The sequence below is a fragment of the Salvelinus namaycush genome, chromosome 14 (genome assembly GCF_016432855.1).
Source record: "Salvelinus namaycush isolate Seneca chromosome 14, SaNama_1.0, whole genome shotgun sequence".
Classification (NCBI taxonomy): domain Eukaryota; kingdom Metazoa; phylum Chordata; class Actinopteri; order Salmoniformes; family Salmonidae; genus Salvelinus; species Salvelinus namaycush.
In genome coordinates, this window is record NC_052320.1 from 6,007,105 (window position 1) to 6,151,283 (window position 144,179).

The window sequence follows — 144,179 nt, forward strand, 5'->3', positions numbered from 1 at the left end:
CGTATTGAAAAACTGGAAAATATGTGCCCATTTTCAAACGGCCTCTTAATCAATTTTTGCTCTTACAATATGCATATTATTACTACTATTGGATAGAAAACAGTCTCTAGTTTCTAAAAACGTTTGAATTATTTCTCTAAGTGGAACAGAACTATTTTTACAGCCCATTTCCTATCCGGAAGTGAGATTTCCAACATCGATGTCTCTCTTCAAGACCTTGTCTATAAAAGGGCATGTCACTTAGGACTGTAGAAACACGTCATACGCCTTCCCCTGGGTGTCATGCGGAAGTGAGAGCAGAAAGGACTTGAATATCTCGTCCAGGGACTGAACACAACCTCTTGGAGTGAGACTTGCGCACTTTATTTTTTTTTTCTGGGCGCGAAGTAGGACCTGTACTCGGCTCCTGGAAAACGCTCGTTAAAGGTGAATATGACCTCCGGCTTCGATTTTATTTGATACATGTCACAATATCATCCTAAAGTATGTTTTTTCAATATAGTTTAATTATATTATTGAAATTTATTCTGGACTTTAGACGTGATGCGACGCAAGAATTTTGTCAAGATGGAGAGGTTAGCGTCGCACTGCCAGTGTGCTTGCTAATTCAAGAGGGAAATCGTTCGTTCTGGATCGAAATAAAGACGTTTCTGAACAAAGGACCCCTTGGAGAACATTCTGATGGAAGATCAACAAAGATAAGGACCCAATTTGGGATGCTTTTTCATATATCTGTCGAACTGTGCTATGCTACCGTTCGACTAGAATCAATGCTGCTGTGTGCTAGCTAATGTAGTAAGCTAATATAACGATATATTGTGTTTTCGCTGTAAAACACTTCAAAAATCGGAAATATTGGCTCTTTTCACAAGATCTTTGTCTTTCATTAGCTATCCACCATATATTTTTCTGAAATGTTTTATGATGTGTAATTAGTAGTTGACGTTGGTGTCTGTATTTTCTCTGGCTACTCCCGTGCGATTTCTGACTGTAGCTATGATGGTAGCAGTAATGTAAAACTGATTTATAGCTAAAATATGCACATTTTTTGAACAAAACATAGATTTATTGTGTAACATGTTATAGGACTGTCATCTGAGGTAGTTTTTTCTAGGTTATTTAGGTTGGTTCTAGGTTAGTTAGGTTGGCTTGTGCATGCTACTTGCATCCTACTTGTGCTGTGAAAAATGTCTGTCCTCTTTTTTATTTGGTGGTGAGCTAACATAAATATATGTGGTGTTTTCTCTGTAAAACATTTAAAAAATCGGACATGTTGGCTGGATTGACAATATGTTTATCTTTCAAATGCTGTATTGGACTTGTTAATGTGTGAAAGTTAAATATTTTAAAAAAATAGATTTTGAATTTTGCGCCCTGCACTTGAGCTGGATGTTGTCATAAGTGTACCGATGTCGGGACAGCCCGCCTAACAGGTTAACAAACCATAGTTTTGGCAAGTCGGTTAGGACATCTACTTTGTGCATGACACAAGTAATTTATCCAACAATTGTTTACAGACAGATTATTTAACTTCTAATTCACTGTATCACAATTCCACTGGGTCAGAAGTTTACATTCACTAAGTTGACTGTGCCTTTAAACAGCTTGGAAAATTCCAGAAAATGATGTCATGGCTTTAGAAGCTTCTGATAGGTTAATTGACATCATTTGAGTCAATTGGAGGTGTACCTGTGGATGTATTTCAAGGCCTACCTTCAAACTCAGTGCCTCTTTGCTTGACATCATGGGAAAATCAAAAGAAATCAGCCAAGACTTCAGAAAAAAATTGTAGACCTCCACAAGTCTGGTTCATCCTTGGGAGCAATTTCCAAACGCCTGAAGGTACCACGTTCATCTGTACAAACAATAGTATGCAAGTATAAACACCATGGGACCACGCAGCCGTCATACCGCTCAGGGAGGAGACGCATTCTGTCTCCTAGAGATGAACGTACTTTGGTGCGAAAAGTGCAAATGAATCCCAGAACAACCGCAAAGGACCTTGTGAAGATGCTGGAGGAAACATGTACAGAAGTATCTATATCCACAGTAAAATGAGCCCTATATTGACATAACCTGAAAGGCCGCTCAGCAAGGAAGAAGCCACTGCTCCAAAACCGCCAAACAAAAGCCAGACAACGGTTTGCAACTGCACATGGGGACAAAGATCGTACTTCTTGGAGAAATGTCCTCTCGTCTGATGAAACAAAAATAGAATTGTTTGGCCATAATGACCATCGTTATGTTTCGAGGAAAAAGGGGGAGGCTTGCAAGCCGAAGAACCACATCCCAACCGTGAAGCACGGGGTGGCAGCATCATGTTGGGGGGTGCTTTGCTGCAGGAGGGACTGGTGCACATCACAAAATATATGGCATCATGAGGCAGGAAAATTATGGGGAGATATTGAAGCAACATCTCAAGACATCAGTCAGGAAGTTAAAGCTTGGTGGCAAATGCGTCTTCCAAATGGACAATGACCCCAAGCATACTTCCAAAGTTGTGGCAAAATGGCTTAAGGACAGCAAAGTCAAGGTATTGGAGTGGCCATCACAAAGCCCTGGCCTCAATCCTATAGAACATTTGTGGGCAGAACTGAAAAAGCGTGTGCGAGCAAGGAGGCCTACAATCCTGACTCAGTTACACCAGCTCTGTCAGGAGGAATGGGCTAAATTCACCCAACTTATTGTGGGAAGCTTGTGGAAGGCTCCCCGAAACGTTTGACCCAAGTTAAACAATTTAAAGGCAATGCTACCAAATACGAATTGAGAGTATGTAAACTTCTGACCCACTGGGAATGTGATGAAAGAAATAAAATCTGAAATAAATCATTCTAATATTATTCTGACATTTTACATTCTTAAATTAAAGTGGTGATCCTGACTGACCTAAGACAGGGAATTTTTACTAGGATTAAATGTCAGGAATTGTCACGTTCGTCGTATGGATGGAGAGGAGGACCAAGGCGCAGCGTGATATAAATACATTCTTCTTATTTATTTAACGAAACGAAAAACACACTATCAAAATAACAAACGAACTTAACGCTATATAATCAATAAGTGCAGTCACAGGCAACTTACACATAGACAATAACCCACGAAATACCCAACGGAATATGGCTGCCTAAATATGGTTCCCAATCAGAGACAACGATAAACAGCTGCCTCTAATTGAGAACCAATCTAGGCAACTATAGACATACAAACACCTAGACAAGTAAACACCCCATAAACATACAAAACCCCTAGACAAGATAAGAACACATACATCCCCCATGTCACACCCTGACCTAAACAAAATAATAAAGAAAACAAAGATAACTAAGGTCAGGGCGTGACAGGAATTGTGAAAAACTGAGTTTAAATGTATTTGGCTAAGGTGTATGTACATTTCCAACTTCAACTGTACATCCATGGGCAAAAACAACACCATGTTTGCCTCACATTCCAGTGTGATCTGATGACAAAAAACACCAGCCTGATGTTGATGTGACCACAGCAGTTGTCTTAGCAGTTGTGGGTTGGGTTGGTCTGGGATGAGGGGTGAGGGGTGAGTTTGTCTGGGATGAGGGGTGGGTTTGTCTGCCATGAGGGGTGGATTTGTCTGGGATGAGGGGTGAGTTTGTCTGGGATGAGGGGTGGGTTGGTCAGGGGTGAGGCATGCCAGAGGACCCTGGTCCTGGAGTACCGTAGAGGTAGTCAACCCTGGTCCTGGAGTGCCGTAGAGGTAGGCAACCCTGGTCCTGGAGTGCCGTAGAGGTAAGCAAACCTGGTCCTGGAGTACCGTAGAGGTAGTCAAACCTGGTCCTGGAGTACCGTAGAGGTAGTCAACCCTGGTCCTGGAGTGCCGTAGAGGTAGTCAATCCTGGTCCTGGAGTACCGTAGAGGTAAGCAAACCTGGTCCTGGAGTGCCGTAGAGGTAGTCAACCCTGGTCCTGGAGTACCGTAGAGGTAGGCAACCCTGGTCCTGGAGTGCCATAGAGGTAGGAAACCCTGGTCCTGGAGTACCGTAGAGGTAGTCAACCCTGTTCCTGGAGTGCCGTAGAGGTAGTCAACCCTGGTCCTGGAGTACCGTAGAGGTAGGCAACCCTGGTCGTGGAGTGCCATAGAGGTAGTCAACCCTGGTCCTGGAGTGCCGTAGAGGTAGTCAACCCTGGTCCTGGAGTACCGTAGAGGTAGGCAACCCTGGTCCTGGAGTACCGTAGAGGTAGTCAACCCTGGTCCTGGAGTACCGTAGAGGTAGGCAACCCTGGTCCTGGAGTGCCGTAGAGGTAGTCAACCCTGGTCCTGGAGTACCGTAGAGGTAGTCAACCCTGGTCCTGGAGTACCGTAGAGGTAGTCAACCCTGGTCCTGGAGTACCGTAGAGGTAGTCAACCCTGGTCCTGGAGTACCGTAGGCACTTCATGTTTTTCATTTCAATCGACCTGGAAGACCAGGTGTGCTGAACTGAACTGAACAATTAGCTCAGTTGGCCAAGTGTGGTGCCTAGCTGGAACAAAATCCTGCAGTACCTGTGGCACCCGAGGAACAGTACAATTAGTGTAATAAGTTCAACTCAGCTCTATGATAAACTGTTTCACACAGCTGAGGTAACAAATGGAGTTCAATTCAAACTCACTCACCCATTTCTTAAATGTGACTAAACACCCTCAGAATCCATTACCATTGTTTAGTTTCCCTCAACAACATAACCCAGTCTCTCCTCAACAAAGTCCTGACTTCACTCCCAGACAGCTTATCTGTGTAATTCAACATAATGACTCGAGACATTCTCATTGAGAAAGACCTATGCAGGCTGCCTCTGTCACCAAGTTATAATGATTTACCTACATACAGTGTGGGTGTAATGTGTGTGCTGTGTGTGTGTATTTGTCTATGTGTGTGGTTTGTGTGTGCTGTGTGTGTACATGAAAGAGGGAAAGAGAGACAGAAAGAGAAATAAAGACAGACAGAAAGAAAGACAGACAGAAAGGCAGAGACAAAGAGAAAGAAAGACAGAGAGAAAGAAAGAAATACAGAAAGAATGAAAGACAGACAGACAGAAAGTTTGACAGAAAGACAGACAGAAAGAAAGACAGACAGAAAGGCAGAGAGAAAGAGAAAGTTTGACAGACAGACAGAGAGAAAGAGAAAGAAAGACAGAAAGACAGAGTGAACGAGAAAGAAAGACAGAGAAAGACAGACAGAGAAAGAGAAAGAAAGACAGAAATAGAGAGAGAAAGACAGAAAGAAAGACAGACAGAGTGAACGAGAAAGACGGAGAGAAAGAAAGACAGACAGAGAAAGAGAAAAACAGAGAGAAAGAAAGACAGACAGAAAGAAAGGCAGAGAGAAAGAGAAAGAAAGACAGAAATAGAGAGAGAGAGAAAGAGAAAGAAAGACAGAAAGACAGAGTGAACGAGAAAGACGGAGAGAAAGAAAGACAGACAGAGCGAAAGAGAAAGACAGAGAAAGACAGAGAGGAAGAGAAAGAAGGACAAGGAGAAAGACAGAGATAATTCTCATAATGGAAATAGTCTCTGTGTTAAACCATAGTATGCCATGAGGAGGACAGCCAAAGGAAACCCAAATGAGCGACATTTGAATGCCTAATACAGTACATACAGTACATTACAGTACGTCTTCTGCTTTTCGTTAATAAAACTGTGCCAAATCATTAAAATGTAGTCAGAATTGTCCACTTGAAGGATCAATCATTTTGAACAATTGTTTATCACACCAGCATGTTATTGTTGCATAAAGACCTCATGTCTCTTGTGTATGGTCTGTAATAAGCCCACGTCGTGGCCTAGTAAGTGTCAGCGGCAGGATGGTCTACGAGCACAACCCAGAGCTAGAGTGTCGGCACCTCTATGCCTCTGTCTGCACAATGTAGCCCTTTCCCGCTGTCGAATGACCAAAGTGGACTCATGGTTGGAATGTTATTAATATTTGTCATAATTTCATAATTAATAAAAACACATTTAAAATATTTTGAAAATCTGGGGTTTCTATGTCAAACAGTTTTGTTATATATCAGTGTTCTGTGATGTATAAAAAGTGTAATATTGGGATGCAAACTCTAAATGTAATACATTACAACTCTATATCTGACATGGTACAGGTGTCTTCTTATTTTAAAGACATAACCATGTGTGTGAGGTGTATACTTTTGTTGCAAAGTAGATTTGTTTAAGACTACCAAGGAACACTCGGAGTGACCCTGTGACCCTGATTTAGTCCACTGCAGTAAAATAATATAGACAGCAAGAACTGTCATTGTCCATCTCTAGTGATCATCTAATCTGTACTTGTGTACAGCTTCGCATTGATATTTTCCTAATTAAATAAGTGTCATATATTTATTTATTTCCTGAACCTATTTAAATGCTGTACTTGCATTCAGTTCCCGTATATTGTGTTCAATATACAGTAAGTTTATTCAGATAGTGATCTTATCTGTTCTGATGTTCACACCCAAAGGCGTTGTTCCATTGTTAATGCTCACTCAAGAATGAGATTGCTCATGAATGGTTGTTGCAAATACATAAAGGGAATTTAAATATTTCATATATATATATATGCTTGTAAATTCAAAGTTATTATTATTTTTCCATTAAAAGTTCCCTCTGACATAGCCCTGAGGTTCATCTTCCATACCTAATACTGTCTTCTAACATAACCTCTAGATCAGGGGTGGGCAAACTTTGTGGCTTGAGGGCCGCATTGGGATTTTGAAATTCAACGGAGGGACGCATTTTTTGGGGGACCAATTGTTTGTTAAATTCCATTTTTGGGGGCATCCTGAGTGGTGCAGCAGTCTAAGGCACTGCATTGCAGTGCTTGAGGCATCACTACAGACCCAGGTTCGATGCCAGGCTGTATCACAGCTGGCTGTGACTGGGAGACCCATAAGGCGGCCCTCAATTGGCCCAGCGTCGTCCGGGTTAGGAGAGGGTTTGGCAGGCAGAGATTTCCTTGTCCCATCGCGCTCTAGCGACTCCTGTGGTGGGCTGGGTGCATGCACGCTGACACGGTTGCCAGGTGTACGGTGTTTCCTCCGACACATTGGTGCGGCTGGCTTCCGGGTTAAGCGGGCATTGTGTCAAGAAACAGTGGGCCTTGGCTGGGATGTGTTTCGGAGGACGCGCAGGCTCTCAACCTTCGCCTCTCCTTAGTTCGTACGGGAGTTGCAGCGATGGGACAAGACTGTAACTACCAATTGGATACCACAAATTTGGGGAGAACTTTGCCCCCTCTGCTCAAGAATGACGTGCAAACCTATTCTGTCTTCCCTTTGAAGAACCCTTTTTGGTTCCAGGTAGAACCCCCATTTTGGGTTCCATGTAAAACTCTTTCCACAAGGGATCTACCTGAAATCGGAAAGGGTTCTCCTATGGGGACAGCCGAAGAACCCTTGTGGCACCCTTTTTTCTAAGGGTGCATAACATTTGAATTAAAGAAGGTGTTCATGTATTTATTTATTTGATATTTGTATTGCATTTCTCTTCCTCCAGCTAAATATACAACATTAGCAATGGATTTAACTGGTTAACATATATCTCAGGTGAGAATGATGAGTTTAGGATGGCTCATAGTGATGACCGGAATGGGACAACTGGAACGACACCAAACACCTGGTTTCCCATGTTTGGATGTGATTAACACTGTTTCACCCACCCCACCCCAGCCCGTTCCTGATTGAAGTGACAAGTGACATTACTGATACATAAACAATCATCTGCATATACATCTACATAGCTATCTATTTTCATATCTTTAGAAAAGCTTTCAAAAAGTGCCAATGTGTCTACCTTTCCTTAACTAGCACTTAGTATTTGTCATCCAATAAATTAATGACAGCACTAAAAAGTTAAAGAATATTAAACATTTGCATAATTTCCCCGTGATTGGTATTTTTTGTTGTTGAAATGTCTGAGTTTCTTTGGTCAGAAGGACCTGTGGAAAAAGGTCATACAGTTGTACTGTAAAAAAGTGCCAAGTATTGACAGTACAACTAGCAGTATAGAGGGCACTAGTTTAGAGTTTACACTTTTTTTATAGGCCATATTTTTTTATAGGCCATATTTTAGACCATATTTTGGGGATTTTCAGATTACAAATGTGACCTTTCTTAGGACTGTATTCTTGAATTCTTGAATTACAAACCAAGAATATTTTCCTGGGAGTGGTGGGTAAGGATATGACCTCTATGGACCTCAGTGGGGATAAGGGCACTTGCAGTCTAAGAATAGGATCCTAAAGTCCAAGTTTGGTCTCTCAATCATAACGTTCACTTCCTGTGGATATTGACATTTTACTGAGGACCCCACCTAGGGTATCCCTAAAAGGTTGTTTGAGTGTATGTCTCTAGATCAACATTGATGGTTTTAAACAATTGCCCCCCAGACATCATAAAGGTGTCAGCATCTAGGACTGCAAAACCCCTCTGAATGGTTTACAAAAGCTGCTTCAGTTCATTTAGGTCCAATCAACTTTAAACCTCAGATCCCTGTAGCCAGGTATATATTCATGTCATTCATGTCCATGGGCAGTGACAAAATAGTTTTCCAGCATATTCCTGCAGTGTGTTTGTCTAAAGTTGAGAGTTTAGTGTGTAATATACATTGGACCCAGACTTTCATCTCAGACCCTGCTCACAGCACACAACTGGTGAGATGAAGGACTGAGGGTGAACCCCAGGGATGGTGTGAGGTCCAGATCCTCCTCTGTTACCCCGGGAGGAGGAGAGAAACAAAAGCGCTGCAGGAGGGAGGTGAAGAAAAGGAAGAGCTCCATCCTGGCCAGACTCTCTCCTAGACACACCCTACGACCTGGAGGAGGAAGATGAGGAAGACAGCATGAGGACAATAGAAAAGGAAGAGCTCCATCCTGGCCAGACTCTCTCCTAGACACACCCTACGACCTGGAGGAGGAAGATGAGGAAGACAGCATGAGGACAATAGAAAAGGAAGAGCTCCATCCTGGCCAGACTCTCTCCTAGACACATCCTACGACCTGGAAGAGGAAGATGAGGAAGACAGCATGAGGACAATAGAAAAGGAAGAGCTCCATCCTGGCCAGACTCTCTCCTAGACACACCCTACGACCTGGAAGAGGAAGATGAGGAAGACAGCATGAGGACAATAGAAAAGGAAGAGCTCCATCCTGGCCAGACTCTCTCCTAGACACACCCTACGACCTGGAGGAGGAAGATGAGGAAGACAGCATGAGGACAATAGAAAAGGAAGAGCTCCATCCTGGCCAGACTCTCTCCTAGACACACCCTACGACCTGGAAGAGGAAGATGAGGAAGACAGCATGAGGACAATAGAAAAGGAAGAGCTCCATCCTGGCCAGACTCTCTCCTAGACACACCCTACGACCTGGAAGAGGAAGATGAGGAAGACAGCATGAGGACAATAGAAAAGGAAGAGCTCCATCCTGGCCAGACTCTCTCCTAGACACACCCTACGACCTGGAGGAGGAAGATGAGGAAGACAGCATGAGGACAATAGAAAAGGAAGAGCTCCATCCTGGCCACTCTCTCCTAGACACACCCTACGGCCTGAAAGAAGAAGATGAGGAAGACAACATGAAGACAATAGATGTGTAAATATAGGTTCCTATAATTGACAAATATCAATATTCCCACTGGGCACAGACGTCAATTCAATGTCTATTCCACATTGCTTCAACGTCATTTCCATCCCCTCAACTCTCTTGAGCTAAAGCAATGAGGATAACAGATTTAGTTAATTGAGCACCATAGAATGATATCAGATTTAGTTAATTGCTGAATGATAGTATTAATAAGGAAACACACAGTGGGACTCACCTGCAGAGAAGGGCATGAAGGCATCATTCTTGACGAATCGACCTTCCTCATCCAGAAAGTGGGCAGGGTTAAAGGTGTGAGGGCTCTTCCATTCGCTCTCATCCTGCAGGACAGACGTCAGCAGAGGTAACACAGCAGTCCCCTTTTTGATGAAGTATCCCTGGAAGGTGACGTCTTGGCTGGTGGTGTGAGGGATGGACATGGGTACAATGTTGGCCAGCCTTTGGGTCTCATGGATCACTGCATCAGTGTAGGGCAGGTTCTTCCTGTCCTCTACCAAGGCCTGACGACTTCCTATGACTCTACTTATCTCCTCTTGGACCCGGTCTGGGAAAAAAGGAAGAGGGAGGGATAAAGTTACTGTTAAATCTGAATGATCTTCATCCTGTATCTAATTAACTTGGATTCAATTCAAAGACCTGTGGTTCAGGTGGGAAATTTGCCAATGTTTACAGCGAGTAAAACCGTAATTGTCTTACATAACCGCAATCATACACTGTCTGTACAAAGGTCCTTCAAATCAGAATCACCTTTATTTGCCAAGTACATATTCAGATACTCAGAATTGTAATATGATGCTGCTAGTGACAGACAACATTTAGAGACAGAATACAGATAGAGGAGTTTGCACACATTATATAAGTGAGCTATAAGAGATTGAGTTGTGGATATACAGTGCATTCGGAAAGTATTCAGACCCCTTAACTTTTTCCACATTTTGTTACATTACAGTCTTATTCTAAAATGGATTAAGTAAAAACATTTCCTCAATGTCCTCAATCTACACACAATACCCCATAATGACAAAGTGAAAACAGGTTTATAGATTTTTTTGTAAATGTATTAAAAATAAAAAACAAATACCTTATTTACATAAGTAATCAGACTCTTTACTATGAGACTCACAATTGAGCTCAGGTGCATCCTGTTTCCATCCTTGAGATGTTTCTACAACTTGATTGGAGTCCACCTGTGGTAAATTCAATTAATTGGACATGATTTGGAAAGGCACACACCTGTGTAAATAAAGTTCCACAGTTGACAGTGCATGTCAGAGCAAATACCAAGCCATGAGGTTGAAGTAATTGTCCATAGAGACAGGATTGTGTTGAGGCACAGATCTGGGGAAGGGTACCAAAAAATGGCTGCAGCATTGAAGGTCCCCAAGAACACAGTGGCCTCCATCATTCTTAAATGGAAGAAGTTTGGAACCACCAAGATTCTTCCCAGAGCAGGCCGCCTGGCCAAACTGAGCAATCGGGGGAGCAGGGCCTTGTTCAGGGAGGTGACCAAGAACTGATGGTCACTCTGACAGAGCTCCAGAGTACCTCTGTGGAGATGGGAGAACGTTCCAGAAGGACAACCATCTCTGCAACACTCCACCAATTCGGCCTTTATGGTAGAGTGGCCAGACGGAGGCCACTCCTCATTAAAAGGCACATGACAGCCTGCTTGGAGATTGCCAAAAAGCACCTAAAGGACTCTCAGACCATGAGAAGCAAGATTCTCTGGTCTGATGAAACCAATAACCCTTTGGCCTGAATGCGAAGTGTCACGTCTGTAGGATAACAGGCACCTCTCATCACCTGGCCAATACCATCCCTACAGTGAAGCATGGTGGTGGCAGCACCATGATGTGGGGATGTTTTTGAGCGGCAGGGAAATTAGTCAGGATCGAGGAAAAGATGAATGGAGCAAAGTACAGAGAGATCCTTGATGAAAACCTGCTCCAGAGTGCTCAGGACCTCAGACTGGGGGCGAAGGTTCACCTTCCAACAGTACAACGGGCCCTAAGCAGACAGCCAAGACAATGCAGATGTGACTTCGTGACAAGTCTCTGAAAGTCCTTGATTGGCCCAGCAAGAGCCCGCACTTGAGCCCGATAGAACATCTCTGGAGAAACCTGAAAATAGCTGTGCACCGACGCTCCCCATCCAACCTGACAGAGCTTGAGAGGATCTGCAGAGAAGAATGGGAAAAACTCCCCAAATACAGGTGTGCCAAGCTTGTAGCGTCATACCCAAGAAGACTCAAGGCTGTATCCGCTGCCAAAGGTGCTTCAACAAGGTACAGAGCATTGTCTGTGATATTTCAGTTTTTTGCAAAAATTTCTAAAAACCTGTTTTTGCTTTGTGATTATGGGGTATTGTGTGTAGATTGATGAGAAATAAAAACAATTTAATCAATTTTATAATAAGGCTGTAACGTAACAAAATGTGGAAAAAGTGAAGTGGTCTAAATACTTTCCAAATGCACTGTATGAGAAGTGTTTGTCAGGTGAGTGTGTGAGTATCAACCCTTACCCTGTATATCGGGGTACTTGGCCATGAGCAGCAGACCCCAGCGCATTGTTGTCCCGGTGGTGTCGGTACCAGCAGCAAACAGGTTGGCCACAGTCTGTATGAGATTCTCAATGTGGTAATGAGAGTTCATGTTGCCTGATTCCTTTTAATACATAAACAAACATGTTTCAGTAAACAAGAGCAGTTATTTCTAAATCATCTCCCCCTGGAGCCCCTAGTTATTCACTCCAAGAAATGACATGCTTATAACTGTAATAACTCTTTATACCTCCAGGGTCTGCTTTCGGACAAGGAACGAGTCCACGAAGCCTCTACACATCTGCGGGTTGAGAGTCTCCTTCAGCCCCCTCACCAGCTCCTTCATCTCCTCCTTGTTGTCAGCAATATTTTTCATGATAAGTGTCTTGTTCTTCAGCAATGGGCCCAACCATGGGAACATGTTGTACAACTTTGAATAAAAAGCAAAGCAAAAATTAGCTTCTATTTTGTCTGTATATATTATACTTGGACTAATTGAATCTAGTGTGACCAGTCTGTCATTGTTCTCAAAGTAAACATGATAAGCACGGTATCGTACCTGTATTGAAATAGATCCTCCGAGTCGGATGGACTCATTGGCTTGATCCACCGAGCGTCGGAACCGTGGATCAGAGTAGTCAAACCTGCTGCCGTACACAATGCTGCAGATGATGTTGGAGACAGCGTAATTCATTGCCTGGGTTGTGTCAAATGCTTTACCTGTGACAAAGAGCAAAAAACAGATCCGAAATGAGAAAAACTGAGAAAAGATGAAGACTTATTTTGATTGATGTTATTGATATAAGAACTTTACCATTGTGTTCTTCAAACACTTCAATCAAGTAGCGAACTTCCTCAATGATCTTCTCCTCGCTCGCTTTCTTGCCCATGCCAAAGTCCCTAAGGTTTGTCAGGGCAAAGCGTCTCATCTCTTTCCATGAATCTCCATTGGCAAATACAATACCTATTAAAAAGTACAGTAGAACAATGCTGTTCTGATGCAGTAGTTGAGTGACATTCTTAAAGGAATACAAATCAATTTTAAGAAGCACAGATTAATGGAAGTAGGAGGTTTCAAACAAAATGTGTTTTTTTCTTCATATTTTTATGAAGTCAGGAGAGAATAAAATATTTGTAAGATATTTGGGGTTGTTAGAGTTGGTTGAACACAGAAGAGCATCATGTACAGTACCAGTCAAAAGTTACCAGTCAAAAGCACACCTACTCATTCAACATTTTTTCTTTATTTTTGACTATTTTCTACATTGTAGAATAATAGTGAAGACATCAAAACTGTGAAATAACACATATGGAATCATATAGGTTCCAAAAAAGCATTAAACAAATCAAAATACATTTTATATTTGAGATTCTTCAAAGTAGCCACCCTTTGCCTTGCTGACAGCTTTGCACACTCTTGGCCTTCTCTCAACCAGCTTCATGAGGTAGTCACCTGGAATGCAATTCAATTAACAAGTGTGCCTTGTTAAAAGTAAATTTGTGGAATTTCTTTCCTTCTTAATGAGTTTGAGCCAATCAGTTGTGTTGTGACAAGGTATGGGTGGTATACAGAAGATAGCCCTATTTGGTAAAAGACCAAGTCCATATTATGGCAAGAACAGCTCAAATAAGCAAGGAAAAACGACAGACCATTATTACTTTAAGACATGGTCAGTCAATACGAAAAATGTATTCAAGTGCAGTCGCAAAAACCATCAAGTGCTATGATGAAACTGGCTCTCATAAAGACTGCCACAGGAAATGAAGACCTAGAGTTAGAGGTACCAGCCTCAGCAATTGCAGACCAAATAAATGCTTCACAGAGTTTATGTAACAGACACATCTCTACATCAACTGTTCAGAGGAGACTGCCTAAATCAGCCCTTCATGGTCGAATTGCTGCAAAGAAACAACTGCTAAAGGACACCAATAATAATAAGAAACTTGCTTGGGCCAAGAAACATGAGCAATGGACATTAGACCAGTAGAAATCGTTTCTTTGGTCTGATGAGTCCAAATTTGAGACGTTTGGTTCCAACCTCTGTGTCTTTGTGAGACGCAGAGTAGGTGAATGGATGATTTTCCGCATGTGTGGTTCCCACGTGAAGCATGGAGGAGGAGGTGTGATGGTGTGGGGGTGCTTTGCTGGTGACACTGTCAGTGATTTATTTAGAATTCAAGGCACACTTAACCAGCATGGCTACCACAGCATTCTGCAGCGATACGCCATCCCATCTGGTTTAAGCTTAGTGGGACGATCATTTGTTTTTCAACAGGACAATGACAAAACACACTTCCAGGCTGTGTAAGGGCTATTTGACCAAGAAGGAGAGTGATGGAGTGCCGCATCAGATGGCCTCCACAATCACCCGACCTCAACTCAATTGAGATGGTTTGGGATGAGTTGGACCGAAGAGTGAAGGAAAAGCAGCCAACAAGTGCTCAGCATATGTGGGAACTCCTTCAAGACTGTTGGAAAAACATTCCAGGTGAAGCTGGTTGAGAGAATGCAAAGAGTATGCAAAGCTGTCATCAAGGCTACTTTGAAGAATCTCTTATATATTATATATATATATTTTTTTTAACACTTTTTTGGTTACTACATGATTCCATATGTGTTATTTCATAGTTTTGATGTCTTCACTATTATTCTACCATGTAGAACATAGTAAAAAAATTAAGAAAAACCGTTGAATGACTGGTACTGTATATTGTTGTTGGTTTTTACAGTATGGCACCAAGCATGCCTGCTTAACTGTCCATTGTCAAGGTTTGCAAAGTAGTAGGCCTGAGAATCAGTTAAGTTATCTGACATTACCGTGTCCTTTGTTTAATTCACCAAACAAATGATTGATGCCCCTGTCCCCAAACTCCTCTGCATGGTTGACCAGTGCTTGCTTGACTGTCTTGTATCCTGCGAGAACGACCACTTTTTGGGGTCCAATGTGAACTGTGAACACCGAGCCATATTTCTTGGACAGCTGTAGAACATAAAATAAGCCAAAAGACCAGGTTAAGACAGATAAGATCCTTTCCATTCAAATTAAAATGCCTCGTAAAATGTGAGCCTATGAACTTCTGAGGTCAGTGTTTGACAAACAAGTTTATTGTGTTACCTTCCAGAAATGAATGACTGATCATGTAAATACCCAGCTAGCGCATAATGTTCTGAGAACCATAGAGCTTGGTGTGAGCGTGGTTATCATATGGTTCTTTTTTAAAACAACCTTCCACATATTTCTGGCAATGGTGCTGTATAGTTGTTTGGCTTTGGAACACTCTAAGCCCATTTAAGAAATGAATTACATGTTGGTAGTGTTCTAGGAATGTTCTCAAACTGGTTTAACATTGGGAATGTTCTCAAATCGTTTAGAGAACATTAAGGAATAACGTTCTTCGTGGGAATTTCAGTACTTCAGCATAACATTTCCCATAGATATCCTCATGGTTCTATTTAAAATCATGTTCTTAAATTGTTCCAAGAGCGTTAAGAAACAACATTCTTCTGTGGGAATTTCAGTACTTCATCATAATGATTCGTACAGGTTTCCTCATGGTTTTATTTAAAGTCATGTTCTCAAAATGTTCTAAGAACGTTTAGAAAACTTTCCATAAAAACCACAAGAAAACTTTAATAACATTCAGAGAAAATTCTAAGAATGTTTTTTAAAAACATACATTTCATTCTCAGCATCAACAAAAGTCTCTCTATCCTCTATCTTGTTAAGTGTGTTTGGGTGTGATGGCTGCACCCACTAATTGGCCACACCTGATCTTAATGAGTGCTCGTTTCCTTTGAAATTGGGTTTGTTTGAATATGCTACAATTAACAGAATTGTTAGATTTTAAAAAACATGGCATGCTATTGACCCTGGTGATGCTGTGGACTAATTCCATTGATAGAGAACAGAGGGTTAAAGGTTTGAATCTCACTGATGCTGTCACAATAAAAAATAAATGTGTTTAATTATTAATGCCTTATGAAATTAAATTCCATGTGTCCTGTCTGTGCTCAAAAAGTTCAAAAAAGCAAACACAAAATAAGCAAGCAGTGTTATTAAAAGTCTTATTGAAACATTCAGCGAAATTTATACGGAAGTTATTAAAAAAACAAAAAATATCCAACATTTTCCGCAAAATGTCAGAACTTTTAACCCTGTGTTGTCTTAAGGCTAAAAAATGACCCGCCACTATGTTAAACAACAGAGTAAACTGCCTGAATGATATTTCATTCAACTTTAAATGTGATTACTTTTCCTAAAGTGACCCCAACATTAGACATTTTTTAACATTGCCTTTGTTAATATTTCCATGAAAGCTGTATACCACCAGGGTACAAAGATTGTCTTAGGGTAATTACTGACCCGGCAGTTATCAAATCATTTACACACCACAAAAACCACAAAGACACACACAATGAGAAATGTAGATTATGTGCTACTGATTGAACTCAGCCAGCAGCTCCTGAAGAGGAAGATCACCATGGTTGGCACAGTTAGAAAGAACAAGCCTGAGCTCCACCCTGCACTCCTCACAACAAGGGAGAGAGAGGCCTTCTCATCAAAGTTTGCCTTCACCCCCACCACCACTCTAGTTTCTTACCTCCCAAAGAGGAACAAGAATGTGGAAATAAGAATTTGTTCTTAACTGACTTGCCTAGTTAAATAAAGGTCAAATAAAAAAAAAAAATCATCCTGGACTACAACCACAACAAAGGAGGTGTGGACAACCTGGACAAGGTGATTGAAACTTACAGCTGCAGGAGGATGACTGCCCGCTGGCCCCTGGTCATCTTCCATAACATTATTGATGTGTTCTCATACAATGCCTTAGTGATATGGAACAAGATCAACCCTACCTGGATGCCTGATAAGCAGAACAAGAGGTGGGTGTTCCTGGAGCAGTTATAGTTGATTGATTTACGTTCCTCATGTTTTTGTTTTGTATCTATTATATTATTTTATTATTTATTACTGTTGTTGTTTACCATTGCCCCCACCTTGTGGGTGGGGGCAATGGTTAAACAAATGGGAGAAGACTAGTATTTGTAGTTGAATTCGTCATTGTACAGAATATTAGAATATATCACAATGTTTCCAAAAAAGTTCAAGACTGTTATTGTTTCCCTTCAATAAAATGCATTCAAAACTACTTTCTGCACATTTCTGCTACTTTCTTAGACTTTACAAGTGCTATCTCTTGCAAAACAAAATATGTTTACACCTATGCAGTACCTTTAGCAATAATAATAATAATAAAGCTCTACTTTAGTAAAGAAAACAATGATGACAGGTGTGTTGTAATAAACATGAGTGGTGTCCACTGGTCAGTCTTTCTGCATTGTGAAGAGGAAGAACCCAGATATTCACAAAGTTTATGACGAATGACAACTTGTTTCTTCATGCAAAATAGATTTGGGGTTTAAAATTCAATTGAGCTGCTTTATTTTAGGGGTTTAGTGAAGGCGGGTCCTTTTTTACCCTTAGGACAAGGGGAGTATACAGAATGTTAAGACTACACAAGGGTTAAACAAACATTATTTTTACCGGTCAGGAAACGTATGGCTTCATTCCCACAAATAATATGAAACAAAAAACATACTTTCCCACAACTTCAATAAACCAAATGTGCTAGCTGGGTACTGTGAGTCAATATAGCTGGGTACTGTGAGTCAATATCTTGAAAGGAGGATCTTGAAATTGAATAGTTCAAGCAAGCAAGCTTTTGACTTATTAATATCTCACCTCAAAGAGAGTCTGGTAAGGCCTATTGAGATCCAGCTGGAGCAAGTTACCAAGCAGGGGCAGCGGCCTGGGTCCTGGAGGCTCCTTCCCATGTTCCTCAGAGCTGGAACCAGAGGAGAGGAGGTAGAGGACGAGCAGAAACAGCACAGCCCCCAGCAGTGTCACCGTGCTGGGAGCCTGGAGAAGAAGACCTTCCATAAGAGACATCCTCGATCGGAGCTCTTACACCTTACCCTGGGCTAAAAAGAGAGACCGCTTGTGCTCATACACAACAGTCACTCAACAGAGCTGCCTGCCTATGGAGCTCTTCTTATGTAGAGGACGGACCACCTTGGGGGAGGAGCTAGGCATCTTGAGAAACAGAAGAATAGTACTGCCAAGCCTGCACAACACATTCCCTGCAGATCATTGACTAAATTATAGCATGGTCTGATCATAATTTAATTAAGGTCACTATGCCTGTCCTCATCCTGAGAGATGTTCCTCTTTATTACACCCTCGTTAAAACACTGAAGAGAACTGCAGACAAAGAGATAAATAATGAGGAACAACCTGTTGGGGGAATTAGGCAATAGCTCCGTGTGTTGGCTTCGTCTGTCACAAGGTGCCTCCTACACCACCCTATGTGAATGCCAATGAGTATAGAGAGCTCTGAGTCAAACTACACAAAGTAGAGGCAGACAACAGTTTCCAAACAAATGTTTTATTAAGGCGGGGCTGAGTGTGGTTTTCCATAAATAATTCAGTTTCACCAGTTCAGTTAAATCATTTCCCATTCAATTAATTAATAGTTATCTGTTGATAAGATTTAAAACAAAGTCAACAAAAGACCCAACACAGGAACAGAGAGATAATCTGAATGATTTTTAGCCTGGTATCGGTTCAATGACCTGTGCTTCAGATTGGCCTCTTGCCAATGTTTACAGTTGGCAACACCTGTAACTGTGTTTTGTGTCACTGTACGAAAGGTCTCAGACAGTTTTATGCAGTGTAAAGTTCACTAAATAAAGGCTGCGTGTTTCTATTGGTCCTTCCCCACGTACTGGCCAACACCCTCTAATGTTTTGATTCCTGCAAAAAGCAATGAACTGTACATTTTACATTTAATGTTTTAGGCGTCAGTGGTTTGTTCTCTTCAATTGACATACATTTCCTCTCTTGTGTTGTAACGCAAAACAAAACACTGTAAAAATGTATAGTTCATTGCTATATGCAGGAATTCATACTTATATGAGCGCATTATCACAACTGATAGTTGTGTTTCATCCGGCGCCGACAGAGATGGCCGCCTCGCTTTGCGTTCTTAGGAAACTATGCAGTATTTCGTTCTTTATTGTATTATTTCTTACACTGTTACCCCAGGAAATCGTAAGTCTTATTACATACAGCCGGGAGGAACTATTGGATATAAGTGCAACGACTTTCCCGAAGCGGATCCTCTGTTTGGTCCACCACCCAGAACAATGGATCGGATCCCAGCAGGCGACCCAAAACAATGGCGCTGCAGAAGGGGCAGACGGAGCGTTCTTCTGGTCAGGCTCCGTAGACGGGCACATCGCGCACCACTCCCGAGCATACTACTCGCCAATGTCCAGTCTCTTGACAACAAGGTAGACAAAATCCAAGCAAGGGTTGCCTTCCAGAGAAACATCAGAGATTGCAACATTCTCTGCTTCACGGAAACATGGCTCACTCGGGATATGTTATCAGAGTCGGTACAGCCACCTGGTTTCTTCACACATCGCACCGACAGAAACAAACATCTCTCTGGTAAGAAGAAGGGCGGGGGTGTATGCCTTATGATTAACGAGTCGTGGTGTAATCATAACAACATACAGGAACTCAAGTCCTTTTGTTCACTAACCTAGAATTCCTTACAATCAAATGCCCACCGCCTTATCTACCAAGAGAATTCTCTTCGATTATAATCACAGTCGTGTATATCTCTCCCAAGCAAACACTTCGACGGCCCTGAAAGAACTTCATTGGACTCTATGTAAACTGGAAACCACACATCCCAAGGCTGCATTTATTGTAGCTGGGGATATTAACAAGGCTAATCTGAAAACAAGGCTCCCTAGATTTTATCAGCATATCGAATGCGCGACCCGGGCTGGCAAAATCCTGGATCATTGTTACTATAACTTCTGCAACGCATACAAATCATCCCTCGAACCTCCTTTCGGCAAATCTGACCACGACTCCATTTTGTTGCTCCCAGCTTATAGACAGAAGCTAAAACAGGAAACGCCCATGCTCAGGTCTGTTCAACGCTGGTCCGACCAATCTGATTCCACGCTTCAAGATTGCTTCGATCACGTGGACTGGGATATGTTCCGGATAGCGTCGAACAACAACATTGATGTATACGCTGATTCGGTGAGCGTGTTTATTAGCAAATGCATCGGTGATGTTGTACCCACGGCGAAAATTAAAACCTTCCCCAACCAGAAACCGTGGATTGATGGCAGCATTCGCGCAAAACTGAAAGCGCGAACCACTGCTTTTTAATCAGCGCAAGGCGACCGGAAACATGACCGAACACAAATAGTGTAGCTATTCCCTCCGCAAGGCAATCAAACAAGCTAAGCATCAGTATAGAGACAAAGTAGAGTTGCAATTCAATGGCTCAGACACGAGAGGTATGTAGCAGGGTCTACAGTCAATCACGGACTACAAAAAGAAAACCAGTACTGTCGCAGACCCCGATGTCTTGCTCCCAGACAAACTAAACAGCTTCTTTGCTCGCTTTGAGGACAATACAGTGCCACCGACACGGCCCGCTACCAGAACCTGTGGGCTCTCCTTCACCGCAGCCAACGTGAGTACAACATTTAAACGTGTTAACCCTCGCAAGGCTGCCGGCCCATATGGCATCCCTAGCTGCGTCCTCAGAGCATGCGCAGACCAGCTGGCTGGTGTGTTTATGGACATATTCAATCAATCTCTAACCCAGTCTGCTGTTCCCACATGCTTCAAGAGGGCCACCATTGTTCCTGTTCCCAAGAAAGCTAAGGTAACTGAGCTAAACAACTATCGCCCCGTAGCACTCACGTCTGTCATCATGAAGTGCTTTGAGAGACTAGTCAAGGATCATATCACCTCCACCCTACCTGACACCCTAGACCCACTCCAATTTGCTTACCGCCCCAATAAGTCCACAGACGACGCAATCGCAATCACACTGCACAATTCCCTAACCCATCTGGTCAAGAGGAATACCTATGTAAGAATGCTGTTAATTGACTACAGCTCAGCATTTAACACCATAGTACCCTCCAAACTCATCATTACGCTGGTAGTACCCTGGGTCTCGACCACGCCCTGTGCAACTGTGTCCTGGACTTTCTGATGGGACGCCCCCAGGTGGTGAGTGTAGGAAACAACATCTCCACCCCGCTGATCCACAACACTGTGGTCCCACATGGTTGCGTTCTCAGCCCTCTCCTGTACTCCCTGTTCACCCATGACTGCGTGGCCATGCACGCCTCCAACTCAATCATCAAGTTTGCAGACAACACTACAGTGGTAGGCTTGATTACCAACAACGACGAGACGGCCTACAGGGAGGAGGTGAGGGCCCTCGGAGTGTGGTGTCAGGAAAATAAACTCACACTCAACGTCAGCAGAGGGAGCAGAGGGAGCACCCCCCTATCCACATCGACGCGACAGTAGTGGAGAAGGTGGAAAGTTTTAAGTTCCTCGGCGTACACATCACGGACAAACTGAAATGGTCCACCCACACAGACAGCGTGGTGAAGAAGGCACAACAGCGCCTCTTCAACCTCATTACTGTTGACATCTAGTGGAAGCTTTAGGAAGTGCAATATGACCAATATCCCACTGTATATTGGATAGGCAAACCTACAAACCTCAGATTTCCCACTTCCTGGTTGGATGTTTTCTCAGTTTTTTGCCTGCCATATGAGTTCTGTTATACTCACAGACATCATTCAAACAGTTTTAGAAACTTCAGAGTGTTTTCCATCCATATCTCTATGCATATCTTAGCCTCTAAGCCTGAGTAGCAGGCAGTTTACTCTGGGCACCTTTTCATCCAAGTTACTCAATACTGCCACCCAGCCATAAGAAGTTAAATCAATTTTCTTTAAACATCATTGTTGGTTAAGGGCTTGCAAGAAAGCATTTCACGTTAAGGTCTACACCTCTTGCATTCTATGCAAGTGACAAATACAATTTGATTTGATTTGAAATCAAACGGCATACATATTTACAACTTGAGCAGATGCTTTTATCCAAAGTGACTTACAGCTCATTCACATATGTTATTCAAAATACATTGTTTCAATCTGCAATAACAATAAAAAAAAAACTGCAAACTCTTATAACATATAACATCAAAAGGGAACTGTTATGGTCAACGATTCAGTCTTGCCTTGGAAGATGACGTCTCGGCTGGTGGTGTGAGGGATGGACATAGGTACAATGTTGGCAAGTCTATGGGTTTCATTAGATTATATTAGATTCAACTTGACTGTCATTGAACAGGTAGAGTATGCTACTGAAATGCAGGGATAGCAGCAATGAGGTTACCAAGGTAGACATGTATGTACATGTACAACTGAATAATATCCTTAATCAGACTTTGCAAAGCACTTTGCAAAGCAATGGATCACTGCATCAGTGTAGGGCAGGTTCTTCCTGTCCTCTACCAAGGCCTGACGACTTCCTATGACCCTGCTCATCTCCTCTGGGAACCGGTCTGGAAAAAAGACAGGAAGTGCCAATGTTACTAGCGTAGCACCCCGTATTATAGGCATATTCAACAGCGTTTAAGAAATATATTACCTTCAACAGTGTTATCTTGTGATCAAACTGTCAATATTTTGTGATTATTGGTGTCGTAAAAATGTTAGCTAACGGGTTACCAATTAGCATGCTTGACATGTCAGTGGAAATATACTAGTATCAGCTTTTTGATAAGTGGTTTAGCAAAAGAAATGCGTCCCGTAATGTAGGCATACGGTCCCCAGTTATTTGCCACCTTACAATTTTGTTCAAAAAAGAGACACCAACCTCATGTCCGAAGTGTTGACTAGTTGGCTAGCCTTCCGGTTAAAACAAAAATGACTTGCCTGAAATCGGTTAGCTATATTTCAGAGGTAAAAAAGTATATGTGGTCTGTCGCATAATATACACCGTGTCCCACAAAATGTGCATGTATATTACTTTTTTGAAAACTCTCAAAACCGAATTTAACTTACATAAATTGCAGTGAAAATCAGCTAGCTAGAAGGGTGTCATGAGTGGCAAAATTTACCATTATTTTCCAGTCCATTTAAATGTTGAGCTCGAGGTGATTTAGTTCTCCAATTGCTAGAGAGTGTCCAAATTTAGGGGGTGTCCGATGTTGGGGGAAAATGAGCAATAACCCAGTGTTGAAACATGAATCTGAATGATCTTTACCCTGGTATCTGTTCAGTGACCTGTGTTTCAGGTTGGCCTCTTGCCAATGTTTACTGCTAACAACACCTTAAGTGTCTCTGTGCTTTGTGTCACTATGTAACAGGTCTCGGGTGGGTTTTTATCAGTGCCGGTGAGTGTAAGAGGAGATTTAAGAGGAGGGAGGCTGACTTTTTTAAATTCAAGTTTACAACGTAAGTTTGTAACAGGGTTACAGTGGGGCAAAAAAGTATTTAGTCAGCCACCAATTGTGCAAGTTCTCCTACTTAAAAAGATGAGAGAGGCCTGTAATTTTCATCATAGGTACACTTCAACTATGACAGACAAAATGAGAAGAAAAAAAATCCAGAAAATCACATTGTAGGATTTTTAATGAATTTATTTGCAAATTATAGTGGAAAATAAGTATTTGGTCAATAACAAAAGTTTATCTCAATACTTTGTTATATACCCTTTGTTGGCAATGACAGAGGTCAAACGTTTTCTGTAAGTCTTCACAACGTTTTCACACACTGTTGCTGGTTTTTTGGCCCATTCCTCCATGCAGATCTCCTCTAGAGCAGTGATGTTTTGGGGCTGTTGCTAGGCAACACGGACTTTCAACTCCCTCCAAAGATTTTCTATGGGGTTGAGACTGGCTAGGCCACTCCAGGACCTTGAAATGCTTCTTACGAAGCCACTCCTTCGTTGCCCGGGCGGTGTGTTTGGGATCATTGTCATGCTGAAAGACCCAGCCACGTTTCATCTTCAATGCCCTTGCTGATGGAAGGAGGTTTTCACTCAAAATCTCACGATACATGGCCCCATTCATTCTTTATACATGGCCCCATACATGGCCCCAAGAACAAACCAGCGGTAAGTTCTTGGTTGCAAAGCACTGTACGTCAACAGTGATTTTTATACTCCCAAGTGATGATTTAAATGTACAATTTATATCAATTTGTTTGTAAATGTTATTCGAACATCACACATAAGATGCAGTGTTTTTTGGTGAATATTTGTTGTGCATTTTGTTGTAGAGAATTCCCGCTAATACTAGCTAGCAACTTACTGTGTTTGGTGGGGGGTTCGTATATTTTGTACAGTGCGTGAGTGCAGAGTTGGATGGTGAGCCATGCATTGCATGACGTGCAATTTTGTGCTGTTTCTATCAGGTACATTGTTCAAAATATTATATTGTATATTGTAATTCTTGTATTATTTTGGTAACTACATTGCCCAGTGAACAAGCACCAAACCAGCGTGCGTGAGTGCAGAGTTGGATGGTGAGCCGTGCATTGCATGATGTGCAATTTTGTGCTGTTTCTATCAGAATAAAGCTCCATGACTGGTGCTACAAGTTGGAGTTCGTGTCGATGATTGATTCTACACAACGCAAGAAGAGTACTGTTACAGGTGCACACAGGTTGAGAGACAATTTTGAGGTGACAGACAGTGACACATTCAATACTGCCTTGCACACTCTGATCTAGGGTTTAATCATTAGTCCAAAAGTTGTAAACCAGAGTTTCTATTGGACAAATTCAGGTATGTTTATCCTCGTTTCATTCTGTTTGCTTCCATTTAAGAAACGTTTTTGAACAGAATTGGGGGAATGAATACACCCCTGATCATGCTAAACACAGTTCACTTTCATAGCAGTCACGTTGTATTCTTTATCGCATCTATGTGCTCCCCTCAGCTCAAATTTTCTCTTCGCTTGTGGACTTCAACGCACAACACATCAGCTGTATGTGACCAGGTAAAGAAAAAATTCCATTCCAATCCAAACCATATCATAACCACTACACACAGCCTACATCGTTGTCAACATTTTAGCTAAAGTAACGTCATAGTCAAAATAGCTAATAGAATGAACGTGTTAGTAAACATGCTACAATCATGCAGTAACGTTACAGTGTACAGTCAGTAAGCAGTTTAGCACTTACACCGGCGGGCCTCGGTGGCAATAAATTAGTTAAACCAAAAGCTTACCTTGACTTTGAAGAGCTCCACTGTTGTGTTGGATAGTCATAGCTAGCTAGCTAACATAGCATCCTTCTGTTTGAGCAGCGTGTTTGAGTAGGCTAAACTAGCTAGCTGCATTTGCTAGCTACAGTAAGTAGCTAAGTGAAACTGAAAGTTAAAAAAAGACAATCTCACTATCTCTCTCTTGTTTCTTCATTTTGGAAGAAATGAATTTGTTCTAAACTGTTGAACTATTGTCTTTTGCTTTCTTTGAGTCAACTACTCACCACAATTTATGCACTGCAGTGCTAGCTAGCTGTAGCTTATGCTTTTAGTACTATATTCTTTCTCTGATCCTTTGAGTGGGTGGAAAACACGTCAGTTCATGTTGCAAGAGCTCTGACAGGTTGGAAGATGTCCTCCAGAACTTTTCATAATTACTGTGGAAGTCAATGTACCCAGAGGAGGATGGAAGCTAGCTGTCCTCCGGCTACACCAAGGCGCTACCCTACAGAGTGCTGTTGAGGCTAATGTAGACCTTCATTGCAAAAAAGAGTGTTTTAATCAATTATTTGGTGACACGTGAATATATTTAGTATAGTTTTATCTAAAAAGGATAACTTTTTAAATATTTCAACATTTTTATTTTTAGGAAATTCACTGAGGAGTATGGTCCTCCCCTTCCTCCTCCGAGGAGCCTCCACTGGTTTTTATGCAGTGTAAGGTTCCCGACATAAAGGCTGCGTGTTTCTATTGATCCTTCCCCTAAATTGGACACTGTTACACTGATATCAGTACTGGCCGATCAAATCAAAACAAAATTGTATTTGTCAAATGCACCGAACACAACAGGTGTGTTCACCTTACCGTGAAATACTTACTTACAAGCCCTTAAAACTTCTTATGGCTGCAGTCCCGTTAACAGGATCGATATGACAACAGCCAGTCGAAGTGCAGGGCGCCAAATTCAAAAAACAGAAATTTCATAATTAAAATTCCTCAGACATTCATGTGTCTTATATAATTTTAAAGGTAATCTTGTTATTAATCCCACCAAAGTGTCCGATTTCAAATAGGCTTTTCAGCGAAAGCACTACAAACGATTATGTTAGGTCACCACAAAACCACAATAATCACAGCCATTTTTTCCAGCTAAAGATAGCTTCACAAAAACCAGAATAGAGATAAAATTAATCACTAACCTTCGATTATTTTCATCAGATGACACTCACAGGACTTCATGTTACACAATACATGCATGTTTTGTTTGATTAAATTCATATTTATATCAAAAAATCTGAGTTTGAGGCGACTAGATTCACTAGTGGCAAAAACATCAAGTGACTTTGCATAGCCACATCGTTTCAACAGAAATACTCATAAATATAGATGATATACACATGGAATTATAGATATACCTCTCGTTAATGCAACCGCTGTGTCAGATTACAAAAAAACTTTACGGAAAAAGAAACCCACGCTATAATCTGAGACGGCACTCAAAAGTAAAACACCACAGCCGCAAGGATGGCGTCAACATAAACAAGAAAATATATGATAAATATTCCCTTACCTTTGATGATCTACATCAGAAAGCACACCAGGAATCCCAGGTCCACAATAAATGTTTGTTTTGTTCAAAAAAATCTGTTATTTATGTCCAAATACCTTCTTTTGTTAGCGCGTCTGGTTTACATCCAAACGCTAATTCTGGTCAGCGTTATATCGGACAAAAACTTCAAAAAGTGATATTACCAGTCGAAGAAACATTTCAAACTAAGTACAGAATCAATCATTAGGATGTTTTTAACATATAGCTTCAATAAAGTTCCAACCGGAGTATTCTTTCTTGTCTTCGTGAGCAATGGAACGCAAGTGAGTACCACGAGGAAAAAGCATGATCAGAAAATGGCTGCTTGATGGACATCTGACTGATTCTGCTATCATTCTCTCCCACAACATCATAGAAGTCTCATTATAATTTCTATTGATGGTTGACATCTAGTGGAACCCCTAGGCAGTGCACAATCATTCATATCTCAAGGGGATTTCATTAGGGACTCTGGTGAATACATACAAGCTCAGATTTCTGACTTCCTGTTTTGATTTCAACTCAGGATTTTGCCTGCCAATATGAGTTATGTTAATCTCACAGACATAATTCAAACAGTTTTAGAAACTTTAGAGTGTTTTCTATGCAATACTAATAATAATATGCAAATATTAGCAACTATGACTGAGGAGCAGGCCGTTTGATATGGGCACCTTTCATCCAAGCTACTCAATACTGCCCCTTCAGCCATAAGAAGTTTTAAACAACAATGTAGTTCAAGAAATAGAGTTAAGAAAATATTTACTAAATAAACTAAAGTCAAAAATAAAATAAAATAAAAAGCAACACGATTAAACAGCAATAACGAGGCTATATACCCGAGTCAATGTGTGGGGGTGAGTCAATGTGTGGGGGTACAGGTTTGTAGAGGTCATTTGCACATGTAGATAAAGCCCCTGTCACTATTACACTTTTTTTGATGATGTTTTAATATTTTCACATTTTACATTTAATTTATTAGGAGTCAGGGGTTTGTTCCCTTCAATTGGACTCCTCTTACTTTCTTGTGTTGTGACGCAAAAAAAATATTGTCAACATGTACATTTCATTGCTTTTTGCAGGAATGAATAGTTTACCACAACTACTTGAAATTATAGGATATTGTGACAATTCATTCAAAATAAAGATTTTAAACACATTTACCTTACCTAGCACTGCGTAGTCTGGTATTTGTTGAATATGCACTAATAATATATATATATATGTACTTAAGAGGTTAATAAGGTTCTCTACAGATCAATGTCCCACCCTTGGGGCGCTTGAGCTAACATACGCTAATGTGATTAGCATGAGGTTGTAAGTAACAAGAACATTTCTCAGGACATAGACATATCTTTTATGGGCAGAAAGCTAACAGCTTCTTGTTAATCTAACTGCACTGTCCAATTTACAGTAGTTATTACAGTGAAAACATACCAAGCTATTGTTTGAGGAGAGTGCACAGTTACGAACTTGAAAATGTATATATTGCCCAATTAGGCACATTTGGGCAGACTTGATACAACATTGTAAACAGAAATGCAATGGTTCATTGGACCGGTCTAAAACTTTGCACATACACTGCATCCATCTAGTGGAAAAAATCTAAATTGCGACTAGAGTCCTAAGTCAGATAACACTTTTTTGGGTTACTACATGATTCCATATGTGTTATTTCATAGTTTTGATATCTTCACTATAGAAAATTGTAAAAATAATGAAAAAAACTTGAATGGGCAGGTGTGTCCAAACTTTGATTGGTACTGTGTATATATATATATATATATATATATATATATATATATATATATATATATATATATATATATTAGTGCATATTCAACAAATACCAGGCAGTGCTAGGTAAGGTAAATGTGTTTAAAATCTTTATTTTGAATGAATTGTCACAATGTCCTATAATTTCAAGTAGTTGTGGTAAACTATTCATTCCTGCAAAAAGCAATGAACTTGCTGTCCAACTCATCCTATACCATCTCAATTGGGTTGAGGTACGGTGATTGTGGAGGACAGCTGCATACTGGATCCTATTCCTACTAAACTACTGAAAGAGCTGCTTCCTGTGCTTGGCCCTCCTATGTTGAACATAATAAACAGCTCTCTATCCACTGGATGTGTACCAAACTCACTAAAAGTGGCAGTAATAAAACCTCTCTTGAAAAAGCCAAACCTTGACCCGGAAAATATAAAAAACTATCGGCCTATATCGAATCTTCCATTCCATTCCTCTCAAAAATTTTAGAAAAAGCTGTTGCGCAGCAACTCACTGCCTTCCTGAAGACAAACAATGTATACAAAATGCTTCAGTCTGGTTTTAGACCCCATCATAGCACTGAGACTGCACTTGTGAAGGTGGTAAATTACCTTTTAATGGCGTCAGACCGAGGCTCTGCATCTGTCCTCGTGCTACTAGACCTTAGTGCTGCCTTTGACACCATCGATCACCACATTCTTTTGGAGAGACTGGAAACCCAAATTGGTCTACACGGACAAGTTCTGGCCTGGTTTAGATCTTACCTGTCGGAAAGATATCAGCTTGTCTCTGTGAATGGTTTGTCCTCTGACAAATCAGCTGTACATTTCGGTGTTCCTCAAGGTTCCGTTTTAGGACCACTATTGTTTTCACTATATATTTTACCTCTTGGGGATGTTATTCGAAAACATAATGTTAACTTTCACTGCTATGCGGATGACACACAGCTGTACATTTCAATGAAACATGGTGAAGCCCCAAAATTGCCCTCGCTAGAAGCCTGTGTTTCAGACATAAGGAAGTGGATGGCTGAAAACGTTCTACTTTTAAACTCGGACAAAACAGAGATGCTTGTTCTAGGTCCCAAGAAACAAAGAGATCTTCTGTTAAATCTGACAATTAATCTTGATGGTTGTAAAGCCGTCTCAAATAAAACTGTGAAGGACCTCGGCGTTACTCTTGACCCTGATCTCTCTTTTGACGAACATATCAAGACTGTTTCAAGGACAGCTTTTTTCCATCTACGTAACATTGCAAAAATCAGAAATTTTCTGTCCAAAAATGATGCAGACAAATTGATCCATGCATTTGTTTCTTTTAGGTTAGACTACTGCAATGCTCTACTTTCCGGCTACCCGGATAAAGCACTAAATAAACTTCAGTTAGTGCTAAATACGGCTGCTAGAATCCTGACTAGAACCAAGAAATTTGATCATATTACTCCAGTGCTAGCTTCCCTACACTGGCTTCCTGTTAAGGCAAGGGCTGATTTCAAGGTTTTACTGTTAACCTATAAAGCGTTACATGGGCTTGCTCCTACCTATCTTTCCGAGTTGGTCCTGCCGTACATACCTATACGTACGCTACGGTCACAAGACGCAGGCCTCCTAATTGTCCCTAGAATTTCTAAGCAAACAGCGGGAGGCAGGGCTTTCTCCTATAGATCTCAATTTTTATGGAACGGTCTGCCTACCCATGTGAGAGACGCAGACTCGGTCTCAACCTTTAAGTCTTTACTGAAGACTTATCTCTTCAGTAGGTCATATGATTGAGTGTAGTCTGGCCCAGGAGTGTGAAGGTGAACGGAAAGGCTCTGGAGCAACAAACCGCCCTTGCTGTCTCTGCCTGGCCGGTTCCCCTCTCTCCACTGGGATTCTCTGCCTCTAACCCTATTACAGGGGCTGAGTCACTGGCTTACTGGTGCTCTTTCATGCCGTCCCGTCCCTAGGAGGGGTGCGTCACTTGAGTGGGTTGAGTTACTGACGTGATCTTCCTGTCTGGGTTGGTGCCCCCCTTGGTTTGTGCTGTGGTGGAGATCTCTGTGGGCTATACTCGGCCTTGTCTCAGGATTGTAAGTTGGTGGTTGAAGATATCCCTCTAGTGGTGCGGGGGCTGTGCTTTGGCAAAGTGGATGGGGTTATATCCTTCCTGTTTGGCCCTGTCCGGGGGTATCATCGGATGGGGCCACAGTGTCTCCTGACCCCTCCTGTCTCAGCCTCCAGTATTTATGCTGCAGTAGTTTATGTGTCGGGGGGCTAGGGTCAGTTGGTTATACCTGGAGTACTTCTCCTGTCTTATCCAGTGTCCTGTGTGAATTTAAGTATGCTCTCTCTAATTCTCTTGTTCTCTCTTTCTTTCTCTCTCTCTGAGAACCTGAGCCCTAGGACCATACGTCACGGCAAACCGGGCATGATGACTCCTTGCTGTCCCCAGTCCACCTGGCCTTGCTGCTGTTCCAGTTTCAACTGCTCTGCCTGCGGTAATGGAAGCCCTACCTGTCCCAGACCTGCTGCTTTCAACTCTTAATGATCGGCTATGAAAAGCCAACTGACTTTTATTCCTGATTATTATTTGACCATGCTTGTCATTTATGAACATTTTGAAAATCTTGGCTCTCTCTAATTCTCTCCTTCTCTCTTTCTTTCTCTCTCTCGGAGGACCTGAGCCCTAGGACCATACGTCAGGACTACCGGGCATGATGACTCCTTGCTGTCCCCAGTCCGCCTGGCCTTGCTGCTATTCCAGTTTCAACTGTTCTGCCTGCGGTTACGGAACCCCTACCTGTCCCAGACCTGCTGTTTTCAACTCTTAATGACCGGCTATGAAAAGCCAACTGACATTTATTCCTGATTATTATTTGACCATGCTTGTCATTTATGAACATTTTGAAAATCTTGGCTCTCTAATTCTCTCCTTCTCTCTTTCTTTCTCTCTCTCGGAGGACCTGAGCCCTAGGACCATACGTCAGGACTACCGGGCATGATGACTCCTTGCTGTCCCCAGTCCACCTGGCCTTGCTGCTATTCCAGTTTCAACTGTTCTGCCTGCGGTTATGGAACCGCCACCTGTCCCAGACCTGCTGCTTTCAACTCTTAATGATCGGCTATGAAAAGCCAACTGACATTTATTCCTGATTATTATTTGACCATGCTTGTCATTTATGAACATGTCACAACAAGTTGTCACAACACAACTCTTTGGCTCAAACGCATTAAGAAGGAAAGAAATTCCACAAATGAACTCTTTACAAGGCTACTTATCTCCTCTGGGAACTGGTCTGGAAAAAGACAGGAAGTGCCAATGTTACTATAACCCAGAGGTGAAACATTAATCTGAATGATCTATAGCCTGGTATCAGTTCAACGACCTGTACTAAAAGGTTGGCCTATTGCCAATGTTTATGGATAATAACACCTTAATTGTCTCTGTGTTTTGTGTCACTATATAACAGGTCTTGGATGGTTTTCATGCAGTGTAGACCTTTCCTGCAGTCAAATGACCTAGTGGCCTCATGGGTGGAATGTTTTCAATATTTTTCATGATTTCATAATTAATAAACATAATTTTTTTTGAAAGCCGCAGAAAATCTGGTGTTTTTATGTCAAATGATTTTGTTATATTTCAGCCTTCTATAATGTATATAAAGTGTAAATTTGGGATAACCAGCCATAAAATAACACAGCATATGTCACAACAGGTGTAAATAATGGGTCATGACAGTGTTATGACCATATAATGACAGGTTATGACCGTGTCTTAATAATTTATCTTCTTATGGCTTGGGGGCGGTATTTCGACGTCTGGATGAGAAGCGTGCTCAAAGTAAACTGCCTGTTACTCAGGCCCAGAAGCTAGGATATGCATTTCCAAAACTGTTAAAATAATGTCTGTGAGTATAATAGAACTGATATGGCAGGCGAAAACCTGAGGAAAATCCATCCAGGAAGTGGGATTTTGTTGATGTGGGTTTTTTCAATTGAAAGCCTATAGAGTATCTAATGGGTTAGGACCCAGAATGCAGTTCCTATGGCTTCCACTAGATGTCAACAGTCTTTAGCCATTGTTTCAGGCTTGTTTTCTGAAAAGTAAAGAAAAATTAGACCTTTCTGTCTGTGGACTGAGGAAGAATGCAGAGCTGGTTTGCGCGCATGACCGAGTGCGTGCCCTTCGTTGTTTTTCTTTTCTATTGAAGACGCTATTGTCCGGTTGAAATATTATGGATTATTTAGACAATTGACAACCTGAGGATTAATTATTAACATCGTTTGACATGTTTCAACAAACTTTACCAGTACTATTAGGATGTATTCGTCTGCATGTTTTGACTGCCTTTGAGCCAGTGGATTACTGAACAAAACCTGCCAACAAAACTGAGTTTTTGGGATATAAAGAGGGATTTTATCAAACAAAACAAACATTTATTGTGTAGCTGGGACTCTTGTGACTGCAACCATATGAAGATCTTCAAAGATAAGTGATTAATTTTATCGCTGTTTCTGACTATTGTAATATCTTTACTTGTTTGTAAAATGTTTGAATGCTTTTGTAAGCGGGGCGCTGTCCTCAGATAATCGCATGGTATGCTTTCGCCGTAAAGCCTTTTTGAAATCTGACAAAGTGGCTGGATTAAAAAGAAGTTCATCCTTAAGCCGATGTATAACACTTGTATTTTTTATGAATGTTTATTATGACTATTTCTGTATTTTGAATTTGGCGCTCTGCAATTTCACTGGATGTTGTCGAGGTGGGTCGCTAGTGGAACGCCTGCGCCAGAAAGGTTAACGTGTTATGACACTGGGTGTCAAGTAAAGTAAAGGTCCCTACGTGAATTTACAATGTATGGTTGTAATTGTCCATAAGCATCAGACCCCATCGAAGGGTTGTCCTTGTGGTGTCAGTACCAGCAGCAAACAGGTTGGTCACAGAAGATATCAGGTTGTTTACTTGATAGTGAGTGTCCATATTTCCTGATTGATGAAAGGCACAGACTCATGGGTAACATGGGATAATCCACCCCCAGAAATAAAAACCATGAAACTCTTGTCAATTTGATGAAAGCCTATGTTCTATCAGTGGGTAAAAAATTGATTTGTAGCTATGATTTAACTTCTAAGTGGTCCGCCAGTGAAATCAGGAAATTGTGTAGGGACATAATCAAAACTACATATTTCAATGCTTGAAGGAAGTCAGAGGTCATTTTGCAAGCCAATGGTAACTAGCGTTAGCTCAATGACTGGAAGTCTATGGGTATTTTCTTACGAATATCTGCATGTGAATGACGCCTAGTGGAGGCAGAGGAAATAGGAATCGGCTCTATTTAGGCGAACTCCACTCCAGAGTTTTGCTTCCTGTCTAGAAAGCGCTAAAGAGCAGACTGTTATTTTCTTGGCCTCTGTTATGCAGCTTTCACATTTACGAGCACTGCCTACCGCTTCGCCTGGATAGATAGATATTAGACCAGCTACCACAGTTTTGGCCTTCATTTATGTCCAGCAATGGCCTGTATGAGTGAGTTAAGGCCTAACCTTGGTACAGCATACAGCTGTTAAGCCTAGATGGATACCCATAGACTTCCAGTCATTGCGCTAACGCCAGTTAGCATTGGCTCAGGGCACCACCTCGAACTTCCTTCATACGTGACACAGAGACATAAAAATGGTATCCACGAGTTTATCAGTAGACTGTTGTGATGCTGGAGATAACGACTATGAGGTTTGAAAAGTGGTGAAATTCATACCTTGTCATACCTTTGCCTTCTGCTTTTGAACAAGGAACAAAGCCTCTATATATGTGAAGGTTGGGAGTCTCCATCATTCCACTAACCAACTCCTTTACATCCTACTGGTTGGGAGTCTCCATCATTCCACTAACCAACTCCTTTACATCCTACTGGTTGGGAGTCTCCATCATTCCACTAACCAACTCCTTTACATCCTTCTGGTTGGGAGTCTCCATCATTCCACTAACCAACTCCTTTACATCCTTCTGGTTGGGAGTCTCCATCATTCCACTAACCAACTCCTTTACATCCTTCTGGTTGGGAGTCTCCATCATTCCACTAACCAACTCCTTTACATCCTACTGGTTGGGAGTCTCCATCATTCCACTAACCAACTCCTTTACATCCTACTGGTTGGGAGTCTCCATCATTCCACTAACCAACTCCTTTACATCCTTCTGGTTGGGAGTCTCCATCATTCCACTAACCAACTCCTTTACATCCTTCTGGTTGGGAGTCTCCATCATTCCACTAACCAACTCCTTTACATCCTCCTGGTTTGGAGTCTCCATCATTCCACTAACCAACTCCTTTACATCCTACTGGTTGGGAGTCTCCATCATTCCACTAACCAACTCCTTTACATCCTTCTGGTTGGGAGTCTCCATCATTCCACTAACCAACTCCTTTACATCCTTCTGGTTGGGAGTCTCCATCATTCCACTAACCAACTCCTTTACATCCTACTGGTTGGGAGTCTCCATCATTCCACTAACCAACTCCTTTACATCCTTCTGGTTGGGAGTCTCCATCATTCCACTAACCAACTCCTTTACATCCTTCTGGTTGGGAGTCTCCATCATTCCACTAACCAACTCCTTTACATCCTCCTGGTTTGGAGTCTCCATCATTCCACTAACCAACTCCTTTACATCCTACTGGTTGGGAGTCTCCATCATTCCACTAACCAACTCCTTTACATCCTTCTGGTTGGGAGTCTCCATCATTCCACTAACCAACTCCTTTACATCCTTCTGGTTGGGAGTCTCCATCATTCCACTAACCAACTCCTTTACATCCTTCTGGGTGGGAGTCTCCATCATTCCACTGGCCAACTCCTTTACATCCTTCTGGTTGGGAGTCTCCATCATTCCACTAACCAACTCCTTTACATCCTTCTGGTTGGGAGTCTCCATCATTCCACTGACCAACTCCTTTACATCCTTCTGGTTGGGAGTCTCCATCATTCCACTAACCAACTCCTTTACATCCTTCTGGTTGGGAGTCTCCATCATTCCACTAACCAACTCCTTTACATCCTTCTGGTTGGGAGTCTCCATCATTCCACTAACCAACTCCTTTACATCCTTCTGGTTGGGAGTCTCCATCATTCCACTAACCAACTCCTTTACATCCTTCTGGTTGGGAGTCTCCATCATTCCACTGACCAACTCCTTTACATCCTCCTGGTTGGGAGTCTCCATCATTCCACTAACCAACTCCTTTACATCCTTCTGGTTGGGAGTCTCCATCATTCCACTGACCAACTCCTTTACATCCTTCTGGTTGGGAGTCTCTATCATTCCACTGACCAACTCCTTTACATCCTTCTGGTTGGGAGTCTCCATCATTCCACTAACCAACTCCTTTACATCCTTCTGGTTGGGAGTCTCCATCATTCCACTAACCAACTCCTTTACATCCTTCTGGTTGGGAGTCTCCATCATTCCACTAACCAACTCCTTTACATCCTTCTGGTTGGGAGTCTCCATCATTCCACTAACCAACTCCTTTACATCCTTCTGGTTGGGAGTCTCCATCATTCCACTTACCAACTCCTTTACATCCTTCTGGTTGGGAGTCTCCATCATTCCACTAACCAACTCATTTACATCCTTCTGGTTGGGAGTCTCCATCATTCCACTGACCAACTCCTTTACATCCTTCTGGTTGGGAGTCTCTATCATTCCACTAACCAACTCCTTTACATCCTTCTGGTTGGGAGTCTCCATCATTCCACTAACCAACTCCTTTACATCCTTCTGGTTGGGAGTCTCCATCATTCCACTAACCAACTCCTTTACATCCTACTGGTTGGGAGTCTCCATCATTCCACTAACCAACTCCTTTACATCCTTCTGGTTGGGAGTCTCCATCATTCCACTAACCAACTCCTTTACATCCTTCTGGTTGGGAGTCTCCATCATTCCACTGACCAACTCCTTTACATCCTTCTGGTTGGGAGTCTCCATCATTCCACTGACCAACTCCTTTACATCCTTCTGGTTGGGAGTCTCCATCATTCCACTAACCAACTCCTTTACATCCTTCTGGTTGGGAGTCTCCATCATTCCACTAACCAACTCCTTTACATCCTTCTGGTTGGGAGTCTCCATCATTCCACTAACCAACTCCTTTACATCCTTCTGGTTGGGAGTCTCCATCATTCCACTAACCAACTCCTTTACATCCTTCTGGTTGGGAGTCTCCATCATTCCACTGACCAACTCCTTTACATCCTTCTGGTTGGGAGTCTCCATCATTCCACTAACCAACTCCTTTACATCCTTCTGGTTGGGAGTCTCCATCATTCCACTGACCAACTCCTTTACATCCTTCTGGTTGGGAGTCTCTATCATTCCACTGACCAACTCCTTTACATCCTTCTGGTTGGGAGTCTCCATCATTCCACTAACCAACTCCTTTACATCCTTCTGGTTGGGAGTCTCCATCATTCCACTAACCAACTCCTTTACATCCTTCTGGTTGGGAGTCTCCATCATTCCACTAACCAACTCCTTTACATCCTTCTGGTTGGGAGTCTCCATCATTCCACTAACCAACTCCTTTACATCCTTCTGGTTGGGAGTCTCCATCATTCCACTTACCAACTCCTTTACATCCTTCTGGTTGGGAGTCTCCATCATTCCACTAACCAACTCATTTACATCCTTCTGGTTGGGAGTCTCCATCATTCCACTGACCAACTCCTTTACATCCTTCTGGTTGGGAGTCTCTATCATTCCACTAACCAACTCCTTTACATCCTTCTGGTTGGGAGTCTCCATCATTCCACTAACCAACTCCTTTACATCCTTCTGGTTGGGAGTCTCCATCATTCCACTAACCAACTCCTTTACATCCTACTGGTTGGGAGTCTCCATCATTCCACTAACCAACTCCTTTACATCCTTCTGGTTGGGAGTCTCCATCATTCCACTAACCAACTCCTTTACATCCTTCTGGTTGGGAGTCTCCATCATTCCACTGACCAACTCCTTTACATCCTTCTGGTTGGGAGTCTCCATCATTCCACTGACCAACTCCTTTACATCCTTCTGGTTGGGAGTCTCCATCATTCCACTAACCAACTCCTTTACATCCTTCTGGTTGGGAGTCTCCATCATTCCACTAACCAACTCCTTTACATCCTTCTGGTTGGGAGTCTCCATCATTCCACTAACCAACTCCTTTACATCCTTCTGGTTGGGAGTCTCCATCATTCCACTAACCAACTCCTTTACATCCTTCTGGTTGCTATCAACATTTTTCAGCATTAGGCTTGTGATTGTTTGACCACGGGCCCAACCATGGAAATATGTTGTACAGTTTATCTCACCATACAAATAAGTAAGTGTGAATAATAAAATGTTTTAAGTACAGTATACTTATATTCTATAACAACTTTAGAGTGAATGTGAAGACAGTACCTGAATAGAGGCAGAACCTGTAAAGCGTAGGCTCTCATTGGCGTAGTCCACCATGCCTTGGAACTGGGCGTCAGAGAATTCAAATCTGCTGCCGTACACAATGGCAGAGATTATGTTGGAGGCAGCGTAATTCACCGGGGGCTGTTGTGTCAAATATCTTACCTGTTACAAAGGCAGACAACAGAGTAACATTTTGGTAGAGCTTTACATAAAATCTAATCCTTCTACTACTGTTTATACTATTTGCTCTAACATGAAATAGTAAGAGCCGTGGATGTCCATTCCTGACCTATAGGGTGGTGTAGGAGGCACCCTGTGACAGACGAAGCAAACACACAGAGCTATTGCCTAATCCCCCCAACAGGTTGTTCCTCATTCTTTATCTCCTTGTCTGCAGTTCAAATCAAATCCAATGTATTTATATAGCCCTTCTTACATCAGCTGATATCTCAAAGTGCTGTACAGAAACCCAGCCTAAAACCCCAAACAGCAAGCAATGCAGGTGTAGAAGAAGTTCTATTCAGTGTTTTAACGAGGGTGTAATATAGAGGAACATCTCTCAGGATGAGGACAGGTATAGTGACCTTAAATAGATTATGATCAGACCATGCTATAATTTAGTCAATGATCTGCAGGCTTGTAAGTATTATTCTTGTGTTTCTTAAATACTTCAACCAAGAAATGAATCTCCTCTATGATTTTCTCTAATGCCCCTTTCTTGCACATTCCTAAGCGTCTCATCTCTCTCCATGAGTCTCCATTGGCAAACAGAATCACTGTGGAAAAAAGGGATTTGGAATTATCTCAAGGAAACAATGTGTGATACAGCATAAGTGAAATATTAGTAAACTATCCAAAAATCAGTCATTCATAATTGTTTCACATGTCCTTGGTTGGTATCTGTGGACATGCGGGTGATGCCACTGTCCCCAGATTCCTCTGCATGGTTGACCAGCGCTTGCTTCACCATCTTGTATCCTGCCCGATGACCTCTTTCTTGCGTCCCAATTTAACCGTAAGAGCTGAACAGATATAAGGAACAGATAAAGGGCTATTTGAGGAGCGCAACGAAAATAAGCCTTAGTGTGTTACTGTGTTAATCCTCAATAATTGTTTTATGTATATATCGATGTGATTAGGTCACCATCTGGTCAACTTTGTTCAAACTGAACTTCCGTGCCCCTAGGTAGCAACATAATCATACACTGAAGGCACAAAACACTAAGAACACCTTCCTAATATTGAATCTGTACCTCCCCCTTTTGCCCTCAGAACAGCCTCAATTCGTCGAGGCATGGACTCTACAAGGTGGGGATGTTTTTCAGCGGCAGGGACTGGGAGACTAGTCAGGATTGAGGGAAAGATGAATGTAGCAAAGTACAGAGATATCCTTGATGAAAACCTGCTCCAGAGCACTCAGGACCTCAGACTGGGGCGAAGGTTCACCTTCCAACAGGACAACGACCCTAAGCACACAGCCAAGACAGCGCAGGAGTCTCTGAATGTCCTTGAGCCGCCCAGCCAGAGTCCGAACTTGCAGACATGCAGGTGTTACCCCAAAAGAGACAACAGAAACAATATATTTTTATCAATACTTGATTTATTGGATGTTGTAAAAAAAACATTTTACTATTGGCACAGAGCACTGTCCAGCACAGCTGTGGAAAGGCTGAGCACTAGCTTTACATTTAAGCAAATAATATTTTACGTCGTACATTCATTATGCTTTACAGCATTGGAGACTGGTGGGAGGAGCTATAAGAGGATGGGCTCATTGTAATGGCTGGAATGGCTGGAATGGAATTAATGGAGCAGAGTCAAACATGTGGTTTCCATATGTATGATCTGTTTGAAACTGTTCCATTTATTCCATTCCAGCCATTACAATGAGCCAGTCCTCCTATAGCTCCTCCCACCAGTCTCCACTACTTTACAGATAATCAAATGTTCCATACATTTATAAGAAGAGATACATGTAGCCTTACATAAAACTTCTTTGGGACTAGGGGGCAGTATTGAGGAGCTTGGATGAATAAGGTGCCCAGAGTAAACTGCTTGCTACTCAGGCCCAGAAGCTAGAATATGCATATAATTAGTAGATTTGGATAGAAAACACTCTGAAGTTTCTAAAACTGTTTGAATGATGTCTGTGAGTATAACAGAACTCATATGGCAGGTAAAAACCTGAGAAAAAATCCAACCAGGAAGTGGGAAATCTGAGGTTTGTAGTTTTTCAAGTCATTGCCTATCCAATATACAGTGTCTATGGGGTAATTTTGCACTTCCTAAGGCTTCCACTAGATGTCAACAGTCTCTATAACCTTGTTTCAGGCTTCTGCTGTGAAGGGGGAGAGATTAAGAGCTGTTTGAGTCAGTCAGGTGTCTGGCAGAATGCCATGAGCTCAGTCTGGCGCGCGGCCATGAAAGTTAGCTGCGTTCCTTTTCATTTCTAAAGACAAAGGAATTGTCCGGTTGAAACATTATTGAAGATTTATGATAAAAACATCCTAAAGATTGATTCTATACATCGTTTGACATGTTTCTACGAACTGTAATATAACTTTTTTGACTTTTCGTCCAACTAAGTGATCGCGCATTGAGCATTTGGATTACTGGGCTAAACGCGCGGGAAAAAAGGAGGTATTTGGACATAAATTATGGACTTTATCGAACAAAACAAACATTTATTGTGGAACTGGGATTCCTGGGAGTGCATTCCCATGAAGATCATCAAAGGTAAGTGAATATTTATAACGCTATTTCTGAGTTTTGTGACACCTCTCCTTCTTTGGAAAATGGCTGTATGTTTTTTTGTGACTTTGCGCTGACCAAACATAATCGCAAGGTGTGCTTTCGCCGTAAAGCCTTTTTGAAATCAGACACTGTGGCTGGATTAACCAGGAGTTTATCAAATATTACTTTTCACAGAGAACATTGGCATGGGGCCTACTACGACTACGTATATCCTCCCCTAGTCTCAGCGACTGAGCACTATTCGGTTTGTTTCTGCAGGTCCACTAACATAACACATGTATCTCCTAACTTCTTATCAAGTTTGCTCCGGGGGTCCCCATGCGCTTGGCTATCAGGTCTCCAAGGCCAGGGCTCAGGAGCTAAGCCATGGGTGCAGGAGACACTGGGCAGCATTGGCCCTCCTCTCGGGCTGGAAGTCCAACATGCACAACAGGAAGTCAGAGAACAGAGAGGCCTCCTTCAGCAGGAAGTGGTATTTCTCCACCAGAACCTCATACAGACCCCAGTACCGCAGCACCCCGATACGATTCATTTCACCTGGGAGACCACGCAACAGAGAGGAGGGAGAAGAAAGAGAGACGGTAAAACAGAGAGGAGGGTGAGGAAAGAGAGAGGAGGTGAAACAGAGAGGAGGGAGAGGAAAGAGAGAGGAGGCAAAACAGGGAGGGGGAGGAAAGAGAGAGGAGGTGAAACAGAGAGGAAGGGGAGGAAAGAGAGAGGGTGAAACAGAGGAGGGTGGGGAAAGAGAGGAGGGAGAGGAAAGAGAGACGAAGGAAGAGGAAAGAGAGAGGAGGTGAAACAGAGAGGAGGGGGAGGAAAGAGAGAGGAGGTGAAACAGAGAGGAGAGAAGAGGTGAAACAGAGAGGAGGGAGAGGAAAGAGAGAGGGTGAAGGAGAGAGAAGGGAGAGGAAAGAGAGAGGGTGAAGGAGAGGAAAGAGAGAGGGTGAAACAGAGAGGAGGGAGAGGAAAGAGAGAGGAGGTGAAACAGAGAGAAGGGAGAGGAAAGAGAGAGGGTGAAACAGAGAGGAGGGAGAGGAAGGAGAGAAGAGTTGAAACAGAGAGGAGGGAGAGGAAAGAGAGAGGAGGGAGAGGAAAGAGAGAAGAGGTGAAACAGAGAGGTGGGAGAGGAAAGAGAGAGGAGGGAGAGGAAGGAGAGAAGAGGTGAAACAGAAGAGGGAGATGAAAGAGAGAAGAGGTGAAACAGAGAGGGGGATAGGAAAGAGAGAGGAGGGAGAGGGAAGGAGAGAAGAGGTGAAACAGAAGAGGGAGATGAAAGAGATAAGAGGTGAAACAGAGAGGGGGATAGGAAAGAGAGAGGGTGAAACAGAGCGGAGGGGGAGGAAAGAGAGAGGGTGAAACTGAGAGAGGAGGGGAAAGAGAGAGGTGAATAGAAGGAAGCTTTTTGACTCGGAGAGAAAAAGTATTTAATGTAATTTTGTCTTAAATTAAACACAGTAATTCGTCACATCAAAGAGTCCTTTCTCTAAGTTGGAATAATTTGACTGTTTTCAATGCAATGTCCTTCACTCACCTCTGCGATTGAAGTACTCCACTGAATATTTCCCAGACAAGGCTACTGCTGCTGGGATTTTGCCAAGGAGTTCAATTATATGAGCGATGTGGTCTGGAGGGAACAGAACCAAAATCCCACTGAATAAAACAACTAAGCAAAAGTCACAAAGTGGACACAATGTTGTCTCCATCGAATCCTGTGTCAATATTTTCCACGCCTACCTTCCTCTAAGGAAAAGGTCTTCCCAGCTTTGGGCTCAAACAACGAATCTCCAGTGACCAACTCAAACGCCTAGAGTAAAAAGAAGAGAAGCTGAATGGCCAGGAACTATTCTGCAGCGGCACCTACTTAGCTTAGTGCTAGTAGGACGGGTCAATTTGTCTTGATGACAAAGGGGGGAGGGGGGGGGGGGGGGGGGGGGGGGGTGAACTGGAAGAGTAACTAAACAGTTAAATGATCCAAGTGAATCAGGTACCAGAGAGATCATGGTTGTTCTTCAGTGAAGCTGCAAACATATGCAGACTATAAGTGTTGTTGGTGATGGTGGTTGTATGGGGGTTTTATGGTGGTAGTTTGGTGGTTGTATGGTGGTTGTATAGTGGTTGTATAGTGGTTGTATAGTGGTTGTATGGTGGTTGTATAGTGGTTGTATGGTGGTTGTATAGGGGTTTTATAGTGGTTGTTTGGTGGTTTTATGGTGGTTGTATAGTGGTTGTATGCTGGTTGTATGGTGGTTGTATGGTGGTTGTATAGTGGTTGTATGGTGGTTGTATAGTGGTTGTATGGTGGTTTTATGGTGGTTGTATAGTGGTTTTATGGTGGTTGTATGGTGGTTGTATGGTGGTTGTATGGTGGTTGTATGGTGGTTGCATGGACGTTGACTCTCTCACCAAGCAGGCTACACTCCAGATGTCTGCTGGTGGGCCGTAGTCAGAGCCCAGTAGAACCTCTAGTGAGCGGTACTGACAGGTCTGGATCTCCTCACAGAAATGTTTGTACTGGAATGTCACAAAGCAACGGCACAGAGTAAAATACAGTTCTGATCCCAGGGAAGTATTCCACACAAGTCCCTCTTATTTTGCAACCAACTACTGAGTATGGGTGGAGGTTCAGCAATGGCAACGGTTCATAAAGAAGTCGGAAACCAGTATGACGTCATTGTTTTAGCACTATCCACAGAGTTTTTAAACTATAGTGTGCAACATGGTTCAATGCGCCAGTAAATCAGCACAATCAGATCTTCAGTTTTTCAATGTGGCCTCGTCTTGGAGCTAAAACTGAAATCATGTATACTGTGCTAATGACGATTTAAAAAACAGAGTAATGGAGATCAATGTAAAATACGGCAAACTTAGCAAAATACATATTTGTGATAAATGCATGGGGGCCCTCAATTTTATGCACCTCCGCTATTGCTGACTGACTGATCAATACCCACCACCCAACAGGAGCTTCCCAGGTCAGCAATCTTTACTGTGACCTCCTTCAGACTGAAGGGAGTCACCAGGTCCTTCTCTGGATAGACAGTAAGAGATGAACAACATACAGTAGAGGGTTATGATCTGATTGAGACACTTCAACAGCATACTGGACACAGTCAACCTGAAGTGACAAACAGGCAGAATACACAATGCATCTACATCTAAAGGTGACATAGAAACAGAATACTAGACTTCAGTAAAGTGTCATGTGCAGTAAACAGATGTATCATCTGGTACGCTCAGTGATGACGTCACAGAGTTCTAGAACATCTGTAGCTGAACAGTCACATGACCTTACAGAGTTCTAAAGTATCTGTAGCTGAACAGTCACATGACCTTACAGAGTTCTAGAACATCTGTAGCTGAACAGTCACATGACCTTACAGAGTTCTAAAGTATCTGTAGCTGAACAGTCACATGACCTTACAGAGTTCTAGAACATCTGTAGCTGAACAGTCACATGACCTTACAGAGTTCTAAAGTATCTGTAGCTGAACAGTCACATGACCTTACAGAGATCTATAATATCTGTAGCTGAACAGTCACATGACCTTACAGAGTTCTAGAACATCTGTAGCTGAACAGTCACATGACCTTACAGAGATCTATAATATCTGTAGCTGAACAGTCATGACCTTACAGAGATCTATAATATCTGTAGCTGAACAGTCATGACCTTACAGAGATCTATAATATCTGGAGCTGAACAGTCATGACCTTACAGAGATCTATAATATCTGTAGCTGAACAGTTATATGACGTCACAGAGTTCTAGAATATCTGTAACTGAACAGTCACATGACCTTACAGCGTTCTGGAACATCTGTAGCTAAACAGTCATATGACCATACAGAGCCGCTTATATTGAATAAAGTCACCTTGTACGATGGAGATTTACAAGCGTATCAAAACGTCACGTCAGGGTAAACCTACTCGAAACACAGCCCTTATTTTAAGTGTTCCTAAAATCTCCTATGGGAAAAATGAATGGTGGAAAAACGATTGGAACCATTTCCCTGTTTGACCGCTAGGTTTTATGGGTATTATGACACCTCCACTGCGGGGTTCTATTATGTAGCTGAACAGTGAACACTACCTGCTCTACTCATCGACTTGGCATCTTTCCCAGGGAATGGAGGACATGCACTGCCCCCTGCTGTCTGTTTTGGGTTCTGCTCCTCCAAACAAAGCAGTATATTTTCAGGCTTGATGTCTGTGTGGATGATTTTACATTGAGTGTGCAGGTAGTCCAACGCCTGAAGAACCTACAGGGAGAGGGTGATGGCACTGTTAACCCAAAACAACTCCTGCATCAAACTAAAGACCCATCCAGAGAGTGTGGTGATTTCCATAATGACGTTTCTACTCATCTTCTATGAACTCTGTCACTCTCTGACCTGAGCAATGACCTGTTTGACCCAAGAAAGCGATAGTCCTGGGTTCCCAAAACAGACCTGCCAACAGCAGAGGTCTGGTCCTAACAGCTCCAGCACTAAGCATACATCTACACACAGGAGGTCAAGGAACCAAACACATCTGAACTCTGAACTTTGACTCCTCATTGTGAAACTGTCAGATTTTGCTACAGGTGTGTGTGTGTGTGTGTGTGTGTGTGTGTGTGTGTGTGTGTGTGTGTGTGTGTGTGTGTGTGTGTGTGTGTGTGTGTGTGTGTGTGTGTGTGTGTGTGTGTGTGTGTGTGTGTGCGTGTGTATGCGTGTGTTTGATGAATGTGCAGTCTAGGGAAGGATACGGACTCCGTTGACCCCAGCTATCTTAAACTCATCCAGCAGTTGGACTATTCTCCGGCTGTGGGGGTGACGAGCCGTGGGACCACTGGCCTGAGGGGGGAGAGGGGGGGGAGAGTTCAGACTCAGAGTCCGGACTATACTGACAAGAACTTGTTTAAATAGAAAGATAGAGATGGGTCTGTATGAGACAAGGGAGAAAAATAATGAACCTTGAAAACATGGGATGTCTGTGAATAAGTCTGGCAGAGAAAGATAAATAACATGAGGTGGACTAAGAGTAAAAATAGTTACTACTGTTTGCCCTAAAAAGCAATAAATAACCTAAGGTGAGAAATCAGAGAGAAGAAGAGACTCACACAACGTAGCAGAGTCAGTTCATCTTGCCCAGCCTGTGTGAATCCTTCTCCACTCTTCAAAACCTTCACGGCCACTCGCCTGCCCAACCTGTACACATACAGTTGACTTTTAATCACACTGCAGCTTTCACTATATGCCAAGAAGGGGAGATTTGAGTATATGCTGACACTGCAACATAGTGAATGTACCTGAGGTCCAAGCAAAGCCAAACAGTGGCGAAGTATCCCCAGCCCAACTTAGACACAACCTGGTATCTCCTGTTGAAGGTGTCTCCAATGTGAACAGGGTGGTACCCCCCTATTGAAACATGCAGGATGAGAACAATAGATGTTACACCTCCAACTGCTGTATTTACTGTCTGGTAACAGACTATTTCTATGCTGGAATGGAATGAATAGGACAGAAAGACATGTAAGGAGAAAGACAGAGTTAGTAGAGCGGTAAGTAGGTAGCCTAGCTCTTAAGAGCATTGGTCCAGTAACAGAGTTAGTATAGTGGTAGGTAGGTAGCCTAGCTCTTAAGAGCATTGGTCCAGTAACAGAGTTAGTATAGTGGTAGGTAGGTAGCCTAGCTCTTAAGAGCATTGGTCCAGTAACAGAGTTAGTAGAGCGGTAGGTAGGTAGCCTAGCTCTTAAGAGCATTGGTCCAGTAACAGAGTTAGTAGAGCGGTAGGTAGGTAGCCTAGCTCTTAAGAGCATTGGTCCAGTAACAGAGTTAGTAGAGCGGTAGGTAGGTAGCCTAGCTCTTAAGAGCATTGGTCCAGTAACAGAGTTAGTAGAGCGGTAGGTAGGTAGCCTAGCTCTTAAGAGCTTTGGTCCTGTAACAGAGTTAGTAGAGCGGTAGGTAGGTAGCCTAGCTCATAAGAGCATTGGGCCAGTAAACGAAAGGTAGCTGGTTTGAATCCCTGAGCCGACTAGGTGACAAATCTGTCTATGCCCTTGAGCAAAGCACTTAACCCAAATTGCTCCTGTAAGTCGCTCTGGAAAAGAGCGTCTGCTATATGACCAAAATGTAAATGTACAGCCATAACGGACCATGGCAGTATTCTCTGGGGTCCTCTCTGTCCAGTGACTCCTCTTGCTCCATCTGTTCCAAACGACTCAGCTTATCAAGTCCATTCGATGTCCCAGGTTTACTGCTGCAACACACACATGCCAATACACATAGTGTACAAACTTACTGTACACACAATACTGTACACATAATACAACCTGTCATAATATAATCTGTCAGCCTGTCTGATCCTACATAGAGGAGAGATGTGACCCCCCTGTCAGCCTGTCTGATCCTACACAGAACAGAGATGTGACCCCCCTATCAGCCTGTCTGATCCTACACAGAGGAGAGATGTGACCCCTCTGTCAGCCTGTCTGATCCTACACAGAGGAGAGATGTGACCCCCCTATCAGCCTGTCTGATCCTACACAGAACAGAGATGTGACCCCTCTGTCAGCCTGTCTGATCCTACATAGAGGAGAGATGTGACCCCCCTATCAGCCTGTCTGATCCTACACAGAGGAGAGATGTGACCCCTCTGTCAGCCTGTCTGATCCTACACAGAGGAGAGATGTGACCCCTCTGTCAGCCTGTCTGATCCTACACAGAACAGAGATGTGACCCCTCTGTCAGCCTGTCTGATCCTACACAGAGCAGAGATGTGACCCCTCTATCAATGTCTGGTTTCTGGGAGCAGACAGGAACACTTCCCTCACTGTTCACAGGGAGACACAGTCGGCAAGACTCGGGATTTGGACATTAAACTATAGTCTTCAGCCAGAGGAAAAATTCAACAGAATATGCTGTATCAGGTAAGTGTTCTATAAATAATTCAACAGGATATGCTGTATCAGGTAAGTGTTCTATAAATAATTCAACAGGATATGCTGTATCAGGTAAGTGTTCTATAAATAATTAAACAGGATATGCTGTATCAGGTAAGTGTTCTATAAATAATTCAACAGGATATGCTGTATCAGGTAAGTGTTCTATAAATAATTCAACAGGATATGCTGTATCAGGTAAGTGTTCTATAAATAATTCAACAGGATATGTTGTATCAGGTAAGTGTTCTATAAATAATTAAACAGGATATGCTGTATCAGGTAAGTGTTCTATACATAATTAAACAGGATACATTGTATCAGGTAAGTGTTCTATAAATAATTCAACAGGATATGCTGTATCAGGTAAGTGTTCTATAAATAATTAAACAGGATATGCTGTATCAGGTAAGTGTTCTATAAATAATTCAACAGAATATGCTGTATCAGGTAAGTGTTCTATAAATAATTCAACAGGATATGCTGTATCAGGTAAGTGTTCTATAAATAATTCAACAGGATATGCTGTATCAGGTAAGTGTTCTATAAATAATTCAACAGGATATGCTGTATCAGGTAAGTGTTCTATAAATAATTCAACAGGATATGCTGTATCAGGTAAGTGTTCTATAAATAATTCAACAGGATATGTTGTATCAGGTAAGTGTTCTATAAATAATTAAACAGGATACATTGTATCAGGTAAGTGTTCTATAAATAATTCAACAGGATACATTGTATCAGGTAAGTGTTCTATAAATAATTCAACAGGATACATTGTATCAGGTAAGTGTTCTATAAATAATTAAACAGGATATGTTGTATCAGGTAAGTGTTCTATAAATAATTCAACAGGATACATTGTATCAGGTAAGTGTTCTATAAATAATTCAACAGGATATGTTGTATCAGGTAAGTGTTCTATAAATAATTAAACAGGATATGCTGTATCAGGTAAGTGTTCTATAAATAATTAAACAGGATATGCTGTATCAGGTAAGTGTTCTATACATAATTAAACATGATACATTGTATCAGGTAAGTGTTCTATAAATAATTCAACAGGATATGTTGTATCTGTTAAGTGTTCTATAAATAATTCAACAGGATATGCTGTATCAGGTAAGTGTTCTATAAATAATTCAACAGGATATGCTGTATCAGGTAAGTGTTCTATAAATAATTCAACAGGATACATTGTATCAGGTAAGTGTTCTATAAATAATTCAACAGGATATGCTGTATCAGGTAAGTGTTCTATAAATAATTCAACAGGATATGTTGTATCAGGTAAGTGTTCTATAAATAATTCAACAGGATATGCTGTATCAGGTAAGTGTTCTATAAATAATTCAACAGGATATGCTGTATCAGGTAAGTGTTCTATAAATAATTAAACAGGATATGCTGTATCAGGTAAGTGTTCTATAAATAATTAAACAGGATATGCTGTATCATGGAAGTGTACTATAAAAATTCAACAGGATATGCTGTATCAGGTAAGTGTTCTATAAATAATTCAACAGGATATGCTGTATCAGGTAAGTGTTCTATACATAATTAAACAGGATACATTGTATCAGGTAAGTGTTCTATAAATAATTCAACAGGATATGCTGTATCAGGTAAGTGTTCTATAAATAATTCAACAGGATATGCTGTATCAGGTAAGTGTTCTATAAATAATTAAACAGGATATGCTGTATCAGGTAAGTGTTCTATAAATAATTCAACAGAATATGCTGTATCAGGTAAGTGTTCTATAAATAATTCAATAGGATATGCTGTATCAGGTAAGTGTTCTATAAATAATTCAACAGGATATGCTGTATCAGGTAAGTGTTCTATAAATAATTCAACAGGATATGCTGTATCAGGTAAGTGTTCTATAAATAATTCAACAGGATATGCTGTATCAGGTAAGTGTTCTATAAATAATTCAACAGGATATGTTGTATCAGGTAAGTGTTCTATAAATAATTAAACAGGATACATTGTATCAGGTAAGTGTTCTATAAATAATTCAACAGGATACATTGTATCAGGTAAGTGTTCTATAAATAATTCAACAGGATATGTTGTATCAGGTAAGTGTTCTATAAATAATTAAACAGGATACATTGTATCAGGTAAGTGTTCTATAAATAATTCAACAGGATACATTGTATCAGGTAAGTGTTCTATAAATAATTAAACAGGATATGTTGTATCAGGTAAGTGTTCTATAAATAATTCAACAGGATACATTGTATCAGGTAAGTGTTCTATAAATAATTCAACAGGATACGTTGTATCAGGTAAGTGTTCTATAAATAATTAAACAGGATATGCTGTATCAGGTAAGTGTTCTATAAATAATTAAACAGGATATGCTGTATCAGGTAAGTGTTCTATACATAATTAAACATGATACATTGTATCAGGTAAGTGTTCTATAAATAATTCAACAGGATATGTTGTATCTGGTAAGTGTTCTATAAATAATTCAACAGGATATGCTGTATCAGGTAAGTGTTCTATAAATAATTCAACAGGATATGTTGTATCTGGTAAGTGTTCTATAAATAATTCAACAGGATATGCTGTATCAGGTAAGTGTTCTATAAATAATTCAACAGGATATGCTGTATCAGGTAAGTGTTCTATAAATAATTCAACAGGATATGCTGTATCAGGTAAGTGTTCTATAAATAATTCAACAGGATATGTTGTATCAGGTAAGTGTTCTATAAATAATTCAACAGGATATGCTGTATCAGGTAAGTGTTCTATAAATAATTCAACAGGATACATTGTATCAGGTAAGTGTTCTATAAATAATTCAACAGGATATGCTGTATCAGGTAAGTGTTCTATAAATAATTCAACAGGATATGTTGTATCAGGTAAGTGTTCTATAAATAATTCAACAGGATATGCTGTATCAGGTAAGTGTTCTATAAATAATTCAACAGGATATGCTGTATCAGGTAAGTGTTCTATAAATAATTCAACAGGATATGCTGTATCAGGTAAGTGTTCTATAAATAATTCAACAGGATATGCTGTATCAGGTAAGTGTTCTATAAATAATTCAACAGGATATGCTGTATCAGGTAAGTGTTCTATAAATAATTCAACAGGATATGCTGTATCAGGTAAGTGTTCTATAAATAATTCAACAGGATATGCTGTATCAGGTAAGTGTTCTATAAATAATTCAACAGGATACATTGTATCAGGTAAGTGTTCTATAAATAATTAAACAGGATATGCTGTATCAGGTAAGTGTTCTATAAATAATTCAACAGGATATGCTGTATCAGGTAAGTGTTCTATAAATAATTCAACAGGATATGTTGTATCAGGTAAGTGTTCTATAAATAATTAAACAGGATATGCTGTATCAGGTAAGTGTTCTATAAATAATTCAACAGGATATGCTGTATCAGGTAAGTGTTCTATAAATAATTCAACAGGATATGCTGTATCAGGTAAGTGTTCTATAAATAATTCAACAGGATATGCTGTATCAGGTAAGTGTTCTATAAATAATTAAACAGGATATGCTGTATCAGGTAAGTGTTCTATAAATAATTAAACAGGATATGCTGTATCATGGAAGTGTACTATAAATAATTCAACAGGATATGCTGTATCAGGTAAGTGTTCTATAAATAATTCAACAGGATATGCTGTATCAGGTAAGTGTTCTATAAATAATTCAACAGGATATGTTGTATCAGGTAAGTGTTCTATAAATAATTCAACAGGATATGCTGTATCAGGTAAGTGTTCTACAAATAATTCAACAGGATATGCTGTATCAGGTAAGTGTACTACAGTGGAGGCTGCTGAGGGGAGGACGGCTCATAATAATGGCTGGAATGGAGTCAGTGGAATGGTATCTACCACGTGGTTTCTATGTGGTTGATACCATTCCATTGACTCCATTACAGCCATTATTATCTTGTCTTGTACAGATCTATCTATAAAAAACACAGCTTTTCTGAAACATTTATTTACAGTCAACTATCTTCTTCAGGACTGTCTCTCGGCATGTTTTAGCTCCAGTTTAGAGCGTTGATATTGGCCCAGGTCCTTGACACGGTGACAGACCCAGTGAAATAACGTCACCTCCACAGGCACTAAAATAATCCACATATTCTCAACGTGCGCCAGGCGAGCTAAACATGGACCTCCTGCCTCTTTGGCCATGGAAACAAACGTTATCATTTGGCTGACAGCCATTCTGCACTGTTTCGCTATGGTTTTAGTCATCAATCTAGCAGGAGGGCAATATTTTATTAATGTAGTAGAGTTTCTTGACTAAAACCCCCAAAAATGTATCATATTACTCCAGTACAAGCCTGGGTTCCTGTTAAAGCTAGGGCTGATTTCAAAGCTTTACTACTAACCTACAAAGCGTTACATGGACTTTCTCCTACCTATCTCTCCGATTTGGTCCTGCCGTATATACCTAAACGTACGCTACGGTCACAAGACGCAGGCCTCCTTATTGTCCCTACAGCAAACAGCTGGAGGCAGCGCTTTTTCCTATAGAGCTCTATTTTTATGGAATGGTCTGCCTATCCATGTGAGAGACGCAGACTTGGGCTTGACCTTTAAGTCTTTACTGAAGGTCGGTCCTATGATTGAGTGTAGTCTGGCAAAGGGGTGCGAAGGTGAACGGCAAGGCACTGGAGTGACGAACCACCCTTGCTGTCTCTGCCTGGCCGGCTCCCCTCTCTCCACTGGGATTCTCTGCCTCTGACCCTATTACGGGGGCTTACTGGTGCTCTTCCATGCCGTCCCTAGGAGGGGTGCGTCACTTGAGTGGGTTGAGTCACTGACGTGATCTTCCTATCTGATTTTGCGCCCCCTCAGGCTCATGCGGTGGAGGAGATTTTCGTGGGCTATACTCAGCTATACTCAGGGCAGTAAGTTGGTGGTCTATTGATATCCCTCAAGTGGTGTGGGGGCTGTACTTTGGCAAAGTGGGTGGGGTTATATCCTACCTGGTTGGCCCTGCCCGGTTGGCCCTGTCCAGGGGTATTGACGGACGGGGCCACAGTTACCCCGACCCCCTCTGTCTCAGCCTCCAGTATTTATTCTGCAATAGTCTATGTGCCAGGGGGCTAGGGTCAGTCTGTCCGATCTGGTGAAATTCTCCTGTCTTATTTGGTGTCCTGTGTGAACTTAAGTATGCTCCCTCTAATTCTCCATCTCTCTCTCTCTCTTTCACTCCCTCTGAGGACCTGAGCTCAAGGACCGTGCCTCAGGACTACCTGGCCTGATGACTCCTGGATGTCCCCATCCCCAGTCCACCTGGTCGTGCTGCTGATCCAGATTCTGCTGTTCTGCCTGCGGCTATGGAACCCTGACCTGTACACCGGATGTGCTACCTTGTCCCGGACCTGCTGTTTTCGACCCTCTCTCTCTATCTTTCTCCCTCCCTCCCTCTCTCTCACTCTCTCTCTATCGCACCTGCTGTCTCGACCTCTGAATGCTCGGCTATGAAAAGCCAACTGACATTTACTCCTGAGGTGCTGACCTGTTGCACCCTCTACAAACACTGTCATAATTATTTGACCCTGCTGGTCATCTAACATTTGAACATCTTGAAGAATTATCTGGCCTTAATGGCCATGTACTATTATAATCTCCACCCGGCACAGCAAGAAGAGGACTGGCCACCCCTCAGAGATTGATTCCTCTCTAGGTTTCTTCCTAGATTCCTTCCTTTCTAGGGATTTTTCCCCAACCACCGTGTTTCTACTGTACATCTGCATTGCTTGCTGTTTGGGATTTTAGGCTGGGTTTCTGTATAAGCACTTTGTGACATCTGTTGATGTAAAAAGGGCATTATAAATACATTTGATTAAATTTGACCCCCCAGAAAGCTTTCACCTGGAATTATTTACGTCTAAGAAAAAAACATTTTTCAACCCATATGATCTAGTACACAAGTATAATAAAACATTTACAAATATGATGATATGATAAAAAAAAAGTTACAAATTGTGCATGAATAAGCCTAGTGATAGTCAAAATCTGTTACATTGTGAACATCGAAATCAACATTTGGGCCATTTAAACAGTGTGCATCCCTCCTATAAACAAGGGAAGAAGGGCTACAGTATGTAAAGTGCTGGGTTTTGTCATTCTGGGCATATGCAATGTGTCGGCAAATGTTTGACTTCCACACAAATGTGCTTCATTACTTAATTTAGGTTTAATTAAGTGTGTAGGTCGCATTTTTCATAGCAGAGCTATATCGCCTACTCGAAACAAATTCAGCGATTGCTTTGTCATGTCTGTGCTGTGAAGTGGTCGAGCTGGATAAATGTTGTTCTAAGGACCACCCATTTGACGTGGTGTTGCAGTGAAGTGATGTAACTGGATGTAATGATGCATCCAACCACCAGAGGGAGGCAAATACACGTTTATTTGACAGAAGACGTTTACATGGTTCTAGGAAGGTCTGGATGGCTGTCTTCTGACTTATAAAATGGTGGGAAATCACTCAAATAATGAATGTAAACATATACAGTTGAAGTCGGAAGTTTACATACAATTAGGTTGGAGTCATTAAAACTAGTTTTTCAACCACTCCACAAATTTCTTGTTAACAAACTATAGTTTTGGCAAGTCGGTGAGGACATCTACTTTGTGCATGACACAAGTAATTTTTCCAACAATTGTTTACAGACAGATTATTTCACTTATAATTCACTGTATCACAATTCCAGTGGGTCAGAAGTTTACATACACTAAGTTGACTGTGCCTTTAAACAGCTTGGAAAATTACAGAAAATGACATCATGTCTTTAGAAGCTTCTGATAGGCTAATTGACATAATTTGAGTCAATTGGAGGTGTACCTGTGGATGTATTTCAAGGCCTACCTTCAAACTCAGTGCCTCTTTGCTTGACATCATGGGAAAATCAAAAGAAATCAGACAAGACATCAGAAAAAAATGTGTAGACCTCCACAAGTCTGATTCATCCTTGGGAGCAATTTCCAAATGCCTGAAGGTACCAAGTTCATCTGTACAAACAATAGTACACAAGTATAAACACCATGGGACCACGCAGCTGTCATACTGCTCAGGAAGGTGACGCATTTTGTCTCCTGGAGATGAACGTACTTTGGTGCGAAAAGTGCAAATCAATCCCAGAACAACAGCAAAGGACCATGTGAAGATGCTGGAGGAAACAGGTACAAAAGTATCTATATCCACAGTAAAATGAGTCCTATATCGACATAACCTGAAAGACTGCTCAGCAAGGAAGAAGCCACTGCTCCAAAACCGCCATAAAAAAAGCCAGACTACGGTTTGCAACTGCACATGGGGACAAAGATCATACTTTTTGGAGAAATGTCCTCTGGTCTGATGAAACAAAAATAGAACTGTTTGGCCATAATGACCATCGTTATGTTTGGAGGAAAAAGGGGGAGGCTTGCAAGCCGATGAACACCATCCCAACCGTGAAGCACGGGGGTGGCAGCATCATGTTGTGGGGGTGCTCTGCTGCAGGAGGGACTGGTGCACTTCACAATATAGATGGCTTCATGAGGCAGGAAAATGATGTGGATATATTGAAGAAACATCTCAAGACATCAGTCAGGAAGTTAAAGCTTGGTCGCAAATGGGTCTTCCAAATGGACAATGACCCCAAGCATACTTCCAAAGTTGTGGCGAAATGGCTTAAGGACAACAAAGTCAAGGTATTGGAGTGGCCATCACAAAGCCTTGACCTCAATTCTTCAGAAAATGTGTGGGCAGAACTGAAAAAGTGTGCGTGAGCAAGGAGGCCTACAAACCTGACTCAGTTACACCAGCTCTGTCAGGAGGAATGGGCCAAAATTCACCCAACTTATTGTGGGAAGCTTGTGGAAGTCTACCCGAGATGTTTTACCCAAGTTAAACAATTTATAGGCAATGTAAACTTCTGACCGACTGGGAATTTGATGAAAGAAATAAAAGTTGAAATAAATCATTCTCTCTGCTATTATTCTGACATTTGACATTCTTAAAATAAAGTGGTGATCCTAACTGACCTAAGACAGGGAATCTTTACCAGGATTAAATGTCAGGAATTGTGAAAAACTGAGTTTAAATTTATTTGGTTAAGGTGTATGTACATTTCTGACTTCAACTGTACATAAATAATTATAGTGCCCGATTTTGGGGACTGTCAGTTTAAGTTTAAAAATATAATTTGGTTTCTGTTTACTGAGGCAGGCTCAACCACAGGGATAAATCTCAATGCTGCATTAAAAAAAATAGTCTAATACAGGAGGTTTTCTGTGACAAAAACTTTATATACATGTGAGTATCAATCACAATCCAGTGTGGTGAATAGGTAACAGGCTCAATCCATTATGAGGACACTGCATCAGAGAGATGCACCTTTGAACAAGTAATCATCTGTGTACAGAATGTCCCTCTACAATCTGTAGTCTATGGATCATAACAAGTGTAATCCAAATTGACTGTTATGAAATGAGCATGTGTAAAGTGTTGAGAATAAATTATACTTACGGTTTCTGGGCCGCCTGTACAGAAGTCCGATCTGAGCACATGACTGAATAGGACACAGACTATAGACAGCAGAACTCTGACTGACTGTGACCAGTTAGCTGTGTTTAGGTATGAGGAGCCGGCTTGGTCTAAACATGGAAATCCCCAACCTCTCTCTCTCTCTCTCTCTCTCTCTCTCTCTCTCTCTCTCTCTCTCTCTCTCTCTCTCTCTCTCTCTCTCTCTCTCTCTCTCTCTCTCTCTCTCTCTCTCTCTCTCTCTCTCTCTCTCTCTCTCTCTCTCTCTCTCTCTCTCTCTCTCTCTCTCTCTCTCTCTCTCTCTCTCTCTCTCTCTCTCTCTCTCTCTCTCTCTCTCTACTGTGTAGAGGGTTTCTGTACAGCACTTTGAGATATTAGCTGATGTAAGAAGGGCTTTATAAATAAATTTGATTTGATTTGTAGTATATCTCTCCACACCCATATGGAAAAATACTGCAGACTACTATAGAATACTACAGTACTTCCTATATAATGCTATAGTAATCTGTAGTATACTGTAGAATACTATGCTACACACTGTAGTATCCCTCGATCATGTGTAGTACTTACTATAGAATATTGTAAATACTACAGTAATGTCCGCAAAAACATTACAGTCCACAAACCCAACACTTTTTTAAACTATAGTAAATACTACAGTATTTAATTTGCATATACCCTGCCCATTTCCCTCCCCCATAAAGCAATCTGTGCCACCAATAAGTGAGAAACCTAAATGCCAAGTATAGACCATACTGTGTTTCTACAGGTTATAGAAAAGAGCTGAAGCTCTGAACTATCTGTTCAGAACCCAGTCCTACCTACAGGTTGTAGAAAAGAGCTGAAGCTCTGAACTATCTGTTCAGAACCCAGTCCTACCTACAGGTTATAGAAAAGAGCTGAAGCTCTGAACTATCTGTTCAGAACCCAGTCCTACCTACAGGTTATAGAAAAGAGCTGAAGCTCTGAACTATCTGTTCAGAACCCAGTCCTACCTACAGGTTATAGAAAAGAGCTGAAGCTCTGAACTATCTGTTCAGAACCCAGTCCTACCTACAGGTTGTAGAAAACGTGCTCTTTTAGTATTTCTCCAGTAGGTTTCCTGAAGGAGAAAGCCACCACTTCTATGTCAAATATAACAAAACCAAAACACTACAGTAAATACTACAGTAATGTCCTCAAAAACACTACAGCAAATACTATGGTATAGTACAGTCTGCAAAACACTACAGTAAATATTACAGTATAGTACAATCCACAAAACACTACATGAATTACTATAGTGTACTGTATATACTATAGTTTTATTTGCCTACAGTATTTATACTATAGTTAACTGTAAACACTACAGTGAATACTACAGTAAAGTCTGCAAAAACACTACAGTGAAAACTATAGTATTTATACCGTAGTATACTATAGTATTCTTTTCTTGTGGGCAGCAGTGAGAGGGTAGATGTGAGAGGATATGACAGCTGTGTGGGGCTGCTTTGGAGTTAAATTGCAGTCCAACAGACCGTGATCTCACAGGCAAGCCAAGGTATATCAACACAAGGAAGCACCAGCGTATTGCACAGGACACTGACAATTCCATGAACAGTTTATGCTTGTCAACGCGGTAAATTGGCTGTACACTACAGTAGATTTGTCCTATAGTGCAGTCATCAAGATATGTATATAATGATACAGGCCTAATATAGCTAGCCTATCTCTGATTTGATGTAATTATGCACTGTAAAAGTAGATATAGTTCTACGATGTACGGGCTATATAAAGACAAGTGAACTTGTGTCAGAGGTCACTTGTGTGGCAGTTGTTGGATATGGTGGAAAGTCAAGTCAGTGGGAAGTGATAGTCTACACTTCTTAAACTTTCATCAGTATGTTTCTACACCAGCCGTGGAGTTGGAGAGAGGGTAAAAATATCCCCAGTCTGTGTCCAGAGGACAACAGGGTGAGGTCTCAGGCTCGGCTCTGCTCTCTGTGGTTAATACACGGCTGTTAACACTCTGCTCTAACACGCCACCCGATGACACTTCAGAAACCACGAGGCGCACGTCGGTAAGCTGAGAGAGAGGTGATGGAGGCCACAGTTCCAGATTGGGGTCACTAGTCTGCACGACGGATGGACGTGACTCTGTTCAAAGGGTCGCAGGTGACCTTACTGGGACATTTCTGTCTCCTTCTGCTGTATGCCAAGATCAGAACAGGGCAACAGGCATAGGGTGAGATAAACTTAAAAATACTACAATAGGCCTAGCCAAAACATTAGAAGCACAGGTGAGATAATTAATAGACGGAGGGCTTCTTAAAAAAGATGCAGAGAGCAATGACTGACAACTGCATCCATGTAAAAAATGATTGAAGAAAAGGCATTGTCAATATAATCTCTGTGGTCATAACATAGGCTCTACTACACACGTCTGGTACCCTCCTCTCCCAAACACGTCTAATACCCTCCTCTCCCAAACACACGTCTGGTACCCTGCTCTCCCAAACACACGTCTGGTACCCTCCTCTCCCAAACACGTCTAATACCCTCCTCTCCCAAACACACGTCTGGTACCCTCCTCTCCCAAACACACGTCTTATACCCTCCTCTCCCACACACACGTCTGGTACCCTCCTCTCCCACACACGTCTGGTACCCTCCTCTCCCAAACACACGTCTGATACCCTCCTCTCCCACACACGTCTGGTACCCTCCTCTCCCACACACGTCTGGTACCCTCCTCTCCCCCACACATCTGTTACCCTCCTCTCCCACACACGTCTGATACCCTCCTCTCCCACACACGTCTGGTACCCTCCTCTCCCACACACGTCTGGTACCCTCCTCTCCCACACACGTCTGGTACCCTCCTCTCCCAAACACACGTCTGGTACCCTCCTCTTTCACACACGTCTGGTACCCTCCTCTCCCACACACGTCTGGTACTCTCCTCTCCCAAACACACGTCTGATACCCTCCTCTCCCAAACACACGTCTGGTACCCTCCTCTCCCACATACGTCTAATACCCTCCTCTCCCAAACACACACGTCTAATACCCTCCTCTCCCACACACGTCTGATACCCTCCTCTCCCACACACGTCTAATATTCTCCTCTCCCACACACACGTCTGATACCCTCCTCTCCCATACATACGTCTGGTACCCTCCTCTCTCCCACACGTCTGGTACCCTCCTCTCCCAAACACACGTCTGATACCCTCCTCTCCCCCACACGTCTGGTACCCTCCTCTCCCATACATACGTCTGGTACCCTCCTCTCTCCCACACGTCTGGTTCCCTCCTCTCCCCCACACGTCTGATACCTTCCTCTCCCACATGTCTATTACCCTCCTCTCCCACACACGTCTGATACCCTCCTCTCCCATACACATGTCTGATACCCTCCTCTCCCATACATACATCTGGTACCCTCCTCTCTCCCACACGTCTGATACCCTCCTCTCCCACACACGTCTGATACCTTCAACTCCCACACGTCTGATACCCTCCTCTCCCACACATGTCTGATACCCTCCTCTCCCACGCACGTCTGATACCCTCCTCTCCCCCACACGTCTGGTACCCTCCTCTCCCATACATACGTCTGGTACCCTCCTCTCTCCCACACGTCTGGTTCCCTCCTCTCCCCCACACGTCTGATACCTTACTCTCCCACATGTCTATTACCCTCCTCTCCCACACACATCTGATACCCTCCTCTCCCATACACATGTCTGATACCCTCCTCTCCCATACATACGTCTGATACCCTCCTCTCTCCCACACGTCTGATACCCTCCTCTCCCACACACGTCTGATACCTTCAACTCCCACACGTCTGATACCCTCCTCTCCCACACATGTCTGGTACCCTCCTCTCCCAAACACACGTCTGGTACCCTCCTCTCCCACACACGTCTGATACCCTCCTCTCCCACACACGTCTGGTACCCTCCTCTCCCACACACGTCTGGTACCCTCCTCTCCCACACACGTCTGGTACCCTCCTCTCCCACACACGTCTGGTACCCTCCTCTCCCACACACGTCTGGTACTCTCCTCTCCCAAACACACGTCTGATACCCTCCTCTCCCAAACACACGTCTGGTACCCTCCTCTCCCACATACGTCTAATACCCTCCTCTCCCAAACACACACGTCTAATACCCTCCTCTCCCACACACGTCTGATACCCTCCTCTCCCACACACGTCTAATATTCTCCTCTCCCACACACACGTCTGATACCCTCCTCTCCCATACATACGTCTGGTACCCTCCTCTCTCCCACACGTCTGGTACCCTCCTCTCCCAAACACACGTCTGATACCCTCCTCTCCCCCACACGTCTGGTACCCTCCTCTCTCCCACACGTCTGGTTCCCTCCTCTCCCCCACACGTCTGATACCTTCCTCTCCCACATGTCTATTACCCTCCTCTCCCACACACGTCTGATACCCTCCTCTCCCATACACATGTCTGATACCCTCCTCTCCCATACATACATCTGGTACCCTCCTCTCTCCCACACGTCTGATACCCTCCTCTCCCACACACGTCTGATACCTTCAACTCCCACACGTCTGATACCCTCCTCTCCCACACATGTCTGATACCCTCCTCTCCCACGCACGTCTGATACCCTCCTCTCCCCCACACGTCTGGTACCCTCCTCTCCCATACATACGTCTGGTACCCTCCTCTCTCCCACACGTCTGGTTCCCTCCTCTCCCCCACACGTCTGATACCTTACTCTCCCACATGTCTATTACCCTCCTCTCCCACACACATCTGATACCCTCCTCTCCCATACACATGTCTGATACCCTCCTCTCCCATACATACGTCTGATACCCTCCTCTCTCCCACACGTCTGATACCCTCCTCTCCCACACACGTCTGATACCTTCAACTCCCACACGTCTGATACCCTCCTCTCCCACACATGTCTGGTACCCTCCTCTCCCAAACACGTCTAATACCCTCCTCTCCCAAACACACGTCTGGTACCCTCCTCTCCCAAACACACGTCTGGTACCCTCCTCTCCCAAACACACGTCTTATACCCTCCTCTCCCACACACACGTCTGGTACCCTCCTCTCCCACACACGTCTGGTACCCTCCTCTCCCACACACGTCTGGTACCCTCCTCTCCCACACACGTCTGGTACACTCCTCTCCCACACACGTCTGGTACCCTCCTCTCCCACACACGTCTGGTACCCTCCTCTCCCACACACGTCTGGTACCCTCCTCTCCCAAACACACGTCTGATACCCTCCTCTCCCACACACGTCTGGTACCCTCCTCTCCCACACACGTCTGGTACCCTCCTCTCCCACACACGTCTGATACCCTCCTCTCCCACACACGTCTGGTACACTCCTCTCCCACACACGTCTGGTACCCTCCTCTCCCACACACGTCTGGTACCCTCCTCTCCCAAACACACGTCTGGTACCCTCCTCTCCCACACACGTCTGATACCCTCCTCTCCCACACACGTCTGGTACCCTCCTCTCCCACACACGTCTGGTACCCTCCTCTCCCACACACGTCTGGTACCCTCCTCTCCCACACACGTCTGGTACCCTCCTCTCCCACACACGTCTGGTACTCTCCTCTACCAAACACACGTCTGATACCCTCCTCTCCCAAACACACGTCTGGTACCCTCCTCTCCCACACACGTCTAATACCCTCCTCTCCCAAACACACACGTCTAATACCCTCCTCTCCCACACACGTCTGATACCCTCCTCTCCCACACACGTCTAATACCCTCCTCTCCCACACACACGTCTGATACCCTCCTCTCCCATACATACGTCTGGTACCCTCCTCTCTCCCACACGTCTGGTACCCTCCTCTCCCAAACACACGTCTGATACCCTCCTCTCCCCCACACGTCTGGTACCCTCCTCTCCCATACATACGTCTGGTACCCTCCTCTCTCCCACACGTCTGGTTCCCTCCTCTCCCCCACACGTCTGATACCTTCCTCTCCCACATGTCTATTACCCTCCTCTCCCACACACGTCTGATACCCTCCTCTCCCATACACATGTCTGATACCCTCCTCTCCCATACATACATCTGGTACCCTCCTCTCTCCCACACGTCTGATACCCTCCTCTCCCACACACGTCTGATACCTTCAACTCCCACACGTCTGATACCCTCCTCTCCCACACATGTCTGATACCCTCCTCTCCCACGCACGTCTGATACCCTCCTCTCCCCCACACGTCTGGTACCCTCCTCTCCCATACATACGTCTGGTACCCTCCTCTCTCCCACACGTCTGGTTCCCTCCTCTCCCCCACACGTCTGATACCTTCCTCTCCCACATGTCTATTACCCTCCTCTCCCACACACATCTGATACCCTCCTCTCCCATACACATGTCTGATACCCTCCTCTCCCATACATACGTCTGATACCCTCCTCTCTCCCACACGTCTGATACCCTCCTCTCCCACACACGTCTGATACCTTCAACTCCCACACGTCTGATACCCTCCTCTCCCACACATGTCTGGTACCCTCCTCTCCCAAACACGTCTAATACCCTCCTCTCCCAAACACACGTCTGGTACCCTCCTCTCCCACACACGTCTGGTACCCTCCTCTCCCAAACACACGTCTGATACCCTCCTCTCCCACACACGTCTGGTACCCTCCTCTCCCACACACGTCTGGTACCCTCCTCTCCCCCACACATCTGGTACCCTCCTCTCCCACACACGTCTGATACCCTCCTCTCCCACACACGTCTGGTACCCTCCTCTCCCACACACGTCTGGTACCCTCCCCTCCCACACACGTCTGGTACCCTCCTCTCCCAAACACACGTCTGGTACCCTCCTCTCCCACACACGTCTGATACCCTCCTCTCCCACACACGTCTGATACCCTCCTCTCCCACACACGTCTGGTACCCTCCTCTCCCACACACGTCTGGTACCCTCCTCTCCCACACACGTCTGGTACCCTCCTCTCCCACACACGTCTGGTACCCTCCTCTCCCAAACACACGTCTGATACCCTCCTCTCCCAAACACACGTCTGGTACCCTCCTCTCCCACACACGTCTAATACCCTCCTCTCCCAAACACACACGTCTAATACCCTCCTCTCCCACACACGTCTGATACCCTCCTCTCCCACACACGTCTAATACCCTCCTCTCCCACACACACGTCTGATAACCTCCTCTCCCATACATACGTCTCGTACCCTCCTCTCTCCCACATGTCTGGTACCCTCCTCTCCCAAACACACGTCTGATACCCTCCTCTCCCCCACACGTCTGGTACCCTCCTCTCCCATACATACGTCTGGTACCCTCCTCTCTCCCACACGTCTGGTTCCCTCCTCTCCCCCACACGTCTGATACCTTCCTCTCCCACATGTATATTACCCTCCTCTCCCACACACGTCTGATACCCTCCTCTCCCATACACATGTCTGATACCCTCCTCTCCCATACATACGTCTGGTACCCTCCTCTCTCCCACACGTCTGATACCCTCCTCTCCCACACACGTCTGATACCTTCAACTCCCACACGTCTGATACCCTCCTCTCCCACACATGTCTGATACCCTCCTCTCCCACGCACGTCTGATACCCTCCTCTCCCACACACGTCTGGTATCCTCTTCTCCCACACACGTCTGATACCCTCCTCTCCCACACACGTCTGATACCCTCCTCTCCCACACACACATCTGTTACCCTCCTCTTCCATACATACGTCTGATACCCTCCTCTCCCCCACACGTCTGATACCTTCAACTCCCAAACGTCTGATACCCTCCTCTCCCACACGTCTGATGCCCTGCACTACCACACACACATATGGTACACTCCTCTCCCCCACACGTCTGGTACCCTCCTCTCCCCCACACGTCTGATACCTTCAACTCCCACATGTCTGATACCCTCCTCTCCCACACACGTCTGATACCCTCCTCTCCCACACATGTCTGATACCCTCCTCTCCCACGCACGTCTGATACCCTCCTCTCCCACACACGTCTGGTACCCTCCTCTCCCACACACGTCTGATACCCTCCTCTCCCACACACACATCTGTTACCCTCCTCTTCCATACATACGTCTGATACCCTCCTCTCCCACACACGTCTGGTACCTCTCCTCTCCCACACATGTCTGATACCCTCCTCTCCCACACGTCTGATGCCCTGCACTACCACACACACGTATGGTACACTCCTCTCCCCCACACGTCTGGTACCCTCCTCTCCCCCACACGTCTGATACCTTCAACTCCCACACGTCTGATACCCTCCTCTCCCACACATGTCTGATACCCTCCTCTCCCACGCACGTCTGATACCCTCCTCTCCCACACACGTCTGGTACCCTCCTCTCCCACACACGTCTGGTACCCTCCTCTCCCACACACGTCTGATACCCTCCTCTCCCACACACGTCTGATACCCTCCTCTCCCCCACACGTCTGGTACCCTCCTCTCCCATACATACGTCTGGTACCCTCCTCTCTCCCACGCGTCTGGTTCCCTCCTCTCCCCCACACGTCTGATACCTTCCTCTCCCACATGTATATTACCCTCCTCTCCCACACACGTCTGATACCCTCCTCTCCCATACACATGTCTGATACCCTCCTCTCCCATACATACGTCTGGTACCCTCCTCTCTCCCACACGTCTGATACCCTCCTCTCCCACACACGTCTGATACCTTCAACTCCCACACGTCTGATACCCTCTTCTCCCACACATGTCTGATACCCTCCTCTCCCACGCACGTCTGATACACTCCTCTCCCACACACGTCTGGTACCCTCTTCTCCCACACACGTCTGATACCCTCCTCTCCCACACACGTCTGATACCCTCCTCTCCCACACACGTCTGATACCCTCCTCTCCCACACACACATCTGTTACCCTCCTCTTCCATACATACGTCTGATACCCTCCTCTCCCCCACACGTCTGATACCTTCAACTCCCAAACGTCTGATACCCTCCTCTCCCACACGTCTGATGCCCTGCACTACCACACACACATATGGTACACTCCTCTCCCCCACACGTCTGGTACCCTCCTCTCCCCCACACGTCTGATACCTTCAACTCCCACATGTCTGATACCCTCCTCTCCCACACACGTCTGATACCCTCCTCTCCCACACATGTCTGATACCCTCCTCTCCCACGCACGTCTGATACCCTCCTCTCCCACACACGTCTGGTACCCTCCTCTCCCACACACGTCTGATACCCTCCTCTCCCACACACGTCTGATACCCTCCTCTCCCACACACACATCTGTTACCCTCCTCTTCCATACATACGTCTGATACCCTCCTCTCCCACACACGTCTGGTACCTCTCCTCTCCCACACATGTCTGATACCCTCCTCTCCCACACGTCTGATGCCCTGCACTACCACACACACGTATGGTACACTCCTCTCCCCCACACGTCTGGTAACCTCCTCTCCCCCACACGTCTGATACCTTCAACTCCCACACGTCTGATACCCTCCTCTCCCACACATGTCTGATACCCTCCTCTCCCACGCACGTCTGATACCCTCCTCTCCCACACACGTCTGGTACCCTCCTCTCCCACACACGTCTGATACCCTCCTCTCCCACACACGTCTGATACCCTCCTCTCCCACACACACATCTGTTACCCTCCTCTTCCATACATACGTCTGATACCCTCCTCTCCCCCACACGTCTGATACCTTCAACTCCCAAACGTCTGATACCCTCCTCTCCCACACGTCTGATGCCCTGCACTACCACACACACGTATGGTACACTCCTCTCCCCCACACGTCTGGTACCCTCCTCTCCCCCACACGTCTGATACCTTCAACTCCCACACGTCTGATACCCTCCTCTCCCACACAGGTCTGATACCCTCCTCTCCCACACACGTCTGTTACCCTCCTCTCCCACATACAAGTCTGATACCCTCCTCTCCTAAGTCCCGACCCGAAAGACTGAAACCAAATTATTTAAATACCCTCTGTGTCAGGAAACCTGCGCTAGTTGAATATACTACCCCCATATATAAACATGTGGATTCAGGTAGGTAGGCCTATGTTATCCCCACTTTCCTTTAACATTATCATGTTGTCACAAAATGACTCAATACCTGGATGTGTGCCTGAATGATACCAGTCAGGGAAAATGACTCAATACATGGATGTGTGCCTGAATGATAACAGTTATGGAAAACGACTCAATACATGGATGTGTGCCTGAATGATAACAGTCAGGGAAAATGACTCAATACATGGATGTGTGCCTGAATGATAACAGTCAGGGAAAAACGCCTCAATACATGGATGTGTGCCTGAATGATAACAGTCAGGGAAAAACGACTCAATACATGGATCTGTGCCTGAATGATAACAGTCAGGAAAAACGACTCAATACATGGATGTGTGCCTGAATGATAACAGTCAGGGAAAATGACTCAATACATGGATGTGTGCCTGAATGATAACAGTCAGGGAAAAACGACTCAATACATGGATCTGTGCCTGAATGATAACAGTCAGGGAAAAACGACTCAATACATGGATGTGTGCCTGAATGATAACAGTCAGGGAAAAACGACTCAATACATGGATGTGTGCCTGAATGATAACAGTTATAGTCAATGACTCAATTCACGGATGTGTGCCTGAATGATAACAGTCAGGGAAAATGACTCAATACATGGATGTGTGCCTGAATGATAACAGTTATAGTCAACGACTCAATTCACAGATGTGTGCCTGAATGATAACAGTCAGGGAAAACAACTCAATACATGAATGTGTTCCTGAATGATAACAGTTATGGAAAATGACTCAATACATGAATGTGTTCCTGAATGATAACAGTTATGGAAAATGACTCAATACATTGATGTGTTCCTGAATGATAACAGTCAGGGAAAACGACTCAATTCACAGATGTGTGCCTGAATGATAACTGTCAGGGAAAACAACTCAATACATGGATGTGTGCCTGAATGATAACAGTTATGGTAAACGACTCAATACATGGATGTGTGCCTGAATGATAACAGTCAGGGAAAATGACTCAATACATGGATGTGTGCCTGAATGATAACAGTCAGGGAAAAACGACTCAATATATGGATGTGTGCCTGAATGATAACAGTCAGGGAAAACGACTCAATACATGGATGTGTCCCTGAATGATAACAGTCAGGGAAAAACGACTCAATACATGGATGTGTGCCTGAATGATAACAGTCAGGGAAAAACGACTCAATACCTGGATGTGTGCCTGAATGATAACAGTCAGGGAAAATTACTCAATACATGGATGTGTCCCTGAATGATAACAGTTTTTTTAAACGACTCATTACATGGATGTGTGCCTGAATGATAACAGTCAGGGAAAAACGACTCAATACCTGGATGTGTGCCTGAATGATAACAGTCAGGGAAAATTACTCAATACATGGATGTGTCCCTGAATGATAACAGTTTTTTTAAACGACTCATTACATGGATGTGTGCCTGAATGATAACAGTCAGGGAAAACGACTCAATACATTGATGTGTTCCTGAATGATAACAGTTATGGCCAACGACTCAATACATGGATGTGTGCCTGAATGATAACAGTCAGGGAAAATGACTCAATACATGGATCTGTGCCTGAATGATAACAGTTATGGTCAATAACTCAATACATGGATGTGTGCCTGAATGATAACAGTCAGGGGAAACGACTCAATACATGGATGTGTGCCTGAATGATAACAGTCAGGGAAAATGACTCAATACATAGATGTGTGCCTGAATGATAACTGTCAGGGAAAACAACTCAATACATGGATGTGTGCCTGAATGATAACAGTTATGGTAAACGACTCAATACATGGATGTGTGCCTGAATGATAACAGTCAGGGAAAATGACTCAATACATGGATGTGTGCCTGAATGATAACAGTAAGGGGAAACGACTCAATACATGGATGTGTGCCTGAATGATAACAGTAAGGGGAAACGACTCAATACATGGATCTGTGCCTGAATGATAACAGTTATGGTCAATGACTCAATACATGGATGTGTGCCTGAATGATAACAGTAAGGGGAAACGACTCAATACATGGATCTGTGCCTGAATGATAACAGTTATGGTCAATGACTCAATACATGGATGTGTGCCTGAATGATAACAGTCAGGGGAAATGACTCAATACATGGATGTGTGCCTGAATGTTAACAGTCAGGGAAAATGACTCAATACATGGATGTGTGCCTGAATGATAACAGTTATGTATCAGGGAAAGAGAACATGGCAATAAAAAGTATTATGAGAATTACAAACTCTTCTCAAAAGTAAACTCCACCATCGCCGTGGCTACAATGGATACGCTCATTCCCAAGCCTATCAAACGCTTTTGCAAAATCCACATGACATGTAATTAACTAGACATCATGGGCAACAAACATTTCAAAACACTCTACAAAATGTTTTCTGTGAAGTGCATAAAGTGTAAATGTCCGACTGTCTTAGGCAGCTTGAAAGAGTTTGCATAGGAGAAAATGTGCTCTGGAGTCACAGTGCGCGACACGGTGTTGAATGGACATCTTGGGCAGTTTGTGTTTTTGTGGATGAGGTGGAGGACAGCCAGCTGGGAAGATGAGTGGGTTTCTCAGGCCTGTTGACAGTGTTGGGAGCCTTCGAGTTTCCCAGGCAGTAGTTAAAGATAATGTTATTGTTCCACCTTGCCCTTCAGCCAAGAGACACAGATGGAATTTTAAGTTGAGGAACAATCTTTTTAGCTCCAGACAGAGTTGTTTAGTTGTTTGAGAGTTCATCATATCATCGTGTTGCATTCTGTTACTAAGGGTGAATTTTCTTTATGCTAAATATTATTGTTCTACTGTAAATACAATGAACCTCTGATGCAGTCTTGATAAGACCAGCTACCACAGTTTTGGCCTTCATTTATGGCCAGCAGTGGCCCGTATGAGTGAGTTACGGGCTAATCTTGGCACAGCATACAGCTGTTAAGCCTCAGTCAGTCATTAGCTGACTGCTGTTCCAATGTGTGGTAACACGAGGAGCAGCCCCACAGACTCAGCTGCCTATGTTGACTGAGACCCAAGCGTGATGCGGAGTGTTTGAAAACTGGTTCAGAAGCATATCAAATATAGGTTGGATGTCATGGTATCACATAAATCTCTTTACTAGCCATGTTAAAAATAAACCGAGATAAATGTGAACCCTGCAAACAATAATGAATCATTAAGACGTTCCCCATGACATCCCGAAATGTTTGCCTCCTAGTAGATACCCCTAGCATGCTAGTAGATACCCATGGACTTCCAGTCATTGCGCTAGCGCTAGTTAGCATTGGCTGGCAAAACAACCTCTAACTTCCTTCATACTGGACACAGAGACATAGAAATGGTATCCACAAGTTCATCTGACTCTGGGGAAGTAGATAAGGGCCTCATTGCCAAAATCACGAAGTATAGCTTTAAAAACCCCTTTATCATTTCATTGCTTTACCTATAATGGTATGGGACACCTGGGTCCATCACGTGACAAAAACTTCCAGGGAACCATGATGCAATCTCCCAAGAACATTCCGGGTCCTTCAGGGGACCATGACACAACATCCCAAGAATGTCCTAAAAACTTCCTCGGGACAAACTGGGAACTAGACAAAACCTCCACGGGACCATGACACAACATCCGAAGAAAAGTCCTAAACATTTCCTTGGGACGTCCCCGGAACAAATCGGGAACTAGACAAAACCTCCTTGTCAAAGAATGTCCTAAAAACATCCTAGGGGACAACCATGGAACATCTGAGGGACCTTTGTCCCCCAGAGAACGTTCCCTTGGGACCATCATGCAATATCCTAGGGGCTAGTAAAATTAAAGTGCTGAGAACATCCTAAAAAGTTCCTGACATGGTCCTCAGTGACATCCTGGGAACATACAGGGAACAAGACAAAGTTCCGACAGAGAACGTTCCCTTGGGACCATCAAGCAACGTTCTTAGAGCATTCTCAGAACGTCAATGGGATAACCTGGAGCCGAAACCCTTAAGGTACCTAATGGGAACATCACTGAATGTCCTCAAGACATCCCCTGTTTGCTGGGAATCTCCCATGAAGATAGGAGAGGGATCCTCAATACTTAGCAGTAACCAAAATGTTCCCTGTAGACTTTGAGGTAGGCAGGCTACATACTGTAACTACAACTTATAACTTGATTAAGGTGCATATCTGGTAAAAACGTTTCATATTTCAACGAATTTCTGCCTTTCTGTATGCCAATTGCAAAACCAAAAACGAACACATGATCAATATCCAGTTTTTGGATTTCCTACCACATCTACTGTAACTGCACTATAAATGCCAACTGAACTAAATCCAAAAACGCTACATCAACCATAGAAAAAACAGAACGTCAAGGTTACTTGTCATACACCTCAGCAGGGAGTTGAACACTCAGCAACAACAGGACAGGCCCCCTTGACCTTCACTTATCCGACCCAGACCCACCAACCTTTCCCTCTATAACCCAGAATCTTCATTAGCACAACCTCACTTACTTGCATTAATTTGATGTGACCTTTCCACTTTTGAACACAATGAACCTGCTGGCCCTTGTTAGAGGGGAGTGAAGCACATGCCACTGAGGACATGCTGCCAAGGCTATCTGGTTTTCATGAGGTCCGCGTAGACCACCTCATTACAGCAGTCAGCAGACAGGCATACTGAAAGGCCATCTGGTACGGAATATGTCACAATACCTTGGCTACAACAGCTGATTGATTGGCTGGAAGTACAGCATGACAAATAGAGCAATCAGAAAACAGAAAGCTATTGAAAAAACACACTTTACAGTAAACCACCGGCCAACATGAAGCCACAAACTTCACATTTTGAGACAACGGCACAAGGAGTGTGCTGCCATACCCTGTTGTTCCCTTCATCAAATATATCCACTCCGTGAGCCACTTTCCAAAACTTAGATTAAGCCAGCTCCTGGACTAATTAGTAGGCCCATTGGAAAATCTGTCAGAGAAATTGGCCCTTAATGATGTGATGATGCTTCTTATGAACATTAGAGCCACTCTCATGACCGATTGAGTGAGTGACATGATGTTTATCATGATGTTTGAGTGAGTGATGTTTATCATGCTAGTAGCAGCTCTATAAAGGGTAGGCCTAACTACAGCTTGACTGGGTCTTGGTGTAGTTTGGTTGGTGCAGGGCACAACAAAGTTTCTCTAGGCTCTAAACCGGCAGCATAGTTCTGCAATGATCACTTTAAATACAAAACCCCAAATTACATTGACATTTGGACCATTTTATTGCATCACATTAGGTTGTCGTTAAATGTCTCATATCAAGCAGTTAGAGAAAGCTTACTTACACCGGTAAAGTACTTATAATGAAATACAAATAAGGCTTGGAGTCAGCAAGGAAAACAAACAATGATAGCAACAGTAATGTCCATGGCATCAATGATGACAACAATATTGTCCATGGCAACAATGATGACAACAGTAATGTCCATGGCAACAATCATGGCAACAGTAATGTCCATGGCAAAAAATGACAGCAATGTAACCTACATGACCAAAACTATGTGGACACCTATTCGTCGAACATCTCATTCCAAAATCATTAATAAGGAGTTGGTCCCACCTTTGATGCTATAACAGCCTCCACTCTTCTGAGGAGGCTTTCCACTAGATGTTGGAAAATTGCTGCAGGGACTTGCTTCCATTCAGCCACAAGAACATTAGTGAGGTCGGGCACTGATGTTGGACGATTAGGGCTGGCTCGCAGTTGGCGTTCATATTCATCCCAAAGGTGTTCGATGGGGTTGAGGTCAGGGCTCTGTGCAGGCCAGTCAAGTTTTTCCACACTGATCTCGACAAACCATTTCTGTATGGACCTTGCTTTGTGCACGGAGGCATTGTCATGCTGAAACTGGAAAGGGCCTTCCCCAAACTTGCCACAAAGTTGGAAGCCCAGAATCGTCTAGAATATCATTGTATGCTGAATGCTGTAGTGTTAAGATTTCCCTTCACTGGAACTAAGGAGCCTGAACCATGAAAAAGAGCCACAGACCATTATTCCTCCTCCACCAAACTTTACAGTTGGCACTATGCAATCAGGTAGCGTTTCTTGGCATCCGTCAAACCCAGATTTGTCCATCGCACTGCCAGATGGTGAAGCACTGCTCCAGAGTCCAACGGCAGGTAGCCTAGAGGTTTGAGTGTTAGGCCAGTAACCGAAAGGTTGCTAGATCGAATACCCAAGCTGACAAGTTAAAAATCTGTCGTTTTGCCCCTGAGCAAGGCAGTTAACCTACTGTTCCCCGGGCGCTGAAGACATGTATGTTGATTAAGGCAGCCCACTGCACCTCTCTGATTCAGAGGGGTTGGGTTAAATGTGGAAGACACATTTCAGTTGAAGGCATTCAGTTGTACAACTGACTAGGTATCCCCCTTTCCCCCAAAGGCGGTGTGCTTTACACCACTCCAGCTGACACTTGGCATTGTGTGCTTCCGGTGAACAGTTCTTGTGATGATGTTGCTTCCAGAGGCAGTTTGGAACTCGGTAGTGAGTGTTGCAACCAAGGACAGATGACTTTTACGCGCTACACGCTTCAGCACTCGGCAGACCCATTCTGTCAGCTTGTGTGGCCTACCACTTTGCAGCTGAGCTGTTGTTACTCCTAGACGTTTCCACATCACAATAACAGCACTTACAGTTGACCTGGGCAGCTCTAGCAGGGCAGAAATTTTACAAACTGACTTGTTGGAAATGTGGTATCTTATGACGGTGCCACGTTGAAAGTCATTGAGCTCTTCAGTCAGACCATTCTACTGTCAATGTTTGTCAATGGAGATTGCATGGATGTGTGCTCAATGTTATACACCCGTCAGCAACGGGTGTGGCTGAAATCCACATACTTTTGTATATATAGTGTACTTTACCACACACATACCTTATTCTACATTACTAACAAACAGATATTTCCTTATTATAGCTTGACTTGTATGTAAAAACTGTATGTCATTTTTTTTTGCATCTACAGTGTGTTTTTACATAAAAAATAATAATGAATCCAAAAATAACTCAAAAAATCTGTAATTCATTTTGATGTTTTTGCAGAGGATGTTTTAGTTGCGCAATTTTCTATGTAACTAAGGTGTTTGGTGCAGTATTTCTCAAGTAGAAAGATGTGCGAGGTGTTGTCTCTCATGTAAATTAAGTTTGAGCTGCTGGGAAAGTCTATCTCACTGTCTATACTATTGAATAGCGAGCAATCACTGCAGCTGTTCACCCCATGTTAATGGGAAAATGGACATTGTCTCTTTTTTCTCTTTTTTTAGACGAGACTGACTTTTTGACTAAAATGATCCTATTTACACTTTATAGTCAATTTTGACACTAGAATAACAGTTTCTGACTAATATCGATGCCACATAGGCGTTTTCAAAGGGATTCGTTGCGTTTTAAAGGCAGTCAATCTTTAAGGCAAATACAAAAGATTATTATAAGATTAAAGATTAAGATTAAATACAAAAAAAACATATACACTTATAAAAAGTACTTTAAATTATTTGTTTTTCAGTCTTTTAGCAAACTATATGTTCACTATCATTATACTTAAACACACGCACTTCAATTGTATATGCTTTAATTGTAATTTAGTATATTAATTCCTAATTCACTTGGAGTTGTTTTTCAGTTGAAGCATTGATTTTATGAATAAAAACTCTGCGGTAGAGATACTCTGAATGATCAGATATGAAAAGACAACTGACATTTACTCCTGAGGTGCTGACCTGTTGCACACTCTACAAGCACTGTGATTATTATTATTTGACCATGCTGGTCATCTATGAACATTTGAACATCTTGGCCATGTTCTGTTATAATCTCCACCTGGCACAGCCAGAAGAGGACTGGCCACCCCTCATAGCCTGGTTCCTCTCTAGGATTCTTCCTAGGTTCTGGCCTTTCTAGGGAGTTTTTCCTAGCCACCGTGCTTCTACACCTGCATTGCTTGCTGTTTGGGGTTTTAGGCTGGGTTTCTGTACAGCACTTTGAGATATCAGCTGATGTAAGAAGGGCTTTATAAATACATTTGATTTGATTCGATTTGCTCGTGGTCAAGTACAAGTATAGTTTCCAATAATGAGTTTAGAAGTATTTTCTGAATTCCTGTTCAGAAGAGTGCAGAGAAAGAGAAAGTTGACAATGATAATGACTGTTTATTCCACATAAGGGAACAAGCACAGCTGAGGAACATGCTTCTTGAGAGAATGAATATTTCATATATCAAGAAAATGTACTTAAATGACAATTTCATCCAAACAGCTTTGGGTATTTATTTCATTAGTACATTGTTGATATAGTCCCAACATGTTTTGCATCTCAGCAACCTTTTTTGAAAGTTATTTGATTAGATTTTATCCCCATTAACCGACGCCAATGGCGACAGCTAGTCTTAGTGGGATCTGACACATAACGAAAAGACATTACAGACAAAATACTTGATAATTTACATACATTTAACAAATATTAACATGTAGTGTACATATCAGTACATCCACACAACAAGCAGGTCGCATGGGGGAGAGACGTTGTGTCGTGAGGTGTTGCTTTATCTGTTTTTTGAAACCAGATTTGTTGTTCACTTGCGTTATATAAGATGGAAGGGAATTCCATTCACTCATGGCTCTTGAATTTGTTCTGGACCTGGGGACTGTGAAAAGACCCCTGGTGGCATGTCTGGTGGGGTAAGTGTTTGTGTCAGTGCTGTGTGTAAGTTGACTATGCAAACAATTTGGAATTTCCAACACATACATTTTTATAAAAACAAGTGACGCAGTCAGTCTTTCTTGAATTTTATCTTACCCTTCTACACACAATACCCCATAATGACACAGTGATTTTTTTTTTGATTTATTGAAAATGAAAGACAGAAATATCAAATGTACATACAGTACCAGTCAAAGGTTTGGACACACCTACTCATTCAAGGGTTTTTCTTTATTTTTTTTAAATATTTTCTACATTGTAGAATAATAGTGAAGACATCAAAACCATGAAATAACATATGGAATCATGTAGTAACCAAAAAAGTGTTAAACAAATCTAAATATATTTTAGATTCTTCAAAGTAGCCACCCTTTGCCTTGATGACAGCTTTGCACACTCTTGTCATTCTCTCAACCAGCTTAATGAGGAATGCTTTTCCAACAGTCTTGAAGGAGTTCCCACATATGCTGAGCACTTGTTGGCTGCTTTTCCTTCACTATGCGGTCCTACTCATCCCAAACCATCTCAACTGGGTCGAGGCCGGGTGATTGAGGAGGCCAGGTCATCTGATGCAGTACTCCATCACTCCCCTTCTTGATCAAATAGCCCTTAAACAGCCTGGGGGTGTGTTTTGGGTCATTGTCCTGTTGAAAAACAAATGATAGTCCCACTAAGCTTAAACCAGATGGGATGATGTATCGCTGCAGAATGCTGTGGTAGCCATGCTGGTTAAGTGTGCCTTGAATTCTAAATAAATCACTGACAGTGTCACCAGCAAAGCACCCCCACACCATCACACCTCCTCCTCAATGCTTCACGGTGGGAACCACACATGCGGAGATTATCCGTTCACCTACTCTGCGTCTCACCAAGACACGGCGGTTGGAACCAAAAATCTCAAATTTGGACCCATCAGACCAAAGAACAGATATTCACCAGTCTAATGTCCATTGCTTGGGTTTCTTGGCCCAAGCAAGTCTTTTCTTCATATTGGTGTCCTTTAGTAGTGGTTTCTTTGCAGAAATTTGACCATGACAGCCTGTTTCACGCAGTCTCCTCTGAACAGTTTATGTTGAGATGTGTCTGTTACTTGAACTCTGTGAAGCATTTATTTGGCTGCAATCTGAGGTGCAGTTAACTCTAATAAACGTATCCTCTGCAGCAGATGTAACTCTGGGTCTTCCTTTCCTGTGCCGGTTCTCATGAGAGCCAGTTTCATCCTAGCGCTAGATGGTTTTACGACTGCACTTGAAGAAACTTTAAAAGTTCTTGAAATGTTCCGCATTGACTGACCTTCATGTCTTAAAGAAATTATAGACTGTCGTTTCTCTTTGCTTATTTGAGCTGTTCTTGCTATAATATGGACTTGGTCTTTTATCAAATAGGGCTATCTTCTGTATACCACCACTACCTTGTCACAACACAACAGACTGGCTCAAACGCATTAAGAATGATAGAAATTCCACAAATCAACTTTTAACAAGGCACATCTGTTAATTGAAATGTATACCAGGTGACTACCTCATGAAGCTGGTTGAGAGAATGCCAAGAGTGTACAAAGCTGTCATCAAAGCAAAAGGTGGCTACTTTGAAGAATCTCAAATATAAAATATATTTTGATTTGTTTAGCACGTTTTTGGTTACTACATGATTCCAAATGTGTTATTTCATAGTTTTGACGTCTTCACTATTATTCTACAATGTAGAAAATAGTAAAAATAAATAACAACCCTTGAATGAGTAGGTGTGTCCAAACTTTTGACTGCTACTGTAACTATTCACACATACTTTGTAGAAGCAAAGTGAGTCTTTTTGGGTAAGTCTCTAAGAGCTTTACACACCTGGATAATGCAATATTTGCCCATGATTCTTTTCAAAATTCTTCAAGTTCTGTCAAACTGTATGTAGATCATTGCTAGATAACCATTTTCAGGTCTTTCAAGCAGATAAGTCAAAACTGTAACTCACCCACTCAGGAACATTCACTGTCTTCAGTGTAGATTTGGCCTTGTGTTTTAGGTTATTTCCCTGCTGAAAGATGAATTAATCTCCCAGTGTCTGGTGAAAAGCAGACTGAACCAGGTTATCCTCTAGGATTTTGCCTGTGCTTAGCTCCATTCTGTTTCTTTTTATCCTGAAAAACTCCCTAGTCCTTAACCATTACAAGCATACCCATAATATGATGCAGCCACCACCATGCTTTAAAATACGGAGAGTGGTACTCAGTAATGTATTGTTTTGGATTTGCCTCAAACATAACACTTTGTATTAAGGACAAAAAGTTAATTGCTTTGCCACATTCTTTACAATATTACTTTAGTGCCTTGTTGCAAACAGGATGCATGTTTTGGAATATTTTTGATTCTGTACAGGCTTCCTTCTTTTCACTCTGTCAATTAGGTTAGTATTGTGGAGTAACTAAAATGTTGTTGAACCATCCTCAGTTTTCTCCTATTATAGCCATTATTTCCACTCTGTAACTATTTGCCTCATGGTAAAACCCCTGAGCGGTTTCCTTCCTCTCTGGCAACTGAGTAAGGAAGGTCACTTGTTTCTTTGTAGTGACTGGATGTATTGAAAGAACATCCGAAGTGTAATTAATAACTTCACCATGCTCAAAGGGATATTCAATGTCAGTTTTTTTTACCCATCTTCCAATAGGTGCCATTCTTTGCGAGGCATTGGAAAATCTCCCTGGTCTTGGTTGAATCGGTGTTTGAAATTCACTGCTTGATTGAGGGACCTTACAGATAATTGTATGTGTGGGGTACAGAGATGAGATAGTCATACAAAAAGACACTATAGTTGCACACAGAGTGACTTTTATAAGTAGATGTTTACTTCTGAACTTATTTAGGCTTGCCATAACAAAGGGGTTCAATAATTATCGACTCAAGACATTTCAGCTTTCGAAAAACATAATTCCACGTTGACATTATGGGGTATTGTGTGAAGGCCAGTGACAAAAAGATTCAGGCTGTAACACAACAAAATGTGGAAAAAGTAACAACAAAACCTGGGAAAAAATCAAGGGGTGTGAATACTTTCATAAAGTACTGTATGAGAAAAGATACTTGAACAAGGAGAGGATGCAGGGCGGTAGCTCCACCCCACTCACTCTGCAAGTTTCGGTCAAATCTATGGGCCAAATGTCCCCTGCCCTTTCGAATTTCAAAAGATGCTTACACCCTGCTAAATCGTGATTTGTTCAAATAACCAGTGACCTAAAACCTGCGATCCGGAACAACTACAGATAGTTGAATAATCAAAATGTCAGAATGAACAAAATATTTGCATGATAACCAGGCATTTTCTGAACTCTTCCACCACATTTAGTTCTATGAATTGTTGTGTTTGATTACTACCTCCTGCTGCTCACGAAAGCTGTGAGAGCACCTTCTGGTCTGCCAGTGAAAGATAATATGTAGTGTAGTCTGGCACAGTGCTTGGGATAAAACATTAAGTAGCTGAGATTTGTCTCTGGAGGTTTAGGGTAGAGATGTCTATCATAATCTCAGCATTAGGTCAGACACAATCAGTTTGGCTACTGTAGTTATAGGGAAACATAGAACTGCCTTTAGAAATGCACAACAATTACTTGTAGTCTAGATTATACATGATATTGGCAAGGAACATTCAAATCATACAGAATTCCAAAGCTGGGTGACCAGTAGGGGCAAAGGTACTACATGAAACAGACTTACATTTGTGTATAGCCAAAAAACACCGATGGGAGTGAAGAGGAGTGAAGACAATACTATCTCTCATTGAGCTTGTCGGAAACATCACACAATGTCTGTAAATGTTAGCTATATAATAAAAAGTAAGACTTAGAAAACGTGAATCAAAGAAACAGGAGGCATTCGATGACAATAGCGTCAATGCACTAACTGCTATTCAGTTCTCTCCGGTGCTGTAAGCTTCATAAACCTCCTCCCAGTAAGACTGACTTCCTGTTGCAGAGACTCTGCAGCCATGCAGAGAGTTCAACAGGGCTTTGCTTACTTACTCAGAATAATGTCTATGTATCTACACACTGAGCAGTAGCGGGAAAATGTAGTCAGGTTGCCATGGAAATGTCCTGTGCAGCTCATCAGGAGAATCTATGATCAGGAACTCCACGAGGATGTGGCTATTGAGTGCCCCTCAACCATCTTCCTTCTTTCCTTCCTTCAGTCTGCCAAAAAGAGAGGGAAATCTCACCCTGTATGAAATCACACCCTGTATGAAATTCTACCCTGTATGTTCCTTTCACTGTGTCTTCCTCCTTTTCACACATTTCTTTCATTTGGGACTACTCATCTCAGCAGTTGTCTTCTCCTCAGTGTTGCGGCCTGCCCCCTGTCTCAGGACCACTCTGTCATCTCGGTGTTGTGGCCTGTCCTCTGTCTCAGGGCCACTCTGTCATCTCAGTGTCGTGGCCTGTCCCCTGTCTCAGGGCCACTCTGTCATCATAGGTCAGTGACTTTATTCTCCACGGCAGCCGAGATCTGCTGGAGCCTGTATCCCAGCTGCATCTTCTGAGCTGTAGAGTCCTCCTCTAGAGCAGTGATGATCTGGGAGGAGGGAGTACCAATAACAGGTTCAAGTAACTGTCCAGTGAAAATCTCACATTTAATTTTTTTTATTTATTTTTCCCTTTCTTCATTTTTTTACATTCCAAAAACAAACACATACATACGAATGACAACTTACAGACACATACAAACAATGACTACATCTCATCTGTCCAGACCAGCCTCCTCACACCCCCATCCCTCGTGCATTATTGTTTGTAACTTGGTCTAAAACATTTTTTTTGTCTCAGTCGTCCATGCTATTGCAATATTTAAATCATAAATAATTAGATTTTTCCATTGTGTCAATGATGGGGGATTGATTTACTTCCAAGATTTTAGTATACGTTTTTTCAAGATGAGTGATGAGAAGCGAATCGTCCAGACCATTGGGTATCTCACTACACCCTATATGTCATGTCTTGAAATATGCAGACAGATGGAATAAAAGTAAGTTTATATTGTAATACTTCCAACAGCAAACGTTCTAGCTTCTCCCACAACTTCAGAACTTAATGGCATTCCCAGAAAGAATGGATTATTCAGTCTTTATTAGTTTTACACTTTTCCAACATGACTCTGCCGTTGTGCTGTATAATTTGTGAATTTTGTCTTATGTATAATACATTCTGTACATTCGTTTATACTGGAGCGTACATTGCCGTTGACTGTAATTTCATTAGTTATGCTCCAACTCTCCCTCCATTTTATGCCAACATCAGTTCTTTTTAAATCTTGGTTCCAACAGTTTATATTGTTTTCTAAGAGATTGTCAGGTGGATATGGTCTGCAAGGTTTTGTACATCTTTCATATGAACATCCTTATCTGACTCATATAAGATTCCCTCAAGGTTGCTCTGATGACATTTCGTGATATGTAACTTTTAAGTTGCATGTATTTGAAATGATCTACATTGGTCAGTACAAAATTACTTTTTAATCCTGTCATGGAATTTTTTTAATTTTCGGTTACCAAGTCAATTACGGTTTCTATGCCTTTTGATTTCCATGTGGGCCTATTTCTTGATTCATTCTGAAAAGCTATCCAAGGATTATTCCGTAAGGTTGTGTTTCTAGGGAGTGATATTGGTTCTTGTAAAATATTTTTCATTTTCTTCCATATCGTTATAGTGTTCTTAACTAGGAAGTTGTTAATGTTCTTAGCTTTATCCTTCGAAAAAAGACACGTAAAAAGATTATTGGGATGAGCATGCACATCTTCAATATGTACCCATTGTTCCTCTTTAGTGCATTTAACTATATGTCGCTAGTAAAAGCCTTGGGTAGCGAGTTGATACAAATCCAAGTCTGGAAGGATAAAACCACCCTCAGACTTAGGAAGATGTAACACTTTGATTTTTATTCTAAGAATTTTATGTGCCCATATAAAGTCTATAATGATCGAGTATACTTTTTTAAATAATGTCTTCGGTGGGGTAATTGCTATTACCAAAAATAATACAGGAAATTGATACAAAAACTTTGGCAGCCATGCCATTCTAAAGAGGTTTATTCTACCTATAAGATTTTTGGGAATATTATTCAATTGAATTAAATCTCAACGTTATTCCATTACTCAACAATATGAATTATCTTTATATATTTGTTGATTATTGTCAATTATTAAGCATCCTAAATATTTCATATTTTTTGTGGTCCATTTAAAGGCTTTAATTCATCAGTTATTCTTTTCCTTTTTCCTATTGCCATTATTTGGATTATTCCACGTTCATTTTATAACCTGAGATTTTTGAGTATTCTGAAAAAATTATTATTTGTGTATATTTTTGCTTAAGGATATTTATACAATATTTTTTATTAAATGTATTATTTCAGCTGGAAAGTTAAAAGCTTCCAACATTTTTAAATAGAAAAGGCTATTCAAGACGATCAAAAGCCATTATTGATTAAAAGTTAATATTCTGTTAACTCAGACCCAAATAATGTTGCTGACTCATCCTATACTCTTATTTGTGGCCAACGCATAAATTGAAAAACATATATATCTGAAACAGACCGATTTAAAAAATGCTTGCTATTTCCTCATAGAACATGATGTCATTCTCAGCGGTCTACTCACTTCTTTTTAACATACTTAATCAAAACTATTTGGAAGAAAAACTATTTCACTCATATTGTAATTAATTATAGGTCATATTAGAGAAATCTGGAAACACTGGACAGTTACTTTAAGACAGACAATTGCTTTTGTTTATCTCAGCTAGCTTAACATCTAATGGAAATTACAAGGAAGGGGCTGAAAAGCCTCGATGGATAGAAATGGAGGACTCACCTGATCATAGTACTTGTTGATGTACTTATACAGCTCATGCAGGGCCACAAGGTAGTTCACCTCGCCAGCATAATTCTGTAAAGAAAGAAGGTGGAAATACTCAGTAAAACTTTGTTGGTACAGAACTTCTACGTGATCTATAGAAAAACAACCTAAGACCTACAGCACAATATTAACCTCAAAACATGCACCAAGGTGTATTTTAAAATGTAACATACTCGAGACAGTTCTGCAAGTGCAGAATTCATTTCCTGGTCACTGGCAGAAATGGTCTGCCTGATGTCAGCATAGTATCTGAAAGGAGGGGGGTAGTGAAGGAATGGGAATCTGAGATTATTGCACCCTCCATAATATCCATATGCTATACATGTCTCATACAACACTAATTCATCAATTTCATGCAAATGAATACATTACAATTCTTCTGACACGAGTTCCCTATATAGCTACGGCAGTGGTGTGTGCTGCCAAGCCGACAGACTCTCCCCAGAAGAATCCCTGCATGCTCAGTGAGCCCGCTCCATGGCACTGACAGATTGGCTGTGCCCTCTCTTACTTGCCCAGGGTCGTATTCTCACCTCTCTACCATCTGCTTGTACCGTGGGATATCTCTGGCATACAGCAACTTGTTGATAGGAGAGTCCTAGAAGGAAAAAATAAAATGTTCTACTCAAAACACAGTACGGTTCCATGAGTGTTGAGAACCTGCATGCTCTCGTTCTCTCTCTCTATTCTTCATTCAATCCCCCCTTGGCATCTCTACTTTCCCTTCATTTCTGCTAGACCTTCCATTCCCCCAGGCCCTTAACCTCCTCAGTAATGTCTCCTCTCCGTGTTTGTCTCACCCTGCCCAGCTTGTGCTCTGCAATGGTACAGGAGTCCATGAAGGTCTGGGCTATGACAGACAACACAGCGTCCACGTGGTCTGATGCCTGAACGTCAAAGATGAACTGAGGGTTCTTCAGGATGTTAATCCAGAACCTCAGGGGTAAACTGGTGGGAAAACAAACAATTAGCTCAATCAATTTAGGAGTCTACAATCTCACCATGTTCAACCTGTAGACCAATGTGCCTCACAGAGTAGAGTCTAACATTCGCAATGGCAGATGTACTTTTGAGAAGATGAGTAATGTTGCCCAAGCTACGTCAATGGGCCACTCCGTGCATTCTGGGCGATTCTGGGACAAGCTCATTCAAGGAGTGAATGGGATTCTATTGAGCGCTAGCTAAAAAATCTAACATTAGCACAAATTTCCTCAACAAGAACTTCAACATTACAAATCTTTTCCGAGATGTGAGATAATTGTAATAATAATGTAAGTAAGATGGCGCAGGAGAAGGCAGACGTTTTATGTGCCCCAACCGATTGTGTTATTTTGTTAGTTTATTTGCGTTGTTTGTAACTTATTTTTTTACGTGTTTTGTACATAATGTTGCCGCTACCGTCTCTTATGACCGAAAATAACTTCTGGACATCAGGACTGCGATAATTCACCACGGACTGGCAGAATCCTTTTTTTCCTTTAACGAGTCTGACGAGGCCGACGCGAACGATATACTGCTTTCTCGGGAACAGACCCAGATCCCCGTGATTTGTGTGAAGAGGAGGCGGAGAAAAAGGGTCCGGAGGGTGGGCTGCCTTCTGAGAATTCGTAGGCAATCGAATAAATCCCCACTTCCTTCCATTCTACTAGCAAACGTGCAATCTTTGGACAATAAAATAGATGATCTACGTGGAAGATTACACTACCAACGGGATATTCAAAACTGTGATATCTTATGCTTCACGGAGTCGTGGCTGAATGACGACACTATCAACATACAGCTGGCTGGCTATACGCTGCACCGGCAGGATAGAACAGCGGCATCTGGTAAGACAAAGGGCGGCGGACTATGTATTTTTGTAAATAACAGCTGGTGCACGATATCTAAGGAAGACTCGAGCTATTGCTCACCTGAGGTAGTTTCTCATGATAAGCTGTAGACCACACTATCTGTTTTACATACCACCACAGTCAGAGGCTGGCACTAAGACAGCATTGAATGAGCTGTATTCCGCCATAAGCAAACAAGAAAACGCTCACCCAGAGGTGGCGCTCCTAGTAGCTGGGGACTTTAATGCAGGGACACTTAAATCTGTTTTACCAAATTTCTATCAGCATGTTAAATGTGCAACCAGAGGGAAAAAAAGCTCTGGACCACCTTTACTCCACACACAGAGACACATACAAAGCTCTCCCTTGCCCTCCATTTGGCAAATCTGACCATAATTATATCCTCCTGATTCCATAAAAAATTAAAGCAGGAAGCACCAGTGACTAGATCAATAAAAAAGTTGTCATATGAAGCAGATGCTAAGCTACATTACTGTTTTGCTAGCACAGACTGGAATATGTTCCGGGATTCCATCCGATGGCATTGACGAGTACACCACATCAGTCATTGGCTTCATCAATAAGTGCATCGATGACGTCGTCCCCACAGTGACCATACGTACATACCCCAACCAGAAGCCATGGATTACAGGCAACATCCGCACTGAGCTAAAGGCTAGAGCTGCCGCTTTCATTGAGCGGGACTCTAACCCGGAAGCTTATAAGAAATCCCGCTACGCCCTCCGACGAACCATCAAACAGACAAAGTGTAAATACAGGACTAAGATCGAACCATACTACACCGGCTCTGACGCTCGTCGGATGTGGCAGGGCTTGCAAACCATTACAGACTACAAAGGGAAGGACAGCCGAGAGCTGCCCAGTGACACGAGCCTACCAGATGAGCTAAACTACTTCTATGCTCGCTTCAAGACAAATAACACAGACACATGCATGAGAGCACCAGGTGTTCCGGAAGACTGTGATCACGCTCTCCGCAGTCGATGTGAGTAAGACCTTTAAACAGGTCAACATTCACAAGGCCGCAGGGCCAGACGGATTACCAGGATGTGTACTGTGAGCATGACAGCTTCACTGACATTTTCAACCGCTCCCTGTCCGGGTCTGTAATACCAATATGTTTTAAGCAGACCACCATAGCGTCTGTTCCCAAGAACACTAAGATAACCTTCCTAAATGACTACCGACCCGTAGCACTCACGTCTGTAAAAATGAAGTGCTTTGATAGGCTGGTCATGGCTCACATCAACACCATTATCCCAGAACCCCTAGACCCACTCCAATGTGCATACTGCCCCAACAGATCCACAGAAGATACAATCTCTACTGCACTCCACACTGCCCTTTCCCACCTGCAAAAAAGGAACACCTATGTGAGAATGCTATTCAATGACTACAGCTCAGCATTCAACACCATAGTGCCCTCAAAGTTCATCAATAAGCTAAGGACCCTGGGACTAAACACCTCCCTCTGCAACTGGATCCTGGACTTCCTGACGGGCCACCCCCAGGTGGTAAGGGTAGGTAACAACACATCCGCCACGCTGATCCTCAACACAGGGGCCCCTCAGGGGTGCGTGCTCAGTCCCCTCCTGTACTCCCTGTTCACTCATGACTGCACAGCCAGGCACGACTCCGATGACACAACAGTGGTAGGCCTGATCACCGACAACGATGAGACAGCCTATAGGGAGGAGGTCAGAGACCTGGCCGTGTGGTGCCAGTACAACAACCTCTCCCTCAATGTGATCAGGACAAAGAAGATGATTGTGGACTACAGGAAAAATAGGACCGAGCACCCACCCATTCTCATCGACGGGGCTGCAGTGGAGCAGGTTGAGAGCTTCAAGTTCCTTGGTGTCCACATCACCAACAAACTAACATGGTCCAAGGCACACCAAGACAGTCGTGAAGAGGGCCCGACAAAACCTTTTTAGGAGACTAAAAAGATTTGGCATGGGACCTCAGATCCTCAAAAGTTTCTACAGCTGCACCATCGAGAGTATCCTGACTAGTTGCATCACTGCCTGGTATGGCAACTGCTCGGCCTCCGACCGCATGGCACTACAGAGGGTAGTGCGAACGGCCCAGTACATCACTGGGGCCAAGCTTCCTGCCATCCAGGACCTCTATACCAGGCGGTGTCAGAGGAAGGACCTAAAAATTGTCAAAGACTCTAGCCACCCTAGTCATACCGGAGCGCCAAGTCTAGGTCCAAGAGGCTTCTAAACAGCTTCTACCCCCCATGCAGAAAGACTCCTAAACACCTAATCAAATGGCTACCCAGACTATTTGCATCCCCCTCTTCTTTTACACCACTGCTACTCTCTGTTGTTATCATCTATGCATAGTCACTTTAATAACTCTACCTACATGTATATATTACCTCAATTAACCTGTTCCCCCGCACATTGACTCTGTACCGGTAACCCCTTGTATATAGTCTCGCTATTTTTATTTTACTGCTGCTCTTTAATTACTTGTTACTTTTGATTTCTTATTCTTATCCATATTTTTTAAAACTGTATCGTTGTTTAGGGGCTCGTAAGTAAGCATTTCACTGTAAGGTTTACACCTGTTGTATTCGGCGCATGTGACTCATAACATTTTATTTGATTTTAATTATCTTGCTATCTGTAGTATCGTATAGCTTTGGAATCGTAACATTACGTACTTTAAAGAAAAATCGACATTTCTCCACATATACACTGACTTTAAGAAGGGACTGTGTTACGATTAGTTTAGCAACTGTGTGACGCAGCATGACAACGTGAACGAGATTGGTCGACAGTCTGCTGTGTGGGGAGATTTCTATCTCCTTTCTATAATATCTCTGGCAACGCACCATGCAATGCACCCTGGACTAAAGAGGCAGACAATTAGGAAAACATGTGCAAGACCCTCCGTTAAATTACACATTTCTCGAGTTAAGAATATCGCAAAAAATATGATCAATGGCTAATTCGAGAGAAAACGTCCTCCTGAGTTATGACATTGGTCAGTATTGAAATCTGACATGTATGATAGACGTTTTCACCATCTAAAAGTCATATTCCTATTAACTTCCAGTGTAGTGAGAAAGACTTCATCACGGTGCTACGTCACACCGGCCGGATTTCTGCCTGCTTGAACGCCAATAACTCAGATACACATCAAAACGTGAAATGACCCAGAGAATAGATAGAACGTCACTCAGAGATGCACAAAAACAATATAACATTCAAAATGGGTGAACCTTTCCTTCAATGACGAGGCCCTGATCTGTATTGGTTGCTGTTATTATAAAAGATAGGAAACACTTCAGTGTTTGCAAGCAAATGAACCAGTAGTAGTGCTGAGTTGTTACCTGTTAGTCTTCCAGATGTGGATGGTCTCAGAGTCTGTGATGTTGTGCTGCAGAGCCTGCTCATCCAGCAGGTCAAAGAAGTACTTGACAGCCATGGGAACTGGCTGGTTAGTGCTCAGGATCACTGTGAACAAGTCATCCACAAACTTCTGCAGTGTGCCCTGGGAGGGAGAGCAGGAAGTTATGGGGATAAATATGTGCAAATGTTGAGTGTAAATTGTTACAAATACTGTTTGTGGTTGAGCCTATGTGTGTGTGGGATTGTGTTGCATGGGCATTCTGGCACCTTCATGGAGAGTAGGCGGGTGAGGTAGATCTCAGGGATGGCTTTGGCCCTCTCTCTCTCCCTCAGGCTGCCACGCCTGTGTTTGGGAAGGTCTGGCTCCTCGTTGGCTTTCACCAGGTGCCAGAGCTTCACGCCTCCCTCGTCCCCATCATCCAACATGGGTGTCTCTGTAAGACAGAGGAACACGCATGGTCATATAGTGCCCCTGCAAGCCATCTCTGACCTAGTCTTGGTAGATAAGGTAAGGTCACCCTTATGCAGTTGAAGGGCAGTTTCTTCAGAAAAACACCATTGCTAGTTATACAGTATCACACCGTAACAAAATAATCTTGTGTGAATTGTCTGAATGTGGTTGTTGTGTTCTATTGATGCTAAACACTATCCTATGACCATGCTGCCCTAGATTATAGATTAGTTGAGACTCACTCTCTCCAGGAATGTAATCATGGCTGTCATTGTGCAGACTTACTCTCTCCAGGAATGTAATCATGGCTGTCATTGTGCAGACTCACTCTCTCCAGGAATGTAATCATGGCTGTCATTGTGCAGACTCACTCTCTCCAGGAATGTAATCATGGCTGTCATTGTGGACGTGTTTGGTGTTCCGGGGTACCAGTGCAACAGTGGCTCCATCCGGAACCTGCAGACCATTTGTGAAATCATGAAATCAAGTTAACAAAGTAACAAAAAGGAGACTTTACAGTGATGTAGTTAGTCATTCTGTTTAAAGGGATTGTTACACATTTCATCTACTTCCCCAGAGTCAGATGAATTCATGGATACCATTTGTATGTCTCTGTGTGCAATTTCAAGGTAGTTTCTGGAGGCATTGCTAACTGATGTTTGCGCAATGACAAAGTCTGCAGGAGCAGCTAGCATGTTAGAAGAAAAAAGGGCTTTATAGCCAAAATGTCGAACTATCCCTTTTAGGGGGATAGGGAGGGATATAATGTGATGGGATGTGTGGCCTGCTGTGTCTGACCTTGTAATGCTGCAGGGTGTTGAGGCGTTTCCAGGAGCCCTGCACCACTGACGTCAGGTCCTCGTCAGACAGAATCAGGTGACCTGCCGTGCCCGCACGCCACTCTGATCAAGGACACAATACAGAAAATGAAACAGTTCATTATAAATGTCACGACCAAGGAAGGATTCTGTTGGCTTTGTCAATTCTATAGTATGTCCATTAACTTGGATACATGTTATTTGGCTTGACTTCGACCTGGCATGCCAGGATGGACGAGGATGTCACCTTTTCATATTGAACAGTGAATGATAAGCGAGCTGTAGAGGAGGCTCACCCAGGTGGAGAGAGTCTGTGTGGGGCCTCTGGGAGAAGGACATGCCCTTCCATGCTTGCTCCAGGAGCTTCTCCTTCACCTGGGTTATGGTGTCACAGTCCAGCACCTTGGCAGGAGCCGTCTGGGGCACGCCACCGTTGCCTGTCGCTGGCATGAGGACATTCAGTGTCTGAAAGGTTAATGGTGGATCATTATACCACTATCCTGAAACTAGGACTACTTCACCATGCTGCATAACTCCTTCCTTTCCAGCCTCTGCTTTGTAATGCAACAGAAAGCCTTGCATGTAGATGTGTATTAGTGGTAAAGGGACATCAGGGTTTGTGTGTGCTGTGCTCTCACCAGGGTTTTGTAATCTACGTCCTCGCGGAGCAGCCTGTTGTCGTTGAGTGTATACTTGGCCTTTCCTGTCACGACGTCCACCGGTCCCTTGTCCACCTGGTGTTTAATGGCTCTGAACAGCATGTAGAAGGATTCCCCTGCAGTGTCCTAATAACACAACACAGAGACATGGTTCTCTAACGGTCTCTTTAGTAAGGAGACAGGGAGGTGAATGGGGACATGGTTCTCTAACGGTCTCTAGTAAGGAGACAGGGAGGTGAATGGGGACATGGTTCTCTAACGGTCTCTTTAGTAAGGAGACAGGGAGGTGAATGGGGACATGGTTCTCTAACGGTCTCTAGTAAGGAGACAGGGAGGTGAATGGGGACATGGTTCTCTAACGGTCTCTTTATTAAGGAGACAGGGAGGTGAATGGGGACATGGTTCTCTTTTTCTTTAGTAAGGAGACAGGGGGTGAATGGGGACATGGTTCTCTTTTTCTTTAGTAAGGAGACAGGGGGTGAATGGGGACATGGTTCTCTTTTTCTTTAGTAAGGAGACAGGGGGTGAATGGGGACATGGTTCTCTTTTTCTTTAGTAAGGAGACAGGGGGTGAATGGGGACATGGTTCTCTTTTTCTTTATTAAGGAGACAGGGAGGTGAATGGGGACATGGCTCTCTTTTTCTTTAGTAAGGAGACAGGGGGGTGAATGGGGACATGGTTCTCTTTTTCTTTAGTAAGGAGACAGGGAGGTGAATGGGGACATGGTTCTCTTTTTCTTTAGCAAGGAGACAGGGGGGTGAATGGGGACATGGTTCTCTTTTTCTTTAGTAAGGAGACAGGGGGGTGAATGGGGAAATGGTTCTCTGTCTCTTTAGTAAGGAGACAGGGGGTGAATGGGGACATGGTTCTCTGTCTCTTTAGTAAGGAGACAGGGGGTGAATGGGAACATGGTTCTCTAACTGTCTCTTTAGTAAGGAGACAGGGGGTGAATGGGGACATGGTTCTCTTTTTCTTTAGTAAGGAGACAGGGGGGTGAATGGGGACATGGTTCTCTAACTGTCTCTTTAGTAAGGAGACAGGGGGGTGAATGGGGACATGGTTCTCTTGTTCTTTTGTAAGGAGACAGGGGGGTGAATGGGGACATGGTTCTCTTTTTCTTTAGTAAGGAGACAGGGGGGTGAATGGGGAAATGGTTCTCTGTCTCTTTAGTAAGGAGACAGGGGGTGAATGGGGACATGGTTCTCTGTCTCTTTAGTAAGGAGACAGGGGGTGAATGGGAACATGGTTCTCTAACTGTCTCTTTAGTAAGGAGACAGGGGGTGAATGGGGACATGGTTCTCTTTTTCTTTAGTAAGGAGACAGGGGGGTGAATGGGGACATGGTTCTCTAACTGTCTCTTTAGTAAGGAGACAGGGGGGTGAATGGGGACATGGTTCTCTGTCTGTTTAGTAAGGAGACAGGGGGTGAATGGGAACATGGTTCTCTGTCTGTTTAGTAAGGGGACAGGGGGGTGAATGGGGACATGGTTCTCTAACTGGCTCTTTAGTAAGGAGACCAGGGGGTGAATGGGAACATGGTTCTCTGTCTGTTTAGTAAGGAGACAGGGGGGTGAATGGGGACATGGTTCTCTGTCTGTTTAGTAAGGAGACAGGGAGGTGAATAGGGACATGGTTCTCTTTTTCTTTAGTAAGGAGACAGGGGGTGAATGGGGACATGGTTCTCTTTTTCTTTAGTAAGGAGACAGGGGGTGGATGGGGACATGGTTCTCTAACTGTCTCTTTAGTAAGGAGACAGGGGGGGTGAATGGGGACATGGTTCTCTTTTTCTTTAGTAAGGAGACAGGGGGTGAATGGGGACATGGTTCTCTTTTTCTTTAGTAAGGAGACAGGGGGGTGAATGGGGACATGGTTCTCGTTTTCTTTTGTAAGGAGACAGGGGGGTGAATGGGGACATGGTTCTCTTTTTCTTTAGTAAGGAGACCAGGGGGTGAATGGGGACATGGTTCTCATTTTCTTTTGTAAGGAGACAGGGGGGTGAATGGGGACATGGTTCTCTTTTTCTTTAGTAAGGAGACAGGGGGTGAATGGGGACATGGTTCTCGTTTTCTTTTCTAAGGAGACAGGGGGGTGAATGGGGACATGGTTCTCTTTTTCTTTAGTAAGGAGACAGGGGGGTGAATGGGGACATGGTTCTCGTTTTCTTTTGTAAGGAGACAGGGGGGTGAATGGGGACATGGTTCTCTTTTTCTTTAGTAAGGAGACAGGGGGTGAATGGGGACATGGTTCTCTAACTGTCTCTTTAGTAAGGAGACAGGGGGGTGAATGGGGACATGGTTCTCGTTTTCTTTTGTAAGGAGACAGGGGGGTGAATGGGGACATGGTTCTCTTTTTCTTTAGTAAGGAGACAGGGGGTGAATGGGGACATGGTTCTCTAACTGTCTCTTTAGTAAGGAGACAGGGGGGTGAATGGGGACATGGTTCTCTTGTTCTTTTGTAAGGAGACAGGGGGGTGAATGGGGACATGGTTCTCTTTTTCTTTAGTAAGGAGACAGGGGGGTGAATGGGGACATGGTTCTCATTTTCTTTTGTAAGGAGACAGGGGGGTGAATGGGGACATGGTTCTCGTTTTCTTTTGTAAGGAGACAGGGGGGTGAATGGGGACATGGTTCTCGTTTTCTTTTGTAAGGAGACAGGGGGTGAATGGGGACATGGTTCTCTAACTGTCTCTTTAGTAAGGAGACAGGGGGGTGAATGGGGACATGGTTCTCTGTCTCTTTAGTAAGGAGACAGGGGGGTGAATGGGGACATGGTTCTCTGTCTGTTTAGTAAGGAGACAGGGAGGTGAATGGGGACATGGTTCTCTTTTTCTTTAGTAAGGAGACAGGGGGTGAATGGGGACATGGTTCTCTGTCTCTTTAGTAAGGAGACAGGGGGTGAATGGGAACATGGTTCTCTGTCTGTTTAGTAAGGAGACAGGGAGGTGAATGGGGACATGGTTCTCTTTTTCTTTAGTAAGGAGACAAGGGGTGAATGGGGACATGGTTCTCTGTCTGTTTAGTAAGGAGACAGGGGGGTGAATGGGGACATGGTTCTCTGTCTGTTTAGTAAGGAGACAGGGGGTGAATGGGGACATGGTTCTCTGTCTGTTTAGTAAGGAGACAGGGGGTGAATGGGAACATGGTTCTCTGTCTCTTTAGTAAGGAGACAGGGGGTGAATGGGAACATGGTTCTCTGTCTGTTTAGTAAGGAGACAGGGGGGTGAATGGGGACATGGTTCTCTGTCTGTTTAGTAAGGAGACCAGGGGGTGAATGGGAACATGGTTCTCTGTCTCTTTAGTAAGGAGACCAGGGGGTGAATGGGAACATGGTTCTCTTTTTCTTTAGTAAGGAGACAGGGGGGGTGAATGGGGACATGGTTCTCTGTCTCTTTAGTAAGGAGACAGGGGGGTGAATGGGGACATGGCAGGCTGAGAGACTCACCCTCAGGAAGGTAAACAGACACATGGACATCCAGTTGGTCAGCAGCTTCTCCACCACTGACTCAGTTCTGAAACAGGACAACATATTCAATATGAATGTGTCTGATATTGATAAGAAAACCCATCCACAACAGACCTTAGAAGACCTCGCAAGAAGCCTGTCATTACCAAGACTGAGGAGAACATTGTACTGATCATCCCCCTCACCTTCGCAGCATCAGTCTGGGGTTCTTGGCCATGTACTGCACCACCAGGTCGTTGAGCAGAGTCTTCAGGATGTCAGTGAAGTACTCCAGCTTCCCATGCAGGGCCACGGTGAGCAGGGAGGCCACGTAAGCCCGGTCCCGAGGCGAAAAGGTCCGCTGCACCTCCAGGGTGTGGATGAACTGGGAGAGAGGGACACAAAGGGGTCAAAACAGTGACACGGTGAAAGAGAAGCATTAAATACATGCATTATGATATTACTATGATATTACTGTAGATGTTTTAGAGTCTGAATGACATTGAGGTAGTTCGAGTTCAGTCAACAACAAAAGAGACTGGACATCATACTTATTCAGAGTCAGTTGAGGTTACCGTGGTGAGGAATAGTTTGCTGTTGAGGAGGTTGGACAACTGAACCAGCCCCTGCTCCACCGTCTGTCTACGGCACTCCGGCACGTCCAACTCTCGCCTCAGTGGCGACTCCCGGTGGCCAGGGAAGAAAATGCGCTCTGCATACGCCCTGTAGTCCAGGAAGGGGATACCAGAACCCACCAGGTCACTGGAACAGTCCATCATTTCAGTCATCAGGTCTGCACAAGAGGAAGAAGAGGGGAAGAGGGAGGGAAATAAACCACATTGAGATATAATGAGAATCTTTTTAGCAAAAGCATATGTAACCCACACCCGAAAAACTCTCCTTATTTAAGTCCACTTTAGGTTTTTGAGATATAAGATGCTGTTATGTCCAGGTCTCTCTTGAAAAATAGATGTTTATCTCAACAAGAATAACAAGGTTAAATATAAGTTAAATAAAGAAATAAAACATTTATATGTAAATGTATTGCTTCTGGTGCTTTATCATACCAGTGAACTCCTTCTTGCAGCGGTCCCTCACACTGGTCTCCAGATTCTCCAGCTGAATCTGGACCTTCTTGTAGTCCCTCACGGCCTGTTTGCTCTTCCTCCTGACAAAGAGACATATGGACAGACAGAAGAGCTCACATCCAGTAAACCGAGCATTACTTTGAACAGATGAAATGGTTTATACTTGGTAGACTACAGTGACTGTGTTGACACCCACCTGTATATGAGCACTATGACGAGGATGATGAGGGCTATGATGCAGGCCCCACCCCCACCTGTATATGACCACTATGACGAGGATGATGAGGGCTATGATGCAGGCCCCACCCCCACCTGTATATGAGCACTATGATGAGGGCCATGATGCAGGCCCCACCCCCACCTGTATATGAGCACTATGACGAGGATGATGAGGGCTATGATGTAGGCCCCACCCCCACCTGTATATGAGCACTATGACGAGGATGATGAGGGCTATGATGCAGGCCCCACCCCCACCTGTATATGACCACTATGACGAGGATGATGAGGGCTATGATGCAGGCCCCACCCCCACCTGTATATGAGCACTATGATGAGGATGATGAGGGCTACGATGCAGGCCCCACCCCCACCTGTATATGAGCACTATGATGAGGATGATGAGGGCTATGATGCAGGCCCCACCCCCACCTGTATATGAGCACTATGATGAGGATGATGAGGGCTACGATGCAGGCCCCACCCCCACCTGTATATGAGCACTATGACGAGGATGATGAGGGCTACGATGCAGGCCCCACCCCCACCTGTATATGACCACTATGACGAGGATGATGAGGGCTATGATGCAGGCCCCACCCCCACCTGTATATGACCACTATGACGAGGATGATGAGGGCTACGATGCAGGCCCCACCCCCACCTGTATATGACCACTATGACGAGGATGATGAGGGCTATGATGCAGGCCCCACCCCCACCTGTATATGAGCACTATGATGAGGATGATGAGGGCTACGATGCAGGCCCCACCCCCACCTGTATATGAGCACTATGATGAGGATGATGAGGGCTACGATGCAGGCCCCACCCCCACCTGTATATGACCACTATGGCGAGGATGATGAGGGCTATGATGCAGGCCCCATCCCCACCTGTATATGACCACTATGACGAGGATGATGAGGGCTATGATGCAGGCCCCACCCCCACCTGTATATGAGCACTATGATGAGGATGATGAGGGCTATGATGCAGGCCCCACCCCCACCTGTATATGAGCACTATGATGAGGATGATGAGGGCTACGATGCAGGCCCCCCCCCCACCTGTATATGACCACTATGACGAGGATGATGAGGGCTATGATGCAGGCCCCACCCCCACCTGTATATGACCACTATGACGAGGATGATGAGGGCTATGATGCAGGCCCCACCCCCACCTGTATATGAGCACTATGATGAGGATGATGAGGGCTACGATGCAGGCCCCACCCCCACCTGTATATGAGCACTATGATGAGGATGATGAGGGCTACGATGCAGGCCCCACCCCCACCTGTATATGAGCACTATGATGAGGATGATGAGGGCTACGATGCAGGCCCCACCCCCACCTGTATATGAGCACTATGATGAGGATGATGAGGGCTATGATGCAGGCCCCACCCCCCCCTGTATATGAGCACTATGATGAGGATGATGAGGGCTACGATGCAGGCCCCACCCCCACCTGTATATGAGCACTATGATGAGGATGATGAGGGCTACGATGCAGGCCCCACCCCCACCTGTATATGAGCACTATGATGAGGATGATGAGGGCTACGATGCAGGCCCCACCCCCACCTGTATATGAGCACTATGATGAGGATGATGAGGGCTACGATGCAGGCCCCACCCCCACCTGTATATGACCACTATGATGAGGATGATGAGGGCTACGATGCAGGCCCCACCCCCACCTGTATATGACCACTATGATGAGGATGATGAGGGCTACGATGCAGGCCCCACCCCCACCTGTATATGAGCACTATGATGAGGATGATGAGGGCTACGATGCAGGCCCCACCCCCCCCCGTATATGAGCACTATGATGAGGGCCATGATGCAGGCCCCACCCCCACCTGTATATGAGCACTATGACGAGGATGATGAGGGCTACGATGCAGGCCCCACCCCCACCTGTATATGACCACTATGACGAGGATGATGAGGGCTACGATGCAGGCCCCACCCCCACCTGTATATGAGCACTATGATGAGGATGATGAGGGCTATGATGCAGGCCCCCCCCCCACCTGTATATGACCACTATGACGAGGATGATGAGGGCTACGATGCAGGCCCCACCCCCACCTGTATATGACCACTATGATGAGGATGATGAGGGCTATGATGCAGGCCCCACCCCCACCTGTATATGACCACTATGACGAGGATGATGAGGGCTACGATGCAGGCCCCACCCCCACCTGTATATGACCACTATGATGAGGATGATGAGGGCTATGATGCAGGCCCCACCCCCACCTGTATATGACCACTATGATGAGGATGATGAGGGCTATGATGCAGGCCCCACCCCCACCTGTATATGACCACTATGATGAGGATGATGAGGGCTATGATGCAGGCCCCACCCCCACCTGTATATGACCACTATGATGAGGACAATGAGGAGGCCCCACCCCCACACCCACCTGTATATGAGCACTATGACGAGGACAATGAGGGCTACGATGGAGGCCCCCACCCCCACGCCCACCTGGGCCTCCAGGGGGAAGGTGGACTGGACCTGGGTGTCATACTGCACTCTGCCCAGGGAGAAGTTCAGGTTGCCCATCTGGACCTGGGACAAAACAGCGGTGGATTTTAGAGTGGGAGGATTGAAGTGTTTTATACATCTCAACCCTACTATCACCACAACTATAGTCACTAGATCATCCAGCAACAGCATTACTCATCACATTCAGAGTTACAGGTGTGACTATCCTCCAAAATGTAAGACGTGCCCTCTCTGATTTCCAATTTCAACAGTGGTGACCCAAGGAGTGAGGACGTACAGTGAACTCGGGGAGAGAATCCATGCCCTCCTGCTTCTTGCTGGCCATCACTGAGGGCTGCTGGGATGGAGGCTCACAGTAGAGGTGGTTATGGGTCAAGGTCTTCACCGAGCACACCCCATCCCCGATCAGAGCCACCACCTCCTCCTTAAAGATGGCCAGGTCCAGGTTCTCCCCCTGATTCAGAACAATACTGATATTAGACAAAAACAGACAACACTCATAGGCTCTGAAAAACTGTTGCAGAAGGTGTTATGGTAGGAGATGGGATGTAGCAGACACCTCCACAGAGATGATGCTGCCAGGTTTGTGCTGGTAGGGTTTGCTGGGGTCATTCTGGTTCAGTGGGATTAGGATGGGGTTGAGCTCGTAACTGAAAGCCCCGCTGCCCACAGCGCTGAAGTCAAAGTGCAGGTTATCCAGTAGGAAGTCCACCTTGACCCGGGCATTGTGGGCCTCCGTCCCCACGGCAGGCGTAGGGCACAGCATCAGAGAGGAGCTGCTCACGGCACAGTGCGTCTCAAACTGGAGAGGGAGAGATGATACAGAGGAGTTGATTTATAAACTGGAGAGGGAGAGATGAGACAGAAGAGTTGATTTATAAACTGGAGAGGGAGAGATGAGACAGAGGAGTTGATTTATAGATCAAGCACATAGAAACATGATATTTTTTGCAGCAAAAAGAGTAAGGATGTTTTGCCCTTTGCTATTTAAGGAAAGCAGTGAATGATTCTCAACTTTACGGTGATACATTGCACGACATTATCAAAGAAAAGAGTGTCTATCCCTCAATGGAAGCAAGGAGACAACTGAACATCATATTAAAGGACTCAACGTGCATTTCCAGTTTACCTGTTTGACAACACAGAGCATGTCTTCAGGACAGTCTGGCTCAGGAACTATCCGTCTTTGCCTCTTGAGTGGGATTTCTCTACATCTCACTCTACTCTCTCCGTCTCTGCTGCTCCTCCTCATCCTCCTGTTCTTCCTCGGAGAGAGGGACTCCAGAGGACTAACGGTCACCCGGATTCTGGGATCCTGGACTACATCCAGGTTTTGTCCGGACACACGTATTAGTCTTCCACCACTGGACACACAGAGAGAAGACTTTAATAACAAAATGGTATATATTTCTGACACAATGTGTTGTGAGTGACAGTGTCCCACCCACCTGAGAAAGCTTTTGGAGGGTGTAGCCATGGTTACGTTAGGGTCTGAGGTGTAATAGTAAATGTCTCCCTCTAGATGGCGCTCTGCTCTACCAAATCGGACAGTGATTCCATGTGCTCCGGTTCTGTTGCTGCCACCAGTCATACATGTAATCTGGTCATCCATGACCTCCGAGGAGCTAGAGAATGAGTTGAACCAGATATCACAACTACTGCTACAGAATATTACAGGGCCTTTATTGAGGAAACTGACAAATTAATTATGAATTCTCTCACATAACGCAGACACCACTGTAAACCACTGTTTGATCTGGTGACTGAATGTTACAGATACGTAAGAGACTCACATGAGGCATGGGACTCCTCCAATCAGCACGCTGACCTCACTGAGATGTCCAGTCTTCAGGCTCTGGCCCATTACGGTCAACGCAGAGCCCCCAGCCTTGGGCCCCTTATGAGGGGCTATCTCCATCAGAACTGGGTCCTGAGGAGAAGAGAAGGGGCATTAGAAAAGAAAACTTGATCAGACTTCATTTGAGGGCCAGTATTGTCCACTCGGCTAGATCAGCATTTTAATAGAAGATAACAAAGTCTGTTATAGTTACCTGGAAGCTGAACCTTTGACCGGAGAATCCAAGTCCTCCTCCTCTCACCTCGACTGAGGCCTGGCCACTCTTCTGTCCCCCACTGGCTGTGGTCTCACACACAATCCTACAGAACAATGGAGGATTAAAGCAGGTTGCTACTCTGAATGCAGATACAACTAGAGATGCAGAATATAGAAGAAATAAACGTTTTTGCATAAGAACAACATACCTTGAGGAGATCTCATATCTGCTGTTGATGACCGTGCAGGGGACACCAGCTAAAGTGACAGAGTTCTGGATGTCTTCTGCTTTCTGTCCCAGATTGGAGCCTGAGATGGTCACCACAGTACCACCATCTACTGGTCCAGAGATGGGCTCCATCTGCAACGCAGTCATGGAGAAGTCAACAAACGAGCCTATTTCACTGTCTGAAGACGAAAACACATGAAAAGACAATGACCCAAATCAAGCCTCACAAAGTGGATGACGGGTGCTGGGCAGGACTGCTTGATCTCGCCAGCGCAGGAGTCCCGGAAACTGCATCTGGAACGAGTTCCCCCGCACCACACACAGCCGTACTTCTGATCAGCCGTACGACACCGGCTGCAGTCTGACCGGCCCACAGAGCAGTTAAACAACGTCACTGGAACAAAGAGGATACCAGAAGTCAACGACCCAACAACAGCACAGATCTACATCAATAGTTCTTCTCCTTTGTAACCTACCATGAAGGTCATCAGCACTATCAATCTGAAAGGTGTCTCTCCTCCTCACATTGATCACGGCATCGTACTCCTCCACAAAGGCAGTATAAGCGTACTGCAACAACATGACAAAATAAGTCAGTCGTAGCCGTGAATGTAATCATAGCTTTCATGCATAGCTGAAATATCACTCTTCAAAAAACATGGAACAACCTACAGACAAACACTGTTCAAATTAACAGCATTTTTGCAATACCACATAATCTGATATTGAATAGAGAGTGACCTGGTGTAGCTGGCAGGTGATGAAGTAGAGAGAGGGCTGGGTGTCCTCTGTCTCCACGTACGCGTCCACCACCACTGAACGCCCCTCGATGGTCAGGACACACTCATAGTCCAGACCCTCATCCTGATCACACATAGACACACGCACACACCAGTAGATGACACACAGACCGCATTTCACACACCACGCACCTGAAGTCAATAAACCATCAGCCAGCATTCCTCACCCACCTGGAAGAGGTGAAGGTGGCGTCCCACCAGAGTGATCTTCCGCTCCACATTAACAGGAAGTAGAGAGGAGCCCTGGACCATCTCCACACACGGGCAGTCCTACTCACATTATAGGACATATGTTACAGGACACACAGGGGACATCAAACGTAACGGCATCCTACATCTCCAGGTGATGTCTCGTCAATTACAGCCATTAAAAGGGCCGTTCTGCAGCTACATACATTTCCTTGACTTGTAAATTAATGATATGTACCCTTTTATTCTTGAAAAATATAACTTATAAATGCCTCATGAACTTAATTCAACTCTCGTATCCCATCAGAACCCAAACATAAGCTTGTTTTACCCCAATGTTTTAAACAAAGTAAATAAAATAAAAACACTATATAACCTCAAAACATGGCTAAAACTATATTTTTTACATCACGGATGGTCAGTCCATGCATTCATAGCTACATTTCTCCAGCCCCATCCCTTCTCTTTTTTTATACCATGTTATTGACTTGTTTATTGTTTACTCCATGTGTAACTCTGTGTTGTTGTCTGTTCACACTGCTATGCTTTATCTTGGCCAGGTCGCAGTTGCAAATGAGAACTTGTTCTCAACTAGCCTACCTGGTTAAATAAAGGTGAAATAAAAATAAAAATAAAAATCTGTTGACCAAAACAGACTTTGTTATTGTTTGAAACTGTAATTGCTGCTTTAAACCAGATTTCCTGTTAGAACAATTAACAATTAATCCCACTCCAAAATGTTGCTCTATAATCTAAAGGTCTATAACATGAGATTGAGGATAATAACAAAGAAACACTGACAAACAAGGTGTAAAAACAAAAAACAGCAGGTTTAGTGTGAACTGAAGACAGCCATGTTCTGATGACTTGAGCTCCAAAGCATTGCCAGTTGACAACTTCAATGACACTCAAAACACACAACATAATGGTGATGCTGTTTTACACACAACACACATATCATGACATAAATAAGAGGGTAGGAATTTGGGATCAAATTAAGAGTAACCTATTTAACACGATGCAAATGCACTTATCTGATTAAACGCATGTCTTGTACTGGGTGCATCAGCTAGACAGCCACTGGCAGTGGAAGCCCTGGCCCACTCACCAGCAGAGCAAAGGAGCCAGACTGGTAGACTGGTGGAGACTCAGACTCAGGGTTAGGTGTGAGGGTAAATGATTGAGAGGGCTGGTTTGGTTCATCAACTCCAGAGGGCACTGTGGCAGAGGATGTTGCAGGGTCCATCTTTGTCTCGGTCTCTCCCTCCCCCTTGTCCCATTCCCTGGTCCAGGGGGGTGAGGCTGTACCTTGGAAGGGGGCCAGGGGGATCTCATCCCTGTCAGAGCCAGTGGGCAGGTCCCCTAACAGGGGGACACCACTGGAGATGGTTGAGGTGGTGTCAGGGGACGAGGGCTCCATCCCAGTGAGGCCAGTCAGTCCAGCAGTACTACTAGGAAACACAGTCTCTAGAGCCTCGGGCCAGTCTAGCAGCTCAACCCTGGTGACTGTTGTCTGCTCTGTTCCGCCAGTAGTCCTGGGGAGACTCCTGTCTCCGTCTCCCTCCACTTTGGTCTCTTCTGCGATGGCCCCTGCCTGCAGACTGGTAGTCACTTCCAGTGTAGTCGTAGCCTGGGTGGCCAGTGTGTTTGAAGGTGTGGTGGTGGCGATGGTTTGTGAGAGGGTGGTGGGGACTGCAGTGGGCTCGGGGGTGGTGGGGGGAGTGGCTAAGGGCACATCCATGCTGTCTGGGACTGGGGGAGTGGTCCTAACAGATACCTTTGTGTATGGGAGTGTTGGATCAGCCAGAACAGTTGGAGTTACAGTATCAGATTGTTTGGTTGCTGGGGGAGTGGCTGTTGGTGGTTTCAACTTGAGATGGTAACAACATGACCAGAGAAGGAGAGAGGAGGGAACGACAGTAAAACGAGAGGATAGGCAAGAAATATATGCAAATAAGACTGACATCACACAAAAAACGAAACGTTTACAACAACAAAAACTAAAAACAGAGACAATGGAATACGACAAGACATGAATAATCTAACAGTTACCCTAGGGCAGTTACCAGTTTCTCTACAAAGCAAACCTGAATAGGCTGGTTAGTAGATATAGTACGTTCCAGTTAGCAGTCCTGTAACTGCACTGACTGATAACCGTAGGTGGACTTACGTGTTTGTTGTAAATTGTGACTCCCTCATCACAGGAAATGTTCGGGGTGCAGAAGTGCTGGTGAATACACCAGTTACAGCCCCAGTGACTGCTCACACACCCTCTGCACCTGAAAAAAGAGAGAAGACGGAGACAGTGAGAGGTTAACAGGGAGAGAAATACAATGGTATTGAGGTAAAATGTCAGCATTTTAACTTACGGCATGCCTCCAGAGAGCTGTTGGACCACGCCACAGTCAAAGAAGGTGAACTCCCAAGCAGCCACTGTCACATTGAGGAAGCGAAGGGACAGAGGGACGGTGACGAAGTCTGAGTAGGAGAGGACATTAGTAGGATAGTTAACTATGGTGATAATTGAGAATGAGAGTGGAATCATTTTGCATTGTAATGTCCTATTGGTCTCCCACCAATGTCACTCACCTTCTCCTTGGCCAATAAGAGGCAGCCTGCTGGCGTCGGGGGTAGAGCAGGTCACACCAGTGTCTGTGACGTTGGCAGGACTTTCCACATCCTGGTAGAAACATTTGTATGCTTCGCCTTCCACTAGACTGGGCAACCCCTTCACTGAAACAGCAATCTGAGAGAGAGACAGAGAGAGAGATAGAGAGACCGAGAGAGATAGAGAGACCGAGAGAGAGACAGAGACAGAGACCGAGAGAGAGACAGAGACAGAGACAGAGACAGAGACAGAGACAGAGAGAGAGAGAGAGAGAGAGAGAGAGAGAGAGAGAGAGAGAGAGAGAGAGAGAGAGAGAGAGAGAGAGAGAGAAAGAAAGAAAGAAAGAGAGAGAGAGGAGAGAGAGAGAGAGAGAGAGAGAGATAGAGAAAGAAAGAAAGAAAGAAAGAAAGAAAGAGAGAGAGAGAGAGAGAGAGAGAGAGAGAGAGAGAGAGAGAGAGAGAGAGATAGAGACCGAGAGAGACAGAGAGAGAGAGAGAGAGAGAGAGAGAGAGAGACAGAGAGAGAGACAGAGAGAGAGACAGAGAGAGAGACCGAGAGAGACAGAGAGACAGAGAGAGACAGAGAAAGAAAGAAAGAAAGAAAGAAAGAAAGAAAGACAGGTGTCAAAGGGTATTCATAAAAAAATGTAAAGCTCAAAACAATCACTGTATCTTGCTCTTCTCATGTCTTACGTCTGTCTCCACTCCAAGGCTGATGTTATACAGGCTTAGGGATTGGATACTGAGACACTGCTGCTGCTGGTCAAAGCTCCACAGCCACTGGCCCTGCAGAGCCCCCCGACTGCACTGGAAACGCTGGCCACACCTGACATCACAGGGGATGTGGGGGTGAGGGGTGGAACACAGGTCCAAAGAGAGGAACAAGTGAGAAGTTAACTTCTATTAACTTGACTCTCTGTGGTATAGAATTAGAATATTCAGTTGGTGCTTCCTCACCTGCCCTCCAGAACACACCAGCCACAGTACGGCTCTCGGGCTGAGAGACAGGACTGACAGTCCAGGTGATCTCCACACTCTGCCACCGGCCGCTTCTCCACCTGAAATGTTACCCACATCCCTTTGTTAAGAACAGCTGTACTACAGTAAATACATGGACAATGAAGCCGTAGAGGTGCTACAATTGTGTTTCCTAGCCAGGCTTTCTAATCTAAAAGGGAGAGTGCCAACGGACAAAATGCAAAAACACACCTGTACCTACCCTTGATCTACTTCACTGCATTCCGCCCACCCGATCAAGGAAAAAAACGACACGTGGCTAAATCTAGTTGATGATTCCTGCCCTATATTAGGAGAGTCAAGTAGCTGGTGACGATGTGTTTGAGCTGTGTTTTGCTGTGTGGTGTCCACTCAGACTAACCATTGTGCTGGTCATGATGTAGATGTGCGTCTCCATCTGGTCCAGGAGGAGGTCACTGCTGATGGGTGAGTTGGGCTGGATGAGTATGGAGGAGTACCTCTCCACCCTACCCCCAGAGCCTAGGAACACCTGGAGGGAAGCAGATGGTTACTGTCGTAAACTATCAATCATTTCCAAGTTGGGCTGTGGCCGTCACAAAATTTCGTCAGCCGGTGATTGTCAAGCAAATAACTATTGGTCTCACGGTAATTGACCGTTAATTAACGTAAACACATCTAGCATCTCCTGGCTTACACGCATCGCCTACAAGCCACTGATGCAGACCTTTGGAACATCTACATTTTAAAAAGTCTAATAAATCCATGTAATATAGCCTACACCTGCACAATAAATCCATTATTTATTTTAGACGGTACTAAAGAAGCATGATTAATATTTCAGAAGAACAGCATACACGGAGTTGTCCTTATGTTAGGTCCTGATGTGGTTATGCCAAATGGCTGTGGGCTACACTAGTTCATTTAGCATACAAGATTTACTTAGAATTCTGTGGCATTATTTTATAGTATGAAGAATACAATTGAACAAAGCTGAATAAAATAGAAAGGATATGTTCTCCAAACGATTTGAGGGAGTGTGCACATGCGGCTATTTTGTGGCATTATAACCAGAGAGGCCCGGCTTCCGAGGACAAGCTCGGCATCAATTGGCCCGTTGAGCGTAATTTCAGTTTGCTTCAGGTGAATAGGATTGGCTGTTGGACTCCCAATAGTATTTTATACCTCATTCCCTCCTTCAGGGAACAGTAGTTATATTCATAACTGTACGTTTTATATGTTCTGTATGTGCTGAGTGTGTACTGTACGTTTATATGTAATGTATGTGCAAACACCCTGACGGCACGGGGACAAAATATGTTATACCTCGTTCCCTCCTTCAAGGAACCATATTTATATTCATAACTGTACGCTCCCTTTTAGACATAAAATCACACCCCAACCCGGCTCAGAGGGTGCCAAACTAGGAGGCCCACGGCAGCCCAAGCACACACAGTTTCCACCGGCTCCAAATAGGGGTTACAGAAGCCACCTTCTTCCCTAATACTTACCCGAGAAGCATAAACTGTCAGATCCCCATATAGGGAACCAGAACCTGCTGCAACTTGGCTTTGTGCACTGACATACTGCCACTGCAGCCCAAGTCCCAAGATCCCACAGTTCCAGAAACAATACTTAACTTGCAAGCCTGAAATGTCAGAACTCGAACAACGAACCGCAAGTCCAAAACAACAGAACACCTGTCGTGACTTGGTAAAGCGCACACGCACGCTGCATAGCATCGGCCAGAGTCGATGAACCACGGCAGGCTGAGGGTCAAACCCACAGGGAACTGTGGTAACCCTACTTAGTGCACACTCTGCACACTGCCGCACATCTCGGCAGCCCAAGGCTAAAACCTGCAGGGAAACTGTGATAACCCGGACAAAATGCTGCCTAACATCGACCAAGTCCATAAACCCTACCGGTTCCAAAAAGGCTCACACCGAGACCTGAGGAGTCTGTAATGCCAGAACACACACAAGGAAACGCAAGTCCAAGACAACAGGGCTTCTGCTGTGACTTGATAATGCTTTATAAAATGCTTGATAAAATCCCAAACGCGCTTGACTGACGCCAAGGCCATGAGCAGGGCAGTCTTGTAGGAATAACCTTCAGGTCCACAGACTCCTTTGGTTCAAACGGAGGTTCATTCAATGTGGAACGGCACCACCAGAGGATGAGACCCTGGGGTAGAGCCATCAATCCCTACATGACATACCGAGATGGCTGCCTTCAATGTGGAAAAAGGCCCTGCTCAAAAATCTCTTGCAAGAATTTCAAAATGTCCACCAAAAGAGCTCTGAAAAAGGATAAACTCCTTTAACCTGACACCAACTCTCAAACGCAGTCATAATCACGTTCAAGGGTAAACCCCAAGCCGACAAATTCAACCATTCAGGGTCCAAACCCACAGATCCGTGCGCCTGGGACAATAGATCCCAATAACCCAGCCCAACAGGCGGATGATCTCTGGGAACCAGGGTTGTCTGGGGCAACGGGGAACCACCAAAATTGACAACAGATCCTCCTGATGGACCCTATCTTCAATGGCCTGAATCAGGTTCACTGGAGAAACGCATAGAGACTTATACGAGGCCAGTGATGTGCCAAAGCGTTCGTTCCCAATGGAGTGCCTGGATCCCTTATTGAGAAGAACAGACGACAATGTGTGTTCTCGCGATGCATAAGATCTACGTCGACTCTGACGAACCGGTCTCATATCTGGACCCCCACCAAGTGGTGCACTCTCCACTCCGTAGAGATAGGACTACCACCCTTGAAAGTAGATCCACACCCGCGTTGAGAGATCTGGGAAGATACGTCCCCCTGAGCAACAGGAAACATACACTGGTCCATATGAGCAGATAACAGGCCAGAGAGAGTGACCGCGTCCCTCCCGGCATGTTGATGTAGCCACCACCATCCTGTTATCATCCAGCGCTGAAACAGACACATCAACAGAAGTCCCAGAGGCATCATGTAGAGGCCATCAGATCCAATAACCGCAGGCACAGAGAAAAGGCACAGAGTGTCCAAGCTGAAACTGTGCAAGACAGATCCAGAATGTGACCCTCCTCTGTTGGGACAAAAATAAGGTTCAGAACCGAGTCCAGAGCGAGACTCAGAAACAATGTGCTGAGCCGGAGTGTTATGATTCACTATGAACCCCAGAGACTGAATATGGGATACCAGCGTGGCAGTGTGAAGCTCCACAAGTTCCTTCAACTCCGCTACGACCAGCCAATTGTCCAGATAAGCCAATACCCTCATCCCCTGGCACCGCATCGGTGCCAAAGCCGCCTCCACCACTATAGAAATGGTGGCGGAGATCGGGAGGACATGAAATATAGTATAGCACATGAAAATATCCATCCTTTATATCTATGGACATGAACCAATTGCTGCAATAGCCGGCGAAGTGTGAGCATTTTAAACTTGCAACCTTGAGGTGCTTGTTTAAAACACGGACCATTGACGGAGTGACACAATGAAAAGGAGGAGAACGCACAGCAAACTGTTGAACTGGAGGAACTCCACTGCGGGGGAGAAAACACCATCAAAGCCACGTTCAACACCAATGGTTCACTCTCCCCTGTCAAATCCAAAGCCAGGGCGTCAGGCTGGCCCAGACTGATGTGATCCGATTCACACTCTGAAAACCCTCCAGAGCCATTCAGGGATAGTATATCATCCCAGGAATCCTAACTCTGAACACTGCCAGAGAAACCGGAATGAGCTTCACTCGGCTGGGCTCTACTCTGTCCACCAATCTTCTACAAAAAGTCAGCCCGACTCCCAATGGAAGTTGAACCCAGCCGGAGACAATGGTCACACAACTGGTCTGAGCCAAGGCCTCCTGAGTGTGTTTCCACCCCAGGAAATAGGATAGCACTCGTGGGTATCTTTTAATTTTCATTGTGAAAACCACATGCCGGTCGGAGGTTCAAACTTGGCTGGTTATTCTTACCACTGGCCATCTTAGTCAAGCAAGGAAGCATTGGCTACACAAGCAGAGCAGAAAGTAGTGGGTTTTTAGCAAACACAAAAACCGATACCAAGACCCAAATCTTGTCACATCTAGGGCAGGGGTTCCAAAACTTTTTAAACTTGCGACCCCATTTTGATATCAAATAATTATTTCAGGACAACAACATGTAAAAACAAAAAGTGATGTAATCCACGGCCAATGTTTACTTTTTTTATGTGACAGTCTATTACAAATCAGTCTGACAGTACTTTAATAACCCCTGTTCTATGAACCAAGTGCGATTTTAGTTATTTTATTTCAGAGTTTCTCTCGCGACCCCAGGAGGGGCTTTCGAGGGCGGGCTCGGCATCCATTGGCCTGTTGGCCGTGATTTTTGTTTGCTTCAGGTGAATAGGATTGGTCGTTGACTCCCCATAGTATGTTATACAGTGACTGACAAAGTCAACTGAAAAAGAGAAGTGACATTTGTGGCTAGAATATGTGGCTAAAAGCAAATTAAAGGTGCATTTGTACTGTCTACAGGATTGTGTTGGGAAGAGAACAGTTAATTTGATTGTCAGTCAGTAAATCTAATCTGGAGGATACCAAGACACCTTTTCCTAAGTGAATCATAAGCCCTCAAACTCTCAAATTACCTGAGTTTAATGAGATTAGCATAGATTTGATGTCGGCCTCCATAAGCCGCCAGTGAACTCAGTGCTGTAGGAATCTCTTTGGCTCGTCAAGTGGACTCTCAGAACATCTTAGCCAGCTGACACAATGGTTTAGAAACCTGCAGGTGGTACCCACATTGTGTGTGTGTGTGTGTGTGTGTTTACGCATGCATTTGCACATGTGTGTGTGTGTCTGAATGCTGTTTGTGGAATTTGGTGTACACAGATGAGATAATCCTTTTAAAATGGGTAACTTCAGTGGGCCGCATGCTGAGGGACTCAAAGCCCTCTGTTCTGTTCTGTCTGGGGCTGAGGAGAGAAGGGCTGAAGGAGAAGGGCTGAGGGTGGAGGGATGAGGAAGGCCTAGGGGAGGAGGGCTGAGGAGAGGAGGGATGAGGAAGGCCGAGGAGAGGAGGGCTGAGGAGAGGAGGGCTGAGGAGAGGAGGGCTGAGGGAGGGCTGAGGAGAGGAGGGCTGAGGGAGGAGGGCTGAGGGTGGAGGGATGAGGAAGGCCGAGGGGAGGAGGGCTGAGGGTGGAGGGATGAGGAAGGCCTAGGGGAGGAGGGCTGAGGAGAGGAGGGCTGAGGGAGGAGGGCTGAGGAGAGGAGGGCTGAGGAGAGGAGGGCTGAGAGAGGAGGGATGAGGAAGGCCGAGGGGAGGAGGGCTGAGGAGAGGAGGGATGAGGAAGGCCGAGGGGAGGAGGGCTGAGGAGAGGAGGGATGAGGAAGGTCGAGGGGAGGAGGGCTGAGGGTGGAGGGATGAGGAGGGCTGAGGAGAGGAGGGCTGAGGGCTCCCTCACCTCCCCTGGCAACGGCTTTAACAACGCTACTAGACGATGTCTAGCTCCATTTGAGTAGAAGTCTGAAACACTGCTATCTTGATCTAAATCTCATGTATTAACTCAAACATGTATCATAACCTACTGTAACTTGGCATACCTTGTGCAAATTCCCTTTAGAGTCTCCTAAAAAGGCAATTGTGTGCCCCGCCCTCACACTGACAGCCACAGCGGTGAGACGGGCGGACGGGCTGTCCAATACCGCCTCAGCTTCTATGGGCACCCTGCTGGCCATTGGACTGGGGGTGTGGTCAGAGCCACAGGGATAAGCCTTCAGGGTGTTCTGGAACACAGAGAACAAACAATAGACTTCTCTCTAGAGAATGTCCCGTTCACATTATCACCGGAACCTGGTTAGTCATTTCAACAGTATTTCTTCCATTCAGTAATAACTATTCACATCATTGACTCACAGTCTAACCAATCCTCTTAGTTATAATAAGAGGATTAATATTAGATTAGAAGCATATCAAAACTGCAATCTTGCTCCTTTTGATTTTGCGTAACACCCTTAAATCCCTACCAATAAGTCTTCAGCTAACTCCAGTAAATCGGGATGTCTTTTGTTCCAGGACTTGTTTTCTTTAAGACGCATTGTTTACTAAATTAACTTTCTGTTACAATCCATCTGTCCGTCTCGTTGGACTTCAAAGGGCTCCTCCCCATCCTTGTCAGCCTTCATTTAACAGTCCGATAGCTGAGTTGGGACAGTTAGTTTTATTAAAATGCCTCAGGCAAGCAGGCCTGATGAGCTCTGGGCCCAGACTGGAGGTCATCCCGGGGTCGTAAGCCTGCATGGCTACTTCACTCACAGGCATCAGGGATCTCTTGGCTGTTTGACACAGGGTTCGTTAAGGCCCTTTATGTTCCATTGGCCTTCCTCTCTCTATGGCTGTTCTGCTTTAAGCATGGATCTAGTCCACTTCCTGACTGCGGAAGCCAATAAGCATTACAGTGCCGAAGGTAGAGAATAAGTAGGATTTAACTAGATTATAAGGCATTCCATTGCTAGTACCCTGACATTAGGAAAAATAAGGCAAATGCTTGACATTGATCAGTGGAAACCTACACTGTCAGTTCTTACATTCTGATGAACCAGAGGAATCATGTGAAAGGTTACATCTGCTCCTCTAAATAACTTACCATGGGTAAGTTGGCACAGCTGGACTTGACCTCGTACTCGATGTAGGCCACGTCCCCTCCTCCCTCCACCCGGCCATCCTGCGTGTAGCACAGGTCTCGTGTGGAGTCGATGTGTCTGTCCAGCTCGTCCAGGGGGTACACACACAGAGCCGAGTCATCTGAGGGCCCGTTGGAGGAGCTGGCCCAGGTGGAGAAGACCCCAAGCAATTTCTCCCCCTCTCTGCCGCCACCCTGACCCACCTGGGCTGCCTGCAGAAGGTTGTAGTTCCTCTCTGGGGAGGAGGTAGAGGAGGAGTGACACACCAGGGGTACCTCTACATAGGAATAGTAGGAGGTGTCATCCAGACACACGCGGGCAGCATACGTACGGTATTCCCGCGTCACAGCCTTAATGTCACGACGATAGAACAAGAAGTACACATGCCCACGCCGAGCGAAGGCAGCTACAAAATGGTGGTCGTACTCCGAAAGCCTTCCCGCCACAGCCAGCTTGGCGGTCTCGTCATATGAGAACACAGGCTCGTTGGCCAGATGGCGTGTGGAGATGGGCGGATGGCTGCTTGTGTAACCACGGCCCACATAGAGCACGGCCCGCTCCCCGCCTCGGGGCCCCACCACCAGCCCCACGGTGGACACCCCCGGGTCGTTGGCCGCCACGTACTGGGTATCCACCGGCCTCTCTGTGGAGAACAGCACCTCCTTCACAGAGGTTAGGCTGCGCTTCTGGCAGGTGCCTTGGTGGACACTACCACAGGTGATGAGCTCCATGGCTGAGGGGTCCACCAGGAGCAGCTTATTGTGGTTGGAGGTGTGCCGGGCCTGGGGGCAGTTGGCCTCTGTGACAGGGGGAAGACACTCCTTACTATCAGTCACTGGGCCGTTCCTCTCCTCCTGCTCCAGACGCAGGCCGTCCAACCCGTCCAGTTGGAAGAGATGGTCCCTGGCCCCCACGTAGACCGTGCCTACAGAGGGGTCTGGGTGTAGGACCAGGTGCTCAAATGAAGTGTCATTTCTGGAGAAACGGGGATAAGTGCAGACAGCGGGGGAGCACGTGGTGGTGACCAGGAGGAAGACGAGCAGGGCTGAGATCAGAGACATCCCAAGTGGCATTGCAAATATTCTACAAAGACAAAGTCAGTTAAAAGACGCTCAACATCAAGTTTGCTATACAAATATATTTCTATACAGTTATACAATGTCTAACCATTTGTGTCCGACGTTAAGCTCAAGTCTCCTCCTCATCCACAAACATAAACCATTCTTGTTCACTCCACCTGTAGAGAAAAGAAAACATGAAAAGATTATTACAATCTAATATCATCCAATAATCCATCAGGACTTACATTGGTTTGATCATGTTCAAGAACTTGCCATGCAGACACGTTCTCCATTTAGACACGTTCTCCATGCAGACACGTTCTCCATTTAGACACGTTCTCCATTTAGACACGTTCTCCATGCAGACACGTTCTCCATTTAGACACGTTCTCCATTTAGACACGTTCTCCATTTAGACACGTTCTCCATTTAGACACGTTCTCCATTTAGACACGTTCTCCATTTAGACACGTTCTCCATTTAGACACGTTCTCCATTTAAACACGTTCTCCATTTAAACACGTTCTCCATTTAGACACGTTCTCCATTTAGACACGTTCTCCATTTAGACACGTTCTCCATTTAGACACGTTCTCCATGCAAAAACGTTCTCCATTTAGACACGTTCTCCGTTTAGACACGTTCTCCGTTTAGACACGTTCTCCATTTAAACACGTTCTCCATTTAGACACGTTCTCCATTTAGACACGTTCTCCATTTAGACACGTTCTCCATTTAGACACGTTCTCCATTTAGACACGTTCTCCATGCAGACACGTTCTCCATTTAGACACGTTCTCCATTTAGACACGTTCTCCATGCAGACACGTTCTCCATTTAGACACGTTCTCCATGCAGACACGTTCTCCATGCAGACACGTTCTCCATGCAGACACGTTCTCCATGCAGACACGTTCTCCATGCAGACATGTTCTCCATTTAGACACGTTCTCCATTTAGACACGTTCTCCATGCAAAAACGTTCTCCATTTAGACACGTTCTCCATTTAAACACGTTCTCCATTTAAACACGTTCTCCATTTAGACACGTTCTCCATTTAGACACGTTCTCCATTTAGACACGTTCTCCATTTAGACACGTTCTCCATTTAGACACGTTCTCCATTTAGACACGTTCTCCATTTAGACACGTTCTCCATGCAAAAACGTTCTCCATTTAGACACGTTCTCCGTTTAGACACGTTCTCCATTTAGACACGTTCTCCATTTAGACACGTTCTCCATTTAGACACGTTCTCCATTTAGACACGTTCTCCATTTAGACACGTTCTCCGTTTAGACACGTTCTCCGTTTAGACACGTTCTCCATTTAGACACGTTCTCCATTTAGACACGTTCTTCATTTAGACACGTTCTCCATGCAGACACGTTCTCCATTTAGACACGTTCTCCATTTAGACACGTTCTCCATGCAGACACGTTCTCCATTTAGACACGTTCTCCATGCAGACACGTTCTCTATTTAGTCACTCGTCACCTCACTACCCCAGTGAATCAATGGGCCAGCGGGACACCGGGAGTCCTCTAGTACAGCTGAAACCCTTCATTAATTAAACAGCTCTCCCCAGTCCTCCCCCTTAAGGAAGAACTTAGTGCAGTAGTCCTACAGTGTGTGACTGTAACCAGTGTTATAAGGATGGGGCATAAGAGGGTGAGGAGGGCCCTAGCTGGTGGACCTGAAGCAGGTGTGCTATGATACTGTAGGTGGGTCTCAGTCAGACCCCTCTTTACTTATTCATGAAGGGAAAAGAGGTCTGTTACTTATTGGACAATAACCTCCAGGCCCACTGCCACAGAGGGTGGTTACTTCTTGGACAATAACCTCCAGGCCCACTGCCACAGAGGGTGGTTACTTCTTGGACAATAACCTCCAGGCCCACTGCCACAGAGGGTGGTTACTTCTTGGACAATAACCTCCAGGCCCACTGCCACAGAGGGTGGTTACTTAATGGACAGAAACCTCCAGGCCCACTGCCACAGAGGGTGGTTACTTCTTGGACAGAAACCTCCAGGCCCACTGCCACAGGGGGTGGTTACTTCTTGGACAATAACCTCCAGGCCCACTGCCACAGAGGGTGGTTACTTCTTGGACAATAACCTCCAGGCCCACTGCCACAGGGGGTGGTTACTTCTTGGACAATAACCTCCAGGCCCACTGCCACAGAGGGTGGTTACTTCTTGGACAATAACCTCCAGGCCCACTGTCACAGAGGGTGGTTACTTCTTGGACAGAAACATCCAGGCCCACTGCCACAGAGGGTGGTTACTTCTTGGACAACAACCTCCAGGCCCACTGCCACAGAGGGTGGTTACTTCTTGGACAATAACCTCCAGGCCCACTGCCACAGAGGGTGGTTACTTCTTGGACAATAACCTCCAGGCCCACTGCCACAGAGTGTGATTACTTCTTGGACAATAACCTCCAGGCCCACTGCCACAGGGAGTGGTTACTTCTTGGACAATAACCTCCAGGCCCACTGCCACAGGGGGTGGTTACTTCTTGGACAATAACCTCCAGGCCCACTGCCACAGAGGGTGGTTACTTCTTGGACAATAACCTCCAGGCCCACTGCCACAGAGGGTGGTTACTTCTTGGACAATAACCTCCAGGCCCACTGCCACAGAGGGTGGTTACTTCTTGGACAGAAACCTCCAGGCCCACTGCCACAGAGGGTGGTTACTTCTTGGACAGAAACCTCCAGGCCCACTGCCACAGGGGGTGGTTACTTCTTGGACAATAACCTCCAGGCCCACTGCCACAGAGGGTGGTTCCTTCTTGGACAATAACCTCCAGGCCCACTGCCACAGGGGGTGGTTACTTCTTGGACAATAACCTCCAGGCCCACTGCCACAGAGGGTGGTTACTTCTTGGACAATAACCTCCAGGCCCACTGCCACAGAGGGTGGTTACTTCTTGGACAATAACCTCCAGGCCCACTGCCACAGAGGGTGGTTACTTCTTTGACAATAACCTCCAGGCCCACTGCCACAGGGAGTGGTTACTTATTGGACAATAACCTCCAGGCCCACTCCCACAGGGGGTGGTTACTTCTTGGACAATAACCTCCAGGCCCACTGCCACAGAGGGTGGTTACTTCTTGGACAATAACCTCCAGGCCCACTGCCACAGAGGGTGGTTACTTATTTGACAATAACCTCCAGGCCCACTGCCACAGAGGGTGGTTACTTATTTGACAATAACCTCCAGGCCCACTGCCACAGAGGGTGGTTACTTATTTGACAATAACCTCCAGGCCCACTGCCACAGGGGGTGGTTACTTCTTGGACAATAACCTCCAGGCCCACTGCCACAGAGGGTGGTTACTTCTTGGACAATAACCTCCAGGCCCACTGCCACAGAGGGTGGTTACTTCTTGGACAGAAACCTCCAGGCCCACTGCCACAGACGGTGGTTACCTCTTGGACAATAACCTCCAGGCCCACTGCCACAGAGGGTGGTTACCTCTTGGACAATAACCTCCAGGCCCACTGCCACAGAGTGTGATTACTTCTTGGACAATAACCTCCAGGCCCAATGCCACAGAGGGTGGTTACTTCTTGGACAATAACCTCCAGGCCCACTGCCACAGAGTATGATTACCTCTTGGACAATAACCTCCAGGCCCACTGCCACAGAGGGTGGTTACTTCTTGGACAATAACCTCCAGGCCCACTGCCACAGAGGGTGGTTACTTCTTTGACAATAACCTCCAGGCCCACTGCCACAGAGGGTGGTTACTTCTTGGACAACAACCTCCAGGCCCACTGCCACAGAGGGTGATTACTTCGTGGACAATAACCTCCAGGCCCACTGCCACAGAGGGTGGTTACTTCTTGGACAATAACCTCCAGGCCCACTGCCACAGAGGGTGGTTACTTCTTGGACAATAACCTCCAGGCCCACTGCCACAGAGGGTGGTTACTTCTTGGACAATAACCTCCAGGCCCACTGCCACAGGGGGTGGAAAGAAATCACCAAGAGTTTGAAGTAGTCCATGAAAAATACATACAACATACAATTCCATGTGCATCACATTTTATTGAGTAAAACCTACAGGTAACTGCCAAAATAAAGGATAGATACACATAAAGTTCCTTAATAGGGTGTTGGGCCACCATGAGTCAGAACAGCTTCAATGCACCTTGGCATGTCTGGAACTGGAGAAAGCTCTGTCCCAGGGGCCGCTCCAGAATCTCCCAGAAGTAATCAATTGGGTTGAGATCTGGTGACTGAGACGACCATGACACATGGTTTACATCATTTTCATTTTCATGCTCATCAAACCATTCAGTGAAGGGAGCATTGTCATCCTATGGAGGCATATCCATGGTAGCCAAAATTATGGCCTGCCCAGTATTTTTTATACATGACCCTGAGCATGATGGTGACGTTAATTGCTTAATTCACTTAGGAACCACACCTGTGTGAAAGCACCTGATTTCAAAATACTGTATCCCTCATTTATTCAAGTGTTCCCATTATTTTGGCAGTTACCTGTATGTCCAGAATAGTATGGGGAGGGTCGCTTTATAATTGCTTTATAGAGCCATTATCCCTACCAAGATCACTCTATACATCTATTTGTGGGCCTCTAAATCCCTGCCACTGTTGTCCTTGAAGACCAGCGGTTTCCAAACTAGGGGTCGAGAACCCATGTGGGGTCGCCTGATATGAAAATGGGGTCGCAGGAGAATTTCCAAAATCCTTAAAAATATATTCTACAAAATATATATATTATAATATTGTCTTTGTACTGTATCTCATTGTAATGTGGTTAACCTTAAAAATCGAAATTATTCAAATCTAAAAGATAAAATTCAACGAGAGAGCCCTTAGATCATGAGAAAGGCAGCACTTGAATAATTCTCAGGGTGAATGACTAGGCCTGCTACGCTATGAAAACACACACTAATACAGATACTGATATTACTGGCTGCAATTAATATGAGGAAAACATATTGTGTGGGGGGGCAGAGAAACAGAAACTCACATCAGTAACTTTGTCAGATAACACTGTTAAACAAATAATTTATGCTCTGACTGAATGACTCAAACTACCCAGCTAGCACAGTGGATCTGGGCCGGTTCCGGCTGAGAGTCGGGGCACTGGGCTGAGACTCAGACTCTGCTGACGTCATGTGGCCCGAGTCTGGGCCGCCTACGGCAGTATTACTTATGGCTAGGATGCGAGGATTGAGCTCGGGCCGATTCCGGTGTGAGTTATCTGGCCCAAATGTATTACTTGGGGCTCAGGCCGATTCCGGTGAGTGTTATCTGGCCCAAATGTATTACTTGGGGCTCGGGCCGATTCCGGTGAGTGTTATCTGGCCCAAATGTATTACTTGGGGCTCGGGCCGATTCCGGTGAGTGTTATCTGGCCCAAATGTATTACTTGGGGCTCGGGCCGATTCCGGTGAGTGTTATCTGGCCCAAATGTATTACTTGGGGCTCGGGCCGATTCCGGTGAGAGTTATCTGGCCCAAATGTATTACTTGGGGCTCGGGCCGATTCCGGTGAGAGTTATCTGGCCCAAATGTATTACTTGGGGCTCGGGCCGATTCCGGTGAGAGTTATCTGGCCCAAATGTATTACGTGGGGCTCGGGCCGATTCCGGTGAGAGTTATCTGGCCCAAATGTATTACTTGGGGCTCGGGCCGATTCCGGTGAGAGTTATCTGGCCCAAATGTATTACTTGGGGCTCGGGCAGATTCCGGTGAGAGTTATCTGGCCCAAATGTATTACTTGGGGCTCGGGCCGATTCCGGTGAGAGTTATCTGGCCCAAATGTATTACTTGGGGCTCGGACCAATTGGGGCAAATCTCTGGCAGATGATTACACAGGCTGCTTTATATAGTTAACAATTCATTATTTATTTATTTTCCTCATTGTTTCTGTGATCAAAAAATACAATTAACATTTAAATGAAATTCTTTAAGAGTCCTGTGTAGTATTTTGATACTTTGTGGAAGGCCGTTAATAAGCATTAAAAACGTTGTGGATGGAACTTCCCGAGTGGCGCAGCGGTCTAAGACACTGCATCGCAGTACAAACTGCGTTTCAACAAGAAGCTGGTTTGAGACCCGTGCCGGCAGCGACCTGGAGACCCATGAGGCGACGCACAATTGGCCCAGCGTCATCCGAGTTAGGGGAGGGTTTGTAGCGACTCCTGTGGCGCATGCACGCTAGGCGCATGCACGCTGACACGGTCACCAGGTGAGCTTCAGAGATGGCTGCCTCGCTTCGCGTTCCGTGCATCAAAGCGGGGACCGAGAGACTAAAAAACAGCTTCTATCTCAAGGCCATCAGAGTGTTAAACAGCCATCACTAACATTGAGTGGCTGCTGCCAACATACTGACTCAACTCCAGCCACTTTAATAATGGAAAAATTGATGTAATCAATTCATCACTAGCCACTTTATATAATGTTTACATACCCTACATTACTCATCTCATATGTATATACTGTACTCTATACCATCTACTGCATCTTGCCTATGCCGTTCGGCCATCACTCATTTACATATTTGTATGTACATATTCGTATTCATTCCTTTACACTTGTGTGTATAAGGTAGTTGTTGTGAAATTGTTAGGTTATATTACTTGTTAGATATTACTGCATGGTCAGAACTAGAAGCACAAGCATTTCGCTACACTTGCATTAACATCTGCTAACCATGTGTATGTGACAGATAAATTTGATTTGATTTTTCAGGTGTATGGTGAGGTTTATGGTGTTTCCTCCGAGACTAAATGTTTTTTTGTGGATGGGTATCATTTGTATGTATAATAGCAATATTTAAAATGACTAAATCGGGTAATTTTAAATGTTTTGTAAACATTTATTTAAATTTGCAGCGGGCCGCTTCTGGGGGGATTCTGGTAAGATGCCGGCAATGTCGGCTGAATTCTGGTAGACGGAAACGGGCCGATGTACTTGGGTCGATTCTGGGCAGTCATTCATTTTTGATTCCGGGCCAAGTCCGACACCCGATTCCGGGCCGATTCAATCAGTTCCGGCCCGCTTCTGGGCCAAGAGGGTCGCTTCTGAGCTAATTCCTCATTGCTAGCTGGGTCCCCAGTTTATGCTCTCCAAATGGACGTTAGCTGTGAGGGCAGAGATGCCAATGCATTGGCTTTTGTTCGATATACATGTTGGGGGATGCTATTCACGAGGACATAATGTTCTGTCTCACGATTCCCGAGCATGAAAAAGCATAGGCGATGTTCAGTGTGCTGTGTGACTATATTGACGTTAAACAGATTCCATGGGATCGAATGCTGGGCTTTTGCAAAGATGGGGCTCCGTCTTTGGCAGAACTGCGAGCAGGCATCTGCACTGTAGTTATGAAAGTGTCTCCCTCTGCAATATGAACGTATTGTATGATACACAGAGAGCAACTGGCGGAAAAAAAGAGCTGAGCACAGAACTCGCGAGATATAATGCAGCAGGTAACTTCCATTGTAAACTACATCAAACCACATCCACTGCGCGCACATCTTTTCGCAAAACTATGTGGAGTTATGGGATCAGAGTATGACAATGTTCTATTTCAAAGTGAGGCTTGGTGGTTGTCGAGGGAGAGTGTTGGAAAGATTTTTCGGAATCTCTGGCCTCTTTCTAGAACACCGACTTTCATACCTAAAGATCGTTGAAGTCATGATTTGACATCGCATTTTTCCGAGTTCCCAGTTGTCTTGAAAGGACCATAAAACTCAGGGTAGGCTACCCTTCGACAGCTCATATCTGTTTGCAGCTGGATTCATTGCTCTTGTCTGGATTAAAACCAAATATCGATCCAGGCTGGAAGTGACAGCAGAGATGAGGTGTGCACTGTCAACCACGCCCCCTGACTTTGAGACATACCTCAAGCCACACCCATCTCATTAGTGGTGGTGAGATAAGATACATTGTCAGACTAATTTGCAGTTAACTGTCATAGTCCCACATTAGAAGTATGTGATGGTGAGTTGAGAAAAGAATCAGAAATACTGTTAATGTTTTTCAACTGACTGCCATAGCCCATAATAAAGAAGTAAACATTGGTTGTTAATTCCATAATTTTTTTCACATGGTTGGGGTCATGAGAATTTTCAAATATCAATATGAGGTCGTGGGCCAAAGAAGACCAAGTGGCCCGTGGTACACAGCTGCGCTGTGAGGCCTGGGAAGAATAGAGAACACAGCCATGCTACTGGTCTGCTGTCCTCAAAGAATAGAGAACACAGCCATGCTACTGGTCTGCTGTCCTCACCTGCTCTTTGACCGGCTGATGTCCCACTGTAGATATTTTTAGTGCAGCAGGAACAATAGTCATGGGAACTTCCTCTTAGTAACAGGAGTAGCAGCGTAGGACAGGACTGGGAAAACGAGAATTCCTTTTTACTAACATAAAAAGGACCCTAATTTCCAATGTTTTCTTTACATCCTATCTCTTGTAGATCATAAGTGGAGTGACCGAACAAGATTCTTCAGCTGAATAGCCACTATAGTACTTCTACTACTACCATCAATCTGAATCTAAGTACTTCTGGAAATGTGGAGTGTCTGCCAAATGCCCAAATTGTAATAAGAATGTAGCCCTTAACTATTACTACTACTACTGCTACAGTACAGTTTGTAATGATTAAACACAATGTGAGGAGAGGGGCTCTGGGACAGGGCACGCAGAGCCAACAACCTCCAGAGTTCATGAGCCATGTCTGGAATGTATGGATCTGCCCTGGTGCAGTGCAAAGAACCTATAAATAACTACTGCTAGACTATTAGGCTGTCAACAGCACTGGTGGTCTGACCGGGGTTTTACAATCCCACTACACGACAGCCAAGTCCACTGACGCTCCACTGCTCTACGCATAGAGACCTCAGAAACAGAGAGATCGGGACACTCTCCTCTATGTTGATCAATCATTGAAAACTGCAGTGCATAATTGAACCTTCAACTCCTAATGACTTGTGACAGGGTTCTAAAGGCTAAGACCCTATAAAAATGAGAGATCAGCAGCGAATGCCTCCAAAAAGACAGGGGTGCAATTCTTTTCGGGCGCCGTCTGAATGAAATGGGCCTCAGGCTCGGAGACCTGACATTGTTCTGTTGCTCCTGGCATCTCCCCTTTTGATACACGGCCAAATGGTACTGTACCGTCTGCTTGATTTACGACAGGCTCCGATGAGCACACACAGCCATCATAGTTCATAGTTTCATGACTACGAGGCAAAGGTAGTATCCAACTACAGTACAGTTAATCTAACACATAGATTTTCTGTTTTACAGAAAGCATAAATGTCACCGCATAGGGTGTAGTTGTCAGACTTCAAGGGTCTTTTCTATTGTAGTATATAATACAAAATGTTGGTATAGACAAAGATCAATGTAAACGAGCTGATGTCAATGGTGGACGTACACACACTTGGCCCTCTGCCATTTCCGTCCACATCTATAGGTCTATAGCAAACAGCTCTCACATAAAAACACAGAGAGTCTTTCTCTATGTCCCCAGTGTTGAAAGGCGGGGTCTGTGTAGCTCGTTGGTGGGAATAGTGTCCCTTTCAGTCCTCTCTGACCAAGTGGCTTCTCTGACCGGGTGGAGAATAAAGCCACTTCCTTGTGAAGAGCTTCACACAGTCGGTCTTATAACGGGACCCTTCATGTAGGCCTAGACGTTTCTGATGGTGGTTTGTCAGGGGGAATCAAGGTGCAGCAGAACTAACACAGACTTATTCCAGTTGGCTCTAGAGTCTGAGATCAAGCCAAACACTACACTGGTCTGCCTTATGCACGGTAAAGAGAGAGGGAGAGAGAGAGAGAGCAGGGGAGAGAGAGAGAGCAGGGGAGAGAGAGAGAGAGCAGGGGAGAGAGAGAGAGCAGGGGAGAGAGAGAGAGCAGGGGAGAGAGAGAGAGCAGGGGAGAGAGAGAGAGCAGGGGAGAGAGAGAGAGCAGGGGAGCGAGAGATCAGGGGAGAGAGAGATCAGGGGAGAGAGAGAGCAGGGGAGAGAGAGAGCAGGGGAGAGAGAGAGAGAGAGAGAGCAGGGGAGAGAGAGAGAGCAGGGGAGAGAGAGAGAGAGAGAGAGCAGGGGAGAGAGAGAGAGCAGGGGAGAGAGAGAGAGAGAGCAGGGGAGAGAGAACGAGAGAGCAGGGGGAGAGAGAGAGAGAGCAGGAGAGAGAGAGAGAGAGCAGGGGAGAGAGAATGAGAGAGCAGGGGAGAGAGAGCAGGGGAGAGAGAGAGCAGGGAGAGAGAGATCAGGGGAGAGAGAGAGAGAGCAGGGGAGAGAGAACGAGAGAGCAGGGGAGAGAGAACGAGAGAGCAGGGGAGAGAGAACGAGAGAGCAGGGGAGAGAGAATGAGAGAGCAGGGGGAGAGAGAGAGCAGGGGGAGAGAGAGAGCAGGGGGAGAGAGAGAGCAGGGGAGAGTGAGAAAGAGAGAGAGCAGGGGAGAGAGAGAGCAGGGGAGAGAGAGCAGGGGAGAGTGAGAAAGAGAGAGAGCAGGGGAGAGTGAGAAAGAGAGAGCAGGGGAGAGTGAGAAAGAGAGAGAGCAGGAGAGAGATTATTCCGCAAGAATGATGGATGGAGGCAGCTGAATGATTATGTATTCATACATAAACGATATATCAGAATAAATATACTTATAAATAGTCATGTGTAAAACTAAAGTATACTGAAAGTGTTCAGACCCCTTGACTTTTTCCACATTTTGATACGTTACAGCCTTATTCTAAAATGGATTAAATTACGTTTTTTTCTCATCAGTCTACACACAATACCCCATAACGATAAAGCGAAAATAGGTTTAAAATAATAATAAAAAAAATATATTTACATAAGTATTCAGACCTTTGCAACGAGACTCGAAATTTAGCTCAGGTGCGTCCTGTGTCCATTGATTATCCTTGAGATGATTCTACAACTTGATTGAAGTCCACCTGTGGTAAATTCAATTAATTGGACATGATTTGGAAAGGCACACACCTGTCTATATAAGTTCCCACAGTTGACAGTGCACGTCAGAGCAAAAACCAAGCCATGAGATCGAAGGAATTCTCAGAGAAGGTCCTGCTGAGAGGCTAGTGGTCAGGTCCTGCTGAGAGACTGGTGGTCAGGTCTTGTTGAGAGGCTGGTGGTCAGATCCTGCTGAGAGGCTGGTGGCAGATCCTGTTGAGAGGCTGGTGGTCAGAACCTGCTGAGAGGCTGGTGGTCAGGTCCTGCTGAGAGGCTGGTGGTCAGATCCTGTTGAGAGGCTGGTGGTCAGAACCTGCTGAGAGGCTGGTGGTCAGGTCCTGCTGAGAGGCTGGTGGTCAGGTCCTGTTGAGAGGCTGGTGGTCAGAACCTGCTGAGAGGCTGGTGGTCAGGTCCTGTTGAGAGGCTGATTCAGGTCCTGCTGAGAGGCTGGTGGTCAGATCCTGCTGAGAGGCTGGTGGTCAGGTCCTGTTGAGAGGCTGGTTCAGGTCCTGCTGAGAGGCTGATGGTCAGGTCCTGTTGAGAGGCTGATGGTCAGGTCCTGTTGAGAGGCTGGTGGTCAGGTCCTGCTGAGAGGCTGGTGGTCAGGTCCTGCTGAGAGGCTGGAGGTCAGGTCCTGCTGAGAGGCTGGTGGTCAGGTCCTGTTGAGAGGCTGGTGGTCAGATCCTGTTGAGAGGCTGGTTCAGGTCCTGCTGAGAGGCTGGTTCAGGTCCTGCTGAGAGGCAGGTTCAGGTCCTGCTGAGAGGCTTGTGGTCAGAACCTGCTGAGAGGCTGGTGGTCAGGTCCTGTTGAGAGGCTGGTGGTCAGGTCCTGCTGAGAGGCTGGTGGTCAGGTCCTGCTGAGAGGCTGGTGGTCAGGTCCTGTTGAGAGGCTGGTTCAGGTCCTGTTGAGAGGCTGGTTCAGGTCCTGCTGAGAGGCTGGTTCAGGTCCTGCTGAGAGGCTGGTTCAGGTCCTGTTGAGAGGCTGGTTCAGGTCCTGCTGAGAGGCTGGTGGACAGGTCCTGTTGAGAGGCTGGTGGACAGGTCCTGTTGACTCTTTCTGTGGCCACAGCACCAGGACAGGAGTCAACTACTCCAACCAAATTACAGACAACACTACTGACTGTGGGGTTCTTCGGGGAATGATCTGAGCAAAATTTGAACATTGAGGAGCGTGTGAATGCAGAAAATAACAAAGTAAAAACACATTCTGTCTTCCTGGATTTCTATCTGTCTTTTACACTCTTTCCTCTTTTCTCTGCTGTGAACTTTAAAGACCAAACCAACATGATCAGGTTGACCAATCCATTTGCAAGTGAAATATAGTTGGCATTTAGCAGTTCGGCCACAAATGTTCTGCAGAGCAGAAGTAGCTACAGTGGAAGTGAGACTAAAGAAGAATGTATGTTGTGTGATTGTGTCAATATGTTGTATTCAGATCATTGGCATTCTTAGCATCCTGTGAATAGGATATTGATAATGTATGTCTTTGTGTTGCCATCACAGGCGGCTGAAGAGGGGGAGAAACAGGCTTATTCATGCATTTGTGCCCTGGCTGCATACCTTACCACCTACTGCATGTGTTATTACATCTCTGTAAGTGGAGGCTGCGGAGGTGAGGACGGCTCATAATAATGGCTGGAATGGAGTCAATGGAATGGTATCAAACACACGGACACCACATGTTTGATACCATTCCATTGACTCCATTCCAGCCATTATTGTGAGCCGTCCTCTCCTCAGCAGCCTCCACTGATCTCCGTCACACAAAACAGCCTCTCTTTCATATCGCTGAATAGACTGAGAAAGCCCTTTGTCATTTGTGGTTGTCTTGACGACGTCCCGTGGTTGGATGAAAAGAAAGTCTAGCGTCAACTCATAGGCAATTAAATTAGTACCAACTGTACATCCACTGATGCTTCCCTGACAAAATAATTCATGGTTAGGTTGATGGGATTATAATTTAAGAATAGAGGTCATGGTAAGAAACGCTACATGTGCTGCATTGAATTATTCCCCTCACTTGACGAGACATTAGTACGTTTAAACAAAAAGTACACCAATAAGAATGATTTTCGATACACCATGCAAGCAAAAGCTATTTGTTTCCGTAATCTGGGAATCTACAAAGATGGACTGAAAATAACAAGACACATTTTTCATAGAGGAGTGAGGAAACTTAATAAACAAGCGCTCAGCAATTCATAAGTAAACATAGGCAACAGCAGAGGGGCCCCATGAGCCTATAAGAACAGAGATACATTGCACTCCTCCCTCTCCTCTTCCTCAGTGACTGGTATCACAGGCGCCTAGCAGAATGCCAACTATTTGTTTAAGGCTTGGCAGTGAGGACTTCTCCCAAGCTCTGGCCTAGAGCAGTGTGGATGAATGTATATTCTAACAAAACACTCCACTACTGGGGAATGTAAAATGGGGAAGCTTTAGTTTACTGGCAATAGAGGCCTCAATGACTAGGGTGGCAGGTAGCCAAGTGGTTTTAAGAGTGTTGGGCCAGTAACCGAAAAGTCGCTGGTTTGAATCCCTGAGCTGACTAGATGAAAAATCTGTCGAGGTCCCTTTGAGAAAGGCCTTAATTGCTCCTGTAAGTCGCTCTGGATAAGATCATCTGCTAAATTACTAAAATGTAAAATGGAAGCACTTACATTGAGTGCACACGACATTAGAGACACCTTCCTAATATTCAGTTGCACCCCCTTTTGCCCTCAGAACAGCCTCAATTCGTTGGGGCATGGACTCTATGCTGGCCCATCTTGACTCCAATGCTTTCCAGAGTTGTGTCAAGTTGCCTGGAAGTCCTTTGGGTAGTTTACCATTCCTGATACACATGGGAAACTGTTGAGCGTGAAAAACCTGCAGCGTCGCAGTTCTCGACAGTCAAACCAGTGCACCTGGCATCTACTATCAAACCCCGTTCAAAGGCACTTAAACATGTTGTCTTGCCCATTTACCGTCTGAATGGCACACATACACAATCCATGTCTCAATAGTCTCAAGGCTTAAAAATCATTCTTTAACCTGTCTACTCCCCTTCATCAACACTGATTGAAGTGGATAAAGGATCATATCTTTCACCTGGATTCACCTGGTCAGTCTGTGTCATGTAAAGACTAGATGTTCCTAATGTTTTGTACACTGTGTGTACTTGGGCCTTAAGTACTCGGAGTAGACATAGGCCAGTCAGCCAAAAAGCCTATTCAGTTCAGCATATGTTTTATTTTCAAGAAGAAACAAGCACATCTCTGCTTAGTATTATGGTACTCCCTGTCTATAGCCATGTTATTTTCTACTCCCTGTATATAGCCATGTTATTTTCTACTCCCTGTCTATAGCCATGTTATTTTCTACTCCCTGTCTATAGCCATGTTATTTTCTACTCCGTCTATAGCCATGTTATTTTATACTTCCTGTATGTAGCCATGTTATTTTCTACTCCCTGTATATGTATATAGCCATGTTATTTTCTACTCCCTGTATAAAGCCATGTTATTTTCTACTCCCTGTATAAAGCCATGTTATTTTCTACTCCCTGTAAATGTATGTAGCATGTTATTTTCTACTCCCTGTCTATAGCCATGTTATTTTCTACTCCCTGTCTATAGCCATGTTATTTTCTACTCCCTGTCTATAGCCAGGTTATTTTCTACTCCCTGTCTATAGCCATGTTATTTTCTACTCCCTGTCTATAGCCATGTTATTTTCTACTCCCTGTATGTAGCCATGTTATTTTAGACTCCCTGTATATAGCCATGATATTTTATACTCCCTGTCTATAGCCATGTTATTTTATACTCCCTGTATATGTATATAGCCATGTTATTTTCTACTCCCTGTATGTAGCCATGTTATTTTCTACTCCCTGTCTATAGCCATGTTATTTTCTACTCCCTGTATGTAGCCATGTTATTTTCTACTCCCTGTATGTAGCCATGTTATTTTCTACTCCCTGTCTATAACCATGTTATTTTGTACTCCCTGTATAAAGCCATGTTATTTTCTACTCCCTGTCTATAGCCATGTTATTTTCTACTCCCTGTCTATAGCCATGTTATTTTCTACTCCCTGTCTATAGCCATGTTATTTTCTACTCCCTGTATATAACCATGTTATTTTCTACTCCCTGTATATAGCCATGTTATTTTCTACTCCCTGTATGTAGCCATGTTATTTTCTACTTCCTGTCTATAGCCATGTTATTTTCTACTCCCTGTCTATAGCCATGTTATTTTCTACTCCCTGTCTATAGCCAGGTTATTTTCTACTCCCTGTCTATAGCCAGGTTATTTTCTACTCCCTGTCTATAGCCATGTTATTTTCTACTCCCTGTATATAGCCATGTTATTTTCTACTTCCTGTCTATAGTCATGTTATTTTCTACTCCCTGTCTATAGCCATGTTATTTTCTACTCCCTGTATGTAGCCATGTTATTTTCTTCTCCCTGTCTATAGCCATGTTATTTTCTACTCCCTGTCTATAGCCATGTTATTTTCTACTCCCTGTATATAGCCATGTTATTTTCTACTTCCTGTCTATAGCCATGTTATTTCTACTCCCTGTATGTAGCCATGTTATTTTCTACTTCCTGTATGTAGCCATGTTATTTTCTACTCCCTGTATATAGCCATGTTATTTTCTACTCCCTGTATAAAGCCATGTTATTTTCTACTCCCTATATATGGATATAGCCATGTTATTTTCTACTCCCTGTATATAGCCATGTTATTTTCTACTCCCTGTATAAAGCCATGTTATTTTCTACTCCCTATATATGGATATAGCCATGTTATTTTCTACTCCCTGTATATAGCCATGTTATTTTCTACTCCCTGTCTATAGCCATGTTATTTTCTACTCCCTGTATATAGCCATGTTATTTTCTACTCCCTGTATAAAGCCATGTTATTTTCTACTCCCTGTATAAAGCCATGTTATTTTCTACTCCCTGTCTATAGCCATGTTATTTTCTACTCCCTGTATATAGCCATGTTATTTTCTACTCCCTGTATATAGCCATGTTATTTTCTACTCCCTGTATAAAGCCATGTTATTTTCTACTCCCTATATATGGATATAGCCATGTTATTTTCTACTCCCTGTATATAGCCATGTTATTTTCTACTCCCATTTTGGCTGTAGTGTTGTTGCGCGCGAAGGCGAGGGCGCGCACTTTGTTATTTATCTCCGGTAATGAACATACTATTCTCCAGCTTAAATTGTATCGTTTATTTACATAATAGGGTACCTGAGGATTGATTAGAATCGTTGTTTGACTTGTTTGGACGAAGTTTATTGGTAACTTTCAGGATTCATTTGTATGCATTTTGAACGAGGGAAACCGGTGGATTACTGAGTCAAGCGTGCCAACTAAACTGACTTTTTTGGGATATAAAGAAGGACTTTATCAAACAAAAGGACCATTTGTTATGTAGCTGGGACCCTTGTGATTGCAAACAGAGGAAGCTCTTCAAAGGTAAGTGATATATTTTATCACTATTTCTGACTTTCGTGACGCCTCTGCTTGGTTGGAAAATGTTTGTAATGCTTTTGTACGTGGCGCGCTGTCCTCAGAAAATCGCATGGTGTGCTTTCGCCGTAAAGCCTTTTGAAAATCTGGCAAAGCGGCTGGATTAACAAGAAGTTAAGCTTTTAAACGATGTCAGACACTTGTATTTTCATGAATGTTTAACTTCTCTAGGGTAGGGGGCAGCATTCGGAATTTTGGATGAAATGCATGCCCAAATTAAACTGCCTGCTTCTCGGGCCTAGAAGATATGATATGCATATAACTGGTAGATTTGGATAGAAAACACTCTAAAGTTTCCAAAACTGTTAAAATAGTGTCTGTGAGTATAACAGAACTGATTTGGCAGGCGAAAACCTGAGAAAAATCCATTCAGGAAGTATTTTTGGGGGGGGTTTTGTAGTTTTCTATTCAATGCCATTACAGTATCCATTACAGTATCCATTGACAAATTTCTATGCCTTCCACTAGATGTCAACAGTCTTTAGAAATTGTTTCAGGCTTGTATTCTGAAAAATGAGGAAGTAAGAGCAGTCTGAATGAGTGGACCCTAAAGTGTCACAGAGCTTTTAAATTGACGACGTTATTGTCCGGTTGAAATATTATCGATTATTTAGGCTAAAAACAAACTGAGGATTGAATATAAACATCGTTTGACATGTTTCTATGAACTTTACGGATACAATTTGGATGTTTTTGTCTCCCTGTTTTGACTGCGTTTGAGCCTGTGGATTACTGAAGAAAACGCGCGAACAAAACTGAGGTTTGCCCTCAGACTAAACATCAAACAAGCAAAGCGTCAATACAGGATTAAGATTGAATCCTCCTACACCGGCTCTGACGCATCGCCGGATGTGGCAGGGCTTGAAAACTTTTACGGACTACAAAGGGAAACCCAGACGCGAGCTGCCCAGTGACGAGAGCCTACCAGACGAGCTAAATGGCTTTTATGTTCGCTTCGAGGCAAGCAACACTGAAGCATGCACGAGAGCACCAGCTGTTCTGGATGACTGTGTGATAACGCTCTCGGTAGCCGATGTGAGCAAGAACTTTAAACAGGTCAACATTAACAAAGCTTTTCATCCAAAATTCCGAATGCTGCCCCCTACCCTAGAGAAGTTAACTTGATGCGGATGTTGCCTGTAATCCATGGCTTCTGGCTGGGAGATGTACGTACAGTCACCCTGTGGATGAAGTCGTCGATGCACTTATTGATGAAGCCGATTAACGAGGTGGTTTACTCCTCAATGCCATTGGATGAGTCGTAGCATCCGCGTCATCTGACCACTTCCGTATTAAGCGAGTCACTGGTACTTCCTGCTTTAGTTTTTTCTTGTAAGCAGGAATCAGGAGGATATAATTATTGTCAGATTTGCCAAATGGAGGGTGGGGGAGAGCTTTGTATGCATCTCTGTGTGTGGAGTAAAGGTGGTCTAGAGTTTTTTTTACTCTGGTTGCACATGTGACATGCTGGTAAAATTTTTTGGTAAAACGGATTTAAGTTGGCCTGCATTAAAGTCCCTGGCCACCAGGAGCGCTGCTTCTGGATGAGCATTTTCTTCTTTGCTTATGGTCTTATAGAGTTGGTTGAGTGCGGTCTTAGTGTCAGCATCGGTCTGTGGTGATAAATAGACGGCTATGAATAATATAGATGAGAACTCTCTTGATAGATAGTGTGGTCTACAGCTTATCATAAGGTACTCTACCTCAGGCGAGCGATGCCTCGAGACTTCTTTAATTATAGACATCACGCACCAGCTGTTATTGACAAAAAGACACACACCCCCAACCCTCGTCTTACCAGACGTAGCATCTCTGTTCTGCCAGGGGGCATGGAAAATCCCGCCAGCTCTATGTTATCCGTATCCGCCACGACTCGGTGAAACCTAAGATGTTACAGTTATTAATGTCCCGTTGGTAGGATAATCGTAGGTCATCAATTCTATTTTCCAATGATTGCGTGTTACCAAGTAGAACGGAAGGCAGTGGGAGTTTACTCGCTCGCCTACAGATTCTCAGAAGGCAGCCCGATCTGCATCCTCCTTTCCTCCGTCTTTTCTTCATGCAAATGACGGGGATTTGGGTTTGTTCCTGTCACGTCTGCTCCTGCTCTCCCCCCCGGCTCCTGCATCACTCACTCCTATCATCCATTACGCACACCTGCCTTCCCTCGTCACACGCATCAGCGATATTAGATTCACCTGGACTCACTCATCACCTGTTTATTACCTCCCCTATATTTGTCAGTTCCACTGCTCTGTTCCCTGCTGATGCATTAATTGTTTTTTTCTTTTTTACCCTTGTGCCGATGCTGTTCCTGTTTCGTTCCATGTCCGTTCCTTATTAACTTCATTGGGATAGGGGGTGCTGTTGTCACTTTTTCTGGAAATCGTGTAATTTTTTTTTATTTTTTTATTATTATTATTGGATAGAAAACAGTCTCTAGTTTCTATAGCCGTTGAAATTTTGTCTCTGAGTGGAACAGAACTCATTCTACAGCAATTTCCCTGACATGGAGTCAGATTTCACACATTTTGGCCCCTGATCTGGAGTCAGTTTAAAGGCCACTGTTATTGCTATGAGTATACGGACACTGCTTACGTCTTCCCCTGGATGCCTTTACGTGATGACGCTTTGAATGGTGTCGATTGCGCAATCACAGCCAGTATAAAAGAAAAAAACGTGTAGGTAGGAACTCTTTTCCAGATGCGCCGGACGCGCGGTGGACACCGACCTGCTCTTTTTCCAAGCATTAGTGTAGCCAGTAATATTTCTCCGGTCATATTTTTACTCGTTATAGGAGTTAAAAACATCATAAGGTAGTTAATTTAAACCGTTTTATAGCAATTTATATCCGTTTAGTGCGATTTTGGGACATTTATTTCTGAGACACTTTGAAGCGCCGGGCACATTTCCAGTTCATGCTGAACGCAGTGGGCATTTCCACATGGCAAGAGGACAGCTTTCGACCAAAAGACGATTAGACCCAAGAAAGGATTCTTTGCCCAAGATTCTGATGGAAGAACAGCTCAAAGTAGGAACAATTTATTATGATAAATCGTGTTTCTGTCGAAAAATGTTAATGGCTTATGACGCCATCTTGTTAGACGTAGCTTCGCTTGGCGCAAACTGTATTGAAAAGTAAGGATAATTTAAAAAATGTAAATCAGCGATTGTATTAAGAATTAAATTGTCTATCAATCGCTGTCCACCCTATATTTTTTAGTCACGTTTATGAGTATTTATGTATACGACTAGATCACTGTCTAATATGGCGCACGACATTTTCTGACCAGCTGGGCTACTTTTCTCATTGTCTAACCATGATTTTGGTGGCTAAATATGCACATTTTCGAACAAACTGTATATGTATGTTGTAATGTGATGTTACAGGAGTGTCATCTGAAGAATTCTGAGAAGGTTAGTGAAAAAATTAATATATTTTGGCGATGTTTACGTTATCGCTCTCTTTGGCTAGAATCAATGCTGGGGTAATGTTTGCACATGTGCTATGCTAATATAACGATTTATTGTGTTTTCGCTGTAAGACACTTAGAAAATCTGAAATATTGTCTGTATTCACAGGATCTGTGTCTTTCGATTAGTGTATGCTGTGTATTTTTACGAAATGTTTGATGATTAGTAATTAGGTAAACACGTTGCTCTATGTATTTATTCTAGTCCATTTGTGACGGTGGGTGCAATTGTAAACTATGATATCTACCTGAAATATGCACATTTTTCTAACAAAACCTATCCTATACCATAAATATGTTATCAGACTGTCATCTGATGAGGTTTTTTCTTGGTTAGTGGCTATCAATATCTTAGTTTAGCCGAATTGGTGATAGCTACTGGTGTTGGTGGACAAAGAAAAGATGGTGTCTTATGCTAATGTGTTTAGCTAATAGATTTACATATTGTGTCTTCCCTGTAAAACATTTTAAAAAACGGACATGTTGGCTGGATTCACACGATCTGTATCTTTCATTAGCTGTATTGGACTTGTTAATGTGTGAAAGTTAAATATTTTAAAAAAATATTTTTTTTGAATTTCGCGCTCTGCCTTTTCAGTGGAATGTGGGAGGAGTGCCGCTAGCGGCACCCCTTGCCTAAACAGGTTAAATGTTTGACTCCCCGTACCTGCTTCGTCTCTCCAGCGTCATTCCATGTAACAGTTCCCGGGAGAGCAGTATATCCTTCTCGTCGGACTCGTTAAAGGAAAAATCTTCTTCCAGTTCGTGGTGAGTAATCGCCGTTCTGATGTCCAGACAAAATGGGGGCCGAGGGGGGTCTATAACAAATGGCAACGGTGAGAGACTTGTTCCTGGAAAGGTGGATTTTTAAAAGTAGAAGCTCAAATTGTTTGGGCACAGACCTGGATTGTATGACAGAACTCTGCAGGCTATCTCTGCAGTAGATTGCAACTCCGCCCCCTTTGGCAGTTCTTTCTTGTTGGTAAATGTTATAGTTAGGGATGGAAATGTCAGGATTTTTGGTGGCCTTCCTAAGCCAGGATTCAGACACGGCTAGGACATCCGGGTTGGCGGAGTGTGCTAAAGCAGTGAATAAAACTGTGGGAGGAGGCTTCTAATGTTAACATGCATGAAACCAATGCTTTTACGGTTACAGAAGTCAACAAATGAAAGTGCCTGGGGAATGGGAGTGATGCTGGGGGCTGCAGGGCCTGGGTTAACCTCTACATCACCAGAGGAACAAAGGAGGAGTAGGATAAGAGTACGGCTAAAGGCTAAAAGAACTGGTCGTCTAGTGCGTTCGGAACAGAGAGTAAAAGGAGCAGGTTTCTGGCCGCGGAAGAATAGATTCAAGACATAATGTACAGACAAGAGTATGGTAGGATGTGAGTACAGTGGAGGTAAGCCTAAGCATTGAGTGATGATGAGAGAGGTTTTGTCTCTAGAGGCACCATTTAAGCCAGGTGTGGTCACCGCATGTGTGGGGTTGGAACACAAGGGTTAGCGAAGGCATACTGAGCAGGGCTGGAGGCTCTAAAGTGAAATAAGACAGAAATTACAAACCAAAACAGCAATAGACAAGGCATATTGACATTAGGGAGAGGCATGTGTAGCCGGTGATCATAGGGTCCAGTGAGTAGCTAGACGAGCTGGAGGCACGGTAATTCAGACAGCTAGCAGGCCGGGGGTAGCAGCAGGCTAGCTGACGGGCCTCAGGGGGACGTCGCAACGGGAGAGCCTGTTGAAACTCCCTCGGACGGTTACGTCGGCAGACCAGTCGTGATGGATTGGCGGGGCTCCGTGTCGGCAGCAAAGGGTCCAGGCCAATTGGCAGAAGAGGTATTGAAGCCCAGGAATTATCTGATGAATTTCTTCGGCTAGCCGGGAGAAGGGCCTAGCTCAAGGCTAGCTCCAGGCTAACTGGGGCTTGCTTCGGGACAGCAACCCCCGTGGACGGTTACATTGGTAGACCAGTCGTGAAGGATAGACGGGGCTCCGTGTCGGCAGCAAAGGGTCCAGGCCAATTATCAAAAGAGGTAATTGAAGCCCAGAAATTGCTTGATGGATCTCTTTGGGCCTAGTTCAAGGCTAGCTCCAGGCTAACTGGTGCTTGCTTCGGGACAGAGACATTAGACAGGAGTAGTCACTCGGATAGCAGCTAGCTGTGATGATCCGGAGTAAAGGTTCAGAGTGGTTGGAATCCGGAGATGTGGTAGAGAAAAGCAGTCCGATATGCTCTGGGTAGATATCGCGCTGTGCAGACTGGCAGGAGTTTCCCAGGCTGATGCTGGCAGATGTTCGAGTTAACGGTGATGACCGCTAGCAGTGGCTAACTGACTACTAGTTGGTAGCTAATTAGCTGGCTAGCTCTTGAAAGGGGTTCCGGTTCAAAAGTGTAAAAATAGCACGTCCATACCACATTGGGTGAGGCGGGTTGCAGGAGAGTATGTTCAGTCCGTAGATGGACAATGAGATTAAAAATAATAAAAATATATGAAGAAAAACTATATATACAAGGGACGGGACAAGACGGGACAAGACAATCAAAACAGACATCCCACTGCTATGCCATCTTGAATCTAAGTTTGAGGAGTTCGGATCACAAAGAAGAGCATTCGTGAGATGCAGAAAAAATGAAAAGATGCTGGAGGAGTGCTTGACACCATCTGTCAAGCATGGTGGAGGCAATGTGAAGTCTGTGGGTGCTTTGGTGGTGGTAAAGTGGGAGATTTGTACAGGGTAAACGGGATCTTGAAGAAGGAAGGCTATCACTCCATTTTGCAACTCCATGCCATACCCTGTGGATGGTGCTTAATTGGAGACAATTTCCTCCTACAACAGGACAATGACCCAAAGCACAGCTCCAAACTATGCAATACCTATTTAGGGAAGAAGCAGTCAGCTGGTATTCTGCCTATAATGGAGTGGCCAGCAGTCACCGAATCTCAACCCTATTGAACTGTTGTGGGAGCAGCTTGACCGTATGGTACGTAAGAAGTGCCCATCAAGCCAATCCAACTTGTGGGAGGTGCTTCAGGAAGCATGGGGTGAAATCTCTTCAGATTACTTCAACAAATTCACAACTAGAAAGCCAAAGGTCTGCAAGGCTGTAATTGCTGCAAATTGAGGATTCTTTGACGAAAGAAAAGTTTGAAGAACACAATTATTATTTCAATAAAAAATCATTATTTCTAACCTTGTCAACGTCTTGACTATATTTCCTATTCATTTTGCAACTAATTTCATGTATGTTTTCATGAAAAACAAGGACATTTCTAAGTGACCCCAAACCTTTGAACGGTAGTTCCCTCAAAACTTGAGACATTTGTGGCATTGTGTTATGTAGCCTTCTATTGTCCCCAGCACAAGGTGCAACTGTGTAATGATCTTACTGTTTAATCAGATTCTTGATATGCCACACTTTGGCAATGGAGAAATGCTCACTAACAGGGATGTAAACACATTTGTGCACAAAAATTGAAAGAAAGCTTTTTTTTTTCAGCTCATGAAACATGGGACCAACACTTTACATGTGGCGTTTATAATTTTAGTAGTTCACCTAATTTCAGTTTATGTGACAAAACAAGCAATTATCGTGTATCGAATCATTGTACCATCTAAACTGCTGTGAAATATATTTTCCAAAACCCAACATTTTCAGGTGTTTGAAGCTGGTGTACAAAACCGAAACTTAAGAACGGGAAGCATAGAAAAAGCGCACATAGAACAGATCTACCGCTTCTTAGACTTGCTTTCTATGAGAATGACAGATTTATAACACACATTTCTATGTGAAGTTGGTTGGGTCACCCAAAAGGTCACCCAAATACGAAACTGTACAGAAGCAAGACCAACTACAGTGATCTTGCTTTAAGCCCCATAGTAACTGATGCTTCTGGATCTACAGTCCAATCTCTTTAGTGGTCTGTAGCTAAACCAAAAGAGAAAAAAACTTGGCCAGATTACCTCATAGGCATGATTGTGTATGCAAAGACTGTTACTTTCCTCACACGTGTTTCATCGGTTGCCAGAGGCATCATGCAGAAATAATCTCTAATGGTTAAAGGTCCTTTGAGAAGCGTTCCAAATTCACTTTTCACTTTGGACTAGAGACCTGCAAAATAGGACTACTCATGGAGGATTGCTTTCGCACAGTGGCAATCAAATGTACCAAGTACATTGGTCAAACTATAAAAACATGTTTCTAAACTGATGATCATGTAGCTATGCAATGTGTTGTAATCCTTTTTTTTGGTAGAAAATACACTAAGCTACATACTCTCATTACACACATGATGGAACTTTGACGCTTCACAACGTGGCAATAATTCAGTAACACTGTTGAGAAACATACCACACTGAGGAGTGACTGAAAGTGGAGGGGTTGTTTCAATATGGGAAAGATGCCATAGAAGGTCAGCTTTTATGAAAGAAATACATATTTTGACGTTGTTTTCATTGTCTATGCTCTCATAAAAATCATAGCATAAAAGGATCCCCTTCCAATTTGTTTTATTTTAGGCAGAGTCAGGCAGGTGAGAGCTGTCGTGGCCTTCTGTTCGTGTGCGAGGTGACAGACAGCTTAATTTAAAAGATAACGGCCACCCTCAAGACACCCATTCCTTTTCCCTGGCACATTGTAATTGGGAGAGAATCAGAGCAGGCCTCTATGAGTGGGAGGTCTTCAACTGTCAAATGGTTAATAGAGTGCACTCTCTCTCTCCTAAGTAGAAGCCACACACACACACAGACAACACACGCACAACCCCTTTCTCTTATCCCTGACAGAAAATCATTAATGATTAATGTGCAGAGCTTGCTGTGTTTAACGCAAAGGTGCTTGATTGTGACCCGAGGACAATTAGGTGATGAAATCTAGGATCGAACCTGCAGAAGAAGACAGTGAAAAGATCTTCACTGAAATCCATGACATTCACATCTTTCAATAATAAAAATCAACTGCTTTCTGTAGATGTATGATACAAAGTCTTATGATCAGTCTTGAAAAACATGGCATGGAGTCGGGAGTGGTCAGACCAAGCCGGGCGCTCACCCCCCTGAGGTGCTGAGACAGTCTGCTAACAGGACTGACACCTGGGGACTGCATTAATCAGACTAGTGTGAGGGAGTGGATGGGCTTTAATGGGATTTGCAGAGGGTTTAACTCCGCGTTGGTGTATTAATCATCAAGGCAGTGAGTCAAGTCTACCCACACAAAAAGGCCAAGCAAAACTCACATGGTCCGAGAAAAAAAATCCCTGCATACTGTAGATACTAACATCAAAGCATAGCCCTAAATACCGGTATGCTGCCAACGCCAGATCAGTGAAAGATAAACAGTGCACCACGGGGACTGAAATGCCATGGTTAGTTAGGTACACTCCTCTTCCACGCCACTCCTCCCTCTTCACTTCCCCCCCCCCCCTCTCCAAAACAACACCCAGTGTAAGCAAACTTTAGCCCAGCAAGATATAGTACTACTCTTTCTTTACGCCTTCACTGCTATAGTGTACTGTATGACGTACTGTAAAAAATATTGTAGAAGAAGACCAAAATAAAATGTCAGCCTGCTTTATTCTTCTAGGGCGGCTAGTCATGGGAAAGCCCAGGCGCCATACCAGTGTCTGGACTTTAGCTGAGAGTGAGCTGACGAAGAGTTTTGCCACGGCCATAACAATACAACAGAGGGAGGTCTGGGCTGGCGTCACTTCTAGGGCTGTGGCGGTCATTACATTTTGTCAGCCGGTTCTTGTCATGGAAATAGCTGCCGGTCTCACGGTAATTGACCATTAATCACAGTTTTTCTTCTGAATGCTTAAACACTAACAGTGATTCTTGAAGCACTATCTCTGAAACCATTAACGCTTGTAGCCAATGCATTTACCAAGTGTGCCAATCTGAATGCATGTTCTCTGCTTACACTCAGTTTGCAATTTAAAAAGACACTTATAGCAAAACTGTAAACATTGGTCTCTACATTGCTACACTATTTTGCCAATTGCCTTTCCACATCGACACATGTGAAAACACTTTTAGATAATGAGTTCACTTACAAATCCGAGCTTGAGCACTATAAATAGGCCACAGGTAAACATTTGGATTGGACAACAATGGAGGCCAATATTGGACAGAGTAAGAGGGGTGAGAACTAGAGGAGGATGAGGAGGAGGAAGAAGAGGACGAGGAGGTGAAGAAGTAAGAGGAGGAGGAGGAGAAGGAAGATGTGAAGTAAGACGGGGGAGAAGGAGAGGAGGGGAAGAGGAAGGGGAGTCAGGAACGCAATAACTGATGAAATAGAGCGACTGTGGTTGACCATGTTGTCAACCATGGGATGAGCATGAGGGAGGCTGGGCAACGGGTTCAACCAAATTTGAGCCGCTATACTGTTGCATGTATCATCCAGATATTTCAAAATGAGAACCGGTAAGTAACTAAGTGCTGTAGTCTTACTGGTACAGTAATATGTAATGTACTTTCATAATGAGAAGGATCTATCACTAAAACCATTCAAATGTTTTTACAGAACTGCAAGAAAACCAGTATCTGGTGGAAGAGGTCGACTGTCCACCCCAGAGCAGGAGACCCACATTGTAAATATGGTCATTGCAAATAACTGCATCAGACTCAGAGAACTGCAGGACCACATAATGGCAGATAACACCATATTCCAAAACATCAACAGAGTGAGTCTCTGCACTGTCTCGTCTACTGAAACGCAATATAATTAGGATGAAGCAGCTGTAGAGAGTCCCTTTCAAAAGAAACTCAGACAGTGTAAAACAACGGAGATATGAATATGTGCAGGTAAACTATACTATCCTATCATTGGTACTGGATATGGAAGTGTATGGAGCTACATCATATTGGCTGATCCCTGTCTTTTCGTACTGTGCTACATTGTTTTGTCTTGTCTCTTCCAGAGAGTCATGGAGCTAGAAGCAGATGCTACCGTCTCTTATGACCGTTAAGACCTTCTGGACATCAGAACTGGGATTATTCACCTCAAATTGAACGAGGAGTTCTTCTTCAATGAGTCGGACGCGAGGGATATACTACAGACTAGAGGTCGACCGATTAATTGGAATGGACAATTAATTAGGGCCGATTTCAAGTTTTCATAACAATCGGAAATCTGTATTTTTGGACACCGATTTTTTATTCATTTATTTTTTTACACCTTTATTTAACTAAGCAAGTCAGTTAAGAACACATTATTATTTTCAATGACGGCCTAGGAACGGTGTGTTAACTGCCTTGTTCAGGGGCAGAACGACAGATTTTTACCTTGTCAGCGGGATTCAATCTTGCAACCTTACGGTTAACTAGTCCAACGCTCTAACCACCTGTCTTATATTGCACTCCACGAGGAGCCCGCCTGTTACGCGAATGCAGTAAGGAGCCAAGATAAGTTGCTAGCTAGCATTAAACTTATCTTATAAAAAACAATCAATCAATCAATCAATCATAATCACTAGTTAACTACACATGGTTGATGATATTACTAGTTCATCTAGCGTGTCCCGCGTTGCTGTCACGGACGTCGTCACGGAAATGACAGGACCAAGGTGCAGCGTGGTCAGAGTACATTTTCTTTTAATGTTATAAATGTCGCCAACAAAACAAGAAACAACAAAAACTAACGTGAAGCTGACTAGGGCTATACAGGCCACTAACACAGACAACTACCCACAACTAAGGTGGAAAAACAGGCTGCCTAAGTATGATTCCCAATCAGAGACAACGATAGACAGCTGTCCCTGATTGAGAACCATACCCAGGCCAAAACATAGAAACAGAAAACATAGAAATAAAGAAACTAGAATGCCCACCCTAGTCACACCCTGGCCTAACCAAAATAGAGAATAAAAGCCTCTCTATGGCCAGGGCGTGACAGTTGCATATAATCGATGCGGTGCGCATTCGCGAAAAAGGACTGTCGTTGCTCCAACGTGTACCTAACCATAAACATCAATGCCTTTCTTAAAATCAATACACAGACGTATATATTTTTAAACCTGAATATTTAGCTAAAATAAATCCAGGTTAGCAGGCAATATTAACCAGGTGAAATTGTGTCACTTCTCTTGCGTTCATTGCACGCAGAGTCAGGGTATATGCAACAGTTTGGACCGCCTGGATCGTTGCGAACTATTTTGCCAGAATTTTACGTAATTATGACATAACATTGAAGGTTGTGCAATGTAACAGGAATATTTAGACTTATGGATGCCACCCGTTAGATAAAATACGGAACGGTTCCGTATTTCACTGAAAGAATAAACGTTTTGTTTTCGAAATTATCCTTTCTGGATTCGACCATATTAATGACCAAAGGCTCATATTTCTGTGTGTTATTATGTTATAATTAAGTCTATGATTTGATATTTGATAGAGCAGTCTGACTGAGCGGTGGTAGGCAGCAGCAGGCTCGTACGCATTCATTCAAACAGCACTTTTGTGCGTTTTGCCAGCAGCTCTTCGCAATGCTTCAAGCATTGAGCTGTTTATGACTTCAAGCCTATCAACTCCCGAGATTAGGCTGGTGTAACCGATGTGAAATCGCTAGCGCTAATAGCGTTTCAATCGGTGACGTCACTCGCTCTGAGACTTGGGAGTAGTTGTTCCCCTTGCTCTGCAAGGGCCGCGGCTTTTGTGGAGCGATGGGTAACGATGCTTTGAGGTGGCTGTTGTCGATGTGTTCCTGGTTCGAGCCCAAGTAGGGGCGAGGAGAGGGACGGAAGCTATACTGTTACACTGACAATACTAAAGTGCCTATAAGAACATCCAATAGTCAAAGGTATATGAAATACAAATGGTAGAGAGAGAAATAGTCCTATAATTCCTATAATAACTACAACCTAAAACTTCTTACCTGGGAATATTGAAGACTCATGTTAAAAGGAACCACCAGCTTTCATATGTTCTCATGTTCTGAGCAAGGAACTTAAACGTTAGCTTTTTTACATGGCACATATTGCACTTTTACTTTCTTCTCCAACACTTTGTTTTTGCATTATTTAAACCAAATTGAACATGTTTATTTATTTGAGGCTAAATTGATTTTATTGATGTATTATATTAAGTTAAAATAAGTGTTCATTCAGTATTGTTGTAATTGTCATTATTACAAATGAATAAAAAAAATTGTCCGATTAATCGGTATAGGCTTTTTTGGTCCTCCAATAATCGGTATCGGTGTTGAAAAATCAGAATCGGTCAACCTCTACTACAGACACTCGACCAGGCCCAGATCCCCGTGATTCGCTGGAGAAGGAAACTGAGATTTTGAGTCAAAAGATCAGGATGCCTTGCTAGGATCAGGCGAGGAGTTGCTAATCTGCCCTTGCCTTCCGTTCTGCTAGCTAACGTTTCAATCGCTGGAAAATAAATGGGAGGAACTGAAAGCATATACAGTTTTTCTGTTCTTTTTTTTCTAGCACAAATGTTTTTGTTTTCTTCTACCGCGCTTTTGTTGTTTGAGGAGTGTTATGTTCGGAATACACATCCATACTTTACACATTTGGATACCTATGTGTATGTGTGTTTACTACATGTATGACAAAACTTTATTGCAAACTGCTATGCCCTGCCCACAGAAAAAAGGTGTTTTTCATTTGTACTCTCAGTGCGTAGTTGGTGCTTCGTGTGCTTATTCAAATGATGGTTTGTGTGTACTGTATTGACGCAAAAAAAAAGATTTAAGAGTTTGAAGAGTTTTGCAAGAATTGTTTGCTTTTGCAAGAGATGTATAATGTTTTGCTGGTTTGCTGTAAGGTTTTGTGATTAGTGTGTAGAGTTTTAAAGATAATGCCTAAACAATCAGAAAAAACTGTAACAAACATATTTAGCATCTCCTGGCTTCCATGCAAAGCATAAAAGCCACTGATGCAGACCTTTGGAACATCTACATTTTAAAAAGTCTAATGAATCCATGTAATATAGCCTACAACTTAACAATAAATCCATTATTTATTTTAGACAGGTCTAAAGAAACATGATACGAAAAAATATATATTTCAGAAGAAAAGAACAGCATACTCGGAGTTGTCCTTATGTTAGGTCCGGATCTGGCTATGCCATATGGCTGTGTGCTACACTAGTTCATTTAGCATAAAATATTTTCTTAAGAGTTCCGTGAAATTATTTTATAGTATGACGAATACAATTGAACATAGCTGAATAAAATAGAAAGGATATTTTCTCCAAAACAATGATGGGAGCTGCACATTCGGCTATTCTGTGTTGAGCGGTTAACAAAGAAACAGGTCCTCCTATTTACTTAATTTAGAGTTATTTATGCAACTTTAGTTGTGATACAAATGTTGGACTATATGTTTTGATTTTTAAGGCATGTGTGTTTTTTTGCACAGGCTGTACACACTTCATCAGTCTCTCTTTCACAATTTGACAAGCACTTGATAATTTTGAATTTATCCGTTATTTTACCAGGTAAATTGACTGAGAACACATTCTCATTTACAGCAATGACCTGGGGAATAGTTACAGGGAGAGGAGGGGGATGAATGAGCCAATTGTAAACTGGGGTGACCGTGATCGTTTGAGGGCCAGATTGGGAATTTAGCCAGGACACCAGGGTTAACACCCCTACTCTTACAATAAGTGCCATGGGATCTTTAATGACCTCAGAGAGTCAGGACACCCATTTAACATCCCATCCAAAAGACAGCACTCTACACAGGGCAGTGTCAATCCCTGCCCTGGGGCATTGGGATATTTTTTTAAGACCACAGAGTGCCTCCTACTGGCCCTCCAACACCACTTCCAGCATCATCTGGTCTCCCATCCAGGGACTAACCCTGCTTAGCTTCAGAAGCAAGCCAGCAGTGGTATGCAGGGTGGTATGCTGCTGGCCTTTCCCAGCAGCATCCCCCTTGTGTAGCCGTAATGCCCCCTAAAAAAATCCATGCCTTTTGTGGCCAGTGGCCGTTGTGCCCTTGAGCTGAATATAATATTCATAATACCTTCTCCCGTCTGCGTGCTCCAAAGCACCTCTTACTCACATGCCTCTCTCGGATATTTCCATTCTTATTAGCTAATGCCCGTTTTGTGATCGGGCCCTTCTCACATCTCAGCTCTGAAGTAGGCTACAAGAGAAGACAGACACATCGGGGCGCTTATTGAAGGTGTTGGAACAACTGTCCACATTTACTTTTCGTCAGCCAACAAGATGAAAGGCCTAACGAACAGCAAAAGCACTAGCTTATGTCAATCTACTATCCCCTAAGTACAAAAGTTGACCTATTATATTCTAAACATATTCTAAACATAGTCTGGGACAGTTGTGGATGCAATAGATCCCAAATTAATACAACCACTAGCATCAAAAAAACATTTAAAAGCAATGAGGTTGATGCAACAGATCAGAACGTTTAGCTTAAAATGTTGATAAACCATTAGGCTATTTCTTCACATTATAAGCGCAGCAATGCACACACGACAGTAGGCGTGCGAATGCAGTGGTGGAAATAGTACCCAACTGTCATACTTACTTACTTTTACTTTACGTAAAAGTAAAGATACCTTAATAGAAAATGACTCACGTAAAAGTCACCCAGTAAAATGTTACTTGAGTTAAAAGTCTAAAAGTATTTGGTTTAAAATATACTTAAGTATTTAAAGTAAAAGTATAAATCATGTCAAATTCCTTATATTATGCAGATCGCATCATTATGTTTTTTATTTTATTTACGGAAAGCCAGGTGCACACTCCAACACTCAGACATCATTTACAATCAAAGCATTTGTGTTTAGTGAGTCCGCCAGATCAGAGGCATTAGGGATGACCAGGGATGTTCGGTTGAATTTGACTATTCTCCTGTCCTGCTAAGCATTCAAAATGTAACAAGTACTTTTGGGTGTCAAGGAAAATGTATGGAGTAAAAAGTGCAATATTTTCTTAAGGAATGTAGTGAAGTAAAAGTAGTCAAAAATATAAATAGTAAAGTAAAGTACAGATACCCCCAAAAATGACTTAAGTGGTACTTTAAAGTATTTTTACTTAAGTACTTTACACCACTGCGCGATTGTTCCAAAATGCAGTCAATTAACAGAAAAAAACAATGTGATTGTGCATGTAATGCTTTACTATATATAAGGTGCATTTTTATGGGGAAAATTATTTTCCCCTAACTAGACACTCACGCGCCGCCTATGTATGCCAGTTAGGCTCTACACCGGTTGTAAAGCGGATTTATGTCATTAATTTGAAGAAATTATTTGGCCACTTAAGTTGTGATACAAACCTTAGTCACAATCAAAACATATAGGCCTATGGGCTAGGCTACATGGAGGTGTGTGACTATGATTTGAAAAAGTCACCAATAAAAGGCATGTGCTGTTTCTTGCCTTACTGCACACAAGCTGGGCATCATTCACAAGTGATAATATATCATTCACAAGTGATATGCTAGTATTCTCACCCATCAGACTATTCTTGATTTAATCTTCTCTTTACATATACTCTATATTATATATTAGTGAAATTAGTTTTGATTTAGAATGGACCATTACCATGCACCCGTCTCGGAACAGGGGCAGGGGGGGAAATGCATATAATCTATGCACTTAAATAGCAAATGGAGGACTCTTTTCACGTGGTTCATTGTCATGCAAGCCAGGTAGGCTATACTCTTGTTGTAAAGAGAAGCAATGTGCTTAATATTAGAAAAGTTGAGAAATATAATACAGTAGGCCTAGCCTATAGAAAGCTGATGGGATCCTTCTCGTTTAATTAGAGGCCCTCAAAACTCACACATTTTCTCACGCAATTGCATAGCCTATAGAAATGTATAGCCTATAGCAACATGAGCTCTCATGAAGTGTTTGATTTGATTTTCAGTTACATTTGCATTGATGTCAGAGTGATTAGAGTGACAGTGCTGAGTACCAGGCAGTTAGCAAGTTTGGTAGGCTACTAATGACCATCAGCAACATCAGAGCTTGGAGAAGCCTAGTTACTGTGACTAAACGGTCATGACTCATGACTACCGGTGTGGCGGTAATACGGTCACCGTATCAGCCCTAGCCACCGCTGAATCTCTGAATAACGATCCAAATCACCAAACTGTATCGTGACCCAGTCCGAATGCTTCATTAATGAGGATGCTCAGACTGCTGACTGAGATTAATTCGTTTAGTTAGCAGACTCTTTCTGAGCCACAATCCCTCCTCGCCAGGACTCTCAG

At 44.0% G+C, this 144,179-nt stretch overlaps 3 protein-coding genes, 1 non-coding gene and 1 pseudogene across 5 annotated transcripts; 1 reads left to right on the forward strand and 4 right to left on the reverse strand.

Moving 5' to 3' along the window:
- Positions 1-7,441: 7,441 nt before the first annotated feature.
- Positions 7,442-18,191, reverse strand: LOC120059057 (cytochrome P450 2K1-like). 2 transcript variants are annotated; one of them, XM_039007837.1, is made up of 8 exons: positions 17,884-18,187; positions 14,958-15,120; positions 12,954-13,103; positions 12,699-12,859; positions 12,390-12,569; positions 12,122-12,263; positions 9,819-10,145; positions 7,442-8,814 (listed from the first exon to the last, which is right to left on the reverse strand). In XM_039007837.1, the coding sequence occupies exons 1-8, from the start codon at positions 18,088-18,090 to the stop codon at positions 8,627-8,629; spliced, it is 1,518 nt and encodes a 505-aa protein (XP_038863765.1). In that variant the 5' UTR covers positions 18,091-18,187; the 3' UTR covers positions 7,442-8,626. The 2 variants fall into 2 exon arrangements, with proteins under 2 accessions (XP_038863765.1, XP_038863766.1); XM_039007838.1 differs by lacking the exon at positions 7,442-8,814 and adding an exon at positions 9,242-9,366 and having other exon boundaries at positions 17,884-18,191.
- A 3,997-nt stretch (positions 18,192-22,188) lies between these two features.
- LOC120059574 lies at positions 22,189-39,766 on the reverse strand (annotated as a pseudogene).
- Positions 39,767-40,857: 1,091 nt separating this feature from the next.
- LOC120059575 (SRSF protein kinase 3-like) lies at positions 40,858-79,085 on the reverse strand. Its single transcript, XM_039008706.1, has 7 exons — positions 79,059-79,085; positions 45,544-45,631; positions 43,751-43,827; positions 43,203-43,310; positions 42,534-42,603; positions 42,331-42,423; positions 40,858-41,336 (listed from the first exon to the last, which is right to left on the reverse strand). The coding sequence occupies exons 1-7, from the start codon at positions 79,083-79,085 to the stop codon at positions 41,152-41,154; spliced, it is 648 nt and encodes a 215-aa protein (XP_038864634.1). The 3' UTR covers positions 40,858-41,151.
- Positions 57,324-57,380, forward strand: LOC120059635. The gene has a single exon (XR_005478159.1). It is a non-coding gene; the product is annotated as a U7 small nuclear RNA (small nuclear RNA).
- A 109-nt stretch (positions 79,086-79,194) lies between the features above and the next one.
- Positions 79,195-111,415, reverse strand: LOC120059576 (plexin-B1-like). The gene is made up of 38 exons (XM_039008707.1): positions 111,249-111,415; positions 109,906-111,025; positions 108,863-109,045; positions 103,685-103,813; positions 103,264-103,364; positions 103,000-103,132; positions 102,289-102,445; positions 102,069-102,177; positions 101,870-101,978; positions 100,808-101,476; positions 99,682-99,780; positions 99,452-99,574; positions 99,187-99,280; positions 98,938-99,104; positions 98,691-98,842; positions 98,480-98,585; positions 98,222-98,358; positions 97,877-98,053; positions 97,709-97,792; positions 97,558-97,642; positions 96,988-97,230; positions 96,706-96,882; positions 96,343-96,491; positions 93,654-93,754; positions 93,162-93,379; positions 92,793-92,971; positions 92,587-92,653; positions 89,125-89,271; positions 88,783-88,951; positions 88,467-88,570; positions 88,040-88,124; positions 87,485-87,651; positions 87,199-87,359; positions 82,803-82,950; positions 82,536-82,600; positions 82,176-82,251; positions 81,958-82,032; positions 79,195-79,664 (listed from the first exon to the last, which is right to left on the reverse strand). Exons 1-38 carry the CDS (start codon positions 111,413-111,415, stop codon positions 79,560-79,562), a joined length of 6,537 nt encoding a protein of 2,178 aa, XP_038864635.1. The 3' UTR covers positions 79,195-79,559.
- Between the last annotated feature and the right edge of the window lie 32,764 nt (positions 111,416-144,179).

Coding starts and splice junctions, on each gene's coding strand:
- LOC120059057 (XM_039007837.1), bottom strand. CDS start 18,090: ATGTCTCTTATGGAAGGTCTTCTTCTCCAGGCTCCCAGCACGGTGACA. Junction 12,570..12,698: donor GAGGATCTATTTCAATACAG/GTACGATACCGT, acceptor TTTTATTCAAAG/TTGTACAACATGTTCCCATG. Junction 10,146..12,121: donor CAAGTACCCCGATATACAGG/GTAAGGGTTGAT, acceptor CTTTTTTCCCAG/ACCGGGTCCAAGAGGAGATA.
- LOC120059575 (XM_039008706.1), bottom strand. CDS start 79,085: ATGGCTGCAGAGTCTCTGCAACAGGAA. Junction 43,828..45,543: donor AGCTGGGGTCAACGGAGTCC/GTATCCTTCCCT, acceptor CTGTCTATCCAG/AGAAGGACCTGGTGACTCCC. Junction 43,311..43,750: donor TGGGAAGCTCCTGTTGGGTG/GTGGGTATTGAT, acceptor GTGACATTCCAG/TACAAACATTTCTGTGAGGA.
- LOC120059576 (XM_039008707.1), bottom strand. CDS start 111,415: ATGGAGAACGTGTCTAAATGGAGAACGTGTCTAAATGGAGAACGTGTC. Junction 103,365..103,684: donor ACATCATGACCAGCACAATG/GTTAGTCTGAGT, acceptor GTAACATTTCAG/GTGGAGAAGCGGCCGGTGGC. Junction 98,054..98,221: donor GGAGGAGTCCCATGCCTCAT/GTGAGTCTCTTA, acceptor CTCATTCTCTAG/CTCCTCGGAGGTCATGGATG.